The following is a 126,848-nucleotide window of genomic DNA, read 5'->3' as shown; positions in this document are numbered from 1 at the left end:
AATACATGAAATTACTATTGTTTTTAAAGTAATGCTCTGATAGGAATGTGTGAGCCCTATTTGGGTTCTTATTCAAACAAACAAAAACATTTTTGAGACAATTGGCAGTTTGATATTTTGATGATACTTAGGAACTCCTTATGAATAGTTTTAGTTGTGACAGTGGTCTTGGCAACGTTAAAAGATTCATATCTTTTAGAATCACATACTGAAATATTTTTGGATGAAACGATATGATATTTGGGTTTGCTTCAGGATAACCTGAGAGAGAGGAAGTGGATAGGGGTAGTGTTGAAACAGATTGGCCATGAGTCAGTAATTGTTGAAACTGAGTGATGAGTACATAGAAGTTCATTATACTATTCTACTTGCATGTGTTTGAATTCCTTCATAATAAAATGTCTTTGGAAAAGCATATGAGTTTATTGCTAAAAGCACAGTTTTTATTACTAAAAATTGTGATAATTTTAACCTACAATTGGTGGTCAGCATTAGCTTGAAGCGGCTGGTGGATGCTGAACTTTGAGAAATGCTGCCTGAATGGAATGAGGTCTTAAATAGAGGGAATGCCCAGTTCTAAGGCAGTTCACAAAGTCCAGGATAGAAGAAAAGACCTGCGGGCAGGTGAAGCTGTCCTCTATATGTTCTTCACAGAGGTCTTCATTGTGTGTTCTGTTGGCTGTACTTCCTGGGGAGAGGTTGGCATAGGAGTGGAGAGACCAAAGACATCATCTTCCAGATGTCTAGTAAGTGATACTAGAGTGGGTTTGGGATGCATTAGAATGACGCCCTGTGGTTTGAGAAAATTCCTGTCAATCTACTTCCTGGTAGGATTTGCAATGTTTGTACATCTACACAAAGAAAAACATTGGATCACCAAAGAACTTAGCACATGAACAAACTGTTAGTTCAAGGAATTGCTTTCAACTGTTTATGCTTTCAAATTAAATTTCAACTGCTTACACTTTCATGCCTATATTAAAGAATTGCATTGAAAGAGGCAAGGAGACTCAGCCCTATAAACAATTCTGTTGCAGAAATACCCCATAGGGTCCCCCGCTGCCCTGCAGGGTGCATTTCTTGGTTTGGCATATAGAACCGATAGCCTGGGTTTGACTCTCCTGCCTACAATTGACTGACTCTGTGTGGTCTTGGGAAAATTACTAACTTGCTCTAAAATTCTGATTCCTTATCTGTAAATGAACACCATCATAGTATTCGCCCCCCATGATCACCAGGATCAAATGAGAAAATGTCAGAAGAGCATTTATTCAGTCACTTGCCCACACGCCCAGCAAGTAAGAAGTATGATCACTTACCTCCGTCTGGTCTTGTCATTAGAAAGATGGATCTTTTCCTGACTTACCAGTAGAAGTGCACCTTCTGCCTCTTAGTTCTTCTCTTTTCTGTGGCTCCTAGGACTCTTGGCTCCAAATCTGCTGCCCACTTATAGTAACTAAGCAACGTCATAGGATCGCCATTTCTGTGTGTTCCTCTTGTGGCCGGCTCTATCTACTTCCTCTTGTCGTCATTGCCTATCTTGGTCATTCGTGCTACCTTTTGTTCTGTGTATTTTTATAAGCTGGCTCAGTGTGTTTATGGAGCAGGGGAAGGAGTAAATAACTAGCTAAATAAATAAGTGATCTGTGACTAAGACCACGGGAAGAAAGGAGTCATGGGGTGGAGTGTAGAAGGCTCGGATGAATGCATGAATAAGAGGGAGAGGAGGACCTAATAGAAGTCCTCACTGGGCTCTTAAAAGTCATTATTGCTTTATGCCTTCCCTGGTATTCATCATGTCTGGGACTGTTGTTTGTATTCCTGTAACACGGGGCACAAAAACTCTTAAAAACAGAAAAGGGGCAAGTTGTCTGTCTTGGTGGCAGGGTTGGGTGTGAAAATGGGGCACTTTTCTTCCCAGGGTTCAGCCTGGTTTTCTTCCATGACTCAGTGGCCTCTGTCCACTGGTGTTTCTGTCCCAGCTGCAGACAAAGCCTTTCCCGGGAAGAGGCAGTGTTTTCCTGGCCAACAGGATGCCGACTGCTGAGCAGAGCACAGAATGCACCTACCACCATCCTCTGCTCAGGGTCAGGAAGATGAGTCACCTCCCCCAGCCCTGGCTACTCGTGTCCTCAGATCTTTCCAGCATGAATGTAAAAGGACACGGCCTGGGGTTTGGCCATGTGGAAGAATGCAAGGGCTTTTTTCAGACTGATATCTCCCCTCATAACAACTGGGGAGGAAACTGCTAACCAGAGATAAAGATGAGAGCTCATGGTCTTTTCAAAGGAAAAGTCCCTTCACAGACAATATCAGAGCTTGAAAATGAGGTGTCTCAAAAGTACACATTAGTGCAGTTCCCCCCAAACTTCGTGCTCGCCTGTCTGGAGGGTTTTGCAGAGAAACAATGTCCTAAGTGTTTGTGGACACTTGTTACCTTTTTTCTCTGAAACTGGATGCTGCCATTTCTTTGCTTACGGAGTGGCAGAGGGCCAACAGCTTCTGCCTCAGCCTCAGAGGTAACCATGGCTCTAGGAGCTGAGGAGCGAGGCAAGCCAGAACATTCTAGAAATGGACTGTGCAGGTTGGGGTGGGAGATACACGCTGGGCCTGGGAGAACAAGGGCAAGCCCTCCCGGCAGCGCTGCCTGGGCCCGGGGAGGAGAGCTGACCACCTGGACACGCTCTCAGAAAGCTGACTCTAGGGCCTTGGCCTGCCCTGCAGTGAGGTTCGATTTGCAGAAAGCCTTTTGTTTCTTTGTGTAACTCGTTTATCTTTTTCCCCCTAATTTAAGTGAGTAAGATAACTCCCCCCTCTTATACAAAAAAGTCAGATTTACACATTAAAAAACATTGCTAAGTGAACAAACAAACAAATCACAAAACCATAGGCAGATTCCATTTGTGTCGTAACAAAAAAAATCAATAAGAAAGAAGTGACACTGGGATAGGAGTGATGAATAAAGGAACTTATGCTTTTTACTCTGAAATCTGGAATTTTTGGAAAGAGCACCTATAAGTTTTAAAAGGGCAGAAAACTCAGCTTAGAGTTCTGGGTGGGAATCTTTCCTCTGGAGCTCATGCTTGTCCTGGAGGCCGGAGCTCCCTCTCAGGCTGCCCCAGTCCCTGAAGAATGCCCACGATGGGGCCCTCCCTGTCCCACCAGGTCAGGCATGCCAGCCTCCTGATGGCACAGTGGCCGCACATCACGCTTGGAAGCACTGCTCCCCGCCCTCCGCAGTCTTTCCCACGTGATGCTCACAACAGGCCCGCGAGGTAGGTAGGGCAGCATGTCCATTTGACACCCGAGGAACCTGAGGTTCAAGGGATGAAGCGCACAGCTCCAAGGAGGCAGGGAGGGCAGGGAGCCAGGCCCCTCCTGCCACACACAGGGCTCCTTTCAGCCTCTGCTTCCTTTGGCGGGACAGGCTGGCACTGAGCTACCTGAGGAGGGTGGGAAGGAGCGCAGGGACCCCGCCTGGCGGTAACGTGAGAACGCCGGGATTGGCACGCGAGCGGCTATTCCCACGGAGCCTCCTGCAATGGCTGACTCCATGTGCAACTTGGCTCGCCCCCAGGACCCAGATTTTGAGTCAAATACCACTTTAGATGTTGCTGGGAGGGTGTGGGTTTTTCCTTTTATGTTAGATTAATATTTAAAGCGGTAAACTTGGAATAAAGCAGAATGCCGTGACGTGAGTGGGCCTCATCCACTCAGTTGAAGAAGCCCTTACTAGAAAAACACTGAGGTGGTATGTCTCTGGAGAACCCTGACGAATACACGTCCTCTGCAGGAGATGATTGGGTGAACACGTTTATTTTAAGCTGCCTTTCCTGACATTTCCACACCTGGCAGTGAGGCTTGCACATCTTATATGCTTCATAAATATTTGAGTGAAAACCAATTGCCAGACTGAAAACGCTCCATGGCTTTGCCAGATATGGTGTTTATTTAAACTATTATTTTGTTCCCTTATGAGTTGTTGAATCTAATGGAAAGGAACAGAAATTGTCTTGATTAAATCAGAAGAGGGAGGGGAGGAGCAGTGAATGGTGAGCTGCCTTCTGTTTCTGAAGATTCTATTACCTCCCCTCACTCCAGAACCATAGGTTCGGTTTCCTCTTTTAAATCAGCGAAAATGGGGACTGGCAAAGCCAGAAGAAGGCACCCTTCACTCCCTCTGCCCCCTCCCCCAGGGTGCCCTGCACCTCTGGCTATGCAGGTCTTTTCCGTGAGGAGGGGCCCAATCTCTTTCTGTCCACCCGCCTCCTCACCATGAACAAATACTCCCTTCTCACCCTCTGAGACCAGCACGCATGCACCGAGTGCTTTGCCCAGCAGTATTTGCATTTGGAGAAGAGTCCGAAGAAACAGCTCCCAGTAGGGGTCATCGTTGCTTCCATTTTAACCATGAAGGAACTGAGGCTCAGGGGTGTTGGGCAGTCTGCCCAGAGGTCACGGGCTGAGCAGTCCAGAGGCTGTTGGAAGGAGAAAGGTGCCTGGAAGGTGTGCCTGGGCTTCTCTGGAGCGTTAATAAGGTGGTCCAGGAAATAATCAATAAACAAGATAAAGAAGGTCAGTAGTGTACCGAATGGTGGACCGTAGTGCAGGGACCAAGTTGACTTGTGTCAAAATGGTGTTGTAATAGTTAAGGAAAACCAGGTAAAAAAAGACTATACAAATAATGTTTAATTAGGAGTAGGGCCCAGCTGGGATAGGACATGCTGGATCTTGAGAAGAATGCAGAAAAGGAAAGGAGCTAATGTAAGTATGGAAATTTTTCTTTGGATAGTAACTAGCCATTCCACGTAGGCAATACAAATGAATCTTCAATAATTTTGAAAAGTAAAGGGACAGCAACAAGATGGCATGGTCAGTGGCTGGTCCCTCAGCTGGCTGAGCTGGAGGAAAGGCAGTGACGCAGGCAGGAGGAAGGTGGCCAGGCTGCCTGCAGCTGCGATAAGGGGGACAGGACGGGGCGCTGCTGGGACATCCTGGATCAGCCTGGGGATTTTCCATGCAGAAGCACTTATGGAGAGCCAGGGCCCAGGAGAATTCTGGTGCACCAGGAGAGAGGAGAATTGCTAACCTCCATCACCGAGGCACAGCGGAGCCTGGGAAGGACACTTAGCCGAGGTTCAGGGCGCTGTGCGTGGCTCACATTTTAAACATCGCCTCTGTCACTAGGCAGATCTCAGCGTTCGCAAATGGCTGCCACCTGAACCAACAACACCCCCTTGGGATCCGTGGGCTTCTCTGCACCGTGGGCAAACCCTTCCTGGGCATCCACTCACCAGGCTCCGCTGGGACTGGGCGCAAGGCACTGTCTTCCCCCTCGGAAGCAATCTCGTCCCCTGGGAAACAATCTGGACTGTTTCCCGAGAGGCACTGGTCCCTGCCTCATCTTTGCTTCTTTTTATTCCCTAATGGAGTCTGCAGCTACCTACAACCTAAAACTGTTCTAAGGTTTTTAAAAGTGTATTTAAGCCGAGACTGGTTTGGCTCAGTGAATAGAGCGTCGGCCTGCGGACTCAGGGGTCCCCGGTTCGATTCCTGTCAGGGGTCCCTTGGTTGCGGGCACATCCCCAGTGGGGGGTGTGCAGGAGGCGGCTGGTCGATGTTTCTCTCTCATTGATGTTTCTGACTTTCTGTCCCTCTCTCTTCCTCTCTGTAAAAAATCAATAAAATATATTTTAAATATATATATATATATATATATATATATATATATATATGCTTTAAAAAATGTCATTCTACAACCCCTGATGGAACAGCAGCAGCTGAATCACATATGATTGAAGAAAATCTTACAAAGCTTAACTGCTGCCTTTCAAATTTTAGGCATGATTAAGTATCAACTGGTTATTAAGTGAAAACACACCGAAACCGGTTTGGCTCAGAGGTAGAGCATCGGTCTGTGGATTGAAAGGTCCCGGGTTCGATTCCGGTCAAGGGCATGTACATTGGTTGCGGGCACATCCCCAGTGGGGGGTGTTGCAGGAGGCAGCTGGTCGATGTTTCTCTCTCATCGACGTTTCTGGCTCTCTATCTCTCTCCCTTCCTCTCTGTAAAAAACCAATAAAATATATTTAAAAAGAAAAGAAAAGAAAACACGTCTGCTTTAGCCTTCTTTATTGCTACTTTCAATATCTGATGTATGATCCACAAGAACTACTCTTAACACGTACTTTAAACATTCTGATTTGACTCACTTCTAATTCAGAGTAATATGTTACTTGGTGTGACTCGAAAAGAAGAAATGGTTGCTAACATTGTTTCCCCCTTAAGAAGTAATGTTATTTGCAGAATTTCTCTTAAAAGCATTTTTGGAAATGACTCAGAATGTTCACTGACTCCACCTCGTTCTACCTTGCAGAAATTGTGATAATGAAGCAGTAATTTCCCGTAATAGCTAGGGGCAGCAAACCCAAAACAAGTAGATTGCATATCTTATTGTGCATATGCAAAGTCTGGCCAGTTCTTGGAGTAATTTGTGAGGCTATAAATATGTTTTACTCTAATTTCACCCATCATGTGTTTTGTGTGCTGTTGTAAAGGGAGAGAGATGCTATGGAGGGGAAGTTTGGGGGAAAGCTCTTCTTTAAAAAAAACAAAAACATATATATAATTGATTTTTTTTACAGAGCAGAAAGGAGAGGGATAGAGAGTTAGAAACATCAATCAGCTGCCTCCTGCACACCCCCTACTGGGGATGTGCCCGCAACCCAGGCCTGTGCCCTTGACCAGAATTCTACCCGGGACCCTTCAGTCTGTGGCAGTCATCAGGGCTGTTCAGTCTTTCATTCCCAGTCTAAATGGTGTGTTTTGATGAGCTGAATTTTAATTCTCATGCTCCTTTTATCACAATTTTTCTTGCATAGCTAGTGTTTTTTTGTTCTAAGAAATCTTTGCCTACCTTAAGGTCATGAAAATATGCTGCACTTTCTTCTAGAAGCATTATAGCTTCCCTTTTCTAGTTACTGTCTATCTTGAATTATTTTGAGTATGATGCCAGGGTTTGGATAATTGCATAATGACCAGTTTTCATCATGATGGTACCATCCAGGGTATTTTCAATGCCCTGGAAACCCTCTGTGTGCTGCTTATCCCTTCACTCCTCCCATCTCCTGGCATTGTACAAGTCTTTTGCCTCCTTGGTTAGATTTATTCCTTGATTTGTTACTTTTTATGCTATTGTACAGGAATTGGTTTCTTAATTTTATTTTCAGATCGTCCATTACCACCACCATAAACATAATTCCTCTACCCCAAAGTGTCCCCCCAATCTAACCCATTTTGTCAAGTAGTATTTTTTTTTAATTTTAATTTTTTCAATTGTTTGCCACAAGTGTATAGAAATACAATTTATAATTGTATATTGACTTTGTATTCTGAGACCTGCTAAGTTCACTTAGTATTTCTAAGTTTCTTTAATTTTTCTTCCCATTCTTTATGCCTATTATTTTCTTTTTGCTCCATGGTCCCAATAAAAAGTGAACTTCAATGCATGTTGAATAGAAGTGGTGAGAGTGGGTAGCCTTGCCTTGGTCTTCATCTTAAGGTGAAACTTCCAATACTTCAATCATTCTGTACGATGTTCGTTGTAGGGTGTGTTTTCTTTGAAATGCCCTCCATCAGGTTGAGAAAGTCTCCTTTTATGCTTTGTGTGCTGAGAGTTTTTATCACGAAGTATTGAAATTTGTAAAAATGTTTTTCTATATCTATTGAGATGGTAATATGATTTTTCTCTTTTATTCTGTTAATGTGATGAATTATATTGATTGATATAAAAAAAATAACCTTAGATTCCTCAGGAAAATTCCCAAGTTTTGGTCGTGTTTTATTCTCCTTAAAAAAAAAAATGCTGGGTTCAATTTGCTAATATTTTGTTAAGGATGTTTGTGTCTGTTCATAAGGGATATTGGTCTGTGGTTTTCTCTTCTCATAATGTCTTTGTCTGGTTTTGGTATTAGGATTGGACTGGCCAGATTTTTAAAAAATTGGGAAGTGGTTTCCTCCTCTATTCTTTGAAACAGTTTGTATACAATTGATAAAATTTTTTCTTGAAAGTTTCATATAATTTTCCAGTGAAACCATCTGTGACTGACGTTTTCTTTGCAAAAGGTTTTTGTTGTTGTTGTTATTAATCCTCCCAGAGGATCTTTTTCCATGGATTTTTAAAGGGATTGGAAGGGAGGGGGAGAGACAGATAGAGACAACGATGTGAGGGAGAGACACACATTGATTGGCTGCCTCCCACCCAAGGGCTGGGGGGATAGACCCTGCAACTGAGGTATGTGCCCCTTTACTGGAATCAAACCCAGGACCGTTCGGTCGGAGGGCCAACACTCTATTCACTGAGTCAAACCGCCTCAGGCTGCAAAAGGTTTTTAATTACACATTCTATTTTTAAAATCAACATGGGGATTTTCTATTTTTAAATCTTCAGATTTTCTATTTCTTCCTGTGTCAGTTTTGGTAAATTTTTTTTCAATGAATTTGTCCATTTTATGTCACTATCATTATTTTTAACATAAAATTGTTCAAAACCCCTTTATTAATCCTTTCTGTCTTCAGGATGGGCAATATTAATCCCCTTTTATTCCTGATGTTTGAAATTTGTATTTTCCCCCTTGTTAACGTAATCTGATGTCCTATTCTATCAGCCTTTAGGACTTTCTCTTTTTTAAAGCATTCCTTGTAGTGTGAATTTGCTAGAGATGACTTTTAGCTTTGTTTATCCAAAAATGTCTTTATTTGCCTTAATTTTTTATAAGATTCTTTTTTAGTTTATAGATACTAAATTTCAGGTGTTTGGTGGGTATTTTTCTTCAGCACTTAAAACATATTGTTTTATTCTGTCCATTGTTTCTGATGAGATGTCAGGTTTCATTTTGTATGTACATAACATGTTTTCCTTCTGACTCCTTTTAAGATTTTTTTCTTTAACACATTTGTTGTCAGCATTTTGACTATAAAGTACCTGAGTGTGCTTTTTCTTTATATTAATTCTATTTGTGACTTGCTCAGCTTCTTGGGTTTGCGGGTTTATATTTGTTTAATCAAACCTGTCATTTAAAGCGTGGCTGCCTCCCACCACCCTTGTCTTCCTCTATAGCTGGCCTGCTCTTCTACCTGCCGCTCCAGACGAGGCGCTGGCCTCAGCGAGGACTGCTGGTTCAACCAGGAGGGGCTCATCCCTGCCTGAAATTCAGAATCCCTGCCTTGTGTCTACAACTCATTCACGAAATGGAAAAGCATGTTTCTTAGTTCATCTAGGCTTATCTTGCTGCTTTCATATTAGTGAAGGCCTTTTTCATCTTCTTTATCCTAATCTTTTTTTTTAAATATATTTTATTGATTTTTTTTTTACAGAGAGGAAGGGAGAGGGATAGAAACATTGATGAGAGAGAAACATCCATCAGCTACCTCCTGCACACCCCCTACTGGGGATGTGCCTGAAACCAAGGTACATGCCGTTGGCCGGAATTGAACCTGGGACCCTTCAGTCCGCAGGCCAACGCTCTATCCACTGAGCCAAACTGGTTTCGGCTTCATCCTAATCTTGAAGAAGAATTCAATGGCTGCTTCCAGGGGTAGCATGAAAAAGTGAGGACACTAATCTCTTGCCTCTTCTCCTGAGAGCTCATGCAAGTGCCACACAGCCCCGCACGTGCACAGCGTTCACTGTTACCCCCGCTGCCCAGGTGAAGGAACTGGGGAGAGGATGCCTGGCCTTCTCGCATGCAGGCCAGTGGCTGTCTGTGCTGCAGCATGGTCTGCCCTCCCTTCCTGCCCAGATCTTGAGACGGAAGGCCAACACACACCTCCTGCACTGGCACATCAACTCTATTTGGAAAGAATGTATGTATAACATTCCCCATACTCAGCTGAGCTTCTGACATCCTTCATTAGCAGACTAGAATCAAATGGATGCTAGGGGATCCCCTGACTTTTCCTGGTTGGGGAAGTGGAATGCCAGTTCCTGGGGAGCTGCTATGGACTGAACTGTGTGGAAGCCGTAAGGCCATGTGACTGTGCTTGGAGAAGGAGGTAATCAAGGTTACATGAACTTAAGGGTGGGACCTTGATCCCATAGGATTAATAATACCCTTATATGAAGAGACACCAGAAAGCATGCATGTTCTCTCTCTCCCTCCACCCCTCTTTCTGTCTCTTTGTGGCAATGAGGAAAGGCCATGTGAGGACATAGTGAGAGGGCAGCTGTCTGCAAGCCAGGACAAGAGTCATTATCAGTAACTGAGCCTGTTGAATTTTTTATTTTATTTTTTAATTTTTTGAGAAAGAGAGAAACATTGATGTGAGAGAAAATGTTGATCGGTTGCCTCCTGCATATGCCCCAGCCAGGATGTCGCTCCAACCAACTAGACCACACTGGCCAGGACAACAGAACCTTGATCTTGGACTTCTAGCCTCTAGAACTGTGAGAAAATAAATTGCTGTTGGTTAAGCCCCCAGTTTGCAGTCTTCTGTTATGTTTCAGGAGCCACCGTGAAACTGGCCAACATAGCCTGGCCCCTGCATGAATTCAGGCTCTGAGGCCTCCAATTCTGAGAACAATGGTCCCTTCTCTGGTTCCTTGACCCAGGGCTGCAGGCCTGCTTAGGCACCTGCCGGTCCTCCTCTCCATGGCCTGCAGTGCTCACTGAGCATCTATAGTTGCGTCTTTTTGAAGACCCTCTGAAAATGGGTTCTACTTTCCCCCCATTGATCATCTTCCCCAGAGACTGCGTTGAAGTCTGCAATGAAACTTCCTTCCTCAGGCCCTCCTCACCTGAGAGCACTGTGAGAAGACTGGTGATCCTGTGGTCCTCTGGGACACTGAGGAAGCCCAAGGAACAAGAACCAAGTCTGAGCAGGGGCCAGGCTGGTCACTGCTTGGAGAGGAGCATTGAGGCCTGCTCATGGCACATGGCACACCCTCTCCCAGTTTCTAGTTGCCGAGGCTGAGAACCTCTGGGCTGGGAGACGCAGTTCCTGGCGATCTATGGCACCAAGGCTGAAGCTGTATTTCCGTTATGGACGCTGAGGCCTAGTTGGTTTTGCTGGCCTAGCTTGGGGGAGGGGGGGAGAGGAAAAAAAGGATAAAGTGGAGAAAAAAGGGTCAGGAAGAAAGTGGGAACAGGAGTTGCGGGAAACAGCCCCGGAACTGCTGTCCCACAGAGCCAGGCTGGGAGGGGACGTAGGGGGCACCGCGTCATCTCTCTGGGTGATGCTTCAGACGGTGGGACATGTGAGTTCTCAACATCCAGAGCCTTGATCTCCCAGCATCCTCAACATCCTCTGGTGTTGGGCTCAAATCACAGAGGAGGGTGTTCATGGAGAAAGGTCTTTAGAGCCTTTACTCATTTTGGATTGTTTGGGAAGGTTTTTCAGCCCCTTGTGTTTTTTGAGAAAACAGCACAATAGTCAGGCTGACATCATCTGGTGTTAACGGGAACACTCTAAACGTTTCCACGTTGAGTCAGGCCAAAACATCATTTTACAGTGTTATTTCATCGCTGCTTCCAGCATTCACCTAATCAGAACAAATGTCAAGCAAACGTTCAAAGTGAAAGAAACCCATGTATTAAGAAATAAATGCATTTATGGTAATGATAATAACAACAACACCCCTCCTCCTCCCCCTCCCCTGCCCCCCGGGCTCCCAGGGCAGGCTAAGTACACAAGGTTCTGGCCTTCTTCCAGGCCTTCCACAGGGCTCAGGAATGTTTGTGCTGTTCACTTACACAGCTGAGCTGGCCGGATGCCATGACTGGCAGCTTTGTTTATTTGGTTTTCACTTTTCATCATGAAATACAGTCCTGCCTTGATTCTCTTGCCTCTGGGGCACTCTGAATGTTTCTAACTAGAATCCTTTCAGTTCATTTGCAAAAAGGCTCCCTCCTCTGGGACCGGAGGGTGCCTGGAAGCACTGGAGGCGAAGGGGCGAGGGGGAGGCTTTGTGGACTGTGGCTCTGCTTTGTTAGGCCGTAAATCAACAGAGTTTCTGAGCTAAAACCCTCCTGCTCTGTAAGTTTCATTTTTAGGGGTAGCACTCATTTGGTTTCTGAACTCAGTGGATTTGCTTGTGGACCTAGCAGATGGCTTCATGTGTTGAACTCGTGCACAGGTTGTGCCTCGTTATTACGACCACATGGTGCAGCTCATGGTCACGTTGGCCTTTGTGTGATCCCTGGATCCCCGCAAGCTTTCCCCTGTGGAGGATGTTGGTCAGAGTCTGACTTCAGGTATGGAGCCCGCTTTGGTGCTCCTTATACCTGGTCTGGCCCAAATCAGAAGGACATCAAACACACCTAAGAAATAAATGAGCCCATTGGACAGTATATTAGAAGGTAAAATGCTCTGTAAAAGATGAAAATAGAGCAGGGTAAAAGGTGTTGGAAGATTTTGAGTGTGTGGGGGGAGTTTACTGTTCAACATAGAATGGCCAGACTTTCTTTAAAAATTAAACGTGCAATTATCATGTGACCTAGCAACTGTCCTCTTGGGTTTTGTTTTGTTTTTTCCTAGAGAAATGAGAACTGTGTTCATACAAAAACCTATACATGAATTTCCATAGCAGCTCTATTTGTATTAGCTCCAAATTGGAAACAACCCATCTTTCATTGGGTAAATGATCAAACAAATTAGCACTTCCTCACTGTGGAATCAGCGGTACATGGGGAATACGACTGCCATAGTTCTTATACAAAGAGCTCACCATGACAAAAAACTAGTGGACATACAAATAAGTAAAATAGTGGCATCATAATGAAGGTTATGAAGCAAGCAAAAAAAAAAAAAAATGGGCTGCAAATGGTGTGTAAAGGGAAGAGAACAATAATGCTCCCTTAGGTAAGGCAACACTTAGGTTGAAACATACAGTGGGAAGAGTCAGGCTGAGCAGAGGAAACAGCCTGTACGAAGGTCCTGAACTGGGGAGGAGATGGGACAGGGACCAGAGATACAGGCAATGCCCCCATCACACCATTTATCCCATTTCCCAAGACACCCACCTCACACCCCTGTCATTTCTCTTACTCAGTCATAGAGTCAGGCTTGGCTAGTACTTCAGTAGTGCCCAAGAAATAACTGTGATTTCACATATTTTCCTCTGCAACATACCAGATGCTGGTAAGTATGAGAAATTGTGGGAAATATAAAAATACTGTCTTTTTTAGTGTAGGTCTATAAAATGTGCCTGCTTCCCAAAGCTGCTGACCAACACATATTATGACTGTGTAGACCAGTCGAGGACAGACATAGCAGCCAGGTTTGTGCCCCAAGCCATGGGAATCATGATGATGGAGAGAACCAGCTTTATTCATTAGCTTCCTAGGCCACAAACAATGAGGTGGTACCTCATTGTTGTTGGCCTAAAACAACAGAAATGGATTCTCTCACAATTCTGGAGTCCAGAAGTCTGGAATCAAAGAGTCATCAATGACATATTCTCTCCAAAGTCTCTAGAGGTGGATCCTTCCTTGCTTCCCCCAGATATTCATAGCCCCAGGTGATGCTATGAACATAGGGGTGCATATATCCTTTCTGATTGGTATTTCTGTTTTCTTGGGATATATTCCTGGAAGTGGTATTACTGGGTCAAATGAGAGTTCCTTTTTTTAAGTTTTGAGGAAATGCCATACTATTTTTCACAATAACTGCACCAGTTTGCATCCCACCAGCAGTGAAGGAGGGCTTCTTTTTCTCCACATCCTCTCCAGTACTTGTCATTTGTTGATTTGTTGATGATAGCCATTCTGCCAGGTGTGAGGTGGTACCTCATTGTTGTTGGTTTTTGTTTTTGTTTTTCACATTTGTTCTCACTTTATTTTTTTTTTAATTTTTTAAAATTAAATTATTATCTGTGTACATATTTTACCATTGCCCCTCCCTCCCATACATACCCATCCTCCCCAGAGTTTTGTGTCCATTGGTTGTACTTATATGCATGTATACAAGTCCTTCGGTTGATTTCTTATCTCCCCCAGATCTCCCTCCCCACCCTGCTGTAATTTGACAGTCTGCTTGTTGCTTTTCTGTCTCTATATCTATCTTTTTTTTTTTAAATATATTTTATTGATTTTGTACAGAGAGGAAGGGAGAGAGGTAGAGAGCTAGAAACATCGATGAGAGAGAGTCATCAATCAGCTGCCTCTTGCACACCCCCTAATGGGGATATGCCCGCAACCAAGGTACATGCCCTTGACCGGAATCGAACCCGGGTCCCTTTAGTCCCCAAGCCGACGCTCTATCCATTGAGCCAAACCGGTTTCGGCTATATCTATCTTTTGGTTCATCAGTTTATAGTGTTCTTTATTATCCATAAATGAGTGAGGTCATGTGGTGTTTCTCTTTCATTGACTGGCTTATTTCACTCAGCATGATGTTCTCCAATTCCATCCAGGTTTCATTGTTGTTTTGATTTGCATCTCTTGGATGATTAGTGACTATGAGCATGTTTTCATATGTCTCTTGGTTTTTTGAATGTCCTCTTTTGAAAGGTGTCTATTTAGGTCCTTTCCCCATTATTTTTATTGGATTGCTTATCTTCCTTTTGTTAAGTTGTATGAGTTCCCTGTAAATGTTGGAGATTAAACCCTTATTGGAGATAACATTGGCAAATATGTTCTCCCATGCAGTGGGCTTTCTTGTTATTTTGTTGATGGCTTTTTTTTATCTCTTGTTATGTCCTTCACTTTGAGATTTAATTTGTCAGATATAAGTATTGCTACCCTAGCTTTTGTTTTTTCATTTCCATTCACCTGAAATACCTTTTTTCCATCCCTTCACCATCAGTCTGTGTGAGTCCTTTTTTCTGAGGTGGATTTCCTGTAGATAGCAGATATATGGTTCACGGTTTCTTTTCCACTCAGCTTCCCTATGTCTTTTGATTGGGGCATTTAATCCATTTACATTTAAAGTTATTATTGATAGGTACTTGTTTGTTGCCATTTTTATTTTTTATGCCTGTGTTCCTTCTTCACTTCCTATTTCTTCTTTTTACAGCAGACCCTTAAGCATTTCTTGCATTGTTGGGTTGGTGGTGATAAACTCCCTTAGTCCTTTTTTGTCTGTGAAGCTCCTGATTTCACCCTCAATTTTTATTGATAGCCTTTCTGGGTACAGTATGCTTGGATTCAGATCCTTCCTTTGCATGACTTTGTATATTTCCTTCCATTCCCTTAGGTCAGATAAAGAGTTCTTAGGTATGGGTCATAAAGCACAGTATGATACCAAAAGAAGTAATTTATAAATTGGACTGCATCAAAATTAAAAACTTTTGCTCTTCAAAAGATATCATTAAGAAAATAAAAAGATGTACCACAGTTTATGAGAAAATATTTGTAAATCTATATCTGAAAAAGGATTTGTATCTAGATTATATAAAGCACTATTACAATTCAATAATAAGTCAAATAGCCCAATTAAAAATGGCAAAAGACTTTAATAACTTTTTCACAAAGAAAATATTCAAATGACTAATAAGTGCACAAAAGCATATGTCTACGCAAAGACTTATCTGTAAATGTTTATAACTGGACACTGGAGGCTGACTCTACACCTGTTCTTGCTTCTACCTAAACTACCTAGCCTGATAAGGTGCATTTTGGCTGGTTAAGACTGAGCACTCCTACTTCTCACCTCTGTCTCTTTGAAACAAACAAAAAATATGCGTTGTCACCCTGAACTGTCTTACAAAGAGAAGGAGAGAGAAATGAGAGCATTTACTATGACTGAGCTCCATTCCCGGGACTATTAAAAATCAGTGCAAAACCACAGTAGCTAAGGAGGAGGGAGAAATGTGGTTTACTAAGCTTTGCTGAAAAGAAGGAATTTGTCTCATGGGACAACTTGCTTGGAAATGGAAGGAACTGCAGTTAAGACATGTGATTCTCATTACCAGCTACATCCTTTCAGACAGGAGGCAGATAAAATTGGAGCCATTTCTATTTTAATTATAATTCTTTGGCTTTAAAGAAATTGCCAATGGAAATCTGCAAGCCACCACAAATGCCACCATTGCAAATTCCCTGGATTTTAATGTGGCCTGGATTTCCTTCAGGAAGGCTGAGGCCACCGGCCACAATTGATATTTGTTGTTGTTACAGACCTAAAGTTTTCCCCAAACAAAGAATGACTGAGCCCTTCTCTCTCTCTTCCTCCTTCTATTTTTCCTTTTGAAACAAGAAGGCAGATCTTTGAGATTTTGCCACCCTTCCCCTACAAAACACGACAGAGAGAAGGAAGCCTTTTGTGATGAAGGACAAGAGAGGGCAGGCTCACAGGGCTCCCTCTTATCCCCCCACTATATGCCCAGAGGGAGACTCCAACCTCTCCAGAGTCCCAGGTTCAGGAACTATACGTGTAGTTCTGAAAAGTGCTGGAAATTCAAAGACAGGCTCCTGAAAAAGTCAAAGAGCACAACCAACACCTGGAAGACCTTTGGAGTTAAACCTCTTCTAAGCTGTTTCCCACTCATCACCTTTTAAGTGTCTCCTGTTAAATATGAATGAGAAACCAGGAATCACCTGACAGTAGAAGAAAGCCTTTAACATAAAATCTGGAAATCAAATAAACAAATTAAAAAATAAAATTTGGAAACAAAGGCGATGCTGAAAACAGAATGATATTATAAAAAATATATTTAATACCCTAGATAGATGAGATACCATGTTTATTAAATAAGACCAGAAGGCTTTAAAAAAAAAAGCATTCAAAAGATAAGAGAGAGTTTTTAAAAATTTTAAATATGATAGAAATTAAAAATTCAGCAGAATATTGAAAAGATAAAGTTAAGGTAGTTTCCAATTAAGAATAGACAGATAGATGACAGACAAACAGGAACAGGAGAAAAAATAATAAAATTAGGGGATTAGTCCTGGAGATCCAACATCAAATAACAAAAGAGAAAACATAGGGAAAAGAACTCTTTTTTTTTTTTTTTTTACTTTTTTATACTAAGAAGTTTATTTGTATGCTGCTGCCAGTGTATATAAAATAATCATTCTTGTGAAGTAGAAATTTATGAAAATTCAGAGAGGTGTATGTTAAGGACTGACAAAAGCAGAAGTTTGTATAGTATGGCACATGTTATAGGATAAGCTTTTTGTACAGGCTTCAGATTTAGCTCTCTTTGAATATTCTCCGGTTTAAGAAAAGTGGTTTAGAACACCTTCAAAATTCATTTTACTACAAAAAGGAACAGACTTCCTGGGGACTGAAGGGATTGGTATTTGAAGATACTCCAGTCAGCAGGGGGTCATGTTGAGCATTCTGCAGACGGATTGTTTCAAATCTGCAGCTGCCTGGGAAACTTCCACGAGGTTAAGCCCGGCCTCCAGCCGGAGCTGCTGAACCACTTTCTTCATCGCGGTGACGCTGGAGGAACCAGACACGGTGCACGGGAGAGCCGGGCAGACGGGTCCGGGAAGAGAACTCTTAAAGACAAAATCCAAGAGGACATACAGATGGCCAATAGACATGAAAAGATGCTCAAAGTCACTAATCATCAGAGAAATGCAAATTAAAACCACAATGAGGTATCACCTCACACCTGTCAGAGTGGCTATCTGTAATAATAAAAGTGTAATACGCTAAGTAGACCTGACGGTCAGGATGATGCAAGGGCTGCCAGGGAAGCCCGGGTCCCGGGTGCCAGAGGGAAGCCTGTGCCGGCAGCCAGGGGAAGGAAGGCCTGCTCTTGCATGAATTTTGTGCACCGGGTCTCTAGTCATTAACAAATCAACAGATGCAAAATGTTGGTGAGGATGTGGAGAAGAGGGAAACCTTGTGCACTGTTGGTGGGAATTCAGACTAGTGCAGCCACTGTGGAAGACATCTCAAAAAGCCAGTTTGGCTCAATGGATAGATCATTGGCCTGCTGACCAAAGGGTCCCATTTTGATTCCAGTCAAGGACACATACTTTGGTTGGAGGCTCTTCCCTGGCCCAGGCCCTGGTCAGGGCCTGCACAGGAGGCAACCAATCAATGTGTTTCTCTCACATCAATGTTTCTCTCTGTCTTTCTATTTCTCTTTCACTCTCCCTAAAAAAATAAAAATAAAAAAAATCAATGGAAAAATATCCTCAGATGAGGATATTAAAAAAAAAAAAAAAAAAAAAAAAAGGAACTGCCTTATGATCCAGCAATTCACTTCTGGGAATTTATCCGAAGAAATCCACAACACTTGTTCAAAAGAATATTTGCACCCCTTTGTTCATTGCAATGATATTTACAGTAGCCAAGATTTGAAAGCAGCTCAAATACCTATTAGTAGATGAGTGGATAAAAAAGCAGTGGTAGCTCTGGCCAGTGATGTTCTGGTTAGGGCATTGGCCTGCTCATGGAAGGCTTGCAGGTTCAATTCCCAATCAAGGGCACATAACTGGGTTGCGGGTTCACTCTCCACCTCCAGTCAGGATGTGTGTGAGAGCAACCAGTCGATATCTCTCTCACACACACATTGATGTTTTTTTTTCTCTCTCTCTCTCTCTTTCTGGGCCCCCTCCACCCCCCTTCCCTGACCAGGAATAGGAACTGGCAGCCTTGAACTGTGCACAAGACAACCAATGCCCAACCAACTGAGCCACACCGGCCAGGGCATGAGAAAATCTTAAAGGCAGCTGGGGTAGGGCTAAAGGGATGCTATGAGCAGAGAGACAACGCAGACTTCTCACTAGACACAATAGAAGCGAGACGACACGGAGCATCTTTCAACCTTAAATTCTGTACCCAATGAAAATATCTTTCAAAAATGAGGGGAAAATAGCATGGCCAGTGTGACTCAATGGTTGAGCATTAACCTATAAACCAGGAGGTCATGGTTCAATTCCTAGTCAGGGCACCTGCCCGGGTTGTGGGCTTGATCCCCAGTAGGAGGCATGCAGGAGGAAGCCAATCAATTATTCTCTCTCATCACTGATATTTCTGTCTCTCTCCCTCTCTCTTCCTCTCTGAAATAATAATAAAAAAAAATTTTTTTAAATGAGGGGAAATTAAAGATGCATCACCAGACCTGCACTATAAAAAATGTTAAAGGACATCCTTCAGGAGGAAGGAAAAGGATGTTAGAGGTAAATCTGGATCTATGCAAAGGAGTAAAAAGCATGGGTAAATATATGAGTGCAGTGTAAGGGCCTGACAGGTTGTTTTTCTTATTGCAATGCAAGTGCCTGAATTAAGCTTTGTATTGCTGAAACATCCACTTTGCAGATAGTAATCTCGAATAAATACATTGCCAACCACAGGACTAGATAAAGAGCCAGCCCACAGCACCTCAAATTTTCTTTGTTTTAGAGATCTGGTTGATTTAGACAACTGATTGTTTGGCTGCTTGTTTTTCACTTCCTGCACTTTAATTTCCACTTTTATGTTTTAGATTCACCAATAAATAGTAAACATTTTGAAATCCTAGGCCCCCTACCTTTGGCTCCAATAAAACAGAACCCAAGTCTCACGTTCTCTCTCTACCTGCGGCATTGCTGTGTGACCCCTGGTGTGCCCTGGTACCCTTCAGGATTTGTGAGTGACAAGGCTGGCTTTCAAAGTTTCCTGATGATTATTGATGAGAGCATCTTGTAGTCCTAATAAGAACCACAGGGTGGTCCAGCCATAACATTGGTTCCAAAGGGGAGATGTCTGTGGGGTGTCCGCTTTTCCAGGGTGACTGCCACAGGCATTGCTGGCTGATAACATCACCATCCATAGGCTGAGACTGGCAAGAAACAAAAAGATTTTACTATGTATGTATTTGCATTTGCATCTCTATTTAAAATAAATGATGTTTTAACAAAAATAATAACATATGATGGGATTTATAGAAAATTATAAAATGGCCCTCTCCAGTTTGGCTCAGTGGATAGAGTCGTCAGCCTGGGGTCTGAAGGGTCCCCAGCTTGATTCTGGTCAAGGGCACGTACTTCGGTTGCAGGCTTCTCCCCAACCTGGGCCTTGGTCAGAGAAGACAAAATAAAGCAGGAGGCAAGCAATTGATGTGTTTCTCTCACATCGATGTTTCTCTCTGCCTTTCCCTCTCTCTTCCACTCTAAAAAAAAGATCAATGGCAAAATATCCTTGGGTGAGGATTAACAAAAAACAGAATAAAACAAAAAAGTATAAAATGGATGTCATAACTGTGAAATGTAAGTGAAGTATTGTGAGATTCTTATACTATATGTGATGTAATATATTTAAAAATATCACTTCAAGGTAGATTGTGATAAGTTAAAGATGCATAATATAAACCCTAAAACAACTACTTGACATTAAATAAGAAAAAATTCTTGAACTTGAAGACACAACAATAGAAACTGCCCAAAATGAAACACAGAGAAAAAAGACTGAAATAGGTGAACAGAGCATCAGCAAACTGTGGAATAAATTCAAGTGATCAAATAGACACACAATTGGAGTCCTTGGAAAAAGAGGGGACAGAAAAAAAATTTTGTAAAATATTTTCTAAATTTGATAAAATATATAGACCCATAGGTCTAAAAAACTCAATAAAATCCAAGCACATACACACACAAAATTACACCAAGGCACATCATAATCAAATTTCTCAAAACTGATGATGAAGACAAAATCTTAAAGGTGTCTGGGAGAAAAAAAAAAAAGACATTATGTAAGAAAAAAAAAATTATTCCAGATTTCTCATTGGAAAAAATGCAAGCTAGAAGATATCACAGTAACATCTTTAAAGTATTGGAGGGAGAAGGGGTGTGGAATCTGTCAACCTAAAATTTTTTACTCAAAAGCAAAATAGAGCTTTTCCAGACAAACAAAAACTGAAAGAGTCCATCATTAGTAGCACATAGTAAAGAAATGTTTAAGGAAATCCTTTAGGAAGAAATACAATAACAACAGATGGAAAACTGGATTTACTCAAAGAAATGAAGAACATAAAAACAGTAATTGCATGGGTAAATATAAAAAACGTTTTAATCTTTTAAATCACATTACAAGATAATTGACTCTTTAAGCAAAAGTAATAACCATAGGAGAAGTCACGTGAGGTTGGAGGAGGGGCCACAGGAAGATTGAAGGGGTATGGCCAGGAGCCCCCAGAAGCTGAAGAGGCAGGAAGGATCCTGGCCTGGAGCCCTTTGAGGGAGCACAGCCCCAGACACCTTGATTCAGATTCTGGCCCCAGAACGGGGAGAACACATGCTCCTGTCTGTGTAGGCCAGTCTGTAGTCATCACAGCAGCCTCAGGTGTGCCCACTGCACTGTCACTGCTGAGGTGCCCCCAGGGAGCCTCCTTTTGGGGCCTTGATGGGGTATTCTGGGAACAGCTAAGCCCTGAGCTCTGACAGGGGTGACCCCTTAGACCTGTAACTGCAGGGGCTCACAGGCACATTCATCCCTGTGTCTGTGCCTTGGCCTGTTTCCTGCTCCCTGGGGTTCCTTGGCAGTGATGTGCAGTGGGCATACCAGGGCAGGTGGGAAGTGTAGGCTACATGGCTCAGGGGCTCCTCACTGCCTTGCCAAGCCCCCAGCTGCAGGGTGAGGCAGGACACTCCCCAGCCCTGCCCTTACCTCCTAGGCCTGCCTCCTAAGGAGTCCAGCCTGGGCCTCCACTTCCTGGAGCACCTGGGTTGACAGGAGCAGAAACTTGTTGTCATGCCAATATTCTAGATGCTAAAACTGAGGCTCAGAGAGTGGAGCAGAGGTCTCTATCCCCAGCCCACCTCCCCCTCAACTCAGCCCAGCTCACAGGCAGCTCCCATGGTGTCGGAGGAGGAGGAGGAGGAGATTTCTGAGAAGCAATCCAAAAATACACACCAACTGGCCCTTTCTTCCCCACTCCTCTCCAGTTTCAAAGCTTCTTTTTGTGCAGGTAGGTGGGAGCCTCTTCCTAGCCAGGCAGCTGAGAGCAAAGGAGGTCAAGGAGGAAGAGGGTCCAGGTAGTGGGTTCTAGGACCCAGATCTCACCCAGCAGATTTCCTGGACCTGGGCTCCATCGCCCTCCCAGTTCCCAGACCAGGCGGGCTGTTTCCTGCCTCCCTGCCTTCGCACATGCAATTCTCTCCACCTTGAATGCCCTTCCTCATCCTTCAAATCTCAGCTCAGCTTTAACTCCACTGGAGAACCTTCCCCCGAGTCACTTGGGGCTCCCCCTGCATCCTGCACTTACCTCAGTCACAGCCATTTTCTGAATGATGCTCTCACGGGATGGTGATGTCTTGGCGATGCTAGCTTTGCCTTTGTACCCCAGCGCCTGGCACAGACAGATGCTCAGTAAATCCAAAAGGGAGGGAGGGTTGAGAGCAAAGAAACACCTCTCATAGGATTGTAGAGGATCTAGACCGTGAGCACCTGGCCCAGGGCTGGGCACGGAGCAAAGTCCACTCCTTTCCTGCCGCCTCCGCCTGAGCCTGGGCTCCAGCACCTTCTGCCTCATCTGATTTGGAGCAGGTTCAGGGGTCCTCTCAATACCCGCAGGTCTGTGTCTGTTGCCCATTTGGATTCAAGGTAATGACACCAGCATGCAGACATCCACTTGACTTCACAAGGAGCTAGTGCATGAGGGAGAAAGGCCTCCATTCTCAGAAATCCAGCCCTGTGCAAACTTGCAAGGACCTTAAGCAGGGATTTTCAAACTGTTTTCACACCAAATATTTTCTGCACACAAAGCCTTGCCTGAGGGCCATCATATAAAACAGATGGAAACTAAACAACTACAAAAAAAAACAAAAAAACCACACCATATATTGTGAAGTTTAGAAGTAAAACATATGACAACAGTATAAAGACCTGGAGGGGAGAAATAGAACTATACTGTTGTAAGATCCTTATAATGTATATGAAGTAGTATAATATTCCTTGACACAGTAAAGATATATATGATAAACCCTAAAGCAAGAACTAAGATCATATAACAGAGTTGCAGCTACAAGGCAACAAATGAGATAAGGTGAAATAAAGAAATACTCAGCCCTAAAGAAAGCAGGAAAAGAGAGAGGTGAAAGCACAAAGAACCAATGGAACAAATAGAAAACAAATATCAAAATGAAAGACTTAACTATAACCAACTAATAATCACATTACACGTAAATGTTCAGATTGAAAAAAAAAAAAAAAGCAAGCCTCAACTACAATTAATTAGAATACAACGATCTCTGGAAAACCCCAAATATTTGAAAATTGAATATTTGAAAACTGGAAGATATGCACATGAAAAGATGCCCAACACTGTTAGCAGGTTAAGTAAGGAAGTGCAATTAAAACCACAAGATACCTCTATACCTGTTAGAATGGCTAATAATCACAAAGACTGACTATACCAACTATTGGTGAGAATGCAGAGAAACTGGAACTCTTGTGGGACTATAGAATGATACAAACACTTTGAAAAAACAGTTCAGCAGTTTCTTAAAAAGTTAAACATAAGCCTACCACATTATCCAACCATTTCACTTCTACGCATTTACCCAAAGGTAAAGAAAAAAAATGCACCTGCAAAGACTTATGCAAATGTTTATGGCAGCTTTAATTATAATACCCTAAACTGGAAGCAACTAAATTGTCTACCAACAGGTGAATGGATAAACAAATCATGGAATATCTATAAGGTGGAATATTTCTCAGCAATCAAAAGGAATAAATTGTGGATTCATGCTACAAGATGGATGAATCTCAGAATCAATATATTAAGTAAAAGGAATCAGACCTTTCCAAAAAAGTATCAATTGTGTGATTCCATGCATTAAAAATTTTAGAAAATGAAAACAAATCTATAATGATAGCAATCATTTATTGAATGAAGAAAAGGGTGTGGGGAGGGATAGGAGAAAAATATTGTAAAAGGACATAAGGAAATTTGAGGGCATGACTAACTTTTCACTACTTATTAATGATGGTTTACACCTTCATCCATATGCCAAAGCTTACCAATTTGTACATTTTAAATGTGTGTAGGATCTTGTGTGGCAATTTTATTTATATAAAACTGTTAAATATGAAATACAGGAAGATTTGCATAAATGTACATGAATGTAATGACACTTTAAGAAGTTGTTTCTTAGAAAGGGAGAAAATAATTTAAAAAGTCATCCCTGAGGGGGAAAAAAAACCTTTGAAAGGGAACTTCTTTATTTTCCCTTCCATCCCCAATTTACTGTCTTACTCTGGCTCCAGAGAAACAAATCAAAGAGGAAATAAGATTGGTTGCAATTGGATTCTTTTAAAATGATAATCCAATAATATTTCCTCTCAAGGGATTGTAAGTACAGTGCCCACTGAAGCTGCCTGGCACTTATCTAAATTTCATTTCACTCACTGTAAAGTAGCAGGAGACAGCATGATTTATACTTATGTCAGGAGAACGTGGAAGACTTGTAGTAGTAGTATCCTACTAAGGAACAAGTCAGGGCTGCTACAAAAACACATCCAGTATTTCCCATCACTTGTAGGATGAGATAGATCATTCACCATCTTGCTCCTACTGACCATTTCCAGACTCAATTCCATCCCATCCTTAGTAATCATTGCTCAGCTTCATCCAAACAGGTTGACTCATTGTTCCACCAATAGACCTTGAGATTTCCCTACCACCAGCCTAGGAAACATCCCTTGCTAATGCCTCTTTAGTGTTCTCCTCAACCTTTACCCATCTGCTGTGATCCTATTATATCTCTTATCCTAAGTGAATGTCCCATTTATGAACAGCTAGAGCACTTGTTGTCTATACCATCCATTGGCTGATCGTTATTTTCTTTTAGCATGTTGAAGATATTATTCCATTGTCTTCCAGATTCCATTGTTTCTGGTTAGAAGTTGACTGTAAACCTATGGCTTAATATCTTTAATCATTTTTTGAATATGGTCAATTATTAACTCTTCAAATACTTCTTAGTGTCTTTTGAAGCATGGTATCATTTGATCACATTTTAACCAAGACATTCACCATCCTGAAATCTTTCCTTGGGAGCCTCTATTGTACAAAATATGCCCATTTCTTCCAAGTTAACCTCCTTTGCCTGTAACCAGCAAGTGCCAAACTCCAGATCTTCTGTGCTCTGGGAGCTGGTGTGAACAACACATGTTTATGAACTGCTGACGGTGTCCCTAACCATCAGATACACTGCCTACAGCTAGCTTCTCTACTCAAAGTGGGTTCATCACGCCCACCCACCTGCTAGGATGTGCATAGAACCCGTGGCTCTATGCAAGCTTCTTAGAGCTCTAGGGGTTTCATGTTTTTAAATCCAACATAGTTAACATTTAGATGTTGTTCAATTTTAAAAAAGAGTTTCCAATTTTATTAAGATTTTTCTAAGTTATGGTCTCCTCTTTCCTTGTTCTTGATTTTATTTTCTGCCATTAGCCTGCATTGCTTTTAAACAATCCATATGCTGTCCACTCCCAGCCCAGATTGTCCTGGGTGGAACTTTGTCTAAAAACTGCTGGTGCTGTGCTTTATATGTGATCAGGTGCCATCATGGTCTTACCTGAGGCAGTACTCTGTGAGTGTCCCCACCCCTGGCCTGATTCGTTGTCACGTTGGCTTTCACATGTTATAACCATGGAGCATTTAAACAAAAAAGGGGCATTTTGTCATGCCCAAACCTCAGCCGTCATAAAAACACCTTCCATGCAGTTATTCCTTCATCTCTCCCTGCCCTTTCTCAGCCAGACTTATTGAAAGAAATGTCAACATGTGCTCCTTCCATTTCTTCACACCTGGCCTGATTGCAATCTGCTTTCTGTACTCCACGCCCAGCCTTCCTCGGCATCTTTCACCAGCTCTTGCACTTTCCCCCTCTGGTCTCCTCCAGCATGCAGGGACAGCATCCCATACCACAGACCCACCCCCCTCCTCTTCCCTTCTCTGCCATCCCTCCACTCTCTTTCCGCCCCCTCTTTTTGTTCCCTCCCAGTTTTGTTGATGGTCCTCGGGGCTTTGTCCCCACTCATTCTTAAGACTCTTGTGGCTTTGCTGACCCCCCTCGTGGGGGAGAGCTGGGGATGAAGAAAGAAGACTGCATAGGTCGGGAGGGTGGGCCAGGCCTTGGATCAGACCCTAAGCAGATTGCTGGGGAAATGAAGCCAGCTGGAGGAGAGTGGGGACAACACTGAGAACAAGCCTGTCGCTTCCAGATGTGATGCTCACATACTGACGGTCAGTTTTGCTTGCAGATCCAGAATAGGAGAAATGTAAAGTATGCAAGGCAAATGTTCCCACAGATCAGTGGTTATAACATCTCATATTGCATGCAAGCACAGAGCAATATATCAACCTGGAACGCTGAGTAAGGCTTTGCTGTCTTGAAGTGCCATGAGGAGTATAATTTATATGTTGAGATGTCCCCTCCGGGGAAAGAACCATGCAAATGTGTTTGTTCCAGTTTTATTTATGCATGTGTATGTATATGTACAGAGGAGGGACAAAGGCCACTGCCCTTCTGTAGTTGCTGGTTCCAACACCAGGACCTATTAGCCACGACTACGTCCAATTGCCACTCTCAGCCTGGACATCTCCCTTCCTGCCGAGACTCGCCCTCCTTCCCCGCAGAGCTTGCAGCTGCCTTTCCCAGCAAGTCTCGCACCCCTTGTGCAGGAACATCTGGCTATTCCCACTCCCTTCTGTGGTAGCTCATACAAACCTCCTTTCTTCAGCTGGTCTGTAGGTGTTTTGAAGAGAGGGCTTGATCCTCAAGGCATCCAGCAAAGCACTCCGCCTGCTTCGAGCACTGGGTATTTGTGAACCAAAGTTTGCCCATCAATTCCTTTAGGAGGGCGGGGATTCCTGCAGAAGGTTGGCCACTCACCCCAATCTCAGCCACCCAGCCAGTAAGAAGAGCCACCTGAGAGCACTGATGTGGCTCCTTACCAGCCCCATTTCAGGCAAGAAATTCTCTGCTTCAAATGCAGGAGAAAGTAGAGAGGAGAGCACTTAGACCATCCTATCTCTCACTGCAGCATATCCAGCCCATGGGAATGTGGGGTCCAGGCTGTTCTGGACTGGGACCATGTAATGGTCCAACCTGGGCTAGCTCGGGCTGTGTGTGTGTGTGTGTGTGTGTGTGTGTGTGTGTGAGAGAGAGAGAGGAGAGAGAGAAAGAGAGAGAGAGAGAGAGAGAGAGAGAGAGAGAGAGAGAGAGATGAAAGATCCAGTACTTAATCACTGGATATTACACTGGAGCATTCCAGTCATGCCTACCATCCAAATTCATTTCTAATCCATTTCTTCTCCCTTGAAGTTAAGCTCCCTTAAGGTTCAAGCCCCAAGGACTTTACCACTCGTGACCCTGCTTAAGCCGATTTCTATTTACCTCCTCATCCCACCGTGACTTTAGTGTAGGGAGAGGTTATAGGGTTAAGCCTTGGACTTACCTGCTGGCAAAGCCACAAACAAGCCCCAGCTTAGAGGACACAGCCCTCTTAGCATAATGAAGCTCACTAGATCCTCCCTGGGTAGCTCATAGGCTGTGGGAAGAGCAGCAAGTGCTGCCAAAACAAGTAAAACTCATAAGAACATTGTAACTATGGTGATCACTACCTTGTTCACCTTTGACTATAAAATAAAGGCTCAACTTGCCATCTGGATCTATTCTGTGGTCTCAGCCAGGCACAGAAGATCCATCTAGACCAGTGGTTGGCACACAGCGGCTCATGAGCCGCATGCGGCTCTTTGGCCCCTTGAGTGTGGCTCTTCCACAAAATACCACTCGTGGGTGCACACGTACAGTGCAATTGGAACTTTGTGGCCCATGCACAGAAGTCGGTTTTCGGCTTGGGTGAGTCTATTTTGAAGAAGTGACATTAGAATAAATGGGGAGTATCTGTTGTATGTAGCTCAAGAGCTGCAGGACCTAGATCCAGCTTATTCTCTTTGTCTGTCCTTTCTTTATCTTTCACCGGCCCTCCCTCAGGCTCGCTGAACCCTTGGCTGTGCTGGCGCAGCACACTCTAGCATGTAACTGACCTGCTCCTCTCCACCCTCTTCCTGTTGCTTCTGCAAAAAGATGAGCCACCACACTCTAGTTTCTCAGTTTTTCATCATCTCAACAACTGTCTTCTCCCTCCCCACATGTCAGTGGCCCAACTCCAGATCTTACTTTCCCAAATGAATGCACCGCCTTCAAAAGCTTGCTTGGCACCTCCATCTCCCATGCTTCCTGCTCTCTACAGAATCCCCGCTCCAGGATAGAAATAAATACATTTTTATACACCGGGTGGTTTGTCATAGCAACCAATACGACATCCTTTGACCCACATTCGTGTCTAGAAACCGGAGTGTGAGCAGGGGAGGCAGCGACTCGTCTGGCTTGGCCTGTGTTCCCACGTGTCTGGGGCTGACACCCTAGACCAGGGGTCGGCAACCTTTAAGACATAAAGAGCCACTTGGACCCGTTTTCGAAGGAAAAAAAAACACCTGGGAGCCGCAAAACCACTGTGACATTTAAAACAAATATAACACTGCATATATTGTTTCTTACCTTAATGCTATATACCGGATTGTGCAGTTAGCTGTCAATCTGAAGAAAAAAAGGACTTTTTCACTTAACAATGTAAAATATATTTTTGCAAATTAATAGCTAATTAAAATATTTAATTTACCTTGTTAATGGGATTTTTGCTCCTGAACCTCAGTGCACAGTGTCTGCACATCAGGGCTGTAAGACGTTACCTTCATTTTCACACAGGCTTGCAAGTTGTCATCTGTGAGGCGTGATCGATGTTTGTTTTTAATATAGTTCATGTTGGAAAAGACCTGCTCACATACATATGTGGAGCCGCAGATCGGCAGGACTCCAAATGCATACTTTTTCATGTTTATATAAGTGTTGGGTATGGCATTCCATGTTTTGAACACAAGTTTGTCCTGTTTGGGAAGGTTTTCAATATCACTCCATTTATGGTTCTGAGCCAGAATGGCCTTCTGACGGGCAACATCCTCAAGAGTAGCGGCCAAGCATTTGAACTTCGACACCCATATATCTTTGTCGGCTATATCGGCCAGTTCCATCTCAAGATCAGGTTGACTTACACCTGCAAATGCAATCATATTCAATAGGGATGGATCGATCGCCAGGGGAGTGACAGGGAAGGAAAATGTGTTTTTTTCCTCTCTGAACTCACAGAATCGTTTCCCAAACAAACTTTGCATTGTGGTGATTGCAGACTTCAAATATTCCAAATTTATCATATCATGACTTTGTTTGAACTCTCTCTAAGAGGGAAAGTGAGACAGTGTACCTCTCTGTAAATCTTTGACAAACACTGTCAACTTGCGCTCGAATGCCAAAACCTCCTCCAGCATGTGCAGGGTTGTATTTAGTGTGTTTAGATGTGCTGTCATGTCTACCATAAAATGTAATTTTTCCAGCCACTCTGGTTGTTCCAGCTCAGGAAAGGTGAGCTCTTTGCTGGCCAGGAAAGTTTTCACTTCTTCCAAACATGCGATAAAGCGTTTTAGCACCTCGCCTCTGGACAGCCACCGGACCTTGCTGTGGAGCAGGAGGTCAGAATATATGCTCTCCACCTCATCCAATAGCAAATGGAACTGGCAGTGGTTTAAACCCTCTGCCATTATCTTATTAACAATCTGAATGACCACATGCATCACTTTTGTGCATTCCGGGGGAAATGTTTGAGCACACAATGCCTCTTGGTGCAAGATGCAATGAAATGAGAGCAGCGTTCTATCCAGAGCCTTCTGCAGTAGAGCCACAAAGCCCTTCTGTGCTCCTCTCATGCTCGGTGCCCCATCAGTAGCCACTGAGACCAGGTGGTTGGTGTTTATTTTTTCGGCACTTAAATAGTCCAGGACAGCCTTACAGATATCCTCACCCCTTGTTTGGCTGTAGTCCAGGGAGGAGGCGGCGCTGCCACCAGCACTGTAGAGCAAGTCCCCATGCAGCGCCGGGAAGACAACAGGAGCGACGGGGTCAGGAGCCACCGGCAGCACCGCATCCTTGCAGCACGGCTGCACAGCCAGGGTGTTGTCGATGCTGAACATGCTGGCGGGCATCCCGGAACCCGCGCGGGCCAGGACGGGAGGAGCGCCTCAGCGTGTTGGAGGGAGGGGGAGGGGGGAGGCGGGGGGTGGGGTCCGGAGCCAGAGCAAACCGAAAGAGAGCGCTGGTGAGCGCAGCTGCTCCCTCCCCACGCCGCCCCTGCACCCACCTCAACAAAAAAAAACACAATTCATCAGGCCCCCAATATTTTGTAAATTAATTAGTGAGCCATGCATGCCATAAAAATAATTCATCAGGCCCCCCAATATTCTGTAAATTAAATTAAGTAAATTAAATTTAAAAATGTAAATAATAATTTAATTAATTTATTTATTTTTAAAAAATTTTATATAATAGCCACAAATTTCCTACAGTGTACATCTTACAAAAGGACCTGTCTCCCATGCTTAACCAACAACAAAAATTAGTATTAGAGGTGAGTGATACAGCTCCCCGCCCGCCCCTGCTGTCGGCCCTGCTGGGAGCTGCAGCAAAGGTTCAAAAGAGCCGCATGCGGCTCCGGAGCCGCAGGTTGCCGACCCCTGGCCTAGATGGTGAAGCCACTGCACCCAGAATAGAAACCACTCGCTGTTTCAAGCAGAGAGGAGCTGTCTATTAAGGTGTTGCAAGGTTGGGGATGGTCAGGGGTTGCCAGATGAGAAAAACAGATTAGGGAAGCTCTAAGGGCTGAGTTATGAAACATGACCAGCATGCATAGCCAATCATATTTGACAATCTCAGAGGAAAGACCTAGAAGGAGCTACTAGAGACCATTCAGTGCTCGCTTGGCAATCCCACTTGAGTTTCCCAGACAAAGAAATAATAGTGATAGTAATAATGATAACAATTAGTGCTTTCTTTTCATGTAAAGGGTTTTCTAGACACTTAGGAAACACAACTTCACTTATTCCTCAGGACAAACCTATGAAGGTAATTACTATCATTACCTTCACTTTCCAGAAGAGAAAACAGACTCACCAGGTAAACTCACCTGCGCCAGGCGCCTGGCCAGGAAGGGCAGTGCCAGGAGGAGAGCCTGTGCATTATGCTCCTGGCCCGGTGTGAGTTCCATTCCACTCCGCCGCACAGCAGATAAGCTCAGTCGGAAATGCGCAAGTAAAATGAGATTTAAGATCGGAAAGAGTGGTGCATATCTTTTCCCCTGTTCAAGTTCAGAGTCCAAGAGCAGAGCCTTTGCTTTGGAAATACCTGTGGTGTTAGATTGAAATGCCGAGGAGAGAGGGTGAAGAGCAGACCACAAATGGAAAAACAGAAGCTGTGAAAACAGTGCAGCCAGTGCTTCTCTAGGCTCAGACAGAGGCAAGCTGAACTCAGAGGCGAGACACTGGGGGAAGAGAATGGCAGTTCCTGCATTAGGAGACAATGCGTCCTGGAGAGGAAAAGAGACCTAGAGACCAAGGAGGCTAAAGAGATAAAAAACAAGCTGAGCTGAAACTGGTGTGGCTCAGTGGATAGAGCGTCGGCCGGCCTGTGGACTGAAAGGTCCCAGGTTCGATTCTGGTCAAGGGCATGTACCTTGGTTGTGGGCACATTCCCAGTAGGGGGTGTGCAAGAGGCAGCTGATCGATGTTTCTCTCTCATCGATATTTCTAACTCTCTATCCCTCTCCCTTCCTCTCTGTAAAAAAATCAATAAAATATATTTAAAACAAACAAACAAACAAAAAACACAAGCTAAGACCAGGGAGAGAAGTCCAAGGAGTTTAGAGGTTCTGGGCAAGAGGGCAGCCTGGGCTTGATATTTGAGAACAAATCCTCAGATAAGGGGGAAAGGGCTGAAGGAGAACGCCAGCCTCTTAGCAGAAAGGGCCCAGGAAAAGCCAATGGCTCCATGACGGGAAAGTGACATACAGCTGCAGAAGGCCGTGGGATGAGGCCGGTGATCATGCTCACGAGCCTTGAGGGAACAGAGCAAGCTGCAAGGAGAAAAGTAGGCAGAACATAGTGCTAAGCCAATTGGAAGGGGACGCTCAGGAACTTAGAGAGAGACCTCCATGTCTGCCCAGTATCTGCAGGCAGAATCTCGGCTAAGAAACCTTCGCCTCTTCATCACCACTCTGAGTCTTCTGGTGTCCTACTTCCTGCATCACCCCCCCCCCCCCCCCCGGGGCTGTGCTCCTACCCTTCATCTCCCCATGTGCATGCAGCCTATTCCATCCCCACTGCTCATCCAAACACATTGACAGTGTTGATGGGTATGTTGCCATGCCGTGTCTCCCAAATCCTCTCACAGCACACACCCGCCGCCCCCCCCCCCCCACATTCCACCCTCCCAGCAGAAACACCCCCAACTCATCATCTCTGGATTCCTTGGAATGTCCCTCAAATATACGATTCTTGATCCCAGTGTGACGCCACTAGATTGTGAGTGCTCTGAATCATGTCTTATTCATCTTGCACAGTGACCTGGACTGCAAAGATGGTCTTTTAGAATCTAACAATAGCAGTTTATCAACTCTACCAAAACAGAAATAGCTGATAGTAGTCTTTTAATAGCTATAAGCGAGTGCTGAAACAATCAGTTAAAAATCATATTCTTCTTGTGCCCTCTGGTGGAGAAGAGGGCAAAGAACAGTTAGTTCTTTCCTTACCACCTGGTTAGAACTCAGAGGTATAATTCTGATGAGAAATTGGGTATAGCCAAAGTCTATTTCTGGGAGTCACTAATGCACTTTTTTTTTTAAAATTGGTATATCTCAAAATGTTCTAAGTGCCCCTCCAAAGCCAACAATGCCATCTTGGTAGGGAGCCCCAAGTCCAGACCAAGCCCCATGTGGGTCCTGTTAGCCAGCAATTTCCACCTTAACATTTTATAAGTCTGCTGACGGATTGGGGGCCAAAGCTCTGGAAGAGGATGATGGTGGGATAAACATATTGACATAGGTGGGCTGAACTCTTGATGCCAAAGTGCCTTGAGCTCTGAGGGGCAAAGTTCACCTGGTGAATTTAGCAAGATGGTCTTGAGTTGGGGTGGGAGTGGGGTGTTCGAGGAACGGGTGCTCTCAAGAGAACTTGGGAGAGTGGGGGGAGGGAAGAGAAGAGGAGGGTTAAGCAAAGACCAGGTGTTGGGTTACGGCTACTGTTACCACGAGGTAGATATGGTAACAGTAAAGGCAGACGGGCTAAGCATACAGGTGCTTCACCATCCTGTGGATATGCGTTCCTCTGTCCTCATTTTTCAGATACAGTCTATACAGAGGACCTCTCCCAAAGGCCATGGGAAGGAGGGAGTTGATTGTCTATTCCATCCATTAAAACAAAAATCACCTTGGCTGGCTGAGGTGGAAGCTAGGTGTCAGGCCCGTCTTTGTGAATTCAGGACCTTGGTGGACTCTCAGGGGGAGGCATTCTTGGCATGCCGAGGTCCTTAGTTCTGCCCTATCCCTCCTTACTTCCTACTCGACCATTTGCTCTCTTGAAGATCCCCATCTACTCCAACTCCTCTGCATCAGTTTCATCCAACCATGGCCTTAGTCCTCTAGTAGAAAATGACCACATTTCCCCCAACTTGGCCAGAGGTCCTTTTCAGTGATGTTCTGCTGTTGGTTGTTGCCTCTTTGTTTAACACTAACTGTCCCCTTTTATTGTGAACCAGCTTCCAGTCAGTCAGTTTTCAGTAGCAGTGTCTGCACCCCATTCCTCTCCCTTTTAAAAAATATTTTTTAAAATTAATTTCAGAAAGGAAGAGAGAGACATAGAAACATCAATGATGCAAGAATCATCAATTGGCTGACTCCTGCACGCCCCTCACTGGGGATCAAGCCTGCATCCTGGGCACGTGCCCTGACTGGGAATCGAACCGTGATCTCCTGGTTCATAGGCCAACTCTCAATCACTGAGCCACGCCAGCTGGACCCATCCCCTTCCCTTTTATTCTGTTTATTCTCTCAGGGTTTTCTTTGATCTCTTATCTCAATCCTATAGCTTTCCACTGCCCTCTGCCTCCCTCGCCCGTCCTGACCCTCAACCCCAGCACTGACTCTCCATTCTCCAGGTAAGACGTGTGGGGGTCTCCTCCCTGCCTGAGTTCTGCCTAGCCATCCTCACTCACACATCACTCCCCACAAGTACCGCGGGCCCAGCCACTCTACCACGTCAAGTTCCTGGACAGGCTCTCCTCTTCCTGGCCTGTGTGCCTACAATGCATTCTCCATTCCAGATGCTGGCCTGATTCAGCTTGTGTCACTTCCTTCAGGAATTCTTTCCTGGCCAAACCACCCAGACTGGATTCCCTGCCCCTCCTTTCATTCCCACCACGTCTCAACTATGTGCAGGCGCAATTTTTAGGAACTGGTAAACAAAAGACAAAAGAGCAAATCCCTGTCTTCACGGTGCTTACATTTTAGAGACGGAGACATAGCATACACATAATATGCTAGAGAGGGCTAAGGAAAATATAATAAAGCAGAAAAGCAAGACAGGAAGTCTGTGGGCCAGGAGGAGTGGCATTTTAGGTGAATGCTGGGAGGTGTGACCTGAGTAAAGTGAGGGACTCTCACCTCTGGGCGTTTACTTCACCCTGTGCAGCCTTTATCACAGCTTGGACCGGGATGGTAGAAAGCTTTCCTCTGGGATACCAGGCCCAGGGAACTGGGGTGGTGGTGAGAGAGGTCGGGGGTAAGGAGGAGCAGAAGAGGCCTCTGAGGTCATCGCTGTGCTGCACCTGATGATGAATATCTGCCATGTGGTGAGTCTGACAGCACAATTGAGTTGGGATTAGGGACAGGTTCTTGTGGACAGGTTCTATACCTGTCAGCTGCAGCCCCCTCACCCTCCTTTCCCTCCATCCACAGCTCAGTAGGCTAGGGAAGCCCAGTTACCTAAGGGCAGGCCTAACCCATGACCTTGGTCTAGGACAAGAGCAGGGGTAAACAAGCCAGACAGGTTTTCCTTTTGGGGCATTCTGAGTATGTCAAGAGCCTGAGCAATAAGACCAGACACAGAAAGAGACAGGAATTGAGTGCCTTTAGCAGCAGAGTCCAGAGGTGCAGAGCATGGAGCTCCTGTTGCCTGCGAGAGAACCATTTCTAGAACTCTTATAGGGGAGGATGACATTCCAATTTCTGAATGTTAGTGCTCTGCTAGGCCTGGTTATGAGCAGCACTCAGACTCACCACGAGGCTTGGGGTTCAGGTTTTTTTGCATTTTTATAAGGCATGGCCACATGGCCAAAATTCCCGTCTTCCTTTTCTTTAGGAGATCTCACGCTCACCACAATTGTGCCATTACGAGAGGGAGCTAAATGAGTCTGCTCATAACAGCCTAAAGGGTGTTACTTACCAGCACAGCTACTTACACATGTGAGGAGCTCAATCAGCCTTTAAGGTGAAGAATAAAGTCAGTGGTGGCCGTGATGGTGTGCACCAGGAATAGCTCGCCAATGACTGTAAGTGCCATGCCTCCAGGATAACTAACTCTGCCAGCACTGGGAAGCTGCCTAGTGAAATCATTAAGAGCCTGTAGGATTCTGAGGTCCCTTAACTGCTATGGAGCCTGAGGAATGTTCTTTTGCCTTTATGAACCTCAGCTTCTGGCTCTCTAATTGGACCATCAGAATAGCATCTACCCCAAATAGTAAGGATTAAATAAAATGACGCGTATTAAGTGTATAACACAGTATCTGCCTCAAACTGAATGTTCAATAAATGTCATCTATTTTTACTTGGTGAGCATGTCTAGCTAGTTGATAGTTAAAATGAAAACAAATATGTAATGTCATTTGACAGACTCATCTTAATATGACACCATGAATACTTTTTGCTAATTTGCAGACACCCTAATGGAGCTGGTGTTAGGCATTGCTACCATTGATCAAACTTTAAAACAATTTTTTTAAATTGATTTCAGAGAGGAAAATAGAGGGAGAGAGAGAGAGAAACATCCACAATGAGAATCATGGATCGGCTGCCTCCTGCAAGTCCCCCACTGGGGATCAAGCCCACAACCCTGGGCATGTGCCCTTGACCGGAATTGAACCTGGGACCTTTTAGTTCGCAGGCTGACGCTCTATCCACTGAGCCAAATCAGCTAGGGCGGTCAAACTTTCACTAAATGCCATGCATTGTACTAAGTAAAGTCTTATATATATATATAACTAGAGGATGGATGCATGAAATTCACGCAAGGGCTCAGTCCTCACAGCCCCGGCTGACTGGCGGCCCCGCAGCCCTGCCCACTGGCTGTTCCGGAAGGTCGTTCCACCATCCAGTGTGATTAGCATATTAGCTCTTTATTATATAGGATTACTTAATATAATCTTCACGATAACCCAGTGAAGAAGATTTACTTATCCTCTATTTCATAAACGAGGAAACCAAGGCTCAGAGAAATGAAGGGACCTGTCTCACTTCTAATGAGTGGCTCAGCTTGTTTTCCATTTCCTGGCATATCAAATAGTGGAAAAGTGTTGCAGGCTGATTTCATAAATAGCATGAGTATACCAGGCTGTCAGATGCTTGTTTGTATTAGAAAATTGGAAATTGGGATAGTTTACTATTCCCTCTAGCTGCTTCAAAGTATTACCTATTACCCAGTCTTCCTAAGATAGTCCCCATCTAAATCAACAGTCTTGAGAATTGAACTTGTGAACCTGACACAGAGACAATAGGCCCGTTTCAGCCAACACCAGAATATCAAGTGTCTCTCTCACTACTGTTGTATCTGACCTGGGAGTTATCCAAGGTCTTCTGAACTTGAGGAAACCTTTGCAGGGTATTTCTGTGGTGCCCAACGACTAGGCTTAGGGCTAAAAGAGTCACCATTCTATCAGAAAATTAGTGCCACTCTAGCTGGTTTGGCTCAATGGATAGAGCATCAGCCTATGGACTGAAGGGTCCTGGGTTTGATTCCAGTCAAGGGCATGTACCTCAGTTGCAGGCTCAATCCCTGGCCCTGGTTGGAGCACATGTGGGAGGCAACCAATCCATGTATCTCTTTTACATCGATATTTCTCTCTCTATCTCTCTCTCCCTTCCAATCTCTCTCTTAATATATATATATATATACATATATATATACATATATATATATATATATATATATATATATTTTATTTTTTTTTATTTTTTTTTTACAGAGAGGAAGAGCGAGGGATAGAAAGTTAGAAACATCGATGATAGAGAAACACCGATCAGCTGCCTCTTGCACACCCCCTGCTGGGGATGTGTCCGCAACCAAGGTACATGCCCCTGACCGGAATCAAACCTGGGATCTTTCAGTCTGCAGGCCGACACTCTATCCACTGAGCCAAATTAATCTCTCTTAAAGAAAAAAAAAAATCAATGTCTTCTGGTGAGGATTAGCAAAATACAACAACAACAAAAAGAAAATTGGTGCCTGCCAGAGGTGGGACTTAGCAGAATCAAGCTAGAAAGGAGAGCTGGAAGAATGGAGGTTCATTTGTCCATTCAAAAAAATATATTAGTTAGGCACTGTGTTGACAAGTGCATGGATCATAAATTCTATCATTTCACACCCCACTATGTGCTGGATCACGCTCTAAACTGGGCATGTAGCGCTGAACAAAGCAGAGGAGGGGCCTCAGTCTACAGTCCAATAGAAACACAATGCAACCTACCTATGCAATTTAATACATATCTGGTGGCCACAGTGAAGACATAAAAAGCAGATGAAATACATTTTAGTAATAAGTTTAATTCACTACATCAAAAATTGTCATTGCATCATCTAATCAACATAAAAAGTATCCATGAGATAGTTTACATTTTTGTCCTCCCAAATGAATTCTTTGAAATCTGGTGTACACTTTATGCTTCTCTAGCACATTACAGTTTAGACTAACCTCATTTCAAATGTACAGTAGCCACATGTAGCTTGCGGCTACCTTGTTGGATGTCAGAGATCTAGATGACAACCTAAGGGTTCAAGGCCAATTCCATTGAAGAAGAGTGCTATGGGGATGCCTCCTTTACAGGAAGGCTGCTTCACCCTTGTAAGGACTTAAAGAAGCTGCTCCAGTCTGGGTCCTCACTCTCCGGTATCCCTCTGGGCCATCTTGGCAGGGAGGGCCAGGCAGATATCAGGTGGAGTCCTGCATCGCATTGCAAAGCCTAGGTAGAGGCATGGTGCCAAGTTCCTACTGCTTCTCCCCTGCAGTGGAGCCCTCACCTACTGGAGTTAGCCTTAGTGTGCCCAGAGTTGTTTCCACTCAGTCAGTCGCTGCTTGTTTACTGAGTGCCTACTAAGTGTCAGCACTGAGCACTGGGAACATGCACTAGTGAACATAGGCAGTTACCTTACAGTCTTGTTATGATAATCCAGTCATCCACAAATGAAGAAATCATTAAAATGGACAAACGAAAGAGTACAGAGGCTGCACAGGGACACTTGGCCTCTTGGAAGGTCAGAAAAGGTCTCCCCAAGGAAGCAGAATTAACTGAGCAAAGGGGGAGTGGCCCATGCACAAAAGCAGTATGAGGAATACAGGGAGGAGCTCAAAGAGGGCTAGTGTGGGTGGCGGACAACACTGAGGTTAAGGGCAGCAGTCTGGGGTGGGTCTGAGACCGCTAGCTCCAGAGTCACAAAGACCTGGTCCGACTAAGCCGTGTGACTTGGGAGATAAGTTTCTCTGGGCCTCAGTTACCTCCTTTAGAGGAATGTGGTGAAGATGAAAGAGAGTGGCATGAAAACTCTTGCAGTAGCAGATGCCTTGATTCGTTGCTAAATTATTGATTTCTGTAATTATTTATTGAAAGTTCATCTGTACCGTATTATGAAGGTGGGCTAGACAGTCCTAGCATGTGCAAGGCCTTGGGAAAATGTTTTTTTCCCCCCATGGACCCTGTCTATATAAACCATTTTTCTTAAAGGTGTGTTACAAAATTCATGAGTAGAGTGATTTATCAATGGAGGTTTAGAATGATATGTAGAGAAGAGGTATTAGGACTTCATTTATTGTCCTAGCATTGTACATAAAGATTCTTGGTATTACCCACACACCATCTCTTCCTGTTCAAGTCTAGAAACAATCTCTTCTTTTTGTAAAATATATATTTATTGATTTCAGAGAGGAAGTGAGTGGGAGAGACAGAACACCATGTTTTCACATTGACTGGGGATAAAAAGGTACATTAGTAGGAAGAGGACATTAGCATTGCTCAGAAATTGGAGAAGATTGGCAAGGCCATTCCTGCCAAAGGAGGTGAAGTGACCGCCCTGGGAGCTATCTGGGAAAGGAATGCAGAGTCCGTGGAGTGAAGGATGTCTGCTGCCCTCTCCCACATCATCCTTGCCAGAGTGGCTCTGTGCAGCTTAAGTCCAAGCAGTAGAACTGTTGGTAGCTCAGAGTCTTAAACTCACCCTGGTTTCAATGTGTATGAGAGTCACCAAAATCAGTCTGCCAACACCACTTTGGCAGTCCAATTTCACACAAGCTGGTGAAAGAAGTTCTGCACTGGCTGGCTAGAGTGAGTTCCTTGCCAGGCTGTCCTCCTAGAAGCAGAGCTGGCCTCAGGACTCCAGGATGATTCCATAGACATGAGTCTGGAGCTTCTTAGGCCGTCTGGTCTACCCCACATAAGCGAGAGAAGGCTGGAGGTAACATAAAGAGTTGAAGAACTCTCTAAAGAAAAGAAATGGAGAAAGAGGCTTACAGGGAATGGACTGGTTCATCCTGTTTAGATGGTACTTCTAGCTCTGGTCAGTACCACTGGAGTAAGACTTATAAAATTTCAAGGTAGAAATTTCTGGCTAACAGGACCCACATGGGGCTTGGTCTGGACTTGGTGCTCCCTACCAAGATGGCATTGTTTGCTTTGGAGGGCACTTAGAACATTTTGAGATAGACCAATCCAAAGTGCAATATTCTTTAAGGCACACGGTCTGGGCAGGAGACCGCTTACCTAGTTTTAATAAGTTATAACACTGGCCACTGGATATTATTCACTAAGATCTAATAGTAGCAGCAATCAAGCAGGTTCAATGCTGAGTCAATGAATGTTCCATCTACCCATTCATCCACTTATCCACCCAACCATCAAATGTCCTTTGAGCACCTACACTGTGCCTGTATTGTGTTAGGTTCAGGAGAAATAGAAGTGGATCTTCCCAATCATATCTACCCCATGTTAGTTCTGCATGATAAAAAAAAAAAAAAAAAAAAAAATTGGAGGAGGGGGGAATAAAAGAGAAAAAAAAAACTAGATAAGGTTGACATACCTCTCACTGCTGTTCAGTTAACAACTGTTCTCAATTAGGCTGTTGAAAGTTCAATTACGATTATAAACAATTTACTCCAATACGTGGTGGCTTAAAACAATGACAATACAGTATTTATTTTGCTCATGAGTCTGCTATCAGGGCTGGGCTCAACAGGTTTAGCTTGTCTCTGTTCTGCTCAATGGGGGTAGCTTGAAGGTTGGGGACTGGAATCATCTGAAGCCTTCCTCATTCAATGTCTGGCTGATATTATCAGCTGGGACCTTCATCAGGCTGTCAGCTGGCACACCTCCACATGGTCTCTTCATGTGTCCTGGGCTTCTTCCCAGCTTGGTGGCTGGGCTCCCAGGATGAGCATTGCAAAAGGGGGTAACTCAGGTGGAAGCCATATCCTCTTTATGACCTATCTCTGGAAGTCAAATAGCATTACTTCTTTCCTCTCGGCCAGAACGGTCATAGTCCCAACCAGACTCTAGGGGAGGGAGCAAGGGCCCCAACTCTCAGTGGGAAAAATATTGGTTACATTGTTTTGCTTTATTTTTTAAAAATTGATTTTTTTTTTTTTTTTTTTTTTTAGAGACCAGAAGAGGGAAAGAGAAACATTGATGTGAGAGAGAAACATTGATCGGTTGCCTCCTGTATGCACCCTGACTCCCAACCTGGGCTGGAACCCGAGGCCCTAGGGTGCATCAGGAGGATACCTCAACCAACAGAGTCACAGGAGCCACATCAGCCAGTGCGAATGTTGGATACATTGTAAAAAGAACTGTGGGATGGTTACATAGATTGTTGTGACCATATTTTTTTTTTTTTTTTGGGGGGGAAGAAAATGCCACAAAGGATTAATATAACTGCTCCATTTTTTCCTTGAGTGTAATGTGTTTTAATACATAGTAAAAGTTCACAATATAAAATATTTTGATATTACCATTTCAAACGAAGACACTCCTCCAATATGTCCCATGTTTCTAGTTATAAATTTTGATGTGAAACAAATTAGAATTGTGTACTGTGCTTGGAGAATCCATACTATTTTACTCTGTATAACATTTCCCGTCTCTTCAGTCTATTGTGTATGCACTCTTTACCTACATTTCAAAGTATTTGATATTTAGTCTTTAATTTACCCTAAAGGGTGTGTGTGTGTGTGTGAGCGTAACTTTATTTTTTTGTTGGTTTAAGTGAAGCTATAAACTTTTTTAATTGGTAAAGAAAAAAGGTGCAGAAATATAAATATCTCCTTTAAAGCATAACTAGCTTGTATCTTTCCTCTACCAACCCCCACCTAATATTAAATCTTATCTTCTTGGCCAGTACAACTCCTTATATTGTACCTTATATTTTATATAAAAGCCATATTTATAACTTAAAGTTATTGATTGCTTATGTAATTTTTTGGTTTGTTCCATTGATATACAATAGTTTTCTGTTAAAAAATATTTAGGTTAGTCTTGGGTTAGAACTGAACACATTTTTTCCCATTAACATGAATGGGAATATATATATGTACTTTTTCATTTAACAGCTTTTCACTTAGAGGCAGAATTTTCAGGAATGAATTAAAGTAACCAGGTGTGAGATAGATGTATTTTCATCATCTCCCCAAGAGCTTTTAAATAACTTCCCAGTCCTCTGTGTCTGTCACGTTTTCAATTTCCATTGCAATTTGTCAGCCCCATCAACAGCCCTACCTATCTGCTATATTATGGGTGTATTAGTATGGGAAATCTAAGGGAAAAGTCTTGAGGATAAAAATCTACCTCTGTAAACAGGGCAGGAAAAGACTTCAGAGAGAAGCTGACTGCTTCAGTATGATAATTAATAGAGTTTATTTAGGGAAACTTACATATGAGGTGCAGGGGCCAGACACTGAAACCACATTGTTGAAAGTGGTATTTGCTTACAAAATGTGTGGTGCATTGTTAGGTGCTCAAACTGCTATCTCCTGCTATTATTATTATTATTATTATTATTATTATTATTGTCTTATCGCCTATATCAGACTCCGCTACTTAATGAGAGGCTCTGATCCAGGTCTCTGATTCATCTTTATAATCCACATTTGGCCTGGAATTGAGCACTGCAAATAACTGATCCTCTACCGGCAGGTAAAGGACAACATTGCAAAGGAAGAGTGCTGATGCAATGGGGTGTGAGAAATTTCAGAACCTGGGTGGGAGTCAGAATCTTGCTGAGAAGAGCCTAACTAATTCCGTCCGCACCTAAAACCGGCAAAGCCCGGATAGGTTATTCACCGGGACGCAGAGGGAGCACCGGCCCCCCGGTACACCGATGAGCTCTGCGCACTCGCCAGCTCACTCCTCCCCCTCCACTTGTTCCGGAAAGGGAGGCGGGACTGCGCCCCGCGCGGCGGTCTGGGATAGCTGCGCACGCGCAGCTTCCGGCTCCAGGTCTCGGGAATTATTTGACGCCGCCGCCGTCCAGGACTCGCCGAAGTCGCTGCCCAGGCGCGCGGCGCATGCGCGGCGGCCCACTCCGCTGGAGGAGTTATTTGACGCTGTCGCCGCTGGCAGTCGGAAGTTGCCAGAGCGGAGACCAGCCGGCCGGCCCGACCGGCCTTCGTCGTCCCCGGGCGCCCTCAGAGAATCGCCGACCGGCGATCGGACCGACCGCCTGAGGACAGCCGGCCGGGGGCGCGAAAACGCCGACCCTATGGCGCCCGTGGCGTGAGGCGGAAGGCCGAGCGCGGCTGGCAGCGGCGGCGCCCGCCCCAGCGATGCGGGCCCCGCCCGTCGCCTCAGGTAATCGGGCGGTCCTCCCCGTCGCTGCCGCCGGACCTCCCCTCCCCTACCCTCCCCTCCCGGCGGTCCGGGGACTGGCCCAGGCTGTTTCTTGGCCCCGGGGTGTTTCAAGTCCCCGGCCATCGGAAGCACATATTCGTATGTTGTTGTTGTGTTTTTTTCCTGGGGACCCGCGGGGTCCGGGGGAACTTGGCCCTGGAGGCGGTGGCGTCGGACGGGGCTGGGGGAGCCCGGTCTGGGCCTTGGGAGCTGACCCGGCCGGGGGCAGAGCTCTCTCCCGGCCCCCGGGGGCAGGGGGCGGGTCTGGAGCGGAGCTGGACAACTCCGGCGGCGGCGGCGGAGAATCTGGTCCAGCAGAAAGGTTGGTCGAGTTCCTTCCTCCCTCCCCTTGGGGACGATGCTGCCCTATGGCACAGGGACACGCGGAGGAGGAAGAGTTAATACTGAGAATAAGCAGCTAAACCGTGGGAAGCGCTTACTGTACGCCAGGCAGGATGCCGGGCCGTTACGTTCACTGCATCCAACTTCACCACAACTCCTGTAGGGTAGAATGAGGTCCCCATTTTACCGAGGAGGCAACTGAGGCCCTGAGCGGTGAGGTGACTTAACTTGCCCAAGGTCATATTAGCTGGTGGTCAGTCTGAACCCAAGATTCCCGTTCTTGAAACGAGGTCAGTGTCTCTCCCAACTGTATTCTTCCCAGTGCAAAGTTAAAATCCTCTGGGGGAGCTTTTCGAAAGTTTGATGCCTTAGGTAGCACACCCAGAGGAATTAAATCAGAATTTGGGGGGAGAGGATGGGGAAGCCAGACGTCAGTATTTTTTTTTTTTTTAAAGATTCCCGTATGATTTCAGTGTGCAGCAAAGTTTGGGAGCTGGTAGGTAATTCTGCATCTCGAAAGATGTTTCAGTGTCTCTCTGTTTAGGTGTATAGGAGAATTACCTGGGAATTTGTTAAAAATGCATTTCCACCGGCAAAAGTCTTTTCACTGGGCCCACTGACTACTACTTCTCCTTGTTTAAAGTCTGTTGGGGATGGGAAGTAAATTTCTTTGCAGGATTTCTGAGTTAGCTGGATCTTTCAAAGTACATACATGTCATGCAAAACTGATTGCAATTTTCCAGCATATTCAGTACGCATAGATCTAGTGTCTCTAACATCCGGGTCCTCTCCTAATATGCTATTCCTCTACCTAGCCTAGACTGTCCTCCAGGCTTTCTCCCACTCCACCCAAATGCACACACTTAAGCGCTCTCTCATACACATGCATATTTCCTTTTCTTGCCAGCTGCATAACTCCCAACGTTCCAGATGCTCTGTCCATGACCGCCTATCACCTTGGGACTTTCCTATCTGCTCCTTGCATCATCATACTGGAACTTACCAGTTATTTTTCTATGTTGTGTGTTTCTCTCTCTCCTAGATTATGAGCACCTTGAACCATGTGTTCTCCGTCTCTGTATTCTTCCCAGTGCTTTGACATACAGTCTCACAAAGATTTTACTCAATGGAATGTTTGAGTCCTTTTCATGCCACAAATAGTTTCTTCTCTGTTTCCATTTTTTTGCAAAAGGTATTTGGTAGTTCCTAACGTATATTGTTTTGTTCTTTTTGCTTGGATATACTGTAGTTAGGTTCATTAAGTTATCCATCTAGCAGTTGAATAAAATACTAGTTTTTACACGGGCAGTGCGCTATGTAGGACTAACTGTGCAATCAATGTAGGTTGAATTTGTTTTTAATTGATTTTTTTAGAGAGAAAAGCAGGTGGAGGGGAGAAACATTGATCCACTATTTCACCCGTTTATGCACTTACTGGTTGACTCTTGTATGTGCCTGGATATTGAACCTGTAACCTTGGCCCACTGGGATGATGCTCCAAACAACTTGGCCAGGGCAACATTGGTTGATTTTGTTTAAACAAAATATGTTTTTATTGATTTTAGAGAAAAGGGAAGGGAGAAGGAAGAAAGGAAATATTGGTGAGGGAGAAACATCGGTTGGCTGCCTTCTACATGCCCCCTACTGGGGACTGAGCCTGCAACCCAGGCATATGCCCTGATGGGAATTAAACCAGTGACTTTTTGATTCATGGGTCAATGTTCCAGCCATTGAGCCACCCCAGCAGGACAGGTGATTTTTAATATTTGACTTTATTGCAATCAGTTCTTTAGTGGAAACGTTTTTATTGCCCTTAGGTCTTTGCATATGTTCCCCACCTCATTGTCCAAGATAGTATTTAGTTGTCATCAGTTAAATACTAGAGGCCTGTGTGAATTCGTGCACCAGTGGGGTCCCTCAGCCTGGCCTTGTTTGCGAGAGGGTGCAGGCCAGGCCGAGGGGCCCCACAGGTGCATGATTGAGGCCAAGGAGGGATGCAGGAGGTTGACCAGCTGGGGAGGGACTTCAGGAGGCTCCAGGGCGTGTCCAGCTAATCTCGTTCACCCCAGCAGCAAGCTAACCTACCAGTTGGAGCGTCTGCCTTGTGGTGGTCAGTGCACATCATAGCGTGATTGACCAGCCTTAGCATATCATTAGCATATTATGCTTTGATTGGTTGAATGGCTGATCTACTGATCAGACACTTAGCATATTAGGTTTTTATTATATAGGATTATTGCCTTGTTGGTACTTGGTAAATCCTACTAGATGGAATTGCTATTGGGATTAGTTGATCCTATTCACCAGAAGAAATTATATTGAAGTCCTTGTTAAAGACTAAAACCTTGATGTCAGAGTTAGACTTAGTATATATTTAGTGCATAATGCCTTAATACTATTGCCCAATGTATTTATAAGTTTTAGAGAAAGGCAGAAATATAATTCAGATTGTATTCATTCTTGACTGGTCTTAAAAGCATGTAAAGTTTATAGAAGTGAGAGAGTACGTTTGTGAAGGTCATGAAGAGGATTTTAGACAATAAAGATTTTTTATAGCAGTTAATATGGCAAAGTATGTGACAATAAAAAATACGCATACAATGATAATTTTTGCAGCATAAGAGTTATAAAAAGATTGTTTTGGTTCAGATTTTTACTGTTTCTCAAATTTTTAGGCTAAGGTTAATGTAGAAACTAATGGGACAATTGATGTTAAATTCAAACCTGCCCTTGTTCTCTGATCAGATATGGACATAGTATCCAGTTCTGGCCTCAGCACATCGGAGAAACTTAATCTTTAAGCCTGGGTTTAAGTCTCTAGTTGATTTCCAAAGTAATAAAGGTGAAAATTTCACTTACTTAGTTAAAGACCAAAAGTGACTCTAATCATGATAGCCTGAAACATAAAAATGGAATCTGCTTAATTTGAGATTCCTGTCAGTGTTAGCAGGTGTGTTCCCTGGCATGTGTAAAGACCTTTTAGATAGACCACATGATTTCCTTTAATATAAGATGATTGAAGTTATAGAATTAAGAAACTTGGAGTTTAATTACAAGTTTTTATAGGTGAAGAAAGTAGGTAACTTGCCCAATATTTAAATAGTTGCCTTCTAGCACATCTAGAACTAGAAAGCTGGCCACTTTTCTCTGGGTGCAATGTCTCCTTCCCCACCCATTCCTCCCTTGTGAGAGGATATCTTCGTGTGTTGGTTTTGTGTGTGTGTGTGTGTGTGTGTGTGTGTGTGTGTGTGTGTGTTGGGGATGGGAGCAGTGTACACAGTAGTCTGCTGTGTTTGAGATATTCAGTTAGATGTAAAGTGGGTACTTGGTGTGTACCACATGTACTTTGCTGTATAAATTAGGATAGCAAGGTAAATAAGACACAGGTTCTGTCCTTAAGGAGTCTATAGTCAAAGTTGTAATGAAAATGCTTGTCAGCTCTGTCAAATAGAACTTTCCACAGTGCTTGGAACTGTTCACTGTCCAATGTGGTAGCCACTAGCCACATGTGACTTTTGAGCTCTTGAAATGTGACAAAGGAACTGAATTTCTAATTTAATTTAAATTTAAGTAATTATATGTGGATTGGCTGTTGTATTGGACAGAGCAGATCAGAGGAATAAAAAATGAGAACTGTGATAGTGCTGTTGAGGGGAACGTAACGGGTATTCATTTATTTTTTTATTTTAGATAGACTAGTAAAAACTGCTTGTTTCCACAATAGGGAGGAATGGAGGCAGAATCTGTCTTTCTTGTAATTCAGGTGTTTGATAGGATCCCTAATAGTTAGAATCTGGTATATAGGTGAATACATTCCTTTTTAGCTAAACTTGATTATTTGTCTTGTAGGGTCAATAGGACTCCAACAGAAATATGAACTGTGGTCCTTTTGCCTTTATTAGTCATAAAGTTATATGGATGACCTTGAGTGTTTATGTATTTTCCTTAAAATCCAGCAAGGTTTGTTTGTTCACACAGTGTTTTGGCATTCTGTAAGAGAAAGGAGGCATGCCTAAGAATATGTGCATTGTATTTGTATATCTCAAAATTTGTTGACTTATTTTAAAACAATTAAAAAAAATTGATTTTAGAGAGGGAGGGAGGAGAGGAGAGAAAAACATTGCTGTGACAGAGAAACACCCATTGGCTGCCTCCCACACGTGCCCCAACCGGGAATTGAACTGGTGACATTTTGGTGCATGGGATGATGCTCAACCAGCTGAACTGTACTGGCCAGGGTGACTCATGTTGTTTTATTTGATCCTTCTCCCAAGTAACTGTAGCTAGTACCCTGTTTTACAAATGACAGAACTATGACAAAGAAATACCAAGTGTCTTATCCAGGGTAATATGGTGAGGAATGGAGTCAGAAAAAAAGAAAAGAACATTGGACTTCATCTCAGCTCTACTGTTACTTGAGGTGACCTGAGCAAGTTATAACCTTACTATGTTTCCTCATGGATTGGCTAGTGACATTTGTCTTAATTTTCTTGGCTTGTTATTGGAATAAAGTGAAATTACATGTGAAAATTCCTTGAAGTATACAAAACTACATTGTTATTAAATAAGATCTTTAGTTTTTCTGTTTCATGTTGCTGCCTTCATACCTCATCACATCAGTTATCATGTTGAGTGCTATTGTATTATGTTGTAATGGATTTTGCTTGTCTTCCTCACTATGAAACCTTCTTTTAGGCAGCCATTGTGTCCTGTTTATATCTGCAGGACACAGTGGTACCTACATTCTTTAAAAACAATACCTGACATATAGCAGGTGTTTAAAAAATGTTTAATGAAATAATTGATGTCTAGATTTACTTTACAAAGTTTTAAAAAATTGTTTTCTGTATTAGACTTGAAGCTCCTTGGGAACAGGGATGATATTTCTTCATTGTTACATTCTCTGTGCCTGGTGTGTAGAAGGCATGCAATAAATATTGGTTAAGTCAATTGATGTAATTAATGTCAGCCTGCGGTCTTAGTATGCCTACCACTGTATTGATCATTTTGGTAGTTTGTCAGTTAGGTCAAACCTTCATGTTATTCTGCGGTAATACCTACAAACCATAAGCTGTTACCCAGCACACAGTCACCTGGTAATAGAAACCTCCAGAGAGATTACCAAGAAAATGGGTGCATGTAGAGGTGGGAAGAAAATTAAATGATCTACAAGGAGCATCTTCCCCTTCCTCCTATCATATTTAGTTCTGGAGCATTGAAGGTAGAGACTTCGGTGCTATCAGCTCAGGTTGTTATATAGCTGACTGCCTTATCTAGGGAAGAGACTCAGGATCCTTAACATAACAGTAAAAGTCCTTAGTCATCTGACTTCAGTTATGTTTTCCTATCTCACTACAGTATCTATCCCTCCTCATCCTTTTCCTAATCTTTAATGCTAAGGAGCTTGATCTTCATTCTGTAGGCTCATGATTCTCTAATACCATATCCTCTTGTTAAACACTGATATTACTTGAGCTGGAATGAGGTTTTCTAAGATAAAATTAAACAGTGCTCATCTCTTCCAGTTGGAAGAAAAATTAGGTTAAGGTCTAAAACTTTTGAAGATTATGTGTACCCATGTATTTTGTTTAAACAGTGCTGGCTGGACAAACATTTCAGAGCAAGTAGAAAGTAGAAGTTAACAGAAATTAATAGTAAAGGGCTAACCATCCTTGATTCTCTTCATAAATATATGGCATTTATGATTGTAATATTTATATTGCATTCTGATAGATGTGTATTCTGTGACTAAAATTTCTCATTTGTATGGTAGACTTAGACATCGTTTCATGGAGAATATATAGCTTGGGAGAAGGGAGAAGCAGTACCTGCCATGGGGAATGTACTAGTATAGAAAAAGGGAGAGACAGAGAGCTTGCCATGGTTATGAGCATGGTCTCTGGAACCCAGCAGATGTGGTTCAAAACCCAGTTCTATCACATTATAGCTCTGAAGCCTTAGGTAAGAAGCAGATCTCTCCATGTCTCAGTTTTTTCATCTGTGAAGTAGAGATAATACTACTTAATATTCATAGAGTCGTTTTGATGATTACATGAGTAGTATGTAATAATAAGTGGGAGCTCTTAATATGGTTTTTGAAGGACACTGTGACTTCTAGGTGTTCCAGTACTGGAAGTTTCTGTGCCTCTACTGCAGGGAATAAAATATTCTCAAAGAATATTGTGTCTGATTTGAGGACATTGATTAGAAATTACAGGGGTGTGTTTCCAGCATGTACTAGATACCTGGAAACCATTATCTGAAAAATATTTGCAGCTTCTTTATCTTGCCTTGAAGGGTAAATATGTATTTTATTTCCTTTTATTAATTTGCAACAGTATAATTTGACATGTAATTCTATTTTGTCTTTTCAGGTGCCATTTGGATAGTACTTTAGCGGCACGATGTACTCTGAGTGGAGGTCCCTGCATTTGGTGATTCAGAATGACCAGGGTCACACCAGTGTTCTGCACAGCTATCCAGAGAGCGTTGGGCGAGAGGTGGCAAATGCAGTTGTCCATCCTCTCGGGCAGGCCTTAGTAACTTCTTCAGCGGCTAGTAGTGAGAGTTTGTTAAAAACTGACAAAGAAGTAAGTTTCTTCATTTCATTCTACTCTGTGAACATACAACTTTATAAATGAATTTGACATCTTTTTAATGGATTTCTGCCCAATGCAATGTGACTTCTCTATGTTGACCTGCTTTGGGTAGAGGGCTGGAGGCTCAGGGTTGGTTGAAGTTGCAAGGAATAGGTTGTATCATTGTGCTGCTGGGACTTCCTACTAGTCAGACTCAATTCTCCACTTGAGCTATATGCCCAAGATAGAGACTTGAGTGTCAGGCCCTTCCTCTTAAACTCAAGGCACAGTCCACAGGTTTATATTCAGAGTGTGTTTGGAAAATCTCCATTTCTTTCGGAGGAGCATTTTTCTCTCTTCAGAGTATCCTAGCAGAGATTTATCCTGAGGACCAGCACTTGTCATGGTGCACTCTCCTCTTGGTGTGTTTATAATCCCTTGCTGTCTTGTCCTAGGAAGAGATGGCACATGAGTAGATAGGGGTGCTCTGGTGCAGCCCTTGTTTATTCGCTTTTCCCACCCTCAAAAGAATATGAGAGAGTAGCCCTGGAATCTAGTGTCCTCTAGAATTACACAGTTAATCTACCGTGTGAAGAGATCACCAATGATATCTTCTCCTTTGTTTTTAGTAAGAGGGACTTGCAACTCTTTTAAAATTCTTTCTTTTGTGTAGCTAAATTCTGCCCCCACCCTGTTTGTCACACCTTCACTGTGCTGAGTTCTTTAATATTTACTGCTTTTTTTTTTTTTGTATCTTCACCCGAGGATATGTTTATTGATTTTTAGAGAGAGAGGAGAGAGAAATGTCTATGTGAGAAAGGAACATCAATTGGTTGCCTCCCATATGTGCCCCAACTTGGGATTGAACCCACAACCTGGGTATGCTCCCTGACTGGAAATTGAACCCACAACAATTGATGCTCCAACCAAATGAGCCACCTGGTCAAGGCTATTGCTATTTTATATATTACATTACATTATATTGTTACTAGAGGCCTGATGCATGACATTTGTGCACTGGGGAGGAGGGTTCCCTCAGTCTTGCCTGTGCCCTCTCACAGTCCGGGAACCCTCAGAGGATGTCTGACTACTGGCTTAGGCCTGCTCCCCACAGGTGGGCCTAAACCGGCAGTCACACATCCCCCAAGGGGTCCTTAGCCATGCTGCGGAGGCAGGAGAGGCTCCTGCCACTGCCATTGCACTCGCCAGCTGTGAGCCTGAGTGACGCTACCCCTGTGGGAATGTACTGACCCCCTGACTGTCAGTGCTCATCATAGCGACTGGTCATTCCACCGTTCGGTCAATTTGCATAGTAGGGTTTTATTATGAAGGATATTGCTGTTAATAACATGGTGAGAATAACTTCAGATTTCTAGTTGGAAGACGGGGGTTCAAATTTTCTGCTCCAGCATTTCCAAACCAGTGACTTGGGCCAAATTGCTTATCAGTTTTCTTATTTATAAAGTCAGGATAGTTTACCCTCTCACACAGGGTTTTTTGATTATTAGATGATATTTATGAAAGTGCTTCATAAACTGCCAGGATTATACAATTGTCAACTGCCTTCATAGTAACCCTGTTTATAAAGGAATGAAGCTTATCTGGCATGACTTGTTCTTTTTGAGCAGGCTGGTTCCCAGTGACCGTGCTTCCCTTTTATAAGTGCTCACTGATCATCTGCTTAGTAATTTGTCCCAGTTTTGTCTGGATTCACTTAAACTTTCCATTCTGCAGTACCTGGAATGTAGTTTCATCCTCTTTTGCAAATTGGGCTGTTTTCTCTTTCTCATCATTCCTTATTCATTCTTCATGACTGTAAGCAAAGGTTCAGCAGTCTCTGCGGTAAGTTCTTTCAGCCTCTAGGATGTGATTCAGATGGGTCCGGAGGCTGAAACTCAGTTAGTGCAGCTAAGTGCCTTGTTAATATCTTACCTTCTCACTTGTGTTTGTTCTTATCTTTCCATTTTAAATATTTTCTTTAGCAGAGAAAATAGTCACAAGATATGGATTGAGCAGTTCATTTTCCTTCCTGTTGTTAATGTTTCATAATCTGGAAATGGAATGTGATTGAATTTGTGTACATTATTTCCTAAATGGTACATGTACTCTCATGTAATTAAGTGGAGAAAAATATCAAAAGTTTTTTATTGCTTTGCCTCCAATCTCTGTGGAAAATCAATATGTCCTGTACTTTTTATTTTCAGAGCAAACAATAATAATGTCTAAAGGGTAAATGCCAATATAGGCTTAACATTTAGAAATAAGTAATTTATTTTCTTCTTAAATCTTTTGCTTGGGAAATGTCTAAGTATACCTTATACATGAAAGATACATTCTTTAGAATAAACTTGACACATGTTGAGATGAATATATCATCAATTGAGAGGGTTTTTTTGGGCAATAAAAGAGGTTAGCATTTTAAATCAGTCTATAGATATATAGATTGGGATGTGTGATAATTCTATATTTCTTTTTTCTTTTCTTTTTTTTTTTTCTTTTTCTTTTTTTTAGGTAAAATGGACCATGGAAGTAATTTGCTATGGACTGACTCTTCCATTGGATGGAGAAACTGTAAAATATTGTGTTGATGTATATACAGACTGGATTATGGCTTTAGTGTTGCCGAAAGATTCTATTCCGTTGCCAGTTATTAAAGAACCGAATCTCTATGTTCAAAGTATACTAAAACACCTGCAAAATCTTTTTGTACCAAGGTAAGCTATCCCTGTCTATCTGGCCTTTTATCAAGATTATAGTAAAATATTCATAAATGTTACTTGTTTTTGTATTATAGGAACTGATTGCATTGTTAGTCCTTTGAAGAGTTAACTTTCATTACTTATTCAGTTAAAGAGTATATTAATATGAATGTTAGGAGAGTTGGGTTTATATCAATATGTTTAAGTGTGTGGCCATTTTAAAGGCTTTTTGCTTTTTTTCTAAATCTGATAGCTATTAGATATTTAAAATACTGTGAACCTTGCCAAAACCGGTATGGCTCAGTGGATAGAGCGTCTGCCTACGGACTGAAAGGTCCTGGGTTCGATTCTGGTCAAGGGCATGTACCTTGGATGCGGGCACATCCCCAGTGGGGGGTGTGCAAGAGGCGGCTGGTCGATATTTCTCTCTCATCGATGTTTCTAACTCTCTGTAAAAAATCAATTATATATATATTTTAAAAAAATTCTGTGAACCTTTTCCCTTCCATTCAAAAAGACATACTTTTAGCCTATCATACTTTTTGTTTCCACTGAAACTAAAAGCAACTAAGCCTTCTAGTCTACTTTAAAATGAATCTTTCCTGAGAGAGAATGAAATCATTGAAGTAAGCAGACTTGACATTATTATGGGCAAATTTATTATAGGTAGTCCAACAGGATATCTTGACAGTTTGTTACTGATTTCTCCCATCTTTGAGGCAAAGTCCTAATATTGTAATGTAGGATATGTGCCTTACTTGTTCTTAAATGTTTTATTCCAGCTTAAAAAAAAATTATGTCATTGTAAAGAATTTGGGAAATATATAAATTAATGAATAAACATTAGTTCTCTACACATTTGTGGATGTTTTCTGTAAGAAAAATTGATTTTTAGCTATTTTTTGTCTTAGTAAAGTTAATGCTTTTGGTCTGTTAGATGGTGAGGGACTTTGAACCATCCAAAGCTTTATAAATTTTAACTTTTTAAATTTAGAAGGAAGGTAACTTTGGGGAATCTGAATTAAAAAGAAAAAAATACATATTAAGAACTCTGGTGTCTAGGATTAAGGATAAACTCCTTACCTCGTGTGATATGTCTATTGTAATCTGGCCCCTACCCAGATCAGCTCCTACTAAATATGCATGAGCTCTTTAGTCAGACTCATTCATGAATTAAACATTCCTTAAAGATCTTCCCTATTATCATCTACTCTTTCATCTTTCTACTCCTCCTTTTCCTCTCCTAGCTGTCCTCATTGCATTTCTGTTGGTTTATCTTAAGTCTTGCCCTGTAAAGAGAAGCCTTACCTTACCATCGAGGCCCATAGTGACCAAATCTTCTGTGAACCTGTGTGGTACTTCCTGTGTTACTCTTATATCTTCCTCAGGTTTTAAAATGTATATATCTCATTTCCCCATCTAACCAACTTGAGAGCAGCTACTGGGCTGTGTACATATTTTAGGCTTCTACAGTGTCTTGTGCAATACTGATAATACCTTTAGTGTGACTTAAATGCTGGTTGCTCGTGTTTATTGATTTCAAATGGAAATAATAATAGGAAATGGTTGGCAGTAATTTGCATATTTTTGTGGCAAAACAGGTTCTCAAATAGTTTTAATGCTTTTTTGTCATCCCATTTTAGGAGATCAATTTGCTGGCCTTTTTGATTTGCATGGGACAGTTTCATGAGTTGTAAATCATTGTGTCTTTCTGTTTGTACCCTTACCACATCTTAGTGTTCAATCTATTAAAAAAGTCAGTGTTGCCGAAGCAAGCTGGTTTGGCTCAGTGGTAGAGCGTCGGTCTGCGGACTGAAAGGTCCCAGGTTCGATTCCGGTCAAGGGCATGTACATTGGTTGCCGGCACATCCCCGGTAGGGGGTGTGCAAGAGGCAGCTGGTCAATGTTTCTCTCTCATTGACATTTCTAGCTCTCTATCTCTCTCCTTTCCTCTCTGTAAAAAATCAATAAAATATATTAAAAAAAAGTCAGTGTCGCCAAGACTAGTTTGGCTCAATGGATAGAGCATCAGCTTGGGGACTGAAGGGTCCCAGGTTCGATTTCGGTCAAGGGCATGTACCTTGGTTGTGGGCATATCCCCAGTAGGGGGTGTGCAAGAGGCAGCTGATCGATGACTCTCTCTCATCGATGTTTCTAACTCTCTATCTCTCTCCCTTTCTCTCTGTACAAAAATCAATAAAAATATATTAAAAAAAAAAGTCAGTGTCATTTGTGTTCATTAGGCTTTTGCTTTTCTCTTGAGAATCATGACACCTTATAAATGATTCATGCTACTATTTGTAATTGGCTTGTTTTCTCAAAAGTGTGTATGCATACTTCTGAGAGGGTATTAAATTGAGTCTTAGAGTTCTCCTGGCCAAGAGAGCTGAATAATTCTAGTGCTAAATATTGTGAGTTATTATTTCATCTCCCATTATTGGAAATTAAAATTTTTTTGATTCAGATTGTTCAGAAAATTGTTATCAAATTTACTTAATTAGTGGTTTTTATAAAAAATGACACTCAAAAAAGGAAACTGCCTTTACTTCTTTGTAAGAGATCAAGTCAGAGTAGATATAATCTTTCTCTTTTGCCTGAGTGTGGTTTTTCTCTTCTTCCTTTTTTTTTTGGCATAATTGAGAAAAAAGTGAACCACTTAGAAAAAAATGATTAGGGTTTTGATCTATTGCTCAAATATACTGGACTTTAAAAAACATAATATTCTTATAAAGCAGTGTAGTTGGCAAAGTTTTCTATAAAGCACCAGGTAGTAAATATTTTAGACTTTGTTGGTCATATATTATCTGTTGCAACTACTGAACTCTCCTTGTGTAGAGAAAGCAGCCACAGATAATATATAAATAAATGAGCTTGGCTGTGTTCTAATAAAACTTTATTTGCAAAAACTGTTAGCAGAGCTAGATTTGATTCATGGGCCACAGTTCATTAGCCCCTGTTCTAGAACAGTTTTTCTGAAGAATACAAGTTACTTTGAAAATATTGGGGAAAGTCTCTCGTGTTAGGGCTTTTATATAAATTTTATATATATATATATATATATATTTTTTTTTTTTTTTAAGTAAAGATCACCTTATTTATCTAAACTTAGAAACTTGTACACTGCTGAATTTACAACTTCTTGAGGGCTCTTGGCTTTTCCTACACGAATGTCTCATCATTTTGTTTTAGGGTTGACTTCTTTTGGGAAAACTTAGTGGTGTCATTTGTTTGCAACTTGAGGGTGAGTTTTTTTCTGGGTCATGGCTTAGAATCTGAGAATGTCTGTTCTAAGGTTGGGGTAAGAGTTTTAGGGGTACTCACTTGAGTTTCTTGATTTCTTGAGGGGGTCTGAGATTTTATATTCTGATTCAGACATGTTTTATTCTTTATGACATGTCATAATATATAAAGATTTGACTTTAAGATTTATTTCAATAATATTAGTTACTTGTTTTGGGTTTCATATAGGAAGTCTGAAAGTCAACTCACCATTTGCTCATGCAAATGGTTTCCTACTATTCTCAAAATTCTTACATGGTCTGCTTTAGAGAGTGGGAATAAGGGTTCGGACTTGAGCCTATATCTTCTTTCCTCTTCAACCCCAGCCCTAATAGTTTGACTTGTTTTATTCCTGTGGGGGAAAAAAAATGGTCCTGTGCACTAAAGAGAGTTATAAAACTTCTAGAATATATGAGAAACTTTGGAGCCCCCATTTTGGGTTAAGGTGCCTTTTTTATTAGAATAGCGGTAGCAGGTCCTCATCTCTGAGGCAATTACCTGCATACCTCATGGGTTTTAGAGACCTGTTAATGATATCTCATTGGGTCCATAGGTTTTTTGCTAACAGACATTAACTTCATAGGGACTATGAGCACTATGAAATCCTATGCAGAATTCTTATGAATGTGCATTTAAATTTTTGAAAAAAGAATACAAAGGTCTCTCTGCTTCAATGTGTGCAGCAGGAGTGTTTGTAGGTATTCGCTCACTCATTCAACAGAAACCTATCACATACCTTTTGACATGTGCAGGTATATTGTAGACATAGAAAATCCAGAGGTGAAGCTTACATTTCTAGTATTCTCTCTCACCCCAGAAGCTTTCTACCCCTCATAAGAGTGGTAGCTTGAGATCCCAGATGATGGGGCAGGAAGTAACTTTGAACTGAAGAGATCGTGTCTAGTCCTTAGGTCTGCTGATTCTCTTAGGGAGTATTACTATACCATTGCTGGTCTATAATGCCTGTCCTTAAACTGTTGCTTTCTCTTCTCAAGGATTGTCAGTGATATCTGTCCATCTTCTTCAGACAGGAACAGGGCTCCAGTCAGATCCGACTATGCCTACAGGTCCTGAGAGCCATTCAGAAACTGGCCCGCGAATCATCCATCATGGCCCGAGAAACCTGGGAAGTCTTATTGTTGTTTCTTCTGCAGATTAATGACATACTTCTAGCCCCTCCAACTGTTCAAGGTTTGTTTATCTTATTTTTTCTAAGTTATTTCTGAGCTTCAAATCGTTTACTTTTAAATTCATGAGTAATAGACTCAGTGGTGATTTAAATTTTGGCATGATAGTTGGCAAACCAAGGTTAACAGTTCTTAGATTTGAAACCCTGAAAGCATGATATGAAATTATTTTATCTTCAGTGATGGTAGGGTGAATTAATGTATTTTTTATAATGATGGGAACAGTAGCTTATCTATATCTATCTATCTATCTATATCTATCTATCTATCTATCTATCTATCTATCTATCTATCTAAAAGCCCAGCGACTGTTATGGCGGAACAGCCGGTCTCTATGATGTGTACTGACCACCAGCGGGTAGACGCTCAATGCAAGAGCTTCCCTCTGGTGGTCAGTGCACTTCCACAGTGGGAGCACTGCTCAGCCAGAAGTCGGGCTTATGGCAGGCAAGTGCAGCTGTGGCATGTGAGCCTCTCCTGCCTCCGGCAGGCATAATCTCCAGCGAATAGACTGCAGTCTTGATGCCCAGGTGGTGGGGTGTAGCCGGAATAACCATAGATCAGCTGCTGCCGGCCCCTGGAACTCTCCCTTAGGACCCTGTGTTCCTTACCTATTGCCCTCTGGGTATCTGGATGCGGGCTCAGGAAAAACCCACAGAAGTGCTTCACACACATACTGCCTGGGCCAGCCCCCATCTCGAGAGTGAGCGCCAGTGAAGTCCAACCCAATGACCAACACCCATGTGTATCTGCAGGCGAACCCTTTGCAACTTCCATCTATCACCCGACTCGGGTCCCATCTCCTGGAAAGGTTGGCATCTGGGCACTGAATCCTGTTCCTGGATCCCTGTGGAGCACTGGTCAGCTCCAGTGGGTGGATGGGCACCAGTAGGTGCTGGTCTGACCTGTTTGGTTCAGGCAGCTCCACACATGGGCTAGGAGTTGCGTGGAAAAATCACCCCCATACTCTGCAGGTACAATCTACTATGAACAAATGCAGCGTGGAATGTACACCTGAAGCAATTTGCAACTAAGTTGGATGTAGAAAGACCTGATTCCTTGACTTACTAGCTGTGTGAATTTGGGCAAGCTACTTAAATTTCCTGAACCTAAGTTTTCTCATCTTCAAATTGGGTTAATTGATAATCAGTAATCCTATATAATAAAAGGCTAATATGCAAGTCCACCGACCAGTCGCTATGATGCACATTGATCACCAGGGGTAAGACACTCAATGCAGGATCTGCCTCCTGGTGCTCAGTGCACTCCCACAGGGGGAGCGCCGTTTAGCCAGAAGCCGGGCTCACTGCTGGCGAGCGCAGTGGCAGTGGCAGCAGCACTAAGGACCCCGAGGCAGACATAACCCGAGGGGTGCCAGACTGTGGGAGGGCACAGGCCTCTAGTAGGTTTCATAAATATAATACTTATCCTGTAGAATTAATGTGAGGATTATGGGAGGTTGATCGTTTTAGGCACTCATTCTTTCCTCTCTCCCCAATGTGATTCTGTCCCACTTGCTAGAAGATTAAGATCTTGGATAAGAACTGAGCAGGGTGACTTGAAAACTTTCAAAGTGATAACTAGTTAATATAGCTATGATTTCCTTCATAGCCACTCCTGAGAATCATTTCTTGTCCTTACTCTTAAGTGGTTTGAAAGTCAAAACTTACCATTGCTGTTATTTTAATTTTTTGATCTGTCCTTTTAAATCAGTGAATTGAAGATTCTGCTTTAAAAATAAGTATATCAAAGATATGTTTTCTTTTTGTTGGTAAGGTGGAATTGCTGAGAATCTGGCAGAGAAGTTGATTGGTGTTCTCTTTGAGGTTTGGTTATTAGCTTGTACTCGGTGCTTCCCAACGCCTCCATATTGGAAAACAGCTAAGGAGATGGTGGCTAACTGGAGGCACCACCCGGCCGTGGTGGAGCAGTGGAGCAAGGTCATCTGTGCTCTCACTTCAAGGTATGTTATTGTCATTGACTTACCTTCCTTCATCCATCTTAAATATTCTGTCTTTCCTGGATTCATGGAATACATTGTAAAAAGCCCATACCTTGTATCTGTTATTGTGATACTTTAGATACAGAATCAAGCCAATTTTATTGTGTTTATATTTTATTATTATTATTATTATTATTATTTTTTTTTTTTTTTAAATCCTCACTCGATATTTTTTTCCATTGATTTTTAGAGAGAGTGGAGAGGAGGGAGGAAAGGGGGGAGAAAGAGAGAGATTGAGAGAGAGGGAGAAACATTGATGTAAGAGAAACACATTGATTGGTTGCCTCCCACATTTAGATTGAACCTGCAACCCCGGATGCACCCTTGACCGGGAATCAAACACTTGACCTTTTGGTGCATAGGCCAACACTCTAACCACTAAACACACCAGCCAGGGCAAATGAAGATTCTTCATAATACCATTATTGTACCTAAAAAAAATCTTAACAATTCTTTAATATTAGTTAGCATTGAATATTCAAATCCCTGAATGTCTTAATATCCTTTTCTTTTTTATAGTTGATTCTATTGAATCCAAAACCAAAAAAGGTTTAGGAATTGCATTTAGTTGACATGTTTATTAAGCCTATTTTAAATTATAGTTTTCTCTTTCTCATTTTTATTTCTTTGCACTTTTTTTGGTTGAAGAAACTGGGTTGCTTGTTTTATAATTGTTTCACATTCTGGATTTTCCTGATTATGTCCTACTTGTGTTAATTAACATGTTTCTTTATTACCTGTATGTCTTGTCAACTGGGAATTAGATCTAGAGATTTGGTATGATTCAGGTTTGATTGGGGGGCACAAATAATTTGTGGGTGGTACTCTATATCGGAAGGTAGATTGCTCTTTTTCTGAATTAATAAAATATTTATATCTTTATCAGTATTTAAACTAAATGATGAAGGTTTGAAATATTCTGTTGATTCTAATAAACTTAAAAATAATTTTATATATATATATTTTTAAGCAATTCTGGTAATCTTGCTGAATGTCAGTATTATAAACCTATTTTTAAATAATACTTATCTGGATTGTAAAAGTCATGCATACTTATAATAAAAAAATTTGGAAGGTGTATGTGGAAATATTCATCACTTACAATCAGTGTTAACAGTTGAATGAATATTTTCTCATTTCTCTTCTTAAAAAATCAGTTTGAGATTTATTCATTGTACTATCTGTTTTTTTAAATTTAATGTCTGATTTTTATCACATTTTTTTTCCATTAGATCTTGAGATCATATTTTTAATGGCTTTGTAGTTTTTTGTTATATAAATGGAATTCATTTAATGATTTTCCTATATTTGCCCTGGCCGGTGTGGCACAGTTGTTGGACGTTGTCCCATGCACTGAAAGGTTGAAAGTTCAATTCTTGGTTAGGGCACTTACCTGGGGGGAATGCAGGAGGCAGCCGATGGATGTTTTTCTCCCTCTCCCTTCTCTCTCAAAATAATAAAAAAAAAACTTAAAAAAATAATTATTTCCCTATGTTTTTTCTTATATTGATGTTGTTACCAGTGTTTTACTTTAAAAATATTGTTGATATAAATGTTTTATCCATTGTCTATGTGTATATTCTGGTTATTTTATTAAGATCTAATCTCTAGAAGTGTAATAATTGAGTCAAAAGGGCTTTGGGTAGTTTTTAGTACATTTGGAATATTACTATTAAATTAAGTAATTGAATTGTTGAATTACTTTTAAGGAATACCATGAATTCTAAACTTTGTGTAAAGCTATTTCGCAGTTATTATGAAAAAATTATGGCTTACTCGGACCCAGATTGGAAAGAGTGCAGGCTGGGCTGAGGGACACCCCCACCCCCGTGCAAGAATTCCGTGCACCGGACCTCTAGTCTATACATATAAAAGGCTAAGCGACCATCACATCTGAAACAACTGAACAATGACCGAACAGGCTGTGTGGGGCAATCAGGCTGGCAGGGAGGTTAGTGAGGGCCAACCAAATGACCGAGCAGCAGGCTGCATGGGGCTACTAGGTCCACAGGAGGAGCAGTTGGGGGCGACCACACCGGCAGGCGGTGCATTAAGGGGCAACTAAGCCGGGGAGGGGAGGCAGTTGGGGGCAACCAGGCTGGCGGGCGTAGACAGTTGGGGGTGACTACACCTGCAGGGGGGGGGGCAGTTGGGGGTGACCAGGCCAGTGGGGGGCAGGGGTTGCAGTTAGGTGCAATCAGGCAGGCAGGCAGGTGAGCAGTTAGGAGCCAAAGGTCCCGGATTGTGAGAGGGATGTCCAACTGCTGGTTAGGCCTGATCCTGTGGACATCCCTCTAGGTGTCCCAGATTGGAGAGGGTGCCGGCTGGGCTGAGGGGATCCCCCATGTATGAATTTCATGCACCAGGCCTCTAGTATAATATAAATCTATTATTTATATGATAAAATATAAAATTTATGTGTAGTACTTAGTTTATACTACTTATAACATTATAAATTTAAATAATATATAGTTATATAAAACATAATTTATAATAGTAAAATATAAATAATAATTTACTATAAACAAATGAATAAATCTTTTAAAATCCTTTTATAAACTAGAAATCTGGCCCTGGACAGTTTGACCGAAGGATTGTGGGTTTAATTCCTGGTCAAGGGCAGGTACCTTGTTTTCAGGTTCACTCCCTGGCCCCTGGTGTGCGGGAAGCAACCAATCGATATTGATGTATTTCTCTCACATTAATGTTTCTCTGTCTCTTTCCCCCTCTTCCTCACTTCTTCCAATCTCTCTAAAAATCAATGGAAAAAATATCCTCAGGTGAGGATTTAAAAAAGAAAAAAAAGAAAAACTAGAAATCTGCTTCTAATTTGTCTTATAAACAAGGATTTTATTTTATTCACTTCAGTGAGGTATAAATACATGTTTCATCTATTTATGTTTCATGTTTCATCTATTTTCTCTTGTATTTTAATGCTTGAATGTATTGTTCATTCTAGTTAAGAAATGAACTTAGTGGTGTGATTTTCTTTTTCTTCTAGATTGTTACGCTTTACATATGGTCCTTCATTTCCTCCATTTAAAGTTCCTGATGAAGATGCCAGTCTGATCCCTCCTGAAATGGATAATGAGTGTGTTGCACAGACATGGTTTCGCTTTTTACATATGTTAAGGTACTATTAATTTAGTTTTTCATGTGCTCTTTTCCCAGTAAGTATCTTAGGGCAGAAACCATGCTACAAGTTTCCTAATGGATTTCAGAGTGTCAGTGACCAAAGTGGACAGCACACCCATCTACATGATGTGCCTTCTGCTCTCCCTGTTAGTACGGTCAGGGTATGCTCAGCTGCTCTTAGTCTGTACTCTCTAGGAGCATGTTTCCTGTGGCATTTGTAGCATTTTGTTCTCTTGCCTGTTGCTATAGCATAGATGGTATTTTTCCAGGAGTTTGTCACATTTTGTGGGGCTACCTTACTCCTCTCTGTGACCAGCACTGTTTGGCCAATATGGTTTTCAGAGCCTTTCCTCTAGTAACCTTGTTTAAAATTTTGCTGAGGAATACTGTAAAATTTCAGAAGGATAAATTGCTACTTTCTACAATTTTTTTCTTTCTGATAATTCTGTTCAATCCAGCTTCATTGCTTCCTACCTTTCTCTCTGCTAGCCCTATCTTTGTGCTCTGTGGAACTTCTGTTTTATTGTGTACTTGCATATTTTCCTTGCATATCTTTTCGTTCTGATTTGACTAGCCTCATTTTTCTAATTAGTGATTCTAATTTATTCTGTATGACCTTTTTATAAATTAAGAATGTTAACCATTTTCTATTTTTTCCCAATTTGTTTTTCATTTTTCTGTTTATATTTTTAATATATTTTTCTGTAATTTTGTGTTTATTTAAGATTAGAAGGGTTTTCTGTATTGTAATTTTCATTGGAATGTCTGCACTATATGAAATTTTGAGTGGAATGTTAGTTGTTAATATTAATTTTTGTTTGTTTTTTATGTTCCTAGTTTCCTAAGCATTCAAAAAGTTTAAAATTTAAAAATGTAAATGAAGTCAGGAAGAGTACTGAATTTTATTCAAATCCCATATTTTGGTATTTATTTTAAACGATTAAAAGTTTTTTATTTTTACCTGTTGATGTGATATATTAATTTATATTAATTTATTTCAATATGGGAGTTCTATTTCAGTAAATCTAGGTTGAATTTGGATTTTTAACAGGCTTCTCTACTTGTGTCAGATATACAGAGCTTTGAGAGCTGTAGGAATGCAGTTTCTATTATCTGATCTATATCCTTTGTTACACATTCTAATTTCAAATTTTTTAAAATCTGTTCTCTAATATTTGTGTACCAGTAAAATCATTTCAGATTTGCATGTGGAGAAGCTGGTATAAGCTTTCTGGTACTGCTACTATACTTAACCCCTCTATCCCACATGATGAATTATAGTTCTATGGATACAGTCTAGTAACACTAGAAGCCCATATATATGGTCCCTTGTTCCCACTTGCATTTAAGAGTCTGAGTGGGTAGGAAAAGAGGTTTCAAAGGGCAGAGCAGTTATAAACCATTGTTTTGTATTTCTCAGCTTATTTCTTTGTAACTCATAGTTAGTGGAAATTCCTTCCAAGTACTGCCTGTAGATTTAAACAATATTACTTTGAGTTGGAGAGGCCATTTAATGGATAGCGAAGTAGCCCATTTTGAGTAGAAATCTAAATCTATTTTTTAGTGGCAATATTTAAAATTATCTACCTAATAAAAGAGTAACATGCTAATTGACTGTACCTTCATGATGCCCGCCAGCCAATCACGAGTGAGTGGGTTAATTTGCATACACAGGCGCTGAGTGGTGGTGCGGGGAGGGGCGGGGTGGGGGGGCAGGACACTTGCATCATTGCCTTGGCGACTATGCAGGCATTCTGGACCACCCAAGCTACTCTGGGCCTCTGGGTAGCGTGGGAAGGCAGAAAGGCGGCTCCAGGCCAGAGCGAAGGCAGTGCTGGCAGCCAGGGGAAGGAAGACCCATTCTTGCACAAATCTTCGTGCACCAGCTTCTAGTTTACACATAAAACATAACTCAAGCCCAAATACCAGCATGTTGTTTTGAAAAATATGTTTTGAATATATGCAATAATACATATGAATACAAACAACCCCAATTTTAACATAACTGAATATGTTAGTATTAAAGTAAAAAAATTTTCTCGGAGTTATTGATTTATTTACAATTTTTATTTCATTGCTTAATTCCAAACATATTAGAAAAATATTCATGTATACTCTTAAAAATTTTAAATTTTTTAGTCTCATTTAGATTATCATTCTTTGAACAGGCAGAGTAAGTTCATGTAAACATACTACAGATCTTCTGTAAAGAAGTGCTGATGTTTGAATCCCTAACCTATTAAACCTTTGTACGCCATAAGTCTATAGACACAAGCAGTGGACCTTCCCCACATGCCATGCGCGTCTATAGTCACAAACCTCGCAATCAACTCTGGTCGCCCAATTTTAAAACCAGACTTGTTAGTGACATCTCTGGGTTTGTAAAGAAAATTATGGTAACTTAAATTTGTAAATAGTCCAGTACATAGGGATTAAATGGGGATGGTTCCTGTTTTGGACGCATGGCAGTTAACTGGTTAAATACAGATTAGTCTCCTCTCTGAATTAAATAGGCACAAACAGCTATGTTCTTAAAATAGATTGCATGCAGTTTATTGCTAAAGAATCTTTTAAATGTTTAATGAGTTCTTTTCTCTCTTTTGATAGTAATCCTGTGGATTTGAGTAACCCAGCCATTATAAGCTCTACTCCCAAATTTCAGGAACAGTTCCTGAATGTGAGCGGAATGCCACAAGAATTGAATCAGTATCCTTGCCTTAAACATCTGCCTCAAATATTTTTTCGTGCCATGCGTGGAATCAGCTGTCTGGTGGATGCATTCCTAGGTGAATTTTGTGTATGTTGCTAGATGTTTGAAGAGCTACATGTAGAGTCTAGTTTTATTTATTTATGTGTTTATCTGTTTGTTTGTTTGTTTATTTATTTATTTATTTATTTTAGAGTCTAGTTTTAGATACTATTATGAAAGACCAAGAAAAGGATGAACAGATAAATAGATAAAGGATATGAATAAAAGATTTGCAAAAGAAGACTGTTTGTTCTCACTAGTAATTCAAGAAAATACAGATTAAAATGTATTGGGTATCATTCTTATGTTTATCATTAGGAGGCAAGTTATACCTTTTGTGAACTATTTTGAACTGTTTTTCACATTTTAGGACTATGAAAAGTCAGAATTTTTTTTTACCTGTTGAAAGTCAATAATATTTTAATATGTATCATTTTCTAAAGCATTTTTATATGTATTTGTTACTGTATTACATACATAATATACAGGTTGGGCAAAAGTAGCTTTATAGTTGTAATATAAATAATACAATAGTTAATAAATATTAATGCAAGAATACATTCTGTGTTTTGTGTACTCACAACTGTAAACCTACATTTGCCCATCCCTGTATGAGTTCAAATTAAGTTTGACTGTCATATAACAACTAAAAATACCAGTATTTGAAACAAGATAGTTTACTTACATATGTGTTAAACCCAGGGCTAGGCAGGACAGGGCTGCTATAGCAGTTCTACCATTGTGAGGCACGTGCATCTTGTGGCTTGGCTCTGTATCCCTTCTGCACTCTCATGGGCCATGATGATTGAATGAGTTAGTTTCAACTATCCTCTTCAGGAATTATACGAAGGAAGGAGAGCCTACACTTGATTGGTCCTTTTTTTAAAAAATATACTTTATTGATTTTTTTACAGAGAGGAAGGAGAGAGATAGAGAGCTAGAAACATCGATGAGAGAGAAACATCGACCAGCTGCCTCTTGCACACCCCCTACCGGGGATGTGCCCGCAACCAATGTACATGCCCTTGACCGGAATCGAACCTGGGACCTTTCAGTCCGCAGGCGGACGCTCTACTACTGAACCAAACTGGTTTCGGCTTGATTGGTCCTTTTAAGGAGATTGCCAACATCACCCACTTTTCTGTGGTCAGAACATGGCCACATCTAGCTGTAAGGGAGGCTTGAAAATGTAGTTGTTGGTTTTGTGGAGCCAGATGCAGCTAAAATCTGTGTTTTATAACTCAGGAAGAGAGGGAATGGGTATTCGGAGGCTACAACAGTCCCTGCTGTAGTCTGTACTAAACATTCACTGGTGTTGCTTGAGGAAGATTTTCTGACCACATATTTTGAACTACGAAGAATAACTCCATTTGTCTTTTCTTAAAAGGCATTTCTAGACCCCGATCAGATAGTGCTCCTCCAACACCCGTGAATAGATTAAGTATGCCTCAAAGCACTGCTGTCAGTACCACCCCACCACATAATCGAAGACATCGGTCTGTTACTGTGAATAAGGCCACCATAAAGACAAGCACAGTAAGTTTTCATCATCATCATTCTGTATAATCTGCTGTCCTTTTTAAAAAGTCCTGCTGTTTTTTTCAAACTTTTCATGAGTGTGAATATATGTTTGTGTCCTTCTGATAGGTTAGTACTGCTCATGCCTCCAAAGTCCAGCACCAGACATCCTCCACTTCTCCTCTTTCAAGTCCAAATCAGACTAGTTCAGAGCCCCGGCCACTGCCTGCCCCTCGGAGACCAAAGGTTAACAGCATCTTGAATCTCTTTGGATCATGGTTATTTGATGCAGCATTTGTTCACTGTAAACTTCATAATGGGATTAACAGAGACAGCAGCATGACTGGTAAATATTGCTCAAGAAATACGTTATCATTTTTTATTTCTTTCTTTTCTTTTTAATCTTTCCTACCTGCAAGATTAATGTATATCTTAAAAAGCTCTCTGTCTCTGACAAAGCAATGTCTTGTTTTTTAACCCCTTCCAGCTGAAGTAATAATTTTGGAAGTTTTGCTACCTGTCCTTTTTGTTTGTTTTATGAGGTTTGGCTTTTGTCTGGTTTTATTAGACACACTTCATGTTAGCCATTTTTGTTGTTGAATCAAATTTCTTTTAGTAGGTGACCTGGAAGTTCCCTTCATGTCAGCCAGGATAATAATATTGATATCGAATTTATTCAGAAGAAGTGTTTTTTTAGATTTTGACAACCATTCATTCACGAATTAGTACTAATAGATCTCAGAAAACTTTTGCTTCATAAGACTCTTAACTTCTGAGGTTTTAATATAGAGGAAATTTATTTCATGTGTACCATTTGTTCTGAAACTAAAAAAGACTGGTGGACAATAACTAAACCCCGATAGATTTACTTAGGTTTTATTATAGAAACACCATCTAAATAAAATCTGATTTATTTTTATCTTTCCTTTGTATTTGGAAGTAATTGCATAGGGTGCAGGATGGGATGTAGGGTAGTGCAGAATGTACTTAGGGAGGACTGTTTATGACATAGCTTATATAGAGCTGAATAATAATAATGGCTATCATTTATTGAGCTGAATTGCTCTCTGCCAGGCACTGTGCTACCTGTATTAGTGAGTGTATTGGTTGTTTGGTAAGAAAGCACTTTTCCACTGGGGTTGGAAATAGCTTGATGTAAAAGGAGGCTTAATTGCATTAGTTTATGCCTCTCTAGGGAGAATGTTAATTCCAAAGATAAAACTAGCGGCCACAAGGATCTCTGCTTTCTTTCACAAATGTATTTTTACCTATTTGTATAATTTCAGAAGTAAGGTCTGTGTCTGTTAGCATTCTATACATATAATTATTTTGGATATTCTTACAGATCTTTTATATAATTTAGAAAAGTTGTGACTATAAAGACATTTTCAGGAATATAATTTGAGATTGCATGGTTGAGTTTAGAGATTCCTTTGTTTATTTTATTCAAATTTAGACACTTTATTTCCTGCCATTTTCATATTATCTTTTATTTACAAGTTTAAAAGTGGTGTTTATTTATGAATTAGTAAATGTACTTTTGATGACTAAATGAAAACTTAACCATTTTTGGCTTATATTTTCTTACATTCATGTGCTTATATTTTTAGTTTTCTGAATTATGTTTATATTTATTAATTTATATATTCTAGAATGAGTCAGACATATTTTTACTTTTATTAAGATGCAATTCTTACAATGTAATTTTGGGTATCAAGCTGTTGACACTAAAATCCCTGAATCCAGAGTGGTTCAAGCTGCTACCTCCTTGGTGGGCTTGTGCAAAGGGAATTTACAGATCTTCCAGCTCTCTAGGGATTTTGTAACAGTTTTGCTCACCCTCTTGGTCCAAAAGATACAAGTCAGAATTCAAATCATATGTGGGCAACAAATTCTTACTTTTAACTCTTACCATTTTCCCTGGTGGGGAAAGGATAGATGGAAATTGCTCTTCCCTGATTGTGTTCAGAGATGAGAAAGGCTGTTCCATTACCCAGGAGACTGGAGGTGTCCAGATAATTGAGTGGGCCTGAGTGCTGTTGGGTGCCTCTTTTGAGGTCCCAGGGGTGGAGGGAAGTTTGGAAATACTAAAACTATTAGTCTGTTTTCTAAGTACTGGCTGTCATCAAGGAATTCTGCCATGCAGTTCACCTCTAACTTAAAATGTTTGCTTCTATGAACTGGTTAGCTTTAGGTTTACATGACAATACACTGTACTTTGTAAAAGTAACATTGAGCTGGGAAGGGTTAATGAATTAATATTTTAATGCACGTTATGGGCAGTTCAAAACCTCAATTCTTTTGTAGTTGTGTAATTTTCTTTGTTCATTTCTTTTGCATGATACAAAAATTATAATTTTGGATCTGAATGCACAATTTCCTATGTTTTTGAACTAGCTTGTGGTATCATAAAGCTTATAATCTATTTTTTAAAAAGCTAAAAAGCTTCTTAACTTACTGTAAAATTTCACCATCTTTAAAGTATTTTATAATTACTGCTGTCCTTTGATTTGTTTCCATTTATTTCTATTATCTTGCAGCATCTTTTATCCAAATTCTTCTTTCTTATAAATCTTGTAAGTAGGAACCAGAAGCTTCTCCTTAATTGCAGTCATGTTTTTATTTTTTCATAATTCCATTAAAAAATTTGATTGTCATTGTCTCTTGTAGTTTTTGCACTTGGGAAGAAAAATACTTTTCTGTGTTTTGAATGGGGAAGATTGTTGGCAAAAGCAATTAATCTGCCTGAATCAGTCCCATTATTTCTGTATACTAGTCTGGTCATGTCATGAATTCAGGATTTTGCACTAACTGTGTTTTGGCTTTTTTTTTTTTTTTTTTTTTTTTTTTTTTTTTTTTTTTTTTTTTAAGCTTTAAGCTTATTTCTATACAGATTTAATGTTTGATTTGTATGCATTTTGCATGTAGTGTTTTTTAAATGTATTATTGCTGGATAGCTTATTCAGGACTAAAAATGGCTCATGGGAAGTTGCATAAAGATTTATACTTGACTCTGCATTCTATTAAAAATATTACCAAATAATTTAAACATTTTATGTAGAGTGATAAAAGATTTCAGAGTGGTTTTCAATACACTGTGAAATCTTTTATTGAAAATAAAAGCAACTTTCGAAGGGCTTCTGTTTCAGTGACAATGAATGACCATCCATGATAATCTTTCTTACCAATCGATTTTCTGATTTATCAACCTCCAGTTATCTGCTGTCTGTGGTTGTTAAAATTCATTCTCATTTTGCTTGGTTGGGCGATTCTTTGGTGTGTGTTTTGGAGTTGGTTGGGTGGTGGGAATGCTCTTTCTTCCTACCCATTACTCATCCTTACTTTGCCCTCTCCCTAAAATATACAGACTGGCATGGGATTGCCCATTCAGTAATGATGTTTGTCTGGGGTAATGTGGAAATTGCAGTAGCTATTTGTCTTAATGTTTAAGCATCTTTCTATAGGGAAATTAAAAACAGAATAAGTAATAGAAAAGCCAAATTCTGTGTTATGTATCTGTATCTGAGTACAGATATATACAAATGTACTCTGATGATTGAAAATTCAGTTGGAAAATACTTCTAGTAGAATTTGTTAAACTGACAATACCACTATAGATGAATGTTACCCATTTTCCAAGAAGATTACAGAGAGCCCTTAAAAAAATTAAGACATAGTTGCTAAATAAAAGAATTATTGGATTTTATTCAAGTAGCTATTTAATGACACCAACATTTGATCTTTGTGTCCAGGGTCCCATGAGCCTACTTGCATATTGACAAATATAATAAAACCCTCCTTTTCTCTCCCCAGCCATTACAACACAAGCTAGCATGGAGTTTCGACGGAAGGGGTCACAAATGTCTACAGACACCATGGTTTCCAATCCTATGTTTGATGCAAGTGAATTTCCTGATAACTATGAAGCAGGAAGAGCTGAGGCTTGTGGGACACTGTGTAGGATTTTTTGTAGCAAGAAGACTGGAGAAGAGATTCTGCCAGCTTATTTATCCAGGTCTTAGAATTTTTTTTATTTTTTCATTTATGTAGTTTGGGTAGTGAAACTGTATTGTAGCATGCCTTGATAGGCTGAATTGATAAGTAAATGTTGGCTTGAAATACCTGAAAATGTCAGTAAGTAATCAAAATTTTGCTTGAAATCTTCAATTTTTACTTGCCTTATTAGATTTGGTAAAGGCCCTTAAGATCCTTTTAATTTTAGAACTATTATTCTATTTTAGCTGACTTATAATTATGGAGAGATTTGGAAGGATTATGATAATTTTTAAATTAATTTTAGCACAATACTAGACACTGTAGTATAGACACTGTAGATGGTTATAACATTTATGAACCATCTACAGTGGAGCTTAATTTCTTGAGTGAGCAAAGCCAGTTACAGAAGTTACAATGATCCAGTAGTAATAGGAAGTTGGTAGGAGAAAAGCACAAAGTGCTGTCACCATTCAGAGGAAGAAGCAGCATTCACTTACCCTGGGGGTTCACGAAAGAGTTACAGAGGATTGAAAGAATTACAGGGAGTTTAAAAAAAAAAAAAAAAAAAAAGATGAATATTATGAGCAAGTTGGGTAGGGTCATCTTATCCAAATTTATGACTTCAACAAATTTTTGTGAATGGCTCTGCCATCCATTCAGTTAGTTGCTCATGCCAGAAACTAGAAGTCATTTAGACTCCACTTCTTTTTGGGTATATCTTTTGTTGGTCAACCAACTCCTGCCTTCCTGCTATTTAATGCTCTTTCTGTTCTCTCCACTCCCAGCCATGACACTTTTAGGTCTTTTACATTTTTATGAAATTAACTTGAAATGGCCTATTTTTGTTGCCTGTCTCAACTAATTATTCGCACAGCTGCTGAAGTTATGTTAATATCAACAAGAGCATTCAGGTGTCTGTGTATCTGCTAGGTTCTTAGGAGAGAGGTTTAAATGGACTACCAGAGGGAACAAAGCATATAGATATAAAACAGAATGGTATATTCAGGATACTAATCCAGAGTATCTTTTTTTTTTTTAATATATTTTATTGATTTTTTTTTTTTTTACAGAGAAAAAAGGGATAGGGAAAGGTTTAGCGAGTTAGAAACATCACTGAGAGAGAAACATCCATCAGCTGCCTCCTGCACACCTCCTATTGGGTGCATGCCAGCAACCAAGGTACATGCCCTTGACTGGAATCGAACTTGGGACCTTTCAGTCCACAGGCTGATGCTCTATCCACTGAGCCAAACTGATTAGGGCAGGAGTATCTTCATGGGCTCTTAGTTTTAGGAGTATCTTAATAGGCTCTCAATATGACTTAAGCAAAAGGAAAATCATTTATGATAAACTAGTGCTATTTAATGCATTCTAAGGTCTGCAAATGCAGCAGGGCCTCATAACAGGCAGGAACCAGCATCTAGAAAGTGTTCAAGGACCAAAATGCGTTTTCCTTCTTTCTGAATTTTCTGTCTTCATGGTCTTCAAGAACTGCTTCATTGTTCTCTGCAGATCATTTTCTTATATCGCAGTATTCTTCTAAGTTCTCAGTTTCCCGTCCTTTGTCTAGGTGTCCAGCAGGGCCAGTTAGCATCTCTAAATCCTAATTTCAAATTCCTGAGAAAGAGCATCTGATTAATCAGGTGTCTACCTCTGGTCTAGTCATCTATAGCTGTGGGAGTGAGTCACATGGAATGCTGGCACTCCTTGTGTGGGAGGGGGAACATTTCTCAGGAGGGAGAATATTGGTTGGGGAGATTACACAAATGGTGGCAGCAGCAGGAAGGAAGAGGGTTATGGCCATGGCTTTCTATCAGGTCCATAAGACTGGATGGGACCAACCAAAAAAGCAGATTTGTGAGGGGCCAATGATGAGCTTAGTTTTGATTTTTGAAGTGCCTTTGAGGTGTTTATCAACAAGTATTTATGCCATATACTCTGCACAAGGATTACTGGAGTACATCAATAGACATGTCTTGCCCTCAGGTATCCAGTATACTTTTGGCTCTGGAGCACAGGTGGGAGGTATGGGGTAGAGACTGAGTCGATTATATGCAGTGGCTTAAGTAGTGTTTAAAACCAGGCTAGGGGAGAGACAGCTTACAAAATTATCTAAGGTTGGCAGCCTGAGGAACAGCATGACTGGAAGGCAGGTGGAGTAAGAGAATTTATTAAAGGCAATAACCACAGGGGTCAGAAGAATAAGGAGAGAAGTGAGTAATCAGAGGTTTGAGTGCTTTAAAAAGGCAGAGTCAGTTAAGACTTAGACATGTCTTCTGGTTTTAGCAATCAAGAGGCCTTTGTTTATTTGCTAATATGGTTTTAGTTTGGTTCTAGGGAGAAAAGATGGATTGAAATGTGTTGAGCAATGATCAGGAGGTGGGGAAACTGTTTTGGAAGAGTTTTGCAGAGAGGAAAAGGTGTGGCATAGTAGTAGAAGAGTATACCAGTATAGTTGCTCTTGAATGATGGAAGATTGAATGCTTAATTGATTGCAAGTTAGAGGAGCAGATTAAAAGTAAGGTATACTCAATGTAAGGTATACTTTAGGTATATTCCTATATGGAGTCTTGTATCATATTATGATGAATGCAGAATTGAATGAGGTTTCTTTCTTTGTCTTTCCCAAAATTATGGGTCATAGAGAAAAAGGCTCATTTTTCAATACAGTGTTTCCTCCAATTTATTGATAATTACTGCAGCTGTTTGCTTTGCTTTGGTTGTTTTATTTGTAGGCACCTGTAAATTTGAGTTGTAAGGCTTTAAAAGGTATAATAAACAATAATTTTTTTAATTAGGAAAGATAATTTGGTTCCTAGTGTTTTTTATTCAGAATTGTTCTTACTTCAGTCATACCTTTAAAAGGTTAGAAGTAGTGAATAGTGCAAAAAGACTTTAGGGTGAGTTTTGTAGAAAATATTAATAGTTATGGAAACAACTGACCAGCAGTTTGTTTAAAATTTTTTTCTTGCTTTCCTAGATTTTACATGCTTTTAATTCAAGGTTTGCAGATAAATGATTATGTGTGCCATCCTGTCTTGGCCAGCGTTATTCTAAACTCCCCTCCTTTGTTCTGCTGTGACTTGAAAGGGATTGATGTTGTGGTTCCTTACTTTATTTCAGCTCTTGAAACCATTTTGCCTGACAGGTAAGTTGTCATTCTATATTAGCATATCATTTGTTGGGTTTGGCCTGGTCTGTTTTGGTGGTTCCTTCCCAGTTTCCTAGTTTATTATGTCCAGTTGTCTTCATAGCCTAAGGAGATTCAGGCCACATTAAATGAGTATAGAATATCCAGACCCACCTCATCCCTGAGCTCCTTCAGTTCAGATTGGTCCATGGGCATGTTTAATCTTTCATGGCCTGGTTTGGAGGCGTAAGAGCAACTCCAGCCTAGAAGTCCTAAATTTTGTAGAGTAGGCCTTACATTTAAAATTAGACAATCAGATTCTAGTTTAATTCTGTAACAGCAGTTTAAAATGGACACACACATTATAAAATATAAATTTAGTGGAAAGTAGGTACTGCATTCTTTATGAAACCAGACCCAGGAACCCTAACCCTAACCCTAACCATTGTATTTGTGAAAAATTGGCTTAATGTGTATCTAAAAACATACTTTAGTTTGGAAATACTAATAGCAATTTTTTTTTTTTCAGAGAACTCTCCAAATTCAAAAACTATGTAAATCCAACAGAATTAAGAAGATCTTCCATTAATATTCTGCTTTCTTTGTTACCCCTCCCTCATCACTTTGGCACAGTCAAATCTGAGGTAATGTTTTATTAAATTTTTTAAAATATTCTGTGTTCTGTTTTGTGTGCAAATTCAAGTCAAATTATTTTTTTTAAAAATGGAACAGGAGCTTTTAAAAACATTTTTTAAAGAATTTTAGTGAATCGAAAGAGTTGATATGTTGTGGAAATTTCTTCTGTTAGCGAGCATGCCTCACCTACCATTTCAAGTGGTGATAGATTGGTGACATCTGATAACGTAGTATGCTGTTGAGTTAGCAACAGACTTAGCACTGTGGCTAATATTAAAAGTCTTGTTTGTTAGACTGATCTGCTCTTTGTCCACTGTATCAGTTTTTACATGGGCATAGTGTGTTGCAGCAATTAATGTTAAATATTATTTGTTTCTTCCGTAGGTGGTTCTGGAAGGAAAGTTTAGTAATGATGACAGCTCTTCTTTTGATAAACCAATAACTTTTTTGTCCTTGAAGTTGAGACTTGTGAATATACTAATAGGTGCCTTGCAAACGGAAACAGACCCCAACAACACTCAAATGATATTAGGTTTGTGTTCATACATTGTTTTTGTAAGTGAAAAACCAGATAATTTTTACCCAGACATGCTGGGGAAGCAGTGGTTGAGGATGGGAGGCTAAGTCTAATATAGCTCTACTTATTCTGAATCAGAAGCAGAATTTGTTTGCTTTTATATGTGAAAAAATGTAAAGGAGTGAGATGAGGTGAGAAGGGCATTTGGTTATCTTGGTAAGTCATTTTTGCTTAGTTTTATCTGTGTTCTTTGTTTTTCTCTTTCCATCTTTTCCTCCTCTCCTCTCTCTACCCTCTTCTCTTTCCCTCTCCTTCCTTCTGTTTCCTTTCCTCCCCCTTCTGTCTCTTCCTTTTGCTCATTGCGTGCATATGAAAGTATTTTGAGGTGGGTGTAATTCTGGAAGCTGTGTCAGAACTCTGCCAAGAGGAACACAAAGAGTAGCTGTGCTTCCTCCCTTTTTCCTTATTGTTTCCTACTATCTCCTAAATCATATTGCTTGCCTCTTAAGTGGCTCCTCATCACTATGGTCACTGGCATATTTTAAGTCCTCATTACTCATTTTAAATCCTCATTACTTTCAACTTGATTATTGCAACTCTTCCTTACTGTGCTTTCTGGCATTCATCTAAACAAGCCCATAGGGCAGAATTTGAATAGGTAGAAATGATGACAGTAGTGGTTGGAGTTAGTGCTCAGGAAGGATACTATGTTATAGTGTGAAGGTGAGATCAATAGAGAAGAGTAAATCCTTTCATTTTTGGAAAGGAGTTGAAGGAACAAAGGTTAAATCTCAATTTGAAAGACCCTTTAACTTGTATGGTTCTCTGTTTTAAGTTATTCAAATAACATATCACTTGAAATCAGATAATTTCTGTGGTTGGTTAGAGTATTTAGTTTTGCTTTCCCCTTGTTCTGAAGAACTCACTTATACATTCCAAGGAAGAATCAATTAGCATTCTTGCCATAGATTGGTAAAGCTGTGTCTGTTCTGTCTTTATTCATTGTGCACAAGAGTACTCTCTCACTGGGATGAGAAAGCAGTATGCTAGGCTCACCATCTTGTTTCTGTCCTAGCCTTTCTAGGGCTTTGAGTTCCTTGATGATAAATACATTATATTTTGAAGGCACTTTGCCTTCAGCATATATATCCATGGGCAAGCCCTGAAATTGAGATGTTAATGGTTGGTCTTTCATTAAAAAATATCTGATAATGGTCATTTTTATATAAAACAAGTTTGATCTTCAAATTTATTTTAGAAAAATGTTTTAAAACTTTGGGGACAGATCAGAATTAGAGCATTTTTATGGAGTATCTTTTCTGATCAGTCAACAGATTTATTGATAACTTTATGGAAATTTCAGGAACGCTCCATTAAAAATCATATTTCTGCTATCAATTGAGTTATTTTAGTATTCTTATCATGTATTTAAATAAAATGCTGGTTTTTTGTTTGTTTTTTGCTCTTGCAGGAGCAATGTTAAATATCGTTCAAGATTCAGCACTTTTAGAAGCCATTGGTTGCCAAATGGAAATGGTAAGATTACCACTTGTAATCTGTCAGAAACTAACTTCTGATTAAATTTCATTCTCAAATATCTGTCCTCATGATTTTTAAAGGCATTTGTTTGTAAATTCAGTTTATTGTTGCAGAAGGATTCTATTTTGAAATATCAGATATTTTGAGGCTTCCTACTTTTCAGTACCTCATCAACTATATCTCAGGTTCCTGGGATATACTGCATGAGAGAAATTCCAGATAACCCAGTCTTTATTGCTTAAAGCTCTTAACTTCTTTTGCTGTGCTGGTGAATTGGCTTGAATAATCTAGAAAAAGCCCCCTACTCCATAATTTCTTCTATCCCTAGTAGATACAGTGCTGGCTGTCAGCAAGTAGCTAGTTGACTTTCATCTCATCAGCTCTTGCAAGGCCCTCTAGATCAAAGTTTGAAGGCTCCCCAGAGCACCAATGCTCCTAGCTTTAAAAAGTTTTCCGGAGACTTCCCATGTCCCCTGCTTCTGTCTCCAAGATATGTGATTCCTATACCTGGAGTAGAGGCAGTGGAGTGCATAAATTAATAGAATACACTAGAATGGTGGATGTAGGATGGGTGATCAAATTATTATTAAGGATATTATATTCATGTCTCATTAGGTGGCTAATAATAATAAACTGATCTGGATATAATGAATTGTGTTTACATGGAAAAAATGAGGGAAATCTTTAACAGATATGTTTGTTAGCTCCTAAACATAGATAGTAGTTAATCTTTAACCATAGTATATTTATTTTTGTATTTTATGGTATAACTACATTTGAGAGTTACTGTCTGTTTGTGTTTTTTTTTTTTAAGATTGTATTCCTGTTCTGAAGTTTTGCTCGGGAGGCACTAGGGTATTTCTTGAACAATGCGGAGTATTTAGCTAGTGAAAATGAAAAAGGTCCTTGCCTGGCCCTTTGTAAATAGCACCAAAGAAGACCCAAGAATAGGCACCTGTAATCATCAGACTCTTCATAAACTTTCAGTCGATAGTGTCTATGCAAAAATATTACAGCAGTTTTAATCCCTTGCCACTTTTTATCTGTGTATCAGTTTGTGCTATTTAGTTGGCACATTTCATTTTATCAGTATGGCTTTTAATGATTGACCTCTATTTATACTAGTAAACTATGGCCATAGCCCTAAAATATTTGATTCGTTTTTATTTGACTAGGGTGGTGGAGAAAATAACCTCAAGAGTCATAGTCGCACTAACAGTGGTATTAGTTCAGCAAGTGGTGGAAGCACAGAGCCCACAACTCCTGATAGTGAAAGACCTGCTCAAGCTCTCCTAAGAGATTATGGTAAGCCATGTTTGTTTTTTTGAAATCCAAAGTTTATAGAATAACTTTTAATGTCTAGGTTATAAAACAAATTAGCAAAATATTTTTTATGATCATACTTTATGTATTTAAGCATAGTATTAGATAGGCTGTTAATATAAAGATTAAGAAAATGAGAATCTTATAAATTTAACTATGTAGCTTTTAATAGCTAGATTCTGGGTAGTTTTAGATTTTATAAATGATTATAATGGGTGGTCAGGAAACATTTCTAAATTCTGTACCAGATATTGGTAACACAGAGTCAAATAGGATGTGGCAGAGTCAGCCAGTACATCAGTTATTGCAGTGTATTTAGGATGTGTGGTGGGAAATACATGAGATGGGAATCCAGAGGAAAATCTCTGCCTTTGTACTTGAAACCTATATACCTTACTATATATCTGGCTAGATTTCTCAGTCACAAATTTTAAGTAAGAGTAAGGAAATAGTTGCCAGAAGAAACTCCTATTCAGTGGTGTCCTTTGCCCTGGATAATTACTTTATGGTTCTCGGAGTTTGTGGGTGCCTTTATGTTTTTATACACAAATAATAGTGTGTTGAATCTGTGAGTGTTAATCTAACTAGGTTGGAATGAAATTTAGATCCTTAGATGTGAGTTTAAATTTTTAATCATAAGTATCCTTGAGCATGTCAGATATAAGGCATTATGTAGATAGTAAACACATTTAAATACTACATTTATTTAAATTGTTGCCTTACTCATTATGCTCATGGGTTTAAGTATATTATAGGTGAAAAACTATTTATTTTTCATGCTTTCTAAAACACTTTTACACTAAAGAAATTTTTGCATTGTATGTGTTCTAATATAAGTGTTTGAAGTGGTTATTGTTTGTTTCAGCATTTTGAACTGGTGTTAGTGAAGTCTGCTTGTAATGTTGTAAAATATTTTTTACTAAGAAATCCAGATTTGTGTTAGTGTCGCATGAATGTGTCTCTTTAATGATCATTCCTTTTTCTGTTGTCACTGCCCACTTTCTGATAGGATCGACAGGTATAATGTCCCTAAAGCTTCCTTTATCAATTTAATTCAATTTAATTTATTATCAGCTTAGTAGTAGTTGCTTTTAAATATAGAATTGGAGGCCAAATAAAAACACAATCACTTGGTTATTTAATTTTTTTAGAAGTATCAAAGTATTCTTGAGTTAACTGTTACAATGTGTTTAAAAAGCAAATGCATGTGATTTTTGATGGCTTAACCCCTGAAAATAATTTTAGTAGATGCTTTAGGATAATTCCCTAGTATCTGAGAAGATTCTGAGATTTGAATTTTTCCCTCTATATAAAATTTCAAGGAAATAATTGATAGCCTTTCATTGTTTTGTTTTGTTTTTGAAAATGTAACTCTGTGAGTTAATGTAGAAATTTAAAATTTTATATTGTTATAAGAATAATATTGAAATTATTAAATCCCAGTGGATGTCTATATGAAAGTACCTGAGCTGGGAACTAGAAGCTGCTCTTGTCCAGTGTGTGTGCCCTGTGCACTGTTTTTCAGTCAGGCCAGTGGGGCGGGGAGCCTAGCACTGTGTGGGTGCCCATCGTGCTCACTGTGGCTGCTTGGTCTGTGCCTGATGGAATGCTATGCTTCTCGTTACTAATGCTTAGTTGTTTTCCCTCCCTGTGGGGTGTGGCATTGGGGTTATATCCTAGCTCTTAATACAGATTCAGCTGCTGGGCTACTGATTCGCAGCATTCATCTCGTCACCCAAAGACTCAACTCCCAGTGGCGACCAGACATGAGCATATCATTGGCAGCTCTGGAGCTCCTTTCTGGTTTGGCAAAGGTGAGAAGGACAGTCCTTTAATGTTAGCCCAGCAGCCTAGAACCATGGCTCTATATTCTGTATATCCTGACGCCTTGAGTGTGGGTATCACAGTGTTCGTTCATACTCAAACATAGTTTATATTCAAAGTGTGCAAGAGTGAGCCTCCAAGTGAGATTTTACAAAATGAACTTCACTTTTTTTTTACTTAGTATTTTTTATACTATTTTAAAATCTGCAGCGTGGCATTTTGTGCCATTATAGAATAGGATCACTTAATTTTAATAAATACAGATTTGGTAAAGGAAGAGTGATTCTTCTAAAATACTATGCCATTTTGGACTGTAACTCTTCCATCTTCCATTATCAGAGACAGGTGAAAACTGGCTAGACTTTTACTTTCACAGCTATTCAATTTTGTGGAACCTTAGAGTTGGATGGCCATTTGCACTTCTCTAAGTATTTTCTTTTTTATTGAAGTGAAATTTATAAAATTAACCATTTGAAGTTGAAGAATTAAGTGGCTGTTTAGTACATTTGTAATGTTTAACCGCCACCTCTATCTAGTTCCAAAACATTTCATCACCCCAAAAAGAAAATCCATACTCAATAGCATTTGCTTTCTGAGCTCCCCTCTCCACAATCTCTGATGACCACCAGTCTCTATGGATTTACCTATTCTGGACACTTCAAATAAATTAAATCACACAATATGTGATCTTTTGTGCCTGGCCTCCTTTACTTAACATGTTTTTGAGGTTCATTTATGTTATAGAATATGCTAAAATTTCATTTCCTTTATGGCTGCATAATATTCCATTGTATTTATATGTACCAGTTTGTCTACTCATTTATTTGTTGAGGCACATTTGAGCTGTTATGAATAGTGCTGCTATGAACATGCATGTACATTCATTTGTTTGAATACCAATTTTCAGTTATGTTGGGTATATACCTGGTAGTTGAATTCCTGGGTTATATGGTAATTCTGTATTTAACTTTTTGGGGAGCTGCCAAATGGTTTTCCACAGAGATGTATGGGGTTCTAGTTTTTCCACATCCTCACTCATCATCTAAGTGTTTTCTTTTATGTAAAACCGGCAGGATTATCTTGTGTATAATAATTCCTTGTGTTGTGAAGATCAAATGAAATGAGAGAAAATATATAAAACACTTTGTGAAAAAAAGGGTGATATACAGATACTGTCTGAGATGATAAAGTTCATACCCTTGTTTTACAGATGTGGGGACAGGTGGCAAAGGTTGTGATTTACCTAAGTCCTGAGAAACAAAATGGGCTAGAAAACCTAAGGTGTTCTTACCACCACTTAGAGATTACCTCAAAGATTTTCAGAGTTAGGTGTAATGGCCATAGTGTCGTGAGGAACAGTTACTGATGTAGAAAGTAAGACTATCCATTCATGAGACTTGCAGGACCACACTATCTTTGAGGGCAAGCTACTGTTTTCTGTAACATTGTGGATAAATCTTAAAATAATTATGGTAGTTAACTTTTAGTGACAGCAGATCAGCAGTCATCTAGAGAGGAGGATAAAGGGAGCCAGAGGGATTACAAACTACATGAGATTTTGGGGATGATGGATATATCCACTATCTTGATTGTGGTGATAGTTCACAGATACATACTTAAGCTAAAATTTATCAAAGTGTACACTTTAAATATGTCTAGTTTACTGTATATTAATTATACCTCTGGACAGCTGCACAGAACTTTGTAGCAGGTAGAACATCATTGTAGGATTGGATTAGAGGGTTCAAAAAAGGTATACATGTTCTGTTGCCAACTATTCTTTTGATCTCTGGCAATGGTGAGTAGATGCATCCTAAGAGTTTAGGTTTTAGGGCATGAAGAAGTATATTAAAATGAAGTACTATTTTAAGATTTTAAAAATGCCCTCTGTTTTTATATAGATTATTATAATACCTCTGAAATAGTTTAGAAGCGAGGTTTCCTGTGGTGTGTTAGATTCTCAGAAAGGCCAGGCCTCAGTCCAGATGCTTTAAAATTGGTATAATGGTTTCTGGCTAACTGTGTTCCCCATATGAATATGCTCAGGTGAAGGTGATGGTTGATTCCGGAGACCGGAAGCGAGCCATCAGTTCTGTGTGCAGCTACATTGTGTACCAATGTAGTCGGCCAGCTCCTCATCACTCCCGAGACCTGCACTCCATGATAGTGGCAGCTTTTCAGTGTCTCTGTGTCTGGCTGACGGAGCATCCTGATATGCTTGATGAAAAGGTTAGTTTGCTATATCTTAAACAGTAAATAGAAATAAAATGTATGTTGGGGAAATAGCATTTAAAAGAGATTATGTAAATGTAAGTACTATATTGCATACTTTAAACTGAATATACTTGTTATATTTCAGAACATTTATCCTTTTGAGCACAATTCAAAAACTGTCATACATATATTTGGTTGCAAATGAACCCATAGAGAAATTCTATTAAAACATGAGGACTTGCCCTGACCAGTTTGGCTCAGTGGATAGAGTGTCAGCCTGCGGACTCAAGGGTCCCAGGTTTGATTCTGGTCAAGGGCATGTACCTTGGTTGTAGGCCCATCCCCAGTGGGGGATGTGCAGGAGGCAGCTGATTGATGTTTCTCTCTCATCAATGTTTCTGGCTCTCCCTTCCTCTTTGTAAAAAAAAATATATATATATATATTTTTAAAAAAGATGAGGACTTGACTCATTTACTTGAGTTGTTCTTTTTTTTTTTTTTTCCCTCTCCTAAGGATATTTTTTCAATGATTTTTAGAAAGAGTGGAAGGGAGGGGGAGAGACAGAGAGATAAAAACATCAATGTGAGAGAGACACATCTATAGGTTGCCTCCCACACATGCCCTGACCATGGTCAGGGATCAAGCCTACAATTGAGGTACATGCCCTTGATCAGAATTGAACCTGAGTCCCTTAGTCATTGTCTCAATGCTCTATCCACTGAGCCAAACTGGCTAGGGTGGGAATGTTCTTTCTTAAAAGGGTGAGAGCTTTGAGATGGCTAGAAGGAACTTTGGTAACCCATTACCAAACCAAGAAAGGTAGTTGATAGCCAGGCTGCCAACCTAAAGCAAGGCTGGTCTGTAAAGGTTGCTTGTATCTAAAAATTTTATTTCACACATGTTTCCCTACTTTTGTGGGGGCACATTATTCTGTGTAATATTTTTCTTATGGGGAGGCAGGCAGTTAGAGTGAATTTACAGTGAAAATAAAAGAAATATCAAGCATAGTAGATATTTATTTAGAACCTTATACAGTTTAAACATAATTCTGTTTATTAAATCTTAGTCATTTTCATTAAGGCTTCTAAAGTTATGATACCAGAAATTGCTTAAAACTGTCAATAATTGATGAACTTCCCTTTGGATATCCTAGCATGTTTTACCACATGTGTCAAACACAAGGCCCTCGGGCCAAATCCGTCCCGCCAGGCCTTGCAATGTGGCCCGCACCGCGCTGTCATCACTGCACTCCGCTGCGTTTCCATCATAATGACAGTTTATGACTGTTCAGTAAACCATTCGGCCCGCGATTTAGGCTGGATTTTAGATTTTGGCCCCTTCTCTGATTGAGTTCGACACCTCTATTTTAAACCATCCAGGTTTAATAGATTACAGTGACATTTCTTTCATTTGGGCTCTCATGATTTATATAGTCTGAGGTAATTTTGAACTATGACTAATAAAATTGAATTGAATTTATCATTACTATCTTAACTCTGAACACTCAAATTTATTTATTTAAAAAAATATGAAATTTATATACACCTATTGAAGAAAATGAGAAAAAAACTAGAGCCTCACTACCAGAATATAACCACTATTAACAGTTGATATGTTTCCTTGTCTTATAAGATAGGTGTATTATCAAAGTTGATTTGCCTTTCCTGCTTCTAGGACTGTCTTAAGGAAGTACTGGAGATTGTGGAACTGGGTATTTCAGGAAGTAAGTCCAAGAGCAGTGAGCAAGAGGTCAAGTACAAAGGAGATAAGGAGCCAAACCCTGCTTCTATGAGGGTAAAGGATGCTGCTGAAGCCACCCTAACATGGTATGAAAGTGACTGCATAGGGAATATGCTTAGAAATTTATTGGGGTTAGCTATAATCCTTGTTTTCTTTCCTCCTCGGTTTTTTAGCATTAAGTTGTACAACCGCTTTAGGATACGTTTTCTACAGAAATAAACTAGGAAATAAAATGTCTTTTTTTTTTTGCACGGAAAGAAACCAAGAACATGGGCCTGAGAGTTTAGGTCTTTTTTTTTCTTCCCTATGTTGATTGACATTAATTCAGGTCATACCATATTAGAGTTGGAAAGGATCTTGGGAGAGCTTAATTCCATCTCCTGACTTGATGGATGCATCCAGAGACAGGATCTGTCTGGGTCACACTGTCAGGTCTCTTGCTTTCTAGCTCAGTGGTCTGTATTCTCTGTTACACCATTTATATTATATATTAAAGATTCATTTATCCAAGTTTTATGAACTAGTAATAGGATCACAATGAAAAATCATATTTACCACCCTCAGAGAGCTTCTTATCCACTAGGGAAGGAAAGATAAAAACACAAGTAGCTGTACTATTACATAGACAATAAGTGCTCAAAGAGAAGGAAGTACAAATAAAATGCTGGGGAGTTGGAAGGAGGAAATGAATATTTTCAGATATGGGCAAATCGAAGTAAGATTCCTGGGGAAAATGACATTGGACCTAACTTTTAGAGGATTAGTAACGTTTGAGCTGTAAGCCAGACTCCAGTTTGGGTACGTCAGCAAGAGAAGATTCCTGTTCAGTATTTTAGTAGTGAAGGAATAGAGATAGGTTGGTAAAAGTAGCAGAAAGAGTTGAGAGAGTTTGTATTTGGCTGATAAGTGATGAAAGTAGAAGGATGTAAAGAAGGCAGTTTAGGCACATTTATGAACTGTGAGGAAGAGGTAAGTGTAGAAAATTAGGTTGAATCAGTACAGATGGAAAGATGGTGCTTACCACAGTATAAATGTAGATGAAGACCCAGACAAAGATAAAAGCAGGAAGGAGCAATGTCAAGTCAGTTTGGGTTGGCTCATCTTGGGCTTAGTAATGTGGTAGATAAGAATGCTTGAATATAGGCACATAAATCAGCCCTTACCAAGATCTCAGAATCTTTTGAGTTCAGTGGTGTGTTGGTAACTTATATAGAATAAATAGGATTTATTTCTGTTTCTCAGGGGCTTAGAGCATTCAGTAGTTTTAGAAGTATGCTCGCTTTAGTCCTGTTACTGTTCTAATGCTGACTTTGTGAAAGTTTGGCTAATAGCTAGAAAATCAGAAAAATATGAATGAGGACTAGAAATAATGAACATTGCAAGAGAAGACCACAGTTGAGATTGCCTGGATGGGTTTCCCCCCTTGATGTACCAATAGAAACAGATTTAAAAGCATTATAAAAGAAGAAAGCCCTGGGATGCCACTCTCGAACCTAGTCTTGTCTCTACTGGCAGCTTTTCCAACAGTATCTCTCGTTTCCCATCTTGAAGAGTGCCTTGAATGGTACTATCATCATGAAATGTGTCCAAAACCAAATTTCTCTGTTCCTTTACAGCTACAGCTTTAGGTACCTGTCACTGCTGTTTCCCAGTTATACACACAGAACTTTGGCTTTTTTTCTTATTTACATGTCATTCCCCATATGAAGCTAGTGACTGAGTCCAATAAACTTTACTTTCAAAAGTGTTTCCTCCATTTCCTCTCACCTCAGATAGCATCTTGGTTGAGACCCTTTCTTCTTGCCTGATTTTCCTGTTTTCAATCTCTTCTCTATCTGGTTCATTTTGCATTCTATTGCTGAACTTCTTATTCTGCTGCTGGAGTGATAGAAAACTGAATATTCTGTGAATGCTGCAGTCTGGTTTTCAAGGATCTCCTTATTCTTTCCCCACTTGAACTGTCTGATCTTTCCCAGCACATCCGTTTTGCCATGAAAGCCACTCATGGCCGTGACAGAGCAAACTCATACCTGTTTATATACGACCCCTGGTTTTCAGGACTTCCCTCTTCTCTAGGCCACATCTTTCATTGTTCAGTGCTCACCTCAAATCTAGCTACCTCCATGGGACCTTCTTTGGTTGTTCTGCCTCTGCGTGATGACTTTCCTGTACCTGGATGCTCATTCAGTCTGACCCTGCTATAGAGCATGGAATTTCATACCTGGTTATGTTTGATGCATGCCAGTGTTCTTCATACCGTGCTCAGTGCTGAGCACACAGTAGACAATTATGGAATATAGATTGCCCGCTTGTATTCCAGCCCCCTCCCCCCTTGGTGTACTAATATAAATCCAGAATTAGGGCTCTTGGGAGTCATTTCAGCAGACCCTCTGCTTAAGTCACTTTAAGACAGACTTGTTATTTAGCTTCTGATTCTGGGATATCTGACCCCCAAGTTTACCCATTTCATTTTAATTGTTAAAAACCTGATGTTTACATTGAACTGAAATCTCTCCCACTTTAACTTCTGCTCATTGGTTCTGATTCAAAGTTTTTTTCTAAACAGTATGTCTGAAAGACAAGGTTCGTTTTCTGGTTCATTTCTGCCAGTACTTTCAGCTATTTTTTATATGAGAGGGGAACCAAGTACCTTTGTCATCCTGGTCATTCTCATTTGAATGGTGTAGGTTTGACTATGCACTTCTTAAAGGTCATTTGCTGAGTATAATATGCTAGATGTGAACTAATATTTTAGACTGCAAAATATTATATTTTCATTTAAATGTACTTGGAGACTACATTGGATTTTTGGTAACCTATTGATTTGCATTAATTCTGCAAAATCTTTAGAGTCTTTCATCTGTTTGAGGGCATATGGATGTACAGAATTTTATATTTAAACCTGAAATTTTTTTCCTGTAAGGTTTGCTTTATTTATTTAGTTAGTTAGTTATTTTAGTCCTTTATGATTCTTTTGAATTTCAGCTTTGATATATTAACTCTGCAGCTCAACTTTTGGTCAACTACAGATTTAATGAGCCTACCTTGTGTGTCCTAATCAAAGACTGATAAAAATATTGAAGGAAGGTAAACTCACAAAGCACATCATAGGAAATTTTTCTTCAGGTTCACAGGTATTTTAAAATCTTATCTGTAGGTTTATCATGGTACACTCAAATACTCTTATGTCTTGATTTCAAGATATGTCTCTGCCTTTCCAGTTTAGTCACCATCAAGAAGAGAAAATGTGGTTAGGCTGGTGAGATTTGATCTTAGTAACCTATTCCCTGGTGAGCAACCTATTTGATAATGTCTTAGAACCTTGCATAGAACACAAGCAAGCTCACACGATTCATATGCTTTGTGACAGCCATCTTTGTCTCGTTTTAGAAAACCAAAGCCACATGTTCCCATTACTGGTATGTTATCTATAATCCAAAATCCTTAGGCTTGATCCATCATGAAATTTTCCTGGTCCTTGAAATTCTTAGTCCTCCTCTAAGGAAGAGAGAAAATAGAAGGAAAAAAACATATGAGCAATGTTGCCTTTCGTTATAAAAAATGTTTGAGTTCAATCATTAGAATTAAAGAAAAAGGGAGATGCCACTCAAGCTGAGGACTGAGATGATAAAAGTGGTGTTGGGAGGATATTACCTTTCTAAATGAGTTGCATATGAAAAGTCAGGTAATAATACTAGGACCACAAGATAAAATCTTACGTTTTCATTACAAGATAAGTTCTATCTGTGCTTCAATTTCTTCATTATAAAATGGGAATCATAGTGCTATCTATCTCATAGGGTTGCTAACTAAATAAAATGTGTGAAGTGTTTAGATCAGGGCCTGGCACATAGTGAGTGCTATGTATGTTATTTGTTGAATGAATGCAAAAATTTCTATGAATATAAACATTTCTGAATGTTAAGGCCTGATCAGTTAAATTCCAATGACCAAATCAGTTCTTTTATATATTCTCATTTGATAATTATAGCAGTTTTGCAAATTGTAACTATTAATGCATCAAGTTTCTTATCTGGAAAAAGGATAATATCTACTCTGCTCTTTTAATGTTCACTTATCTCTTCTGAGCCAGAGTTTCCTCATCTGAAAAGTTGAGGGGATTTGGTTTATCCTTTTCTAGCTGTAGAATACTTTCGCTAGCATAATTTTGAAAGCTGGAACACACAAAATTTTTAATGTATCTTTATCTTTAGCTGCTTTGGAAGTATGATTGTGATTAGGTTCCCTGGGTAGCAAACTCAGAGAGAGAAATTTACTTGCAAAAAAGTGTATTGGAAAGTGCTCTCAGGATCACCCCCTATGAGGGAGTGAAGGGAGTGAAGGAATATTACATAGGGAAGAACTAAACTGTGATGCCGTTACCACAAAGAGATCTGGAACTGAGTTGGCCCTTCAGAGTTCTCTGAAGTTGGGGCAAGGGGGCTGACACTTTGTACCCCTGCATCAGCCATTCATTGGATATGGACTGTCCCAGGAGGTAGCTGTGATCTTAGGTGAGGTGATTCTTATTGGCCAAGGGCACCTCTTGGGAAGGGATTAGCTGAAAGTTGTGACCACCATCTTCCTGCAACTAGGGGAGTGAATCTTTCAGTGGAGGCGGCAATCTGGACAGCACATGAAGGCATCCACCACAAGCAGTAAATTGACCTGTGAAGTGGAAGCATGCTGGGTCAATTAAAATCAAAAGTGCAGAAGGACACATTGATACATGAGGTAAACTTAAGATTTTGCTTTGGAATTAACTGTTATCTTTTGTATTCTCCATAGTATTATGCAGTTGCTTGGCGCATTTCCTTCACCTAGTGGTCCTGCCTCTCCTTGTAGTCTGGTGAATGAGACCACTTTGATTAAATACTCCAGGCTGCCAACCATAAACAAGCATAGCTTCCGGTACTTTGTCTTGGATAACAGTGTCATCCTGGCAATGCTGGAGCAGCCTCTTGGAAATGAACAGAGTAAGTTTCAGCACTTTTGGCTTTCTCCACTGCTGTATCATCATGTCCGCTAGTATGAGCAAGCTATTTCCTTCAGGGAAGGAAAGACTGCAAATTCTGAATGATTGTGCATTTGTCAAGAAGATGTCTAGCTGTGGGATAACAGTAAGTGAAAAATGGAAGGTCAGAAAATGGAATATACTATTATATAGAATATTTTAGAGACCCTTACTATGTATCTGAAAAATCAGAGAAGAGCTCTATAGTTTTATAAAATGTTTATTTTAGTGGGCCATTTCTGTTATTTTTTTTTTACTGTGTTTAAAAATCATTATTACTTTTCCTTTCTTCTTGAACTTTAGATCCTGCCCCACTCCACAGTGTTCTATTTCAGTCACTGGTATCACCTTAAGAGGGAAATTTGAAGAGTCATCTTTGTCTTGTCTGTTTTTTTCTGTTATTCACTTATATAATTGGCTTCTAAGTTTCCCCAGCGGCTCTTTTCTTTTCTGGAGTTGGGCAATTATTAAAGGCCCCATCTATTCCATATTAAACTGCTCTCCCTGTATATTCAAATTGCAGGGCCTTATTATTTCTTACCTAGATTATTGCTGTGGTTTCCTATCTGGTCTGATACACTCTCCTTCCAATTCCAAAATTTATTACCCTTATCTCCATCCTTCTTGCTGTTACCATTGTATTCATCTTCAGATACAGATCTGACCATGCCAGTGCCCTTCCGGAAACCCTTTAGTGATTTTTCTATGGACACAATATTCACTGTTTCCTGTTTTCCTCCCCTAAATATAAACCATCTCAAAGTATGTGATTACCACTGTAAGCAAGACTACTGAAAAGACATTTTTTTTTCCTGATGTATGTAAAGCCAGTATATAAAGGAAGCATGTTCTCAGAGAGACTCTTATTGCTGGAAAGGTAAAGGAATGTGAAGGTACAGAATCTGAGGGCATACAGGGCCCCAGGGAATCACCTAGTGTACAGTTCCCTTATGACTAGAACTAGTATCCAAATTTTCTGAACCTCCCTCTATCCCTTTGTTATCATTGCCTCAGTGATAGGGTTTTCTCACTTAAAGATTTGTCTTCTTACCTTCGCAAAGGCCAACAGGTCTTAGAGTCCCATGAAAATTCTCGAGAGAATATATAAGTAGGATCTCATAAATTCATAAAAATGAAAAATTACACATTTCCCTGAAGTTCAGGGGTAAATGAATATCATCATAGGTTTCCATCATGTTATGGTAAGACACAGAGATTTTAATTTGGAATAGATGAGGCTTTTAATAATTGCCCATTCCAGAAGTGTGAAAGGAAATAAGAAGGATCTGGGTTACTCAGGAAGTCCATCCTGAGTTCTTTACCTACCTTTTCCTGTCCCTGAACTTGCGGTGGGATGGAACAGTGCCTGCCTTCGGCGGACAGTTGTACACAAAAGCATGGGTGAATGTAGCAGCACTGCAACAACCAGTCTAGTCTCTCTTCCTGCATTTGGGTTATTCCCAACATTGGCCAGGACTGTTTCCCAAAAATGTGTATGCGTACCATTGGAGGTATGTGAGATAAAGTTAGTATTTTAATTAGCACACCAAAACTATGGTTTTCTATTTAAAGTGGACGTGTACAATTTCCTTTTAAAATAAATTTAAGCTTTAAAAAAAAAGGAAAGAAAGTGGTTCATATAAAATAAGACTACTTGGATATAAGAAACCACAGAGGTGGCACACAAAGGATGAAAGTTTGGGAAACACTGTGTTGGGCATTATTAGAAGCTCTGCAGTTGATAACAGGTGTATTTTAAATGATTATCTGAAATAAAACCTTTTACATCATTTTTTTCTAGATGATTTTTTCCCCTCCGTCACTGTGCTGGTTCGGGGAATGTCTGGAAGACTTGCATGGGCACAACAGCTTTGCCTTTTACCCAGAGGAGCAAAAGCAAATCAGAAGGTATCCATTAGAAGTTACAGGGAAGTGACTAAGAGTGAGTGTGTGGATATGTACGTGTGCATGTATGCACACTATGATTTAAAGGTTTAAAAGTTCCCATAAAAGCCACAGAAAAAAAGAAATATTTTTTACTCTAACCAGGGTCTTCGTCAGGGGCTTTACATCTGAATGATATTAGAAGCCTAGACTTTTAGATTCACTAATTACTCTTTAAAGACATCTTCAAGGCAGATGTATTTTTGAAAAGCTTTCCAGGTGATTCTGGTATCCACTTATCATTAAGAATTGTTCTGACCAAAGCCGGTTTGGCTCAGTGGATAGAGTGTCGGCCTGCGGACTAAAAGGTCCCAGGTTTGATTCGGGTCAAGGGCATGTACATTGGTTGCAGGCACATCCCCCATAGGGGGTGTGCAGGAGGTAGCTGGTCGATGTATCTCTCTCATCGATGTTTCTAGCTCTCTATCCCTCTCTCTTCCTCTCTGTAAAATATCAATAAAATATATTTTTAAAAAAAAGAAAAAAGAACTGTTCTGAACAATTGTCTCCCCCCCCCCCCGGGGAATGTTAAATAAATATAATAAAACTCAGCTGCATGCCATATATGAGAAGTTTGGTTAGACTTTTGATCTCCCTGGTAACAGGACTTGTTTCAAATGATTTGTTCCTATATAATTAGTAATGTGCTCTATAGTTTTTTTTAATATGCTGTATAATTGAATAAAATCTTATTTTCAGGAGGCACAGTTTCTTTTCTTTTTTTAATATATTTTTATTGGTTTCAGAATGGGAGAGAGAGAAACATCAATGATGAAAGAGAATCATTGATCGGCTGCCTCCTGCACACTCTCTACTGGGTATTGAGCCCACAACCCAGGCATCTGCCCTTGACCAGAATCGAACCTGGGACCCTTCAGTCCACTCTATCCACTGACCAAACCAGCTAGGGTGCAGTTTATTTTCTTTATAACATTAGTAATTTTGTGAATAAAATTCGCTCATGGGAGAAAATTAGAAAGTTCAGATATTAAAGAAATTTTAAATCACTTGTGTCCTCTTTGAAGTATATAGCCACTGTTAATATTTGAATGGATTTCCTTCCAGTCTTTTTTTCCTTTCTGTGCACAATAATACTTAAATAGAATTTGAATCATTTTTTTATACCGCACATAGTAATTTTTTACTTAGTTACTAAAAATTCTTTAAGACATGACTTAATAAAATCTTACCAGCATTTAAGGGCAATTAGAGTATGTATCTTAAAACCATTTAATATCTTATGTGTCTTTGTTGGCTGAGATCTGCTTATCTCTCTGGGAGGAGCACATGCAGCATCATGAGGCTCACATTCTGTCAGTAGTGCTTAAGCATTGAAGACTGAGAAGGAATGAGATTAAAAAAGGAACTAAAATTTATTGATGGTTTAATAGGTGCCATATACATTTTTATTTAATCCTTACATCTTTTTTAGATATAAAAACGGAAGTCTCACAGCTTGTATATGTTAATAGTAGGGATTTAAAGCCATGAAGACCTAGATTTGGTGCCCATGCTCTTTCAGTTAAGCCATACGAAGATTCTAATTGCACTCCCTAAGTAGAGCTGTCCAGGGGACCTAAACTTGTACTTTATTCTGTGGAATGATTTAAGAAGTCTTGGGGAAGAAGAAAATTTGAGCCTTAAGCTTTGAAATGCCTCACCCATTGGTTTTCCAAATGAACACAGGAGATTCAGGCCTGGGCAGTAGAGGTCAAGAACCCATTTATCAGTCACAAAACCCATAAGAATTTGATGAACAATCTAACAAATATATAACAGAGTGCACCAGTACACAGGCTATTTATCAAAGGTAATTGCAGATTCTTACTGAGTTCTTGTATTATGTAATCCTAGAGAAACATAGGCATCTAAGAGATCAGGGAAATCATTATAGATGGCACCAAATATAATAAACATAATGTTATTCGTTTTCTTTTAATAGCTTTTTGTGCCTGAACCTCGTCCAGTTCCTAAAAATAATGTTGGATTTAAATATACTGTGAAACATCGGCCATTTCCTGAAGAAGTGGATAAGATTCCTTTTGTGAAAGCAGATCTGAGCATTCCAGATTTGCATGAAATCGTCACTGAAGAAGTAAGATAAGTTATTGTCAGCTATTGTTAAGAGAATGACTATAAACATTCTTAAACAACTTCCAGGCTTAAGACACTGCCTTTTTTTAGTGTTACTAGAGGCGATTCATAAGATGATTTGGATCTCTGTCATCCAGGAGGTTATATATAATAGTAAGACAAGTATAGATTGTGGCAGACCGAGCAGAACTGGCTTCTCTTAGAGAGAGGTCACTGGGCTGCATAGACTGGTTCATGGAGGTTTCAATCATGTGATGACATGATCAGACTCTAGTGGAAGACATTTGGAGAAAGGAGACCAATTCAGAAACTTATGACAATCCAGGCAGGAGAAAGGAAGGACTATCTTATTGGTAGTGGAAGTTAAAATATTGGAATGTATTGTAGAGGTAGGTCCACGCTGTCTTGATGAGGGAAGGAAAAGAGCCAAAGAACTTTAGATTTTTGAGCTTGAGTTTTAGTTGCGTTATAATTGAAGATATTGGTACCATTTATAGAAATCTGGGCATTAGGAAGAAGACAGGTTTGGGAAGACAGGAAAAATGTATTTGACTTTAGATTAATTCAGATAAGTAATTGTACTAAGTAATTGATATTTTAGTTCAAAGGAGAATTTTAAGAAGTCGGGGATAGAGGTATGTCAGGGCATGAGAGATGAGAAGGGCAGAAATGGAGGCTGCCTACCTTATCAAGTTCTAGGAAGATAAGGGAGAAGGGGCCCCAGGATTTTGGCATGAAATTGTAGCTGCCCTTTGAGAATAGGTTCAAAAGAGTATTAAAGTTGGCACGAGAGTACAAGGAGCTGTGGAGTGAAAGTTTAATGAGAGACAGTGAATATAATTCATACAGTTAGCAGTAAAGGGAGGGATACAGAGTGGATAAAACCTAGTACGGAAAGGAAAGGCTAGATTTTTTTTCTTTTTTTCAAAAATATTTTTATTGATTTCAGAGAGGAAGGGAGAGAGAGTGAGAAACATCAGTGATGAGAGGATCATTGATTGGCTTCCTCCTACACTCCCCTCACTGGGGATCGAGTCTGCAACCCAGGCATGTGCCCTTGATTGAGAACTGGGGACCCTTCAATCTGCAAGGCCTACGCTCTATTCACCGAGCCAAACCCGCTAGTGCTTCTTTACTTTTTCAAAAAAATTCAAGGATAAGAAGAATATGAACATGCTTAGTTGTCAACAAGAAGGAACCAGTGGAGGAAGTCTGTGTCTGCTAACACTGTAAGATGGGCTTGGGAAATTATTAATAGAGTTAGGCCCAAGAGGTAGGAGGGTCAAAAGAGTCTATATGATTGCATCCAGACAGGGGATACTTTAGGTAAGATAGGAGAAAAGGAGAGAGTAGGTAAAGGTTCAGAGACATTTAGAGTTGGGAAGGAGGAAAATTTAAGGAGTTTATGTAAACTTTAATCTTAGTTCTTAGCAGTGAAATAGGGAATCAAAGAAAACTCTTAAAATTTCCAGGCAGCCCAGGTAAGGTTAAGTAGCATTGTTTGTAGTGAAGTTACTTAGTGTATTATAAGTAACTTCAAAAGTTCTTAGAATCTGGAAGCATAAGCAAAAAATTTGGTGTGGAAATTAATAGAGATGAGAATATGGAAAAATAAGGAACAACAGCCATTTCTATGCTTAAGAAAGGATATTAATGTATTATATTCGGGGGTTTAGACTTATTTGGAAGTAGATGAAGCCAGAGGATGTTAATGGCCTGGGAAAATATGGGGATGGTTTAGATACCTCCTAGTGATAGAAAGTGAAGGTGTGGTAGCAGGAAAGGGGGCTTATGATTGGAGAAGTGAATTTCAGAATTATAACTCTTGAAAGTTCAGCACACCTGAAATATAAAAGTGTGCTTTATAGATAGCCAAAAGTTAATAAGGGTTGAGCAGATTGTAGAAATGCAGGGCATAAGTAGGTTTTTGTTGTATGTAAAACAGTTTACTCTTGTATTATCATTTATTAATTATTATATTATTTTCCATATGAACAACTGTAAACCTCTCTTTTCCCCACCCTATATAATCTGGGTTGTTAAAAGTTCATTGCTCACCAAAGAAGGTGAATTTTAAACTAGAATTGATTAGAAGGGAATCAGAAGGGTCAGGGGAAGTTTAGAGTAATTAGTGGAGTAATCCATATGGATAAAGACTTCAAAACACATTGGGGGAGGGATCACTGCAAAATTAATATAGACAGTGGTCTGGAAGAGAAATGAGAGCGACAACTCTGCCCCTTTTCTTGAAGGGAAGCAGAGGCAATGCTTTCATTTATAGGGTGAAGATGGAGGAATAATTCTTGAGGCTATAGGGGAGTTTCTTGGTATTTGTTTTAACCTGGAAACATGTTTTCTTGGTTGCATATACTGTACTGAATTGAAACTCAGTGTTGATTCCTGAAAATTTACTATGTTGCTTTTAGCTTTGTTTTCATTTTAGAATTAAGAATGATCCTATTCCTTTTATAAAAGTTCAAAAATATTAAATATTTGGCTTATTTCAGTTAGAAGAGAGACATGAAAAATTAAGGAATGGCATGGCCCAGCAGATTGCTTATGAAATACACCTTGAACAACAAAGCGAGGAAGAATTGAAAAAGAGAAGTTTTCCTGATCCAGTTACGGATTGTAAGCCCCCGCCTCCTGCCCAGGAATTCCAAACAGCACGCCTTTTCCTTTCACACTTTGGATTTTTGTCCTTAGAAGCATTGAAGGTAATTTTCCTAAACTTTTGTGAGTAAATATATTCATAAACTAGCATTTAGCTATTGATAACTAAAACATTTTTATGAGAAATAGAAAGAATTTAATATATCCGGCTCTGAATTTTTCAGGATAATGTAGGGCCCATATCATACATATAAATGACACCTACAGATAATTAGAAAAAGAATCTTAAAAATTTTTCCCTAGTAAAATTTATTACTGGAAGGATGGGCTGCATTTGATCCTGCACTTTTAAAAAAACACATTTGGGAGCCAAGCACTACTTAGTTATGCATTTTCTAAGATCAGACTGTAGGTACTTGCCAACTATGTGGTCTTGGGCAAATTGCCTAATTTCTCTGAGTCTTAGCTCCTCTTTTACAAAATGGGGATGACAAAAGTATCCATCTCACTGTGGTCATGTTAAGATGTTTCATGTTGTAAGAATTTTGCATAATGTAAGTTAGTCTATAAGGTAAATATTGCCATTACTCTTAATTCTAAGTATCCTTAAAACAATTTTACAAGGGAAGTGATGCTGTCCTATTTTACAGATGTGGAAATAGAATATTTTTAAAATGTGAAATCCTCCTGCCTGTGGAGGATTTGGGGTTTGCTATACCAAGACCAGTTTGTTTTGAAAAGCATAACTGAATATTGTCAAGCAAGAAGTTGCTTATTGCACAACTTTTCCCTTGCCCTTACTCCCTAGCAGCTACTTGGTTAAAGGCCATTTAACATTTTTAGGAAAGCAGAAAGAACTTTGTGTCTGATTTTGGATTTCAGCATTTAGATAGAAAATATTTTGTTGTTGTAGAAAAGTGAATTGGTGATGGGGGGAGTATGAGCATAAAAATTTGAAAATGCAGAAGAAAGAAAAAGAGAGGAAATAATGAGAAACACAGTGGCAAATATGGAAGGCAAGGAACAAAGATTCAACCTACAAATGATTAGTGATATTCCTAATGAAGAAAACTGAACAGAGTCAAAGCAGTAATAGGAGAAAATTGTTGCATCCTGTGGACTGAAGGGAGACAAGAGGAGTCCTAATAGCACTGCCCCTGAGATTGTGATTTTCCATTCATGTATCTATTTTAGTAAAAAATTTTAAGCTTTCAAAAAATAATGTAGATGCTTTTTTATCGGTTTTAGAATATAGGAAAAAGTCAGAAAATTTCCTGTTTGTTTGTTTTTTAATCAACCTCAGCATATTTCTAATCACTTAAACCTGACAGCACAGGTACAAAAAAAGCTATAAACCAGTCTTACTTATGAACCTATGCACAAAATATGTATATGAAAGAGAATGCTAGTAAAACTGAATTTAATAGCATGTCAAGCAGATTACTTTCCACAACCAACTAAGCTTTATTCTAGGAACTCAAGTAGAGTTAGTTATTGGTAAATACTAGTAAAGTTATTAAGAGAATAATTTGATTGTATTAGTAGATTAGTCATTAAAACAAGTCAGTTTTTAGTATAATAGTATTCTGACAAACAAAAAATTAAAATTAAACAGAACTAGTAATGAAGATCTCGTGAGAAACTGGAATTCTCCTTTGTTAAAATCAGAAGCAAAGGGTATCAACCTTGATTGCTATATTAATTAGTCAGCCTATAAGGTAAATTATTACTTTATAGTCAGTATATAAATTAAATTTTAAAAATATATATATTTTATTGATTTTTTTATAGAGAGGAAGGGAGAGGAATAGAGAGTTAGAAACATTGATGAGAGAGAAACACAGATCAGCTGCCTTCTGCACACTCCCCATTGGGTATGTGCCCACAACTAAGATACATGCCCTTGACCGGAATCGAACCTGAGACCCTTGAGTCTGCAGATCGATGCTCTATCCACTGAGCCAAACTGGTTAAGGCAATCAGTGAAATTTTTTAAATTTAAAGTAATTGTAAATTGCCCTGGCCAGGTAGCTCAGTTGGTTAGAGCATCATCTCAATACAAGGTTGCAGGTTTGATCCCCGGTCAGGGCACATACAAGAATCAACCAGTTAATGCAGAAATAAGTGAAACAACAAATCTATGTCTCTCCCTCTTCCCTCTCTTTAAAGTCAAAACAAATGAATAAAGAAAATAATTTTAGATTAATAGAAAGTTGTAAAAAAAAAAAATGTATAGGAAAGTTCTCCCAATAGTAGCCTCTTACATAGCTATAGCTACATCAAAACCAGGAAAGTCGATGAAATATTAAACTAAGGGGTAAAAACTATTGAAAGACAGGTCATAGGTAACATGGCATTTAATTAGACATCATAAGAAAATCAATAAAATGGTTAAATAAATGAGAGAATTAAGAGCAACACACAAAAAAAGTACAAAATTTAATTATAGCTATAATGTCTTGTTAAAAATACAGTGTAGCTCTAACCAGTTTGACTCAGTAGGTAAAGTGTCAGCCTGTGGACTAAAGGTCCCAGGTTCCATTCTGGTCAAGGGCAGGAGGCAGCTGATTGATGTTTTCTCTCATCAATGTTTCTAACTCTCTATTCTCTCTCTTCCTTTCTGTAAAAAATCAATAAAATCTATTTTTTAAAAACACAGTGTGAAAATACTTGATTTACAGCTGTTGATATTGACAAAAGTTACCCTAAAAACTGCAAAGGACCTAGAGCAAAAACTTGTAAAAGTTAAAAGATATAAAATGTACATATGATGCACCTGGATTAGAAGATTATCCAGGAGAACAAACTAATGAAATAGCTTACTTAAAAGGAAAAGAATTTGGAGACTTTGCCCTACAAGCTGTATTACAGTATGCTACAGCTCCACAATTCCTTATTCATGATTTCATAGTAAAATCTCAGTACCAGAGTTTTTTGTACTTTTGTAGCAAATTCAATTAGTGGCAAAATCTGGCCTGTATTGACATGAGGCTATTTGTAGTCTTTACTTATTTTACTAAGTGTGAATACTCTCTGTCTTAACTGCAGAAATATTAATGTCTTTGGTTATAGGGTGCTGCCCAAGCTCTTGCTAGAAATGTTATGTAATAGACATTTGTGTTTAAGTTTTTGTTAGATATAAGTTTTTAATTCAGTTGGAAAAATACCAAGGTGTGCAATTGCTATGTTGTATGGTATGACTATGTTTAGCTTTGCAAGAAACTGCCAACTGTCTTCCAAAGTGACTACCATTTTGCATTTCCACTAGCAATCTACATCAATAAAAGAAAAATGCAAATTGACTGTACCTTCACGACACCCACCAGCCAATCAGGAGTGAGTATGCAAATCAACCCAACAAAGATGGTGGGTTAATTTGCATACACAGGTGCTGAGTGGCAGGGGGTGTGATGCTTGCGTCATTGCCATGACATTCCACACCACCCCAGCTGCTCCAGGCCTCTGGGCAGTGTGGGAAGGCAGAAAGGTGGCAGCCAGGGGAAGGAAGGCCCATTCTTGCATGAATCTAGTTAAAGATTAAAAAAGAGTGTTTTGAAAAGTTTTCTAGAAAACATGATATGTTATAGAGAAAATAGGATCCAAAATTAAATGCATATGATCTCAATTATCTTGAACAAAAAAAGCACACACAAATGCAAGAACTAGAAGGAAGTACACAAAAATGTTATATCGTTTCTTTACGATTATGGGGTGCTTATTCCTGCCACTTTTTAAGTTTATATTTAATACTTATTGAACTATGAACATGAACAAGTATTGCTTTTATAATTAGAGTAGTGAAAAGAGGAAATAATTTCTTCTTTCTTCCTTTGGTGGTAGGAACCTGCAAATAGTCGTCTACCTCCTCACCTTATTGCACTCGACTCCACAATACCTGGATTTTTTGATGACATTGGGTATCTGGATCTCTTGCCATGTCGTCCTTTCGACACAGTTTTTATTTTCTATATGAAACCAGGTCAGAAAACAAACCAGGAGGTAAGATTCTTGAATTTGAGGGATAATTTGTATGGTTATAAATATAAAAAATTGTACATGGCTTGTGCTTATCCATAGTAGGAGGTGAGTTATATTTGATGCTTAAAGACTTGTGAACCAGTTCAGAGACTGAATTAATGGAAATTATGGTGCTTGGAGTCCCAAGCCTTGACTCTCAATTAATTTAGAGCCAAGCTATATTATATAGCATATCTTTCTTCCTCTTAAGAAATTCAGAGTCATAAGACAAAAGAAACTGAAATACAAAAGGTTTGCCACAAAAAGCTAAAGCTAAGCCTGATTGCTTGAGAGTAAAACAACACAACAGATATTTTACTGACACAGCAGGGTTAAGAAATTTGCCCAAGGCCCATCAAGAATTTGAACTCAAATCTAACTCAAAAGCATGCATTTTTAAGAAATATATATTTTATTGATTTTTTTTTTTTGATTTTTTTTTTACAGAGAGGAAGGGAGAGGGTTAGAGAGCTAGAAACATCGATGAGAGAGAAACATCGATCAGCTGCCTCCTGCACACTCCCTACTGGGTATGTGCCCGCAACCAAGGTACATGCCCTTGACCGGAATCAAACCTGGGACCCTTTGAGTCCACAGGCCGATGCTCTATCCACTGAACCAAACAGGTTAGGGCAAAAGCATGCATTTTTTTAAACCACAGCTGTATATTGCCAAGTTTATTCTGAGCTTAGACTTTGTCAAGTACTTCCAAACTAACTGATTTTTATGAAGATTTATTTTGATATGCTCTTGTTTCCTTTATTATAGCTGATGAATGATATGTATTTCAGATTTTAAAGAATGTGGAGTCTTCCCGAAATGTTCAGCCACATTTCCTAGAATTTTTGCTCTCCCTTGGCTGGTCAGTAGATGTGGGCAGACATCCTGGTTGGACTGGCCATGTTTCCACTAGTTGGTCTATAAACAGTTGTGATGATGGCGAAAGGCCAGAACAAGGTAAAACTCATAAAGCTCTTTGTTTTTCTTGTTTCGTTACTCTTTATTTCTGAAAGCATTGCAGATGTCCCTTCCTCCCTGCCCCGCCTTTCCTATGAGTTTGTATTCTTATTTTAAAAACTAATAAGCAGAGATATATAAAGGAAAATCTCTTTCCCCTAATCTTCGTCTTCACAGGAGGTCACTTCATAATAGTTTGTGTATTTTACCAGACATTTTTTTGTGCATAAATAAATGTTATATATAAATATAGAATTAACTGATATAATGATTACAAACATAAATTTTTAATAGTGTGAATAAACTAATTTCATTTTTTGTAACAGTATTATAATAAATTTAGATTATCTATAGCGAATAATGCAGTTTCCTAGCAAGTGTATTTTGTCTAATAAATACAGTTTTCTATTAACGGGGGTGATTTAGAGACTTTGTGGCTATCATTAAAGGTTACATTCTTGGGACAATATATAAAAACCTTTGTAGTTTAAGGGAAGGAAGGGGTCATCTGAATATTTTCAACAATAGAGAAATTAAAAAACAAAAAATCTTGTAAACAACTGACTATCTCTGAGAGAGTCACAGGCCCATCTCTACAAATCCCCCTGAAGAACTGTAATGAGGATAACAAGCACCAGAGCAAGTTTAAATTTACACTTAAGACCTTTGCCCCACCTGGCTAATGTTCTTTGTTCTAAGGGTTTCTGCAGTCACTGGAAAGTTAATGTTATCTCTTTGCAGTGGGTAATGCTTGTGTCCAATGCTTTGAATAATCTATTATAATCAGAGTTCTTCTATAACATGATTATAGTTTCTCAAGATTTCCATTGAATTCCACTGTGACTTGTGAACTGCAATTTTATTCTAATTTCAACCAAATTTTAATCAAATTATTTGAGGATATACTGTAATTTTAATTCCCACATATTCTTATGAACTTGACTATATTTATAGACTAAATTCCCATAAGTAGAATTGATAAAGGATATGCATATTTTTCAACTTGATAAATATGGTTGCAAGTAACAGAAAACCTGACCCATACTGGCCTAGATTTTAATGGTTATCTATTGCCTCATGTAACTGAAAGCTGCAGAGGTTACCGTACAATTTTTTTGTCACTTGATCAGCACTCTAATTCTACTTCTCTTCAATATTCTTTTAGTTCAGCCCTCCAAGTGCTGGTTTTGTTCCCAGCCTGATTTCTCTCATAGAGCAAACAGGCAATTCCAGACTCTACATTCAAATACCACATAGCCTGAATAGGAGAGCTTAGTTAGGTCTTAGAACTTCTCTATTCCCAAATCCTGAGATACTCAGGGATTGGACCACCCCAATCTATTGCTATGGCAAGAGAGATGGAATGACCCTCCTAAGAAAGCTATAGACAACGTAGAACAGTTGAAGAGACAATCACATCTGCTACACAGAGTAGGGGAGGATGGGGTGGGTATTGAAGCAGTAACCATAGTATCCACTGCGGTAGGTAAAAAATACTTTCTCAGCATCTAAACCAGGAGTCAGCAAACTACAGCCCAGGTCTGTTTTTGTAAAGAAAGTTTTATTAGAACTTTAAATAACTTACAAAACACTTGTTTATGTATTGTCTTTGATACAATAGCAGACCTGGGTAGTCATGGTCTACAGTTACTCTCTGATCCTTTACAGAAATAGTCTGCTAACCTCAGGTCTAAATTTTCTGTATGTCACATCCTCACCAACATTAGATATCTTTCAATCTTTTAGGTGAGAACTTTTCTATTTTAAAGTATAATTGAGTTTTAGTATCTTTTAGTGAGTTTTTTTGTTTTTGTTTTTGTTTTTCCCCCCCCTGAGAACTGCTTATTTATTTCTTCCCAACTTTTTTCAGGTTGTTGGATTTTTTATGTGCTAACTAGAGGCCCAGTGCACAAATTCACTCACAGGTGGGGTCCCTCTGGGTGGCCTGCAGGGATTGGGCTGAAACCCACAGTCCAACACCACCTGCAGCTCCTGCCTTCTGCTCCCACTCATCCTGGCCCCACTGAGCCTGCCACAGGCTTGTGCCCAGTCATTCCCAATAGATAGGGAGAGGCTTGCCAGATTGGGCTGAAACTGGCTCTCCGACATCCCCCAAAGGGTCCTGGATTGCAAGAAGGCGTGGGCCAGGCTGAGGGACCTCAGCGGAGCATGATCGGGCCAGGGAGGGATCGCAGGAGGGCTCCAAGGTGTGTCTAGCCCATCTTGCTCTGTCCCAATCAGCCAGACCCCAGCAACAAGCTAACCTACCAGTTGGAGCATCTGCCCCCTAGTAGTTAGTGCCTATCATAGTGACTGGTTGACCAGTTGACTGTTTGCCCCCTGGTGGTAAGTGCACATCATAGCAAGTGGTTGAGCAGCCTTAGCAAATCATTAGCATATTACGCCTTGATTGGTTGGTTCTGCCATATGGTCTATTTGCATATTACCCTTTTATTATATAGGATGCTAGGACATTTTAATTGTGTTCATTTTAATTGAGAACTATACTAACAGGAATGCTACTTTTATTAATTCAATCTTGCTGACTTAGAGCAGATACTATTACTAAAACTTTCTGTACATCTATATAATAAGAGCTTGACCAGACCGGAACCCAGCCCCAACCCAGCACTGACTGCTTAGGGGGCTGCAGATCAGGTCCAGAGAGAGGCCTACAGAGAGAGAGGCAGGGTCTGATCCGTAGCCTCGATGGTAGCTGTTGATCAGAACTTGCCTCTCTTTCTCTCCCAGCCTGGCCAACAGCCGTGCCTCCATTTCTTTCTAGGCCTCCACTGATCAGCCCCGCCTTTCTGTTTAGGCCCCGTTGATAGGCCCAGAGACGCTAACTGGTATAGAAACTGACCAGAACCTATGAAATTAAATTTTTATGATTTAAAGTTAGTGTGAAGACATTTAAAGAACATGTAGAATTTATTCTTTTTACATACTAATGGTTCTTGTTGGAAATGTACCTTCTATTTATTATCACTTTCTTAACCAGTTAAAATTTCATAAAGCAAGATGATTCTTGTTTTTTCCACTTTTTGGAGCAGTAACATAATGTTCTCATTCCTAGATGAAGTGATTTCCTCTGAAGATATTGGGGCTAGTATTTTCAACGGCCAGAAGAAGGTGCTGTATTACGCTGATGCCCTTACAGAAATATCTTTTGTGGTTCCTTCTCCTGTGGAGTCATTAAGTAAGAGCATTTTTTGTATGGTGCTGCTTTAAGATCTATTTTTAAATTTTTCTTTATTGATTAAGGTATCACATATTTTCCTCATCCCCCCATTCCCATCCCAAACCCCTCCCCATGCATGCTCCCATCCCCCTGTTGTCCGTGACCACTGGTTAGGCTCATATGCATGCACACAAGTCTCTTGGTTGATCTCTCTCTCTTATTCCCACCCTCCCCTACATTCCCTCTGAGGTCCGACAGTCTGACCGATGCTTCCCTGTCTCCGGGTCTGTTCTTGTTCTTCAGTTTATGTTCATCATTTCCCCTAGATGCATGAGCTCCTAGGGGAAACTAGTAAAGATCTATTTTTGTAGTCACTGGTTTGTGCAGTATTATGGCATTCAGAAATTCTGAAGTCATCTAAGGCATTCTGCTTCTAAAGCATGATAGCTTTTAGGTTATGCAAAGATTCAGGATGTTAGCGCCACTTAAATTTCTAAAGGAAAGTAGTTAAAGACAAGTATATTGACCTTCTAATTATATTATTTAAATAGTGAAGGAGGCCCACTTCAACCCATATTTTGTTTTGTTTTTTCATTATAATCAATACAGAGTAGCCTTGTTTTTCAGTTTATTCATTTCACTAATTATGCATGAGCCCCCACCTATTCCCTATTTCCTGTGAGAGCCTTTATATTGGACCCAAAGAACGGGGTGCCACACATTATATTGTTACTGTCTCACCATCAGGCTAATGACCTTTTGGGTCCTACCTGGGTAACCTCCTAACCTTTTACTTGGACCCTTCATTTCCCACTCTAGACCTCTCCCCGTCTCATACTGTGGGGTCAGTTGTGTCTCTGACAATAGTGGCCTTCCATGGTCTAGGTCAGTATCTTAGCAGCTATTTGCCTTCGTGTCAAGGCTATGATCTACCACCTAATTCTAGAGGCTAGACTCTATCTGTCCTCTCTGGGCCAAGTCCCTGCCTGGTGTGTCTGGCTCAGCCTGCTTGCATCAACCCAGTTTTCCCACAGCTAGATCCATGGCCTTATAGCAATTCCCACAGTTGAGTCTTCACCTCCAGCCATGAAATATCCCCTGTGCCAATTGTGCCCCTGCTCCAAATTAGCCTCCTCCTGTTTCTTGAGAGTTGTCTTCCTTTGTTTTTGTTTTTTATAGTTCTGTGTGTTTGCCTCCATTCAGATCATTCCTAATCACAGAGACTAAGCCCTCTGTAGCACTAGATACCCAGTGCTGCTTAGCACCATGCTAAGCATAATTCCGAGAACAACAGATGGCTTTTATTACATTCTACATCTGAAAAGTGAAATATTTTCAAGTCTTACTTCAGTTATCCTGTAGGGCAGGAGCCAGCAAACTACAGGATACAGGCCAAATTCAGAATGCTAAGAACAGTTTTTACATTTTTAAAGGATTATAATTAAAATACAAAGAAGAATATACAATAGAGGCCCATACTGCCAACAAAGCCTAAAATATTTATTACTTGATTCTTGTAAGGGTGGGGAACCTTTTTTCTGCCAACGGCCATTTCGATATTTGTAACATTCACGGGCCATACAAAATTGTCAAGTTAAAAATTGGCCTGCTATATTTGGTCAAACAATTAGCTCACCCCTAATACCTTGGCAAGGCCAGACCAAATGATTTCGAGGGTTTTATGCAGCCTGCAGGCCAAATATTCCCCACCCCTTCTTTACAGAAAATGTTTGCCGGCCCATGCTGTAGAAGTAATGCTTTGCTTAAGTGACTTAGGTTAGACTACTGGCACAATTAGTTTACACACTTTTGCTCCAAACAAGTAGTAGGTATTATAATTTTTTTTTTCTTTTATACCGTAGCTGATTCATTGGAAAGTAACATCTCAGACCAAGACAGTGATTCAAATATGGATCTTATGCCAGGAATTCTGAAACAGCCATCCTTGACACTTGAGCTTTTTCCTAATCACACAGACAATCTTAATTCTTCACAGAGGGTAAGTCACTTTGTTGTTAGATCTACAAAAAGTTATAGTGGGGTTAATTATAGAATCATGCAAAGCTTATGCCTTTAACTCAGAGGGTAATCATAGCTGCACTGATTCATTAGTGTCTCCATCTTTTAAAGCAAATTCTCATGGTTCTCTTTTTTTCAGCTTGCAACAAATAGTTCATTCTAAGACGGCCTTTGTTTCCCTTGATTTTACCCATTCTAGTACCATGCTTGGTTCTCTCACCCATTTCTTTAGCCTGCGTTTTTATTTAATACCAGAAATATCCACTAAAACTGCAGCAGTGGCTCTACAGTTCACATCTTTAATCGTGCAACATTCAACTTAAACAATTCTGGCTATTTGTAAATGGTAGCAGTTTGGAGAACAGTTCAGTATATGAATGAATACACTGAGTGAGGTACACGGCAGCTACCACAAGAGAGAACAATTTACTTTTTTCTTACCATATCAGTGGATGTTATTTATTTATCTGTGTTGTCTCCGTATGTTACCTGTTTTTTTGTTTTGTTGTTTTTAATCCTTACCCAAGGCTTTTTTTCCATTGACTTTTATTTATTTATTTATTTTTATTTTTTAAATATATTTTATTGACTTTTTACAGAGAGGAAGAGAGAGGGATAGAGAGTTAGAAACATAGATCAGCTGCCTCTTGCACACCCTCCACTGGGGATGTGCCTGCAACCAAGGTACGTGCCCTTGACTAGAATCGAACCCGGGACCTTTCAGTCCGCAGGCTGACGCTCTATTCACTGAGCCAAACCAGTTTGGCTCCACTGACTTTTAGAGAGAATGAAAAAAGAGAGGGGAAGAAGAGAAACAGATTGATTGGTTGCCTCCTGCACGTGCCCTGACCAGGGCCGGGCTGGGGAGGAGCCTGCAACCAAGGTACTAAGTGCCCTTCCTTGATCAGAATCAAATCCAGGACTCTTCAGTCCACAGGCTGACGTTCTATCCACTGAGCCAAATTGTCTAGGTTCTCATGTTACCTCTAAAGTAGGGGTGTCGAACTTAATCAGAGAAGGGGCCAAAATCTAAAATCCAGCCTAAATCGCGGGCCGAATGGTTTACTGAACAGTCATAAACTGTCATTGTGATGGAAACGCAGCGGAGTGCAGTGATGACAGCGCCGTGCGGGCCACATTGCAAGGCCTGGTGGGACGGATTTGGCCCGCGGGCCTTGTGTTTGACACATGTGCTCTAAAGCCTTACTAGAAAGTGCCTAAGTAAATAATAGCAAGAGTGCAGAACTAATTCTCTCTCTCTCTCTCTCTCTCTCTCTCTCTCTCTCTCTCTCTCTCTCTCTCTCTCTCTCTCTCTCCTGCTTTTCCCTCCCTCATATAGCTCAGTCCCAATTCCAGAATGAAGAAACTGCCTCAGGGCCGTCTCGTGCCTCCCCTTGGACCCGAAACAAGAGTTTCTGTAGTCTGGGTGGAACGCTATGATGATATAGGTACTATATTATAAAGATATTATCTATAAATAAAATTAGAATGCCAATGACTTTCTAAAGGTCTAAAAGGAATGGCAGCGTGGACGTGGTAGGGTGGCCAGAAGCTGGGACTGGAATTCAGCAGACCTGAGTCTGTATCCCAGCTCCACCACTCAGTTTCCTTAAGTTTTGGATTATTTATCTGTTCAGTGGAGACACTCGTGTTCCCTAGTTCATAGTTGTGAAGATTTGATGAGACTAGTGGATATGAAATCTTGAGTTTTGTTTGGAATGGTATGATAGTTAATGGTCTATTGCCACTTGGTCCTATTCATCCCAGGACTTTGGAGAACGGGGAGCATTTCCCTCACCCTCTTACCTGGAGCCCTACTGTCTAGATTTAGTGTGAAGATTAATTTGTCCTTAGTAATTTTGCTATGGATAAGTTCTTCATGACTTTTATATAAGTAACATAATAATTTTAGAAATGCATATTTAGCTTAGAATCTCATCTGGCTCAAAGTTTGTGGGAAATTGTGCTAGTTGCTTTCCAGCCTCTCCACAACCTTTTCCAAGTCCTCAAAGACTACAGATCACTTTCTTTAACAACTCTCTGCGTTAGATGAAGTTAGCAAAAATATGTCTTGAAGGAGAACTCTTGTGAGGAATGGTTTATATTGTAAGATTATATTGTAGGATAGCGTAGTCCAAATTTTTGTTGCCTATTTGTGTAGAGAGATTAGGAAGTTAGATTTCTTATTATTTGTTTGGGAATAGAAGGGCGATATTAATGACAATGGTATTATTTTCTTCCAGAAAACTTTCCCCTCTCAGACCTGATGACAGAAATCAGTACTGGTGTGGAAACTACTGCAAATAGTAGCACTTCTCTGAGGTACACTCTTATTTGCTTGAAGTTTATCAGCATATCTTTAAGAATATGTTGATCAAGAAAGACGTATGAAACAAAAGGAATGAAGGCAATAATAACCAAACAATTGGGGGAGATTAAGGCGTCCAAAGACCTTTGTAGATAAGTGTATATGGTGATCGAATAAGCAGGATTTTTAAAAGACATAATTAATTATGCTATTTTACATTTATCTGCAGCAAAAAGACAAATAGAGATGTGAAGGCATTTAAGTATTCATGAAAACTGATAGTAGGGTAGCAATATTAGATATTAGTCAAAACATTCTGGACAGATAACAGTTAAAAATATCCTCATCATTAGCAAAATTTAGGATTTGTCTTGAGGCTAGAATTAGTATAGGATTGATTTTTAGTTAATGTCTTGAAAAGTTGATTCACTGTTGCTTTGGCCAACATCACTTTATCTATGTAGAAGGAAAGCTCATTGTGTTGCAAAACAAAGAAGCAAACAAAACCGTAACCCTGACATGTAACATCACAGAATCTCACAGGCAACTCTAGATGCACTGGCATGTGCCTGACTCGTGATGTGTCACTCAGTCTCCCAAAGGTATGATTGCTTCCTTAGCAGCTGTTACTTGTTTGGAGGCTTTGGTGGCTTTGGCTCTGCCAAGATGTTGCCATTTTTCACCTCTGCAAGAAGTCCCCTCTTTATCTCCTCCCCATCCCCTTAAAAAAATTCGGTCAGGGATTCCCATAAGTCCCACTTTTGCTCTGAGGTGCTGTTGTTGACTGTAGTGAAGTTCTCTGCACGTGGCTCAGCTCACTTTTGTTCCTTACTAGGAGGAGGAACTAAGTGAAAGTCCCCCAATTCATAGCTCCTCCAATAGATTTCTCTGGCCTCTTCTTCCACTCCATGTCCCCAGTGGTTTTCTAAGCACATTTTTGGTGCCTTTTCTCAGTTTAAAACACCCAGCCCCAGTGATGGGTATTTAGGGTCACGTGGAGAGGTGTTTCATCAGGGGCCTCCAGGAAGAGGTCTCGGCAGACTGACCTTTTATCAAAATTTTTTGCCTGAAAAGAAGCCACTGGGTAGTCTTACATTACACATTACTATTTGGGGTAAAACGTGTTTTCTTTTTTAAGATCTACCACTCTTGAGAAAGAAGTTCCTGTTATCTTCATTCACCCTTTAAACACTGGATTATTCCGGATAAAAATTCAAGGAGCCACTGGAAAATTTAACATGGTTATCCCTCTTGTGGATGGGATGATTGTCAGCAGGCGAGCACTCGGTAAGGTCTTCCCATATGGTTGTCGTGTCTTTTTTTTAAATATATTTTTACGAGCCAAAACGAAATAAAAATAAGGAAATATGTTACTAAATAGGGCCCACATGTAGAAAAATGGTGTGGTCTTGTTCAAAAGGAAGCAAGCTTTGAACTGTGCTTAATCTAGTAAGTATGAGTAGAACTGTAATTCACAAAATTCAGTTTTAGAAAATGAAGATAGCTGTTTGTAATCCAGGGCAGGAACTGTGTCCTCAGGCCAGATTTTTATTCTGTTTACCTTGTCCTGGTATGTTTCTTCTGATAGTTTTATCTTCATGGAGTTCTGGGGATGGGGGTAGTTTTGCAAATGGGCTGATAGTTGGAGTTTGTGGAGAATAGTTCACTTCAGTACTGAGAGTTCACCTTGCTGACTGATTATTCACATTGTTTTAAAACCCTCTGTTTTCAAGGTTTTCTGGTGAGGCAGACTGTAATTAATATTTGTAGAAGAAAGAGGCTGGAGAGTGACTCCTACAGTCCACCACATGTCCGCCGGAAACAGAAAATCACTGACATTGTCAACAAGTACCGGAACAAGCAGTTGGAGCCAGAGTTTTATACTTCACTTTTCCAGGAGGTCGGACTCAAGAACTATAGTTCTTAGACTCTTGAACTGTCTAGGACTCTTCAACTCCAGTTTGGGGCTCAAATATCAAAGTAAAGCAATTTGATAGGTGATCACTGTAAAAATAAAAACAAATCACTCCCCAAGAGTTTACTGTTTAATCACCAGAATAGAAGAAACACATTTAAACCATCTGATAGAAGACTTCCAGCTTCCTAGTGAAATGGGCTCCAGACACAATCATATTCCTTCTGGTAATGATGAGATACATTTTAGCCATAAACTTTCTTTTCAAAGTGACAATTTTAGTTAAACCTGAGCCTTTTGAGGAGAAAGGCTTTTATGCATCTTAGTTAAATACATGCATTGGTAGTATCACATTTGCAAATTAGAAGTTGAAGATAATTTTATACCTCACTTTTTAGGAGGTTGTGTTCAAATTAAAATCTGTCTCAGAATCTTCAGGACCTTGGAAGACTCAAGTTGATAGCATGGAGGAAAAGGAAAGAAATCTCAACTTTCTGCTCACTCATAGGTCCCTTTGCCATCTGTCTGTCATCCAGCTGTCCAGCTGACAGAAAAGGACTTGTGGACTTCTTTTTGGCTCAGATATGAAGTCTGGCATTAAGATCTTTCATACTTTCTCTCCACATTTCAAAAAGTTATGCTCATTACTGCACAGACCTGTCTGAAGGCCTCGTTTCTGGGCAGCCCAGGGACAGATCTAATACGGAGGCATGGCCCTGTCCTTCAGTGAGGGACAGAAGAGTTGGTGGGGTTAGAAGTTGTAAGTCAGCAGGGATGCCTCCACTCTCTAGTGTTGTCTAGCTTGATGACATAATGACAGGGTAAACATTTGTAATTTCTTGGTTAAATAGTAAGAAACAAATTCACAACAAGGGTAGAAAATTTTGGTTTCATTCATTGTCTCTTATTTCAGTACCAAGCAGGAGACTGCGGTAGTTTATGAAGGATTCTAATTTGGGGTTCAGGAAATAGCCTCTCACCACTACTAATTCAGATCTCTCCTGGAGAGCCACTGGATTTCATCAGACTGTTGACAAGCATTAGTGGCCACCTGCTTGGGTGGTTGCTGTTAAAAATGGCTATTGTTGTCTTATTTTCTGGACTTTGCCAGCTGAAGGCACAACAAATCCCAGCCCGGGTTTTGGAAATACATGTTACCTCGCTGCTACTTTTCTGCCAGGGATAAATGTTTTGAGGTGGCCAGACCCAGAACATCGTTACAAGGATTCCTGCTAAAGCACTAGAGTAGGCACTGCTTGTTTCTCCTATTCTTATGCGCTTTCCTCTTTATTAAGATCATTTTATGTTAAGAAAAGTAAGTGACATTTAAAGTCCAAAAAAGGAGTGGTCACAGTTGTATAAAGGGTGATTTCTCACCCGACGTCTGATGTCAATAGATTCTGTAGGTTAGGGATGTAACTTTCTGTTTGGTTTGATGTTTTGGTAATTAGGGGGCAGAGGATAGTATGTAGGGCCTAATTCCCTGTGTAGATATTTCTGTTTCAGAAGGTACATATTTTGTCATGTATGAGCAAGAAATGTGGGCATAGTGGCTCCTGGTTTTAAGTTTGCTATACTTTTTCTTCATGTTTGTTTTAAGCTCAGGTAAAACCTTCTATGACTCCATTTCCCATTCAGGGTATAATGTATTCAGTAATTGTAATCTGGGCAATAAATTGTTTCCAGATGGTAGCATGGAGGAGGGGTATGTATGATAAAGTTTAGGAAGTTCTACTCTAAAAATGTTTCAGTAGCTCAGCAGATATAAGGCGAGGTTTAACAGTTCTATGGAAGTTCCAGATTGACCATTCAAAGGGAAAAGGGGCCCTTGTTCTAGCGGTTGTGAACAAAGGGGGCTATAAGTTGATGTGCAGCTTACAACATTCCAGAGGCTAAAAATAGCTGATGTAGGTGTACTTCCTCAGTGAGGTTTTTCAGGTCTTTTACCTTTGGCTTATTTTTACTACTAAGTCAGCAAAAGATACTGTGGTGTGCATGTTGGGGGTAGGCTTCCTGATCCTGTAGTTTGCTCTAATTTCTAGCAACTCCTTGTAATTCGAATGGCTTTGATAAGTGAACATCTGTGTTGAATGGAATTTGTGGCCTGAAAGATCTAGTGGTCTCCCAGGGAAGGAGGGAGGGATTCAGGACTACAAAATCCAGTATATAAGGCGCAAACAGGACGACGTATGCAGACCTCGTCAGATGCTGGTTCCTTCTGTTCAAAATAACATCTACTTTTAAAAGGAGGCGTGGTAAGAGCCCTTGCACCTTTAACTAGAATTACGGGTTTGAGTTCACAGTCACTAAGGTCACCCACCTGCCTTTGTTAAAGTCACTTTGAGTAGAACAATGGCAGAGGAGCATAGTTAGTCCCTGGTACCAGTTTTTAGAAGTCCACTCTTTAAGCTTGCTAGCGTGCGTTCGTAACCTTTGGGGGGAAGCCAGGTCCGCTTGGGCCTGTGGCTTAGACAGTTTAGTTGCTGCATGTGACAGGTGCACCGGGAGGTGGATGAGCATGGCATTCGTGACAAAAAAAGCATTACCCAAGGCATAGAGGCAGGCAGTCCCCCATCCTTCTAGCTTGCGCTTGGTGATGGAGGCTTTCTCTTCCTCTCTCTGGAAGCACTAAGAGCAGTGACAGGGCTTTTGCCTTTTTAACTCTTTCCTTGTTCAGCCAACTTGCCCTTTTGTTCAGTGCTTTCCCCTAAGTACCCCCTACTCCTGCCCATTGGCTGTTTGACAGGAATAGTTACATTGTGGGTTGACACGCCACACACACAGACATACACACGCATCCACGTTGCTCGCCATTTCCAGGTCCTCTACTTCAGGGCAACCCATTCTCCTTTGGCCTCATAAATACAAAAGCCTACAGCTTTGGCCAGTAATATCGCGAGGTCTTCACAAACGGTTACTTCTACGTGCACCGAGGAACTCTGTCGTGTTCTGCAGACTGCTATTTAAAGAGGCAGAGTCTTCAAGAATATTTATTTCTGCTGGCAGGTGAACTTTACCCAAAGTGGGAGTTGGCATTGCTCAAAGGCTTGGTTTGTAAAAAGTAGCTGGTAAAAGGTATAATAGAGATAATTTGACACTCCTGCTGGCAGTAGTTCTCCATTCAGCACTTAAAAACCCATTCAGGTTATATCTTCCTAAAAAAAATGATTTATATGTTTACATGAATTGATAAGTTGCATTAGAGGGTCTGTTTTAAGAATTTCCATGACAGCCTCTTTTCCTGAGATGGAAAGATTGGAGATAGTCCACCCACTGAATGTGGAAGCAAACGGGGTTCTTTTCTCGGTAGCTAAAGAAGCCATGTACTTACTGTATAGTGTTTTTCTCAAGAGTATCAACTCATGTTCTTCAGATGCGTTTCTTTTTTTATAATGGTGAGGGAAGAGGTATAATTTGGGATTCCACAGTGCCTTGCATATAGTAGGCGCCCAATAAATATTTGTTGAAGCAAACCAAGTTTCCCAAGTCCTTGTCTCCTGCAGTGACCAAGAACATCTTTCTCCTCCGAAGGGCTTGGCAGTTGTGGCTAAAAGTTAAGCAGTATCATTATTTGCTTGAAACCATATATACAGTTTGTATGAATTTCAATATGTTGCCAAGACATGACCTTTTTCTTATTGTATTTTCTGTAAATATTTCTGGCCCTGAACTGTAAAGTAAAGGCGAAATGTACATATGAAGGCGCCGTGTCCCTTGCCTCCTGTGTTTTCTCTTCGTTGGTTAGGGAAGAAGGCCCAGAGGCTTGTTTGTATTTATGCCGATCCTTTGTCCAGAAGAAACCCATGGAATATTGAATGTAATACATTTAGTCAATTAAATTTTAAGGAGATTCTTATCTACTAATGTTGTGAGTGCTTTTGGTCCTAGGCCGGGGTTTGACTCCTGTGTGGGTGTTCTATCTTACTCTTTCCAATGTTTCCCCCTGGTTTGGGGGAGTCTCATCAAGTACTCAGACTTGGTCAAAGTATTTGGCTTCTGCACTAGAAGGAGCTTGTGTAATGAAGGCCCTGCCAGCAGAGGCCACATCCCAGGGGCAGCAGTCCCGAGACACGGAACACACTGTGCTGTGTGCCCACAGAGGACCGAGCTCTGCCAGGCTGGCCAGTCAGGAAAGGGGAGAGGTTTGGCTGCAGAGGATTCCACGGGCCAGGTTAGCATCTTAATGCCTAGGTGACACATGGTGGGTGGTCGGGCCACTCGGGATAGGGATGGGTGCCTTTGCCTAGAGCCGCTCCCTCCAGCCTGGCTCTGGTTCCATGTGAAGTTAGGGTGTGGCCCCTGGACTGCACCAAGGAGCTATCTCCCTGCAGTTGTGTCCACACCTGCCCACCCCAGCACCTCCAGTTAGCTCTGGGGGGCGGGAGGCTTCTCTCTGGGCTGGCTGCACAGTGGCCGTTTCAGGATCTGACAAGAAAATGTGTTTGAGCCTTTCCCACCTGTGCTGTCCTGCTCTCTCTGACCCCAGGCCCTTCCGGACCCAGTGCCAAGAAATCACCCCAACCCAGCCCACCTGTTTCTGGACTTGAACTCTGGGTCTTGAGTGGCACAGCCCATCAGGGCACTGCTTCTTGGACACATATTCTAATACCATCTGCCCAGACTTCCTCTGAGGACTCTGGTCATCCCACATCTGGGCTAAAACTTCCTTTAAGCACACTGGCCCTCCAAGCCCCAGCTCTCCCCTCTCTTGCCTCCTCTCTAGCTATCTGTTTAATTAATCCTCACCTGAGGACATATTTAGAGGAAGGAGAGAGAGAGAGAAACATCGATGTGAGAGAGGTGTCGATCAGTTCTATGTTCCCTAACGAAGGATGGAACTGACAGCCCAGGTATGTGCCCTGACGGGGAATTGAACTAGCAACCTTTTGGTGCACAGGACAATGCTCAACCAATCAAGCCACTCCGGCCGGTCTCCCCTCCCTTTTTTTTTTTTTTTTTTTTTTTTTTTTTTTTTTGTGGCTGGCCCACTTGCTTTTCTCCCCAGGCTTCCTAGGAGGGGGTCCTTTCAGCCCATGTCTCCTTCTAGGTCCACCACCCACTTTGTGCATCTGCTCCGCCAGCCTGGAGCTTGGTCTGCTCGGCTTTCCAGCCTGAAATGCTGTGGTCTCGAAATCAAGTCTGCAGCAGAATGGTTGTCCATGAATGTGTTGAGTCCCAGGCCTCAGTCCCTGGAGGTTCTGACTTAGTAGAACAAGGTGAGCAAGGAAGTCGGTGTGTTTCCCAAGTACCCTGCGCCCCCACCCACCTGCTGGCAGTGACAGGCAGGTGGTCCAAGGACCCTCCTAAAGAATACCGTGCTGCTGCCTCCCTCCCACACAGCAGCCACTGGTGTGGACCTCCCCCACCCACCAGGCTCCAGCTCAGGGACTATGGGGCCCTGCGAGTTCCGGAGCCGCCTCCCTCAGGGCCTGGCACGTACGTGGAGGTTCACATCATGAATGAATGAGTGAAGGAGAGGTGGGGTGGGAGGAGGTAAGAATGGCATTTGGGAGTATTCTGCCCACTTGGGAGATAAGGGAACACAGTTAAAGCCTTAGAAGCTCCTCACTGGACTCCCTAATAAGGAGAGGTGCCAGAGCTTCCTCATTAAGTAAGAACCATGTACGGAGGGCCTACTGTGTGTTAGAGAGTGTTTAAATGTCAGCCCAGGGACCCAGTCTGGCCCACCAGACTTGTTTTGTGTAGCCAATAGTATTTTAATGTTCGATTCGGTATTTTTAAGTTGGCAGATTTCACATAAAAACTGATGTTTTGGCTCTCTTAGAAGTCAGGAGAGCTGGCTGTACTGGACCCGCCTTCCCCACACACCAGTGCCGGGGACAGCTGTCTGCTCTGGAGGCTCTACGATCCACCCAGTTTGCACAGTCCCCACCGCTCACCAAGCATAAGTGTGGGCACATGGAGCCTGAATTTTGGATCAGGGACCTGGCCAGCCTCTAGAGGATTTTGTGACCTCAAATATATGAACACCCACCTGTGGGCAATGCTTATCCCAGCACTTGCTTTTCCCACTTTTAGCAGCTTGGTGAGGAAAGAATTATTCCTCATCCTATGAGAGGATCCCAGAGGTGGTGCATGAACCCAACAGCAACTCAGCAGGGATTCAAATGCAGGCCTGCCCGGGCTTACTCTCACTGCCAAGGCTCCTGACCATTCATCCAAATAGCTCTCCCTTCCCTGAAGGACAGTGTGACTTCCTTGTTACGTCACCGGCTCAGTCACAATTGGTTTGAGAGCAGAGCATGGCCCAGCCCACCAGCTCCCCAGGGCAGCCCTGCCAGCCCAGCTCAGGCTGGCCCGGCGTGGCCTCACACGCACCATGAAGTACCCTCTGGTGCCGCTGGTGAACGACCTCACGTTCTCTTTCCTGGTCTTCTGGCTCGGCCTGCCCGTGGCCTTGCTGTTGTTCTTGTTGATCGTCTGGTTTCGCTTCTTACTTAGCCAAGGTGAGCCTCCCAGGCTGGGCCCTAATCCTGGAGCTGGGCAGGGGTCTGGTAGAAACCACTGCGGAGAAAGGAGCTGCTTTGGGGGCATTTTCCCTGTTGGCTCCGAGCCGACAACTGGTCACCTGAGAGAAAAAAGGACTAATTTGGTAGTTTAGTTTCTTAGAGCCCAGGTGAATCCCCGAGTTCGCCTGGGAAGCAGTATGTGCACGGGTGTGTGTCCCCTGAGGGCCATGGCTGGCATGGAAGGTCTTTGGTGCTAGCGGTGGCCCCTCTGGGCAGGTGAATTAGTAGAAGATGCCCTTCCTGTGAATGCAGCCAGGGCACAGGCTCTGAGAGCAGAGCGTAGGCTGCTCTCAGTCCCTCTCACCCTTCAGCTCGGTGCTCTCATGCAACAAACACTGCACTGTGGGAGGTGGCAGCCTTAGGCATTTATCAGGGGCCAGTGACCACTCACCCTTTTTCCCTGGAGGGTAATACATCCCTGGTTTCTCGGGGACACGGGGTCCTGAGCTCAGCATGCTGGGTGGAGCTGGCCACTGGGAGCTGGGGGTGGGCAGGCGCGCAGCTTGGCCACGTGGCGGGAATGACTCCCTGCCTGTGCTGTCTCCCTGGGCCTCTTCCTCGCGACAGCTTCACCTTCCACCTCCTACTCCTCAGCCCCATGAACTTTAGCCAACTGGGCAAGCAGGGAGGGCACTGAGTGTTCTGCCACCTCTGGTCAGATGGCATTGAGACAGGGTGAGCAGTTCACCCCCTTTGTACCCCAGAATTTCAAATGTGGGGGTCGTGGTGCAAATATCGGGAGTTCCTGGTAAGAGCTTTTAGAAAGCGTTTATTTAAAGCACATGTGTCAAACACAAGGCCCGCGGGCCAAATCCGTCCCGCCAGGCCTTGCAATGTGGCCCGCACCGTGCTGTCATCACTGCACTCCGCTGCGTTTCCATCACAATGACAGTTTATGACGTTCAGTAAACCATTCGGCCCGCGATTTAGGCTGGATTTTAGATTTTGGCCCCTTCTCTGATTGAGTTCGACACCCCTGATTTAAAGTATGCTTTCCTCATTCCCAGGGTGCATGTCGGCCCTTGGGCATCAGGCGGTGGCTGGTGGAGTCAGCACACGTGTCTGTGCAGTGGCTATACAGCCGTCGGTCTGGAGTCTAGGGGATAGGAGCCCAGATTCCAGCTTTGCCCCTCAACAGTTCTTGATGATAGCTAGGCTTTTCTGAACACTGTGCACTAGGACTTGTGCTCAATACTTGATGCGTATTGTTTCATTTAGCCCTCAGAATCGCCCTGTAAAGTAGTCCTTACTGTACAACTGAGGAAACTGAAGCTTGAGAGAAGAGCCACCTGCCCACGGTCACACACCAAGGGAGTATTTAGGACTGCCGAGTCTATTTAAGACTGCCTATCCCGGCTCTGGCAGCTACCAGCTGTGTGGCTCTGGACAAGCCCTTCCCAAGCCTGGGTTTTCTCACCTACAAAACGGAGATAACAATGGTCATGCCCTTTTGCAGAGATGCACAGCAAGGGCGGGGCACACAGCACAGGTTCACATAGTAGGTGCTTGCAGGCTGAGAAATAATTTAGTCCATACTGGTTTTGTCAAGGTAGGAGGAAGAATAGCAGTGGCTTTGGGTGGCATTTCTGGAAGGAGAAGGGAAACCTTCCCTGAGGTCTAAGGCATTGATTTCCTGCAACAATTCATTCTCCTTGGAGGCCCTGCTTGGAAGCTACCCGCAACCTGCCCTGGCCCACCCCTCTCACCTTTCTCCTTAGAGGCCAGGGTTCGTTTGTTAATTTTGCAATGAACAGAAACTGCCCCCAAAATGAGCGAGCAGCTCTTCTTCATGGTCTCTGTTTTCCTGGAACTCAGTATTACAGCTTCTGTTCTGTCCTTGTGCTGGGAACTGGTCCAAATCCGGGGTCTGGGCCAGCTAGGGTTTGGCGGGGGCTGGGGCTTGCGATATCCTCGTCTGTAGTTTTCTGTCTGGTGTGGATCTCTTTATGGGAGTCAGGCTGGCCTGGAATCCAGTGGAAAGCAGACAAGAGTAGCTCTGATGCCCTCTCCCTCCCCCGCCTGGCCAGGCTCCACGGGGTAGTTTCAGGGCCCAGGCGGCAGAGGGTTGAGCAACATGCCTCATGGCCAATGTGGCCAAGGAGTACACAGTTTTCCCAGGAGAGGGGGAAGCAGAGGGCGGAGAGAAGGAAGCTTTCTGCTGATCCCCGGGAAGCTGGCCCTGGCCCCTTGCCATTACATAGGGAGAGAGGACCACGCCAGATGTGCCCTTCACGGGGAAGACCCTGACATTTGCAGAAAGAAGAGGGGAGACCTCCAAATAACGGGACTTATAGCTAAAACAGGAATGGGCACCATAGGCTATGCCTGTGGAGGGTCCTGACTGCTCCTCAGCTGGTCCTTGGAGTGAGCTGCTGCCTTTGAAATCCCGGACCTCAAACGGTGCACCCAACGGAACACGTGGCACCTAGTACAGGAGAGGACCACTTCCTGGCTGGGAGCCAGACACCTCCTTCCTGAGCCTTCCCCTTGTAAAACATGAAGACCATCGGTTATTGCCTCAGGAAGTGAGAAAAGGCATGTAAAACACACAGCGCATAGTGCGCGTTCAGAAAACAATCGCCATATCTAGTGAAGATCAGCCACTTCAAGCCATGGCGCTGATTTTTAACTGCCAACTGCCAGCACTGTTGAATGCCCATTTTCCAAATCTCACTTCAGTCAACCCTCATTATAGAAGAGGCTATTGTTGTGCCCATTTTACAGATGAGGACAATGAGGCTCAGTCTTTTCTGACACCGGCCTTTTTCAGCCTCCTTTACTTCTTTGCAGCTGGTGAAATAAGAGTAGATGTAGTTAGAAAAATAACAACCTCCTGTGCCTTCTTGCCTTTCTCTCCTGGCCTCCCGAGGTAAGCCATGTGAGCAAGCTCATGTACCTATTCCATGACACCTGCAGGTTTAAAGAAAAAGCGGGGGAGGGGATTCTACACACAGATTCCTCTGAAGCTTGCTTGAAACACATCCTGCAGGTAGAAAGGTGCAGACCCAATGCGGTTGTAACAGCTTCGTGACCGGCCACCGGATGGACGGGCGGGCCTCCGTTAGGTGTGACTGTGCCACACTTCTGCCAACCAGGACTCTCATGATGGACGTGCACGCACATGGTTTTTAGGGTGTTTTGTTGTGTGTGTATGTGTGTGTGTGTGTGTGTGTGTGTGTGTGTGTGTGTATTTTACCACAAAACAAGGCTGCAATGGAAATCGTTGTGCCTACTGGTATATACAGATGTTTGTGACTGAATGGGCTGGTGGACAAATGGATGGTTGGGTTTGTGTCTCCTCCGTGCCTGCTCCTGGACTATGCCCGATGCAGGTAGGCCATTAGCTCATCTCAGGGTCCTTTCCTGTTTAGTAGGTGGACATGGCCCCTTTGTGAGTTACAGAGCAACCTTTCTGATCCCTGGTCACCATTCCAGGCCCCGAAGTCTCCCCGAGGTCTCAGGGCCGGCCCCCTGGCCTCAGACAAGGCTGCAGGGATGCCCAGGCCTGGCAGGGGGCTCCTTGTGGATCAGGGAGAGGAAACAGAATGTGATCATTCAAAAAGCCTTGTCTTACTTACTCCTCCACAGAGTCAGAGGAAAATGAGTCAGATTTGTGCTTTGATTGGGAGCCATGGAGCAAAGACCCAGCCGAGTGGGACAGTACATTCCAGAGCCAAGAGGAGGAGAGCCCCAGCCAGTGAGCCTGTTCTGCCAGGTGAGGCCTTTCTAGGAAGATGGGTGGGGGGAAGGGCGGCCTCAGAGACTGTCCGCAGCCTTGGGCACTGCCAGGTGGACCGCTGACGCCCTCCACCATTGCAGAGCTTGCCATCTCTGCTGCGTCGGAGAACCTCCTGCCTCATTGTGTGGGAGGCCTGTTCTTGCCACGTGGGAGCCCCCTTACAGAGCTCCCCCACCCTTTGCTTCTTGGCCTCACCTCCTGCATCTCTCCCTGGGGACTTGGCCCCAGCTGCTGCCTCTGCCTGGAACCCTTCTTCCCTAGACATCCACGTGGTGCACTCACTCCCTCAGAGAGTGAAGAGGTTTTGCTCAAATTCACTCTCTCAGCAGGGTCCCCGACTGCCCTCCTTCTTACAGACATCTCTCCCTGCTCCACAGACCCCCTCTCTGCTTTCCTCTATCTTTAGCCATGGTGGGGGCTCAATAGATGTTTGTAGAAGGGATAGAACCATAATGATAAGTAATAACACCAGCTGATACTCTGGGTGCCAGGCTGTGCTCAGCATTTCCCTCTCACAAGCGCACTTAGGAAAGCCTGCGAGGAGGATGTCCTCCTGGTCTCCATGTTACAAACGAGGGTGCAGAGCGGCAGGGCCGCAGTGACGTGCCCAGAGTGATGGAACCTGCAGCTGCGCACCCTCAGGCGGCCTCCTCCAGCCCAATGCGGCTAAATGCCATCTCCACACCAGGGACCCCTTGTATGTCGCCTAATCTTCCTTCTGAGTTGGACACCTCTTCATGGCTAGAATGGGATGGTTTATTCCCTTTGGTAAATCCAGCAAAGCAAAACTGGGCATGGGACCTGCTAACCTCTCTCCGTCTCCCTGAACAGCACTCCCATTGCTGGCCTGGCTGAAAGCCCCACGCTGGGGGATCAGCCTCATGCTCTCTCTGCCTCCCACCCCACACGCAGTCCCGCCCCATCCTCCATCTCTTGCATCGTCTCTCTCTTCCCCTGGCTGCCAGGGCCTGCCCTCCTCCGAAGTCTGCCCCTGCAACCTGTCACCACCCCCTGCTCTGCCCCGTGGGTCAAAACTGGGAGCCCCTGCCAGGCCGAGTGGGGAAGGAAGTGGGGCTGAGAAGCAGGGACCCTCATGTGCCCTTAGTTACAGGGATTCTTAGCCTTCCTGGGTCACGGCCTTGATAGTTGAGCCCCTTTCCCCACAGTCCTGCGTATGGGGCCAGCTTTACGGGGAGTGACTTGTGTGGGCACATGAGGTCCCACGTTCAGCAGAGCCCATCTTGGTATAGTGCTCAGCTGTGGCTGTCTTGAAATTTTTAATAATTAGTAACAAGGAGCCCACATGCTCATTATTAATGGGCCCCACAAATTGTGTAGCCTGTCTTGTTTGCATACAGTCGGGGGGTAATAAAAGGAGATATTCAAACTCTGCTCGGGGAGCCTGTCCCATTTATACAGAGCACCTCCCACCCCCCAACGCCTGTCCCTCTCTCACTCTCATTCCATTGTCATCCCTAGACCCAACCTGCCAGTTGCTCCCAGCTCGGTTTTCCTGGAATCCGCTGGGCAGTGGCAACGGCCGGAGTGGACGGGAGAGACTCGCCAGGGAAGGGAGAGGACTTCAGCGGCTGAGGTGTTTTTCTGGGGTGCCCGCCTCGGTCCCTCCAGCATCTCCGGAGGCCCCCCCAAGCTGTGAAGACGGTATAAGCAGTCACATGGGGAGAAGTTGGCCACATGAATTGAGAAGAGGTCGCCGGGCAGGGCTGGGCCTGAGCGTGTGGGTCCATATTAAAGGCAACAGGGGCTGCCTGAGCTCAGGAGACCCTGGCGCGTCCTGGGCCTGACCAAGTCCATGTCCATTCATTCATGAGCTGTGGGGCCTGGGCCAGCCCTGGCCCTCACCTGGGCCTTCTGACTCCGTTTGGGAACCCAGACCCTGCTTCCCGTCTGTTCAAAGGGCTGAGGGGTCTTGCTCTGAGCCTCCACTGTCTCATTTCAGACTCAGTCCTCAATTAGCCTTAGTCTTCCAGCTGATTTTAACCACGTGGACTTTATAAATACCTGCACCTGGCTCCTTTAAGAAGAGCTCACATTTAATGAGGGCTTACTGCGTCCCAGGCACTCTTCTGTGTACTTCCCACACACTGCCATTTTTAACCCTGACGAGGACTCTATCAGGCGGGGTCTTTGATTATCTCTGTTTCACAGATGGGGAAACTGAGGCACGGAGCAGTCAAGTAACTTGTTGAATGGCAATGGTGGAGTTGGGGTGTGAACCTAAGCCCTGTGGCTCCAGAGCCGGCCCTGGCCCACTGGGCCGATGGTTTGCCAGGTTGGAGTGTTGGGGGCAGTCATGGGGAGGCACCTGGGAGAAACCCCAATCTGTCCTTGTACCCACACCGGCCCCCCAGAGGCAGCAGGGTTGTAGAAGGGACAGGCCCTCCCGAGTCTCAGCAGGTGTCACCTTTGTCCCCTCTTTCCCTCTCGTCACGCATTCCATCACCCCCGCAGGCAGAGAATGAGCCTGGATTATTGGCTGGGCTCCCAGAGTTGGGTCTCCCTGCTCTGCCCTTGCTGCCCATTAGTCTGAACGATCCATCCAAAGCACAGATGCAGACACGCCGTCCCCCTGCGTAGGGCCCTCTGTAGCTCCCTACGGCTCTGGCTACAGCCCGGCTCCTCGTGTGGTGGGAGCTGCCCTCGGACCCGAGCCCAGCGCGTGTGCTGGTGAGGTGTGTGCTCCCCAACAGGCTGCTGTGAACGCCCTTGGACTTCCCTCTGCACACGAGTGTGCTGCTGTCTGTGGGGTAAATCCTGAAACGTGGGCTTGTTGAATATGTCTGTGCCTTCACAGTTTGCGGATATTGTGAAATTGTCTTACAAAAGGTGGCACCGAAAGTGCGTACAAAAGTGCCTGTTTCTCCTGGCCTCTGGCCCACTGTACACCTCCCAGGTCAGCAGTCGCCAACCCGTGGCCCACAGACCACTGGTGGCCTGTGAGGTCGGAAAGTTGGTGACCGCTGCCCTAAATAACACCCTCCCACCCCCCCACACCTCCGCACACTCACCCCTACACACACTTGCATACACTCTCACACACACACATACACACACACACACTCTCTCACACAAACACACACACTCACACATAGTCACACACACACACACACACTCACACACACACACACACACTCACACACACACACACACACACACTCACACAGTCACACACACAGTCACACACACACACACTCACACACAGTCACACACACACTCTCTCACACAAACACACACTCACACAGTCACACATACACACACACACACTCACACACAGTCACACACACTCACACACAGACACACACACACACACTCTCTCTCACACAAACACACACACTCACACATAGTCACACACACACACACACTCACACACAGTCACACACACACACACACACACACTCACACAGTCACACACACACAGTCACACACACACTCACACACAGTCACACACACACACTCTCTCACACAAACACACACTACACAGTCACACACACACACACTCACACACAGTCACACACACACTCACACACAGTCACACACACACACACTCACACACAGTCACACACACACTCACACACAGTCACACACACACACACTCACACATAGTCACACACACACACTCACACACACACACAGTCACACACACACTCACACACAGACACACACACACACACACACTCTCTCACACAAACACACACACTCACACATAGTCACACACACACACTCACAGTCACACACACACACACACTCTCTCACACAAACACACACACACACAGTCACACACACAGTCACACACACACACTCACACACACACAGTCACACACACACTCACACACAGACACACACACACACACACACTCTCTCTCACAAACACACACACAGTCACACTCATACACAGCCCTCTATCTACACACACTTTGTTCTGGCTGATGAGCTGTGTCCATGCTGTACTTTGCCAGGAGCTTTCCTGGTGTTGAATAAACACTTTCGATAACAAACCTCCCCTGTGGCTGCAGCTTCCCCCTGGCTTGTCTGGCATTTTCTCCAACCACCCTGCTCCCTGTCGGCCACTGCCTCCCCTGCCCCCGCTGTCCAGGCTGTTGGCCATTGTTCAGCCTCCGTGCTGACCCAAAAATCCAGTTGACTCATCCCCCACTTCCATCCCCCACCCCCGACCCCCACCCCCGGCCCCCCAGCCTCCCTGGAGGAGCTGGTCCTGCCCCTGGAGCGCCCGGCAGCAGGCAGGGCCACGCTCCGCGGGCCACTGGCAGGTAAGGGGGGAGGGCTGTGGGGGATGCCCTCCTGCTTGGAGTGGGCGCCGAGACCCTGGGTGTGGATTGGGCCGCTTCCTGGCATTTTGTCCCGTTAGGCAGGGACGTGTGTGTCTGATAAGCACACCTGTGACCTAGTGACAGGCTGCCTGAGAGACATTGGCCCGAACTGAGCGGCCGCGCTGAGCGCCTGCCCAGTACTGAGTGCCTCCTATGTGCTCTCACCGCAGCCTCGGGGGCTGGGTCGTTCAGATGAGGACACTTAGGGTCACGGAGGTTGTCACTCGCCCCAAGTCGTACAGCCTGGAAGGGGCCTATTTTCCTGTTAACAGAGACGTGTTTCCCGGGACCCACACAATACCCCGGGCTCTTCCCAGACTGGAACCGTGCCGCTTCCGGATGTGCTGTTGATGTTTGCAAAAATACTAGGAAACTCGGAACAATGGTGTGCGTGTCTCCCTGGCCCCAAGAGCTCAGCACTCTGGGAGGACAGTCCCGGGGTGAGGTGGGGCGCTGCTGGGGTCATCAGAGACACGGGCTCCGTTCCCCGTCTCTGGAGCCCTGGTCAGGACACATCTCTTGGGCCTGCCCTTATTCCCCAGCCCTGAACCTCTCCCCCTCCCGCCACCATCCCTTCAGGCCTTGTGTCACCATCAGCAAAAGGGGACCCGTCTCCTCTGCATTTGCTTCCTGTGGCCGTCACTCACAAAAGCACTACAAATGGGGCAGCTTAGAGAGGGGATGTCGCCTCTCCAGGTCGATGAGCTGGAAGTCCAGAATCAGGGTGCAGGCAGGGCAGGCTCCCCCCCGTGCCAGGAAGGGGCGGACCTTCCTTGTCTCCTCCAGCTGCTGGCAGCGCCATCCTCATGGTTCACGTCTTCCTCTGCGCATCCAAGTCCCCTTCCCATAAGGACCAGTCATTGGGTCAGGGCCTCCCTGAGGACTGTTTTGACTTGATTACCTCTATTGAGACCCTATTTCCAAATGTCCTATTCTAAGGTCCAGGGGTTTGGATGTCCTGGCAGGACACAATTCTACCCCGAACACCCTCTGTAAGGACTAACTGGGGGAACACACACAGAGCTCTGAGCACAGTGCTTGGCGGGCGCTTTATAATGCTCCACGAATTGTTGCCAAAAGCAAAAAGCTGAGCAACCTGGAAATACAATGCTTGGTGCACATCGTGTGCCAGACACAGATTGGGCATGCGTTATCCCTCTGAATCCTAACAGCGACCCCTGGTGGCCAATGCCAGCATTAAAATGATGAAGCTGGACTCAGAGAGGAGGAGGCACCTGCCTGAAGTCACACAGCCCAAGTGTCAGAGCTGAGGACGAACTCCAGGCCTATGAGACTCCACTCCATCACACAGGGCAAGAGAGCAGTATAGTGAGGAGTGGGAGTTGCTCAGAGGGATAAGCAGGCAGGGAGGGAGTCCTGAGCATGTAGCACGTGACCCTCTGGAGCCTTCTAGGTGAGAGGGGCAGGGGTGAGTGGGTGGGCTGGATCACAGCTGCCTGGTGAGGTGCTGGCAGGTGGCCAGGTGCAGGGCCGCCATATCTGAGTCACTCCACTGCAACCTAACCGGCCCAGCCGATACTCCAGGGCTGGGGCCCGGCCCGCCAGGGCTGAGGAATGTTGCCCAGAACATGGACACGCTTCACTTCCCTCTCAGCACACACAGCTCTCCAGGAAGCCAAGAGGTGCTGCTTCCTTTAAGAAGCTTGAAAGTGCAGTTTAGTCAAGATGCAGGCTACTCTCCCTTCCTCTTGCTTTCTCTCCAAGGGTTCCCTACACCTGAAGGAGTGATGTTAGGTTTTCTATTCTGGACTATAATAGAAGTTCCTTTATCCAGGTACTAACATATCGACTTACTCAAGTCTCTATCTATTCATTCACTCACTTACTTATCCACTCATTCACCTAATGGTTCACTGATTCATTCATTCATTTACTCAAGTGCTCATGCTCACACATTCCTGTTCACAGCCATTCACTCTTCCACCTATTTATCATCTATCCATCCATCACCCATGTAGCCATCATCCATCCATCTATCCTTCCAACCTTTATTAAGCACCTGCCATGTTTTCCACACAAAGCTTCTCATGCCCCCCAAGCCACTTTTTCACCCACTTTTGCTGTTACTTCCACTTACATATTTGGAGGGAGGACCTTTGCGCCAATGAGACCCCAGACCCTTGGCCTCCTGGTGGTGTGGTTTCAGGATCTCCTCCTCAGGAAAGGCGTGAGAGAAGGACAGCCCCAGTCTGCACCTGAGAGCAGTGATGGCCGCCTGAGACTCGGGCTCCTGAGGGCCCCTGCCCATCTTTCGATGCCAAGGCTATGCATATTCCTGGGCACTATCACTCCGGTGGGGCGATTTCCGGTTATTGGGCTCCATTTCTTGCTTCCCCCAGGCCAGAGAAGGCCATAGTGACCTGTGGATTGGGGCGCCTCCTAAGGAACACCTTTGGGCCGCCCTTCTTAAAGGCAACTATGCCGAGGGCAGGGCGGGCAGGCGGGCGGTGGGTGGAGGGGTGGATCATGGCATTCTGTCCTGGCCAGAGAGTAGGGGAGGGGCTCCTGGCCCATAACAGATTCGGGGGAAGGACACAAGCCAGGGAAGCCAGGAGGAATGTCCCTTCCTCGTCCCTACCTCACATTCAGGGCTAGAGGCCAGTTCCCAGGAGGCTCTGCTGACCCCCACAGCTGGCCACTTGGCATTTCCTCCTCTCTTAGCATCCTTCCTTCCCCACCCAAGCCCTGCCCTTTCTCACCACAACACCCCCCCAACACATTTCTGCCTGTCTGCTTTTCTGTTTCCTGGCAAAGTCCCTGTCCCCATTTCAC

The 126,848-nt window shown here is 41.8% G+C and overlaps 2 protein-coding genes across 8 annotated transcripts; both read left to right on the top strand.

Annotated features, from left to right (window-relative positions):
* Positions 1-42,789: 42,789 nt before the first annotated feature.
* On the top strand, positions 42,790-113,297 carry RALGAPB (Ral GTPase activating protein non-catalytic subunit beta). Of its 7 annotated transcripts, none has more exons than XM_036417607.2 (31): positions 42,790-42,927; positions 49,683-49,898; positions 52,398-52,600; positions 56,892-57,055; positions 58,828-59,014; positions 62,055-62,186; positions 64,796-64,974; positions 66,325-66,473; positions 66,585-66,801; positions 68,996-69,031; positions 70,269-70,470; positions 73,432-73,599; positions 74,111-74,225; positions 74,602-74,749; positions 76,206-76,270; positions 77,449-77,578; positions 79,289-79,410; positions 81,467-81,649; positions 83,310-83,461; positions 88,164-88,351; positions 90,191-90,297; positions 92,276-92,428; positions 94,935-95,144; positions 98,881-99,039; positions 99,849-100,014; positions 103,091-103,213; positions 105,058-105,194; positions 106,554-106,662; positions 107,458-107,536; positions 108,661-108,809; positions 109,256-113,297. In XM_036417607.2, the coding sequence occupies exons 2-31, from the start codon at positions 49,713-49,715 to the stop codon at positions 109,447-109,449; spliced, it is 4,512 nt and encodes a 1,503-aa protein (XP_036273500.1). In that variant the 5' UTR covers positions 42,790-42,927; positions 49,683-49,712; the 3' UTR covers positions 109,450-113,297. The 7 variants fall into 7 exon arrangements, with proteins under 7 accessions (XP_036273500.1, XP_036273499.1, XP_036273502.1 ...); XM_036417606.2 differs by having other exon boundaries at positions 79,277-79,410; XM_036417609.2 differs by lacking the exon at positions 68,996-69,031.
* Positions 113,298-115,421: 2,124 nt separating this feature from the next.
* Positions 115,422-122,810, top strand: ADIG (adipogenin). The gene is given in 4 exon segments (XM_045574695.1): positions 115,422-115,904; positions 119,556-119,664; positions 121,210-121,411; positions 121,413-122,810. Coding segments are annotated over 4 exon segments (537 nt in total). The 5' UTR covers positions 115,422-115,777; the 3' UTR covers positions 121,512-122,810.
* Positions 122,811-126,848: the final 4,038 nt, after the last annotated feature.

Source organism: Pipistrellus kuhlii, unplaced genomic scaffold (genome assembly GCF_014108245.1).
Source record: "Pipistrellus kuhlii isolate mPipKuh1 unplaced genomic scaffold, mPipKuh1.p scaffold_m20_p_6, whole genome shotgun sequence".
Lineage (NCBI taxonomy): Eukaryota > Metazoa > Chordata > Mammalia > Chiroptera > Vespertilionidae > Pipistrellus > Pipistrellus kuhlii.
The sequence above is the reverse complement of the archived record's forward strand: the minus strand, read 5'-3'. Positions and strand labels throughout refer to the sequence as shown.

What these genes read in the sequence shown, in the direction of transcription:
- RALGAPB (XM_036417606.2), top strand. Translation starts at nt 49,713, where the DNA reads ATGTACTCTGAGTGGAGGTCCCTGCATTTGGTGATTCAGAATGACCAG. An exon ending in CAAAATCTTTTTGTACCAAG is followed by an intron (nt 52,601 to 56,891) that starts GTAAGCTATCCC and finishes CATCTTCTTCAG; the next exon opens with ACAGGAACAGGGCTCCAGTC. An exon ending in CAACACTCAAATGATATTAG is followed by an intron (nt 74,750 to 76,205) that starts GTTTGTGTTCAT and finishes TTGCTCTTGCAG; the next exon opens with GAGCAATGTTAAATATCGTT.